The sequence below is a fragment of the Gymnodraco acuticeps genome, unplaced genomic scaffold (genome assembly GCF_902827175.1).
Source record: "Gymnodraco acuticeps unplaced genomic scaffold, fGymAcu1.1, whole genome shotgun sequence".
NCBI classification, from domain to species: Eukaryota; Metazoa; Chordata; class Actinopteri; order Perciformes; family Bathydraconidae; genus Gymnodraco; species Gymnodraco acuticeps.
This window is the reverse complement of record NW_022990264.1, coordinates 40001-177426: the sequence shown is the minus strand read 5'-3', so window position 1 is coordinate 177426 and position 137426 is coordinate 40001. Positions and strand designations below refer to the sequence as shown.

Here is a 137426-nt window from a genome sequence, read left to right as displayed (position 1 = left end):
AGTCATGGAGCTGTAGTCCTTGTAAATAAGAAAACCATGTATTATTCATATCATTTAATCTTTTCAGTAAACATCTTTTTGTGTTGAAAATTGTGTAGCCCTACTCAATATACAACTTTCATCTACATTCAGGCTTAATTCATTCAACAATATTCTAGAGATGACAATTGGTCTGGTGACGCTCCCATGTATGGCCATTGTAAATGTAAATAAGAAACCATGTATTATTCAGTCTTAGTATCATTTAATCTTTTCAGTAAACATCTTTTTTACAATAGCAATATATACACACAGCCCTACTTTCCTCTAGTGAGTGTGGTCAGTGAATATGAAGGTGCTGTAATGCAGGTTAAAAGAGCTGCCACTGTGCAAATGTTACGTTCCCTTGTAAATATAGGGGTACAAAGGGAAGTAGCGACACACAACATAACCGGCCGAGAGAAAAGGAGAGGAAACTGATCTCTGACGCCATAAAGTGGTCTTTAATTAACACAACGAAAAAGGGCCTCACCAGCCAACTTGTCAAACAAAGCTTAAGATAAGGGGAGAGCGACTGCAACCTTCCTCATGTCCTATATGGAGGCGCTGATTGGAGATTGGGAGCACCTGGGGAGATCAGAGGGAGAAGAGAAAAAGACACCCACACACACCCAAACACCAGCACCCACTACGGCACGTAATAATAATGCAACAAGGAGAGAACCACAACTCCGGGACCAGGACAGACACAGGTGCTGGTAATCACGCCTTCTCTCCCTCCTGATCATCTTGCAACTGAAACTGAAAAATGGAACAGCAGACAGGGAGAGGAGGCTTTTAGTCACCTGATAGTTATGCACTAACATGTTCTTGTGGAAAAAAATGAGCACACCAACTCTTTATGACTTTAACTTTCCCCTTGTAAGTTGCTGTCCCAACACTTCAGGGAGAACACATAGTCTGAAGAAACGCTCAACTCTGGGAATGATGTTGTCCCACAGGTCCACATCACGCACAATTCTCTCTACAAAGAGGTCATTTTTAGTCCAGACAACAAAGTCGCAGTAGTCAACATCAACGAGGTGGAGCTGAGCCTGTATTTGATGGTAGTAGGCATGTCTCCTGTCCAGCTTCACAGTGCCCCCATCGTTGACGAGACAGAAGCCCTGTTCTCCAGCACACAGGCGAAGATTGGCCTCCTCTTGTTTGCTGTGTGGGCACTAAAAGTTCAATGAAAAGAAAAGTAATATATTGTACTGTAAATAAGTGTCTGCAGCTCAAAATGTATTGGGAGAGGATCCCCAGACTCAGGATCACGTCACAATCCTATACTTACCCGCTTTACTGTAGCACAATACTGAACAAATAACTTACCTTTATCTCACAGATACCAGTTCCATGGCAGGTGCACGTGACACCTCCGTCTGGACACACACACACACACACACACACACACACACACACACACACACACACACACACACACTTTTATGCATTGAATATTTTGTGAATCATGTTTTGTAATGATAATGAATTCAGTTATAAGTTACTTGTACTGTAACTTACTGATATACGTGATATAATCAGCGTATACCACGGGTAGAATTGTAAGTTACTTTTCACAACAAGTCGGTATCCCTCCGCGTCTGAGAAAAACTGTATACAGTTTGCTTTTCTGATTGGCTCCCTAATCCCTAATAAATACCTTGTTGCAGCTGTAGAGAACTTGTATGCCTCTGGGTAGCATATGGACTTGATCAAGGACTTTGATGGCTGTGCAAGACTAGTCTGTAGAACCTGCTTCAGTCTTGAGGCTGTGATCCTTCCTGCTCTTTGGCTAAACCATATTGCTGATAAGCTCTGGTTTCTGGTCTCCTCCCTCTACTGCCTGGACCTGTGGCTGTGTCAGCTCTTCCTGTCTGAAGTCCTGGCATGCATTCTGCAACTCTGTTGGGGATAGCATCTCTGGTGTCCTATACTGAGGTAGTGGCTTAGGTAGCTTGCTCACAGATTTAGGGACACATTCTCTGTAATATGGTTCCCTGGACATCAGTGCAGCACTTCTTGGGGAATTTCTGCTCAAAGTCTTGAAAAACTGCATATACCTCTCTGATCCTCGCTCCAATTTTGAACCCTGGACTGTGGGACGCTGAAATGTGTGCTTCTTACCTGTCCTTCCAGCAATGGCATCATCCAGTTTTTGCTTTTTGGATTTTGCGGATGAAAAGTCTATCATCGCAACTGGAGCAGCAGGAATGTGCACATGTGAGAGACAGACCAACATGTATGTGAACATACATGTAGGTGCAGTGTAACAATGAGACAGGCAAGGACGGCATGAACAGCTGACTGACCACTGGGGTCTGAATACCTTTTTGACATGTGATGGCATTAGCCACTTGCACTTCTCAGTGGTGCAGGATGCAGTCTCTCTCATCTTCACACCTGCTTCGATTGCAAACAGAACTGCTCCAACATGTGAGCAGGATTCTGACAAACGGTATAGACAGAGACATACTAGAATAACTAGATTGATCGTAAAAGCTAGTAATGGTATAACATGAATATTATAGCAGGCATTATTTTGTCTGAGCTTAAGTGTTGTGTCAAATATGCTTTGGGTTGGGATATTTATGTTATGACTCACCCAGCCATACAGTTACAGTGTGCTGTAACAACCTCTCCATCTTCTTTAGCTACAATCCACGTTTTTAATGGTGTTTCTCCAGACCTCTGGGAATGGTTGACCTACACAATTGAAGCTCCAGTTCACAACTTGCGAGTTGGTAACATACATTTAACAACATCACAAGCAACACATAACCAGATGGTCTTGGTAAAGAGGTTGTTTTTAATATTAACCTCAACATAGAGTGATATAAACAACGTGCAGGCTGTTCAAAGGCTCTGAGCTGTCTATACACACAAAACACAATATATCCTAAGCTAAACACATAACAAACATACACACACAACACACTCACAGGCCAGTTAATGCTGAAGGCAAGGCGACAGCCGTAACACTGCCTTACATGAGTCCATGTAGCTAAAGTTAGCTAGCTAGATGTCTCCTAATAATGCTACTTAGAGGTAAGAAGGTATAGGTAGTTAACACTCACCCGGGCAAAAACAAGGCGACATTTGTTTAATGCCTCTTTGGTGCCGAGGTCATTCACCCATCCACACACGAAGTAGTTGAAAGCTTCCAGGCTTTTATACGCTTTCATCTGGCTAGCCGTGTAGTAGGAGGTATGAAGGACGAGGTAGCTGGTGATATCCATCGCCTCGACAGCGGGCAAATCGGATAAATCACGAGAAAAGTCGTTTTTTTTCAGCTGATACGGATCGTATCCGATGTGTGCTGTGATTTTTTCACGATATCTGCGGCGTGCAGGTTCATTTAATTGTTTGACATAGTCGGTGTCCTCCATGATTCCTGCGTTGATGAATGATTGCGTTTTCACTTCCTGACCTCCACTTGAATTTCGCGCGTCATAGAAGTCACGTGACTGAAACCAAGCTTTGGAGTGAACGGAGATGACGTAACTCTTCTATTATATGGCTCTGGGCCAACCATAGACTGTATATATAAAGGGGCCAACCCATACAGTGGTGGGCTCAAGTCAGTATTTGAAATGTAATCACATACACGCTCCCCTTGACAGTGAAACGCCACGCGGGAGGTTTAGATTATTTCCCCGTCTCAATCCAAATGGAACTGTATGAAATCAAAAGGCACATTTGTCTTGTAGTAAATAAAAAGGGCGACCTGGAGCCAATCCTGCAACTTCCCCACAGGTGAAAGAGTTGCCATCCTGAAAGCCCAACCCCTGCAGGGGGGTCTGGGGGGATTCTCCCCCAGGAGATCTTTTGAAATACTAACATAAAATACCCATTCTGGTACTCTCTTGAGAAGAGAAATAAATACATCTATTACTACACGACATATTTAAAAAAAAAATGAATGCCATTTTAGTTTGTTGTTACTTTGTTCTGAAAGCTGAACCTGCTGCTCCTCACAGAGAAGAGGAGAGAGGAGAAGAGGAGAGAGGAGAGAGGAGAGAGGAGAGGCTGTGAATGACTTTACATTGTGGATAAGGGTGGATAGCCCCCATTGTTCTGTGTGTCAAAATGAAAGACAGCCCACACACATATCAATCATCAAACCGTGGGGTCTTATTTCATTACGTAATGTTGTATCGATGTATATAGAGATGTACTACAGCAAAAGTATTCTCCGTCGGGACTTCCTGCAACAACACCACGCCGTTATCTTGATTCTGATTGGCCAGAAGACATTATCAAAGATGTTCTATTGAGAAGACGATCACTACGTGACAACAGTTTTCAAAACCGTTTCTAGTCTTTGGTATTCTTGTTTTGGCGTGAGAATAGTTTGGGCAGCGTGAGAGCGTGAGATTGAGAGTGAAAGCGTGTGTTTATATATACAGTCTATGGTCACACGCCAGATGCGTGAGAGTAGGCAACCCTGTTTTATGAGCTCAATATGAAGCTACTGTAACTACCATACAGCTAGCAGCCGTTAGCTTAGCTTAAAGACTGGATTCAAGTAGAAACAGCTAGCCTAGCATGCGTGTTGTTTTTGTATGAAACAAGATATATAGTTCTCATTGTACTATGCTACACATTGAAGACACAGCATATCTCTAGCTAGCATGTAGCTTCAGGGGAGTTGTGGCAATGTAAATATAATGTCTGACCTTCTTTCAACATAGAAAACAGCATCTGCTCATCTTCCTGCGGACTGAAATCACCTGTTTCCACTTCATCTGAACGTAGCATCTGAACATACAAATGATGTGGCTAACTGAAGCTGATTGATTGAAAAGTGTATTAACAGCTTGTATATTGGGTACAGTACAGTACAGCTCAAAACATACAATTGTTAAGGGGATGCAGACCAGAGAAAGACTTTCGTCTTGTTTACATCAGGGTCCCCCATTTCCAATTCATCATGTCATTTAAGACATATAAGACATATAAGACATATAAGACATATTTGACATACAGATGGCTTATTTACAATTTACATACAGGTGGTTTTTTTACATACAGATTGCTTATTTACAATTTTCATTTTAGATTTCGTTCTAATACATCCTAACCGGACATTTAAGACATACCAAGTCTACAGATATACAGTTAGTAACAGAGTCTAAAATGCGAGTATATACATAGATGGGGGGGGGGAAGCTGTCCATTGAACGACAGGTTGAGATTTGTACCATTACCGGGGCCAGTTTTGCAATGCTGTCCCCCGAAGGTGCTCTTTAAGAGAGGTTTGGAAGGTAAGTATAGTTTTACTTTCCTTTACAGTTGTGGGAAGAGCGTTCCACCTTGATGTGGCATCATTGCGAAACGTGTGTTCCCCCTTTTTTGTGCCAAATCTGGGTTTCACATGATTTGTGGAGCTCCCTCTGGTGTTATGATCATGGTATTCCTTGACCTTTGGGAAGAATTTTGACATGTACATGGGTACCATAGAGGTGTAGTGGATCTTGTAGACCAGGCCCATTGCAAGTAGCTGTACTCTGTCGTCTACTCTAAGCCATCCTAGGTTGTCAAAGTGGGCAGAGGTGAGGTGGGTTCTAGATGAAAGGTCAAGCAGTAGTCTGACCAGTTTATTTTGCGATGTTTGAAGTTTTATTTGTAGCGCCTTGGAGGTGCTATGGTACCATGACGTGCAAGCATAGTCATAGTACCGTTAAAGCTAATGCAGGATCACTGGATCTGGTGGGTGGATAGACAGGAAGTGAACCTGCAGGATTCTGGCTCTTTACTTTGTTTCTTCATGGTTGAAGTTTATTGTCAATCAGTCACTTCGGATAAAAGCGTCAGATAAATGAAATGCAATGAGCTAACGTGAGTTTACAAGATTAGCCAATGTTAGCTCATGTTAGCCAATGTTAGCTCATGTTAGCCTATGTGTTAGAGCCATTTTCATTGAGTTATTATTGTCTGATAGATAGGCTTGATAATAATATTTTTAGATTAAACTCACCATCTAAAGGTATTTTTGTGAGTCATACTATGGTTTCAAATGTATTAATTTAAGGCTCACTTATTTGTTACGAAATGCTATGCGTATATATGGTAGGTTGATAGGACACAGCTGGGGGTGATAGACGGGGAAACGGAAAAGTATTTTGACCGTGTTCTTTTTGTTCTGTTGGAGATAAACTTTGAGTTACTATGAAGCATTAAAAACAGTTACAGGGATCTCAACATCAGATACGCTTTATTTTCAGCATCACTTACGGCTTCAATCATTATACAACATCTAAATCAACCTTATTCTCTAAGCAAACAGTGTGTGTGTGTGTGTGTGTGTGTGTGTGTGTGTGTGTGTGTGTGTGTGTGTGTGTGTGTGTGTGTGTGTGTGTGTGTGTGTGTGTGTGTGTGTGTGTGTGTGTGGTGTGTGTGTGTGTGTGTGTGTGTGTGTGTGTGTGTGTGTGTGTGTGTGTGTGTGTGTGTGTGTGTGTGTGTGTGTGTGTGTGTGTGTGTGTGTGTGTGTGTGTGTGTCCTCAGGTGACTGGTCTCTGTGGACCTTCACCTGCTGTAAACAGCTACCGTTGCTAATCTGATTAGCTGTCAGTTGTTAATGCTGTAAAAGAGATACGCTGCCACCATAAACACTCTGATTAATATGATCAGAGGAAACACCAGTGGCGTCGCCTGGCCTGGGCATTCAAGGCTTTAGATTTACATTTCTGTAGCCCCGGACAATTGTCCCTCAATAATATAATACATTAACCGTGCTTTACGTGAACCTCATGAGAGAGGACGGCAGGACTGTAATTTCCAACGCGTTCTCACTCCCAACCCGTCACATGTTGACGGCCGGTCAGGGCCCCTCCCCGTCACTCTATTACGCACAGGGTACCCCTTGAGAGTCAGTTTTCAACTATCAGGGCGTCCCATTGACTTGCATAGAGCTCCCTGAACGTTGGTAATAGACGAGTTGGGATCGCGGCTAAATGCTCTTCACAGATTCATTCTCACAGCGTTTATCAACCTTTTTCTGACTCAATATCAAGCCACACTTATTGTGTTTACTTCTTTATTTTAATTGGATAATGTAGGACTTTAGTTGCCGTCAGTTATGGGGAGAGTAGGGGCTCAGAAAACTGACATCTGTTGTTTCATCGTTTTTTCCTTCTAATGTTGTATTCTTTTCTAAACCACACTGTTATTTACTCAACAATAACACATCATAATCCTTGTGTTTATTTATTTGTTTGATTAATAAACACAAGTTGGAGTCCGCCAGGACCGAGGGTTGGAGCAGCTCAGTTGCTTTAGAGAATTTTACACCCGGAAGTAAGTATTCTCTCCGCTTCGCTTGACAAACCCCGTGATAGTCCTCAAGCTCTGTGATTGGAGAGTGTGCTCCGAGGGTTACGCCGAGCCTCGAACAGCACTTGAAATGGGATGGAACCACGGCAGACTGTCCAAAACTGGATTTGAACGGGTCCACCGCGTCCCCCCCTCCCCCACCCCGTCCCCAGAACTACACATGCTGGCTATTGTGTTTCGCAACATGTTCTCTATCTATGGCACGTCTCTACTGGGAGTTGTAGTTTTAAAAGACGTTTTCGTATTTCCCATAATAAGAAGTTGCCAGTATTAAACTGTGTACATCCCTGGAGGTTTAGGGGATAGGAAACACTCACATTTAAAACATATAATTAATAAATGGGTGAAAATGGCTTGTGCCCATAATGGGCAGCATTAATATATATACACACATGCCAGCTAAGGTCAGAAGAGCTTTATTTAACAGCTGGTCTTATCTCTGTGACCCCTGTTGTTAATTGATAAGCCTGAAACATGCACTTCTCAAGGTTCAGAGGCACATTTTGTAAATATGGCAGTAGCCATCGATCATCTTAAGATAAGATATACTTTATTGATCCCAAGTTGGAAACATTTGCGTTACATCAGCAAGTGTAACAGTTGTAAATATGCAGTGGTGTTTATTTGTAAATCATTTAGTATAATCACACAAATTCTGTGTTTTATTTAATAATTCTGTGTTCTTTATTTATTGATTGTTCAATACCTGACAAGGCCGGAGATGAAAAACTTGGGTCGCAGGTTCCTCAACAGTGCATCACAAGACATCTGATCAATATGTGTGTACCTCCATCATTAAACTGTCGTATTCTGCACATTTCTTATACTATCTGTAAAGGAATATTTTAGTCTTGTTAAAGTATATAGAGTTTAGTGACTTGTCCTCGGGAATCTGTTTAATGGTTAAAGTGTATTCCTGCCTGTAATGTGATCCATCGCTTCTCAGGAAGACACAGGTCAAGAGGTCATCTGATGTCTTGTGGGGGGAGAAGCTTGGCTCATGTGGGTTTGCAATACAACGAGTCTTTGTCTCGACATCTGGCATGCATTAAAGGAAAACCCGCGTGTTTTAGGGCCTCCTCTTCTTACATATAGAGGGGTTCTTGGCGCTTTTGTCTTCAGAGTTGGCTGGTATCTTACATGAGAACTGTAGTATACTGTGATCTCTCCGGCCGTTTGTCTCTCAATAAATATCAGTGTATTGACAGGCGAATCCAGTTTCCCTCATTTGATGATTGGCTCAACATTGCTGCAAAGAAGTTTTTACTTCACAATTGGCGTCGCGAACAATTACCAACAGATCGTCGAGCTGGTGAGTGTAATTTCAAATCTATATTTTGACATTGCCTCGCCAGACTCTGTGATTGACGGTATAAAAATTACCTGTGGAACAGATAGATGCAATATTTTGGTTTCCTCTGTGTGTGTGCACGGCAAATATTCGGAGATAACTTAAAGAGGGCATCAGTAATGTGGAACTTCTGTTTAAAAGCAATGTAAAGTTTTGTATTGAACAAATCGCCGAATTTTGGGGGATTTCAGTGGCCAAAACAGCTGTTTAAAATAAGCAGCCAAAGATATTTTCCTCCATTGCCTCTGTGGGCACGGCTCCAGCAGCAGTCAGGGGTGTGTGTGTAAATACTTCCCCTGTCTGGGTGGCTGCAGCCGTGCAGATGAGAGGAAGAAAGTCACAGCCCTTTTGTCTATATCTTTAACTCACACCACCGCCATCTCATTTAAAAACGGGATGGTCTAAAAGCACCCGTTTCCTGTGACCATCTTCTGCATTGCTAGTAAGGCTGGGGCAGCACGAGGTGCGTGCATCGCCCGATGCGCCACAGCTCTCTACTCTGCTGGAGGAACATTTTCTACGTTGCTTGAAAGCGTTCCCTACGTTGCTGGAGCAGCTGGTGGCGGTCCGGGGTGCATACATAAAAATTATAGGCTAATTGATCACAGGTGGGCAGTGGCAAGCAAGCGTAGAAACAAAACGGTGTTTCACCGTTGGGGTGAACTCAATGGCGGATGTATAGGCTGGTCGTGGACTACAGTTAACTGGGCTGTTCTTGGAGAGAAAGGGTAGCAAAAATAAATAAATAAAAAGTATCTGCTCTCCGGATCGGGGAGGGCAGAGCACCACTAAATTAGCATAGTGGTTGTTGATTGAGAATAATGTAGTTATTACTCTTCAGCAGATTCCGTTCTTAGCACTTGTACAAGTATATATGAGTAAGAAGGTACTCATATTAAATATAATTCCCTACCCCCTCTGAAAACCTCCTAATTCGGATTAAATTAAGCTGGATGAGTTTAGCTGTCACCTGATATTTGTTGCGGGTTCATGTTTGTTTGTATAATTGTTTCGTGTTTGTTTGTCTACCCGCCGTCTTGTGCATGCTTTGTAACAACTAATAATGAATCAGTCCACAGCCAAGGTAAAATGAACTAAACTTTAGTTATCTCACCAAAAGTAAATTACTTGAAAAAAAAAAAAATGCATGATGTAGGAATGCAGAGCAAAATTATACATTGTAATATACATTTCCGCAAAAGGAAAATAAATAGCAAAAAGCCTCTGTTTTACACCCGGGAACCTCAGAGGCATCACTGCGGGTCATCTGTCTGCTCAAATAGGTCAATGTTGTATTATTTGTTTCCTTTATTCTTAATCTATGTATTGTACGGTAATAATGAAAATAAAATAACCTAATGTATTGAACACATTCCGAAACAAAGCAGATAAGACAAGACTTAGACACAATGGTGATTAAACCTTTTTGCACGATTGATGCAAAATGAAAACTTTGTCATTATCTGTTTCCAACTGGCCACTGGAATCAGATAAATTGATATAAGTTGAAGTTCAATTACAGTTTTAAATATAGTTCAACATTCTTTATTAAACTGTTTCAAATTATTTCTAGTCAAAATCCCCTCATTTTCTCTACTCTGCTTGGTGCTGCAGAAGATGAAAATAAAAATAAAACGCAAGACACGGGGTCAGAGACAGGCGTGACCTCTGGAAGGATAATCTGAAGCAGACCACAGCACGGTGCGTTGGGGGTTTTATGAGCTTGAGCACAAGGGAACATCTAATTTCAGCAGTCAGTTTTTTTTTGGCAGAACTTTTGAGCACTTTGAAAATGTATTTTCATGCCTCTGTGCAAGGCTTAGTCTTTCTATCTGTATAGCCACTGGTGTAAAGTAACTAAGTTCATAAACTCAACAAGTACTATACTTGGGCACAATTTTGAGATACTGGTACTTTATTTGAGTATTTAAAATGTTTTGCTGCTTTATTCTTTCTACTCCACTACAGTTCAGTGGTACATGGTGTATTTCTACTCCACTACATGTATTTAATACCTTTAGTTACTTCACAGATCTGGATGAATGATGTGAAATCTAATCAAGTGTTGAATCAGACTTTAGTTCCACCTGGAGTAAATCCACCAGCTACCCTGCAGTATACAAAGTACTTCAAACTAGCTGCACCTTCACCAGCTTTGAGAACACTTTCATGATCAATCATTATAAAACATATCATATATATTATTCTGAAATAAACCAATCTGCACAGTGACTACTTTTACTGTCGCTACTTTCACTATATTTTGATGACAATACTTTTATACTTTTACTTGAGTAACATTTTGAATGCAGTACTTTTACTGTAACTTAGTATTCCTACACTCTGGTACTTCTACTTGTACTCAAGAACAAGATCTGAGTACCTAAGCTAACGTTAGCCAGAAACCTTCCATTTTGACACACAGAACCATGGGGTAATGTAAAGTAATTCACAGAGCCTCTTCCCGAGGAGCAGCAGGTTCAGCTTCATTTAAATATGTCGTGTAGTAATAGATGGATTTATTTGTTTTCCTCTCAAGAGAGAATGTGTATTTTATGTTAGTATTTCAAAAAAATCTCCTAGGGGAGAATCCCCCCAGACCCCAAGCGGGGGTTGGGTTTTCAACATGTCAACTCTTTCACTTGTGAAGAAATGGCAGGATTGGCTCCAGGTCGCCCTTTTTATTTACTACAAGACAAATGTGCCTTTTGATTTCATACAGTTCCATTTGGATTGAGACAGGGGAAATAATCTAAACCTCACGCGTGGCGTTTCACTGACAAGGGGGCGATATAGCGTGTATGTAATTACATTTCAAATACTGATTTGAGCCCCACCACTGTATGGGTTAGCCCTACCAGAGATTATCCAACACAAATACTCGGGAGCCGATAAGTCAATTAGTTGCTTATCGCGACAGGCACACAATAAAACAGTGGAAACAAACATGTGTTTTGACTTTCATTAGTGAATGAAACTGTGTGCCCTTTATAGTCTGTGTCCAATATTGTGTATTTGTATATATATTATGTAGAGGAAACTTCTGTGTAGCTATGCAGTGGGAGTCACCGACTCAGGAAGGAGACACTGTAGGAGCAGTAGCTTTGATGTCAAACACATGATGGTTTATTTGGAGTTAACGGCCGGAGGATTCACATCACAAGTCCAAGAGTCAGAGGTTCTGACTTCACGGTAGAGTTGCCACGTCAATTCTGAAGAACTCTACCCCAGACCCATGTATTTAGCTAGTTCAGAGAGCATCATCAACATGCTGCATAACAAGATAGAATGATAACACCTCTATCAGCTGACGCCAACAGGCAGGAACAGGGAGACAAAACACTGAGAGCACAGCAGCCAAGGTTACAGGTGCCTGTGCTCAGTCAGGACAGTTTGAACTGATACACTGGGTCAAAGTTATGGGCCTTGGAAAATATTCCACAACATATTATATATATATATCCTAAATATATGCTAAGGTCCCGCTACTGACACGATAGCAGTCACTTCGTGCGCATGTGTGTAATTAAACCCATGATATCAAAATCTCACTCCAGCCAGGTACCCAAAGTTAGCAACCCTGTCCATACCCCAATAATATTTTATTGCAGAATCTACATGAATCACACAAACGACCTATTTTGGATTCAAAACGGCAAATTTCCCCAAAAGATGACAAGTTTGCATCCCTGCCTGTTATCGTTTTCATCACAGAGCTGGGAAAATGGTGTATTGATTACTGATCTGTGCAAGTCAAATTTGTTAACTGACTTTGGTTCTAATGTTAATGTTAATTTGATTTCAACCCATAAGTAATTATTTAAATTAACTCAACATTCCACATGATGGATTAGTGTTCCACATTTTTCCCACTAATTTGTTTATGATTAGGCCAATGGTAAAGAGAGACATTGATGACCCTGTGTCCTTTTTGTTAGCACGTGGTTCCATTTTGTCTAATGGCGTTGGACAGCTTCACTAAGAGTTACCCAGTTCTACCCTGCTACAGTCCGGCTGAGTGCAGTCACAGAGATGCTATGGCTGCTCTACATGACATTAATGGTTTGGTCCGAGAATGGACACCATTTCCTGCTCCCAGAGAGAATGACGCTCCTCACACTGAACATTACAGCCTTGATACTGTCTCACGTGGGTCTGCTCCCCCCCACCGAGCCATGAACTGGAAGCTTGACGTCTGCTCTGAACACTTGGAACTGTCACACCAGCACCAACCCTTGGGTCAGTTAGATGAGACTAACGGCTTCACTTAGGGCATATGGGTCAGAAATATGACTCTCGTTACCACGGAGTGGGTTGTTTGTTTTTTTAAGGCTATTCATACTGCTATGCAGAGTGAAGAGCCCCTACTATTTTAAAAATAGGCCTAATGTCAGGGGCCTCTTACTGTCTACTTCTGCATGTATTCACATTATATGGACCATGTTTACACCTGATGAAACTAGGGCTGCACGGAACTCAGGCTACAATACAACCATTTTGTTCTGCTCTAACGATTCAATTTATAGATTCTACATCAAAATAGTTCGTTTTTATTGTTTCCAATGATAACGTCACCTTAAGTGGAGGAATGCAAACCTGTTTTAAAATGTAAGGTTTTGAATTTCTTTGACATTTCTCAGTAATGACACCCTCAGACTCCCACTATCATTTATGCCAGTGGTTCCCAAACTTTGTTGTGCCCAAGGCACATCAAAGGACAAGAAAAAAAAAAAAAATCTCAAGGCACACCTATTGTGAAAAGATAGCCCTTATAACACGTGTTATCACTCATATTATGTAAAGTATCTGTAAATGTGCATAATTATTTACTAATGCCAAATAAAATGTGACAAAGACAACTATATTACGAAATATTTCCGAAATTAATTTGAAACTTTATCAAATTAGGCTTCATCAAAGCAGCAACACACTCATTTACACCAGACAGGTCACAAAATAGAAAATGAGGCAAAGGAAACTCAGCAGAAATTCAGCACAGACAACTGTCAATGCAAGGAAGCTGCATTGTCCATGGTCCGGAACTACAAATTATAAATTATAAATGTATTACTTTAAAAATGTAATATATTACACTACTTCGTTACTATCTACATAAAGTAACTCGTTACTTTCCTCGCCGAGCACGTACAAACTGCGCATGCGTGAGTGGCAATAACTTTCCTTACCAGCAGGCGGCGGTAGTCAAGCCCCCAGGAAGTGCGCCGGACTCAGATGAAAATATTCGTGCTGGCCAAACGGCGGTACTACACTTCCGTTTGGTTGCCAGGCCCGGAAACACTTTTTCCCATTGACTTACATGGGGAAAGAGTGGTCTGTAACTCGTTGGATAATTTTTTTTAAACTAAATAAACTACCCAGTATGAACACTTGTATAGCCCTTATTAAAAAACATCCGTTCCTCAAGTTGTAAAAAAATTGCTAATAGCGTTATTCTGAGAGTTATTTCCCTCTGCATTATGAACGCGCATCTAATCCACGGGACCGCGCAGCCCGGCACGTTCATGTTACGTGTCCCGACCAATCAGAGCACACTGTGCTCACAGGGAGGGTGGGGGCTGGAGCTTTTGGAGCTACAACGAGCCGTTAAAGGCAGAAAGTGAAATTCAGTGAATACACGTAGTTTACAGAGATGCTGTATGAGGAACCAATGTGAGTTGCGTTTATCTTAACCCATGGATGCACAATAAGAACGGATCCATATCGTCTTACTGCCATCCCACGGAGCTGTAATAATGGATATATTGCACATGTTTGCTGTAATTCATTGTCATACTACATGGGCTGTATGATTACATCTTGTACCGTAAATGTTGTATTAAATAGAGTTAATATTACCGATATCACTAGATCATTACTAGCTAGCCGCTAGCTGCTAACTGCCGCCTCGTTCATATCAAATCCATCATAATAACAATCCATTACCATGCTGTCATGAACGCGCGGTGCTGTTACGTGTACGCAAATTGACGTGCTTGATGTGAACGAGCATTTTGGTTAAAGTTGCGCATGCTCTATGAGTGCACATACGGGTACTTCTCAGGCATGCTGGGTAATATGTGACGTTTCACTCTCAAAAGTTGGGCCATTTTATCATCATGCGCTAATGAGCAGCTCTCATAGGAATGAATGAGGCCCCGCCTCCCACGCTGTATCCAGTTCTTATTGTGCATCCATGGCGGTAGTGTGTATTTGTCATTCAATACAGGCAACAACCGGAAGACAGAGAAGAAGAACAGACTGCGTGATATAAAAGTAATGGGCATACCTCCACCCCTCGAGAGTTATCGCTGACTCAGCCATGTTTATGCAGCACTGCACGTGGAGATGTGGACGCGCAAGTCGCGCAGATTACGTACATATAAACCTACAAAGTACTGATATAGTAAATTTAAAAAAGTATTATTTTTGTGTAGTTGTATATTGCAATAATAACGTATGGTTGTCACAAAATCCCACGGCACACCCGGACTTGCCTCACGGCACACCAGTGTGCCGCGGCACACCGTTTGGTAACGGTGGTAACTCAGATGCTTACATGGACGTGTATGTTTTTACTTCATATCTAACAGAAGTAAGAGAGAAAGGGAGATGAGAGTGAGATGAAGAAGAGAGAGGGATGAGAAAGAGATGGGGAAGTGAGTAAAGGGAGATGAGAGTGAGATGAAGAAGAGAGAGGGATGAGAAAGAGATGGGGAAGTGAGTAAAGGGAGATGAGAGTGAGATGAAGAAGAGAGAGGGATGAGAAAGAGATGGGGAAGTGAGTAAAGGGAGATGAGAGTGAGATGAAGAAGAGAGAGGGATGAGAAAGAGATGGGGAAGTGAGTAAAGGGAGATGAGAGTGAGATGAAGAAGAGAGAGGGATGAGAAAGAGATGGGGAAGTGAGTAAAGGGAGATGAGAGTGAGATGAAGAAGAGAGAGGGATGAGAAAGAGATGGGAAAGTGAGTAAAGAGGGAGATGAAGAAGAGAGAGGGATGAGAAAGAGACAATAGAAAGAGATGGGGAAGTGAGTAGAGAGGGATAGGAAGGAGGAGAGATATTTGCGAGTTGCATACTGACTCTGAGTTTTCTCGATGAATAGCTTATATAGACAATACCATGCTTAAATAGACTCCTGAGTTATTATTTCATATGTGACAATATGTAAGAAAAGAGAGGGAAGAGTCCAATTATATTGAGCAATTGATTTCATATTGGAACATTAATTTCTCAAACCTATGTTTTATGGAAGAGGAAATGTACTTCTGATAAACTAATCCTTGATCAAACGGTAAATGATGAATTAATATAACATTTATAATCATTGAGAAAGGGTTATTCCACAGGGACTAGCTCACATTTAACTTCAAATAACATTTCTCTGCTTTGGACTGATGAGTATATGATTCTTGCATGTTAAATGACTAACACAAACCTTACATTTATAATGTGCATGTGTCAGGGAGGCTCCCAAATCATTCTGAAGGGGCCTATCCTATTTTTGTAATTGAATGATAATGTGCTAATCCATTACCTTGAGTTGTCTGCACTCAGGAAAACATCCCTATCAAGTGTTAACCCAATAACTAGGAGAGCTCTGAAGGCCAAGGGTCAGAGAGAGAGGATCACACTCTCCGGCTGCAGAGAGCAACTTATCCACGGGCAAGGAGGTCGTTCGAGATGAGAGGATTCTAATCTTCAACTTTCTGATGAGATGGGCTCAGGCAGACAACTCTGCAGGACGAGCGATGGCTTCAGAGGCTTCATACAAGGTTCCATGTTTCTTGGAGGAGCAGATGTTTTCATAACCTCTCCCATCACGGGGGGGGGCATCTGGATGTGCCACTTGGAATAGGCAGGTGCTCTCAAGCAGATAGCAGAAGGAATGCAGGCAGATGAGCCTCTGTTTCACTGGGAGATCATAAAGCGCTCACTGAATGAGCCACAAAAGCAGAGCAATTGGGGGGGATTGAGATATGGCGCTCTGATGAAGAAGAGTTCTGAGCCAATCAGCACCTCAGTGCTAATCTACAGATAATTGAGTTATGGCGCTCTGATGAAGAAGAGTTTTGAGCCAATCAGCACCTCAGTGCTAATCTACAGATAATTGAGTTATGGCGCTCTGATGAAGAAGAGTTTTGAGCCAATCAGCACCTCAGTGCTAATCTACAGATAATTGAGTTATGGCGCTCTGATGAAGAAGAGTTTTGAGCCAATCAGCACCTCAGTGCTAATCTACAGATAATTGAGTTATGGCGCTCTGATGAAGAAGAGTTTTGAGCCAATCAGCACCTCAGTGCTAATCTACAGATAATTGAGATATGGCGCTCTGATGAAGAAGAGTTTTGAGCCAATCAGCACCTCAGTGCTAATCTACAGATAATTGAGTTATGGCGCTCTGATGAAGAAGAGTTTTGAGCCAATCAGCACCTCAGTGCTAATCTACAGATAATTGAGTTATGGCGCTCTGATGAAGAAGAGTTTTGAGCCAATCAGCACCTCAGTGCTAATCTACAGATAATTGAGTTATGGCGCTCTGATGAAGAAGAGTTTTGAGCCAATCAGCACCTCAGTGCTAATCTACAGATAATTGAGTTATGGCGCTCTGATGAAGAAGAGTTTTTGAGCCAATCAGCACCTCAGTGCTAATCTACAGATAATTGAGATATGGCGCTCTGATGAAGAAGAGTTCTGAGCCAATCAGCACCTCAGTGCTAATCTACAGATAATTGAGTTATGGCGCTCTGATGAAGAAGAGTTTTGAGCCAATCAGCACCTCAGTGCTAATCTACAGATAATTGAGTTATGGCGCTCTGATGAAGAAGAGTTTTGAGCCAATCAGCACCTCAGTGCTAATCTACAGATAATTGAGATATGGCGCTCTGATGAAGAAGAGTTCTGAGCCAATCAGCACCTCAGTGCTAATCTACAGATAATTGAGTTATGGCGCTCTGATGAAGAAGAGTTTTGAGCCAATCAGCACCTCAGTGCTAATCTACAGATAATTGAGATATGGCGCTCTGATGAAGAAGAGTTTTGAGCCAATCAGCACCTCAGTGCTAATCTACAGATAATTGAGTTATGGCGCTCTGATGAAGAAGAGTTCTGAGCCAATCAGCACCTCAGTGCTAACCTACAGATAATTGAGTTATGGCGCTCTGATGAAGAAGAGTTCTGAGCCAATCAGCACCTCAGTGCTAACCTACAGTATCAGGATGCCTTTACACACCAGACATTCTGTGTCATAAAGAGAGGAGGAAAACATGTCTTCTAGCTCTGATACAAAGATAACATTTGAATTGAATGACCAGATGATTACAGATGTACAATTAATGATTGTTTTTGTATTCCCAATGAACAGATATGTGTTAAATAGTGGTGATAAATATATTTTATCAGATCAGATTACACTTTCACACTAAACTAATTAATTAATTGATATTTTCAGATTTATAAGGTATTGAACAATAAGATATTTCTAATATTGATTACAGACAATGTTACTATCCTTAATCATTACCAGGTAAAACAGATGTTTTGATATTGATTACAGTTGATGCTCTGAATAAAGAACAGATGTTTTGATATTGATCTCAGTTGATGCTCTGAATAAAGAACAGATGTTTTGATTGTTCTTTTTCAGGTCGTTATACAATAAAATGTTTGATTCTTCAGATTGTTAAACATCTTGAGAATTGTTTAGTTTTCCCTTCAGATTTTGAAATGACATAATGATTGATAGTTGAAGTAATGTAATTAATTAAATATCATGCCTTACTCTTGAATAAAGCGTAATGAAGTAAACGTAAAGTAATGTTAAAGATTGAGGACACTGTAACTTTACAGATTACAGATTGATCGATTCATCACTGTGAATGTATACCTTAACTAGGAACCTTAGCTGGATCTCTCATGATTCTGATTTATACCTCAATTGATTTCTTATAATCCTAAATTCTAATTGTGTTTTAATAAGTAATTGCCTTAAAGTAAATCTTTGAGATGTAAGCTGATTTAGAATTTGTGTTTGATGAATGAGATTAACTGAGGGATAAATGATAAAATATCTTATTTTTGAAACATATATTTTGCTATAATATTGTTGTATTTCACGTGTTTATTATTGTGCTTTTTGACAAATGATGCCAAGCACTGAAGAGAGATGATTTTTATTATGATTGACTGTGTTCAATCATGGTGATTGAAGTGTTTTCAATCTTGTTCTACTTTTGATGTAATTAATGTGAGTGAGCCCACACAACTCTGAAGACGCTTATTGATTTAAGTATTGACTGAAATATTCTTTAGACTAATGTTAATTGATTATCATAAATTGATAAAAGGGTGGATCTGTAAAGGAATATTTTAGTCTTGTTAAAGTATATAGAGTTTAGTGACTTGTCCTCGGGAATCTGTTTAATGGTTAAAGTGTATTCCTGCCTGTAATGTGATCCATCGCTTCTCAGGAAGACACAGGTCAAGAGGTCATCTGATGTCTTGTGGGGGGAGAAGCTTGGCTCATGTGGGTTTGCAATACAACGAGTCTTTGTCTCGACATCTGGCATGCATTAAAGGAAAACCCGCGTGTTTTAGGGCCTCCTCTTCTTACATATAGAGGGGTTCTTGGCGCTTTTGTCTTCAGAGTTGGCTGGTATCTTACATGAGAACTGTAGTATACTGTGATCTCTCCGGCCGTTTGTCTCTCAATAAATATCAGTGTATTGACAGGCGAATCCAGTTTCCCTCATTTGATGATTGGCTCAACATTGCTGCAAAGAAGTTTTTACTTCACACTATCTACATACATCTTATATAAGAGTATAATACGTATAATATCAGTTAAAATTAGTGCTGTCAAAATTATCGCGTTAACGGCGGTAATTAATTTTTTGAATTAATTGCGTTAAAATATTTAACGCATTTAACGCATGTGCAGAATGGCCCGCCCCATACGTGCCACCAGTGGCAGCGCCAGGGTATGGCTGGGGTAGGCTACATCCATACCAAGAAATGGCTCAGCCCCACCATGAAAAATGATGTTAAAGTAAGCAAAATAAAGTCTGCCAACTCGCGGAGTAAATTGCACAGACAGCAGTTAGTAAGATTGATTTCAGTAGCCACGGTTTTGAAAACTTTTGTCACGTAGTGATCGTCTTCTCAATAGAACATCTTTGATAACGGCGTGGTGTTGTTGCAGGAAGTCCCGACGGAGAATACTTTTGCTGTAGTACAGGGGTGCACATAACTGGTACGCAGGTTATGTGCGTAATCTGAAATGCGTACCGTCACTTGTGTCACAAAGCGCATTTGCGTACCGACGTACTTGTGAAGCTTTTCCAGAAGGCGGTTAGATCACCGGAAGACAGAGTCGGTCTCCGTGTGCACAGACAGGGCTGCTGTTAACGTCGGTCTGTACAACGGAACTGTGCCAAAACTACGCCAACCGGCTGCGGAGGGAGACTCCCCCCCCTTCACTGGAGAACTGCGCTAAAACAGCTGATCACAACGTTCACACTCTGTGGTCACGAAGTACTCCACTAGCGCCCCCCCCCCCCTCTGTCGACTTTCCTGAAGTACCCGTTGATAGAAATCAACACGTAATGAATTAAGACCCCACGGTTTGATGATCGATAGGTGTGTGGGTTGTCTTTCATTTTGACACGCAGAAAAATGTTATAATAAACATAGATACTGTATGTTAAATGGATATATCCGCCTTCTTTCATTTATCTTTCCATTCCCACAACAATATGCATAAATAAATGGCATATTTTGGACATAGTTCGAATGGTGATTAATCATGATTAATTAATTTTTAAGCTGTGATTAATCTGATTAAAAATGTTAATCGTTTGACAGCCCTAGTTAAAATAAAACATACAGTAGTTAACATTGCAGGAAAGCAATATATTAGTACTTTGTCAGGCTTAATATTTATACCCCCAAAGCTTTTTTCTTATTCAAAATAAGACCTTAACCTAAAGTATTCTTTAATGTTTAAATAAAGCCTTATTAGTTTGTCTGTCTGTGTCTCCTATTAATATCTAATAATACAAATATACATTTCAATAACGTGCTTTAACCACCAGGTGTCCCTTTCTATCAGCTGTGCACCGTTATGGTGTAAATATAACCTATCTACCAATTAGATCAAATATAAAAGTCAGCCGAATTAGTGTTGATACTGCAAGGAGACGTATTGTGTGAAAAGAAATGTAAGATGTTGTTTAATGGCTGATATATTTATGATCCACGTCACGTTTTCAGTTTTGGCGGCAGCTCTCCTGTTTGTCTAGAAGTCTTCTCATCAGGGCTCTATAAATAGAGAACTACGGCAGATATGTGTAAAGAGAAATGTAAGTATGTAATGCAGCCGAACCGTGTATTACAATGCCGTTATGTGATGACTTTCAAAGAGAAAAACAAAAACACTCGGAATTAGGCAAGGCAAGGCAAGGCAAGGCAAGTTTATTTATATAGCACTTTTCAACACAAGGCAATTCAAAGTGCTTTACAAAAAATGAAAGAGATTAAGAAAATGGCATTTAAAATCAGTCATTAAAAAGAAAAGCTAATAAAATAAACATTAAAAGAAAAAATACATGGATAAAAGTTACAGTGCTGTCTAAGATATGAATAGTTCAATTAAAAGCAGCGACAAAAAGAAAAGTCTTCAGCCTGGATTTAAAAGTAGTCAGAGTTGCAGCGGACCTGCAGGTTTCTGGGAGTTTGTTCCAGATATTTGGAGCATAATAACTGAACGCTGCTTCTCCATGTTTAGTTCTGACTCTGGGGACAGAAAGCTGACCAGTCCCTGAAGACCTGAGAGATCTGGATGCTTCATCATTTAGCAGGAGGTCAGAAATGTATTTTGGGCCTAAACCATTCAGTGCTTTATAAACCAGCAGCAGTATTTAGAAATCTATTCTTTGACACACAGGAAGCCAGTGTAAAGACTTCAGAACTGGAGTGATGTGATCCACTTTCTTAGTGTTAGTGAGGACTCGAGCAGCGGCGTTCTGAATCAGCTGCAGCTTCCTAATAGATTTTTTAGTGAGACCTGTGAAGACACCATTGCAGTAGTCGAGTCTACTGAAGATAAAAGCATGGACAAGTTTTTCCAAATCCTGCTGTGACATTAGTCTTTTAATCCTAGATATATTCTTTAGGTGATAGTAGGCTGATTTATTAACAGTTTTAATGTGACTGTTGAAACTCAGGTCAGAGTCCATGACTACACCTAGATTTCTGGCTTTATCTGTTGTTTTGAACATTGCACACTGAAGCTCAGCGCTAACTTTTATACGTTCTGCCTTGGCTCCAAAAACCATTACCTCAGTTTTATCTTTGTTTAATTGGAGAAAGTTCTGACACATCCAGTCATTGATTTGTTCAATGCACTTACTCAGTGTTTGAATTGGAGCATAGTCTCCTGGTGAAATTGTTACGTAAATTTGTGTGTCATCTGCATAGCTATGGTAACTTATTTTGTTGTTCTTCATTATCTGAGCCAGTGGTAGCATGTAGATGTTAAAGAGAAGAGGCCCCAAGATGGAGCCTGGAGGAACCCCACATGTCATATTTGTCAACTCAGATGTGTATTTACCTATAGAAACAAAGTTGTTTCTGTCCTTTAAGTAGGATTCAAACCAATTCAGAACTGTTTCCGAAAGTCCCACCCAGTTCTCCAGTCGGTCTAGTAATATGCTGTGGTCAACAGTGTCAAACGCAGCACTGAGATCTAATAATACTAACACTGAAGTTCTGCCACTGTCTGTGTTTAAGTGGATGTCATTAAAGACCTTTACAAGAGCAGTCTCAGTGCTGTGGTTTGGACGAAAGCCTGACTGGAACACATCAAAACAGTCATTTAAATGCAAGAAATTACTCAACTGTTGAAAAACAACTTTTTCAATGATTTTACCTAGAAATGGGAGGTTTGATATGGGCCTGTAATTGTTCATTACTGAAGCATCTAGATTATTCTTTTTTAAGAGCGGTTTAATGACTGCAGTTTTCAGGGCCTGTGGAAAAATACCTGAGTGAAGAGACTTTGTTTACTATATGAAGTAGATCTGAGGCCATGCAAGGCAAAACATCTTTGAAAAATCCTGTTGGAATAATATCAAGGCAGCAAGAGGAGGATTTCAGCAGTTGAATAATGTCCTCTAGGTTTTTATCATTAATCTGATGGAATTGTGTCATGATGTCTGAATTGATGTTAAGTGGAGATAGGGACAACACATTTGCTGTTCCTGAGGCAGAGGCACTGACTGCTTGTCTGATTTTCTGAATGTTGTCAGTGAAGAAGGCAAAATCATTGCACGCCCTGGTGGATAGAAATTCAGAGGCTACTGACACTGGGGGGTTAGTTAGTCTGTCGACGGTAGCAAACAAGGCACGTGCGTTGTTTTTGTTTTTGGTAATGATGTCAGAGAAGAACGATTGTCGTGCGTTTTTCAATTCCAAATTATAAAGGCCAAGTCTCTCTTTATAGATTTCAAGGTGAACCTGGAGATTTGTTTTTCGCCACCTGCGTTCAGCTTTTCGACATTCTCTTTTTTCTGTTTTCACGGTCATGGCCTTTCTCCATGGAGATATTTTCTTGCCAGACACTTCCTTTACCTTAGTTGGAGCAATGGCATCTATAACATTTTGAATTTTTGAATTAAAATGATCTACTAGCTCATTTACTGAGATGTTGGCAGGGGCAAGTGTGGAAGAGAAATTCTGAGTAAACATTTCCCTAGTATTTTCAGTTAAATATCGCTTTGTGGTTACCTCTTTTTGAACATTTTTGTGAACAGAAATAGAGCTCTCAAAGAAAACACAGGAATGGTCAGAGAGTGCAACATCAGTCACCACAACCTTAGAGATATTCAGACCCTTTGAGATAATTAAGTCCAGAGTGTGCCCCTTATTGTGCGTGGGCTCCGTCACATGCTGAGTCAGTCCATAGCTATCAAGAACACAAAACAGTTCTTTAGCCCCTCTGTCCTGGGGGTTGTCAACATGGATGTTAAAATCACCAACAATGACTAGACGGTCAAAGTCAATACACACTATAGACAGCAGTTCAGTAAAGTCATCAAAAAAGCTTGCACAGTATTTGGGTGGTCTATAGATATTTAGGAGCAGAGCTCGAGAGGAGCATTTCAGCCGAAGGGCCACATATTCAAAAGAATCAAAGTTTCCATAAGATGTCTTCCTGCATTGAAGGGAATCATTGAACAGAATAGCAACTCCACCCCCTTTCTTATGCATTCTTTCCTGACTCATAAAACTAAAGTTGGGAGGGGTTGATTCGATAAGAACAGCTGCACTGTTATTTTGTTCAATCCAAGTTTCTGTTAAAAACATAAAATCGAGATTGTGCTCAGTGATAAAATCATTGATTAAAAATGTTTTTCCTGCCAAAGACCTGACATTTAATAAAGCTAGTTTAAGTTTGTTAAACACACTATCAGTCATGTTTTTTGTAACAAGCTGTGGCTGACATGGAATCACTGCTAAATTAGATACACTCACACAAACGTTTGAGCGCTTCCTGTTTCTATGATTCACCGCTCTTAATCTATTACCTATCAACACAGATATCGGCAAAGCTACTGGCAGGCAGGGCCCCGACATGTCCTGGAAAGAGTTGAGAGTGCCATACGCCCTTGAGCCTGGACCCATCACATATCAGTAAGAGTTTGTTGTGTTTTGTACACACACATCCTTATCAGGCTTCGGAGACTGCAGAAGCCCCCTCGAAGGGAGGGGAGGTGGTCGACGTAGGCACGGTGATGGAGACGGGCTAGATGGTGCGGGGGTAGAGGACATGCTGCCAGGGGGGGGAGGTGGTTGACGTAGGCGCGGTGATGAGGACGGGGGAGATGGTGCGCGTCTCCGCGGTGATTTTGGTGGGCGTCGTTGAGGAGCGGGGTAAAGGACATGGTGCCAGCCCTGCGTATCGCCTTCGTTTGGTCTTTGAACTCCAGGAAGGAATCGGTGCCAACCCTCTGTATCTCCTTTGTGTGTTCATCGATCTCCAGGAGGGTGGGCGAGGGTGAAAGGGTGCACGGAGTATCCTCAAAGGCGTTGACAGGGGGGGGGGGGGCAGTGGAGACTTCTCCATGTGTCTCATATGTCTCCCATAATCAGAACATTCCTCAGGCGGGTGCAGTGATAATTCTTCAGGGTTTTCTGCGTGATGTGTTGTGTCTTTCTCCTGTTTTGATTCCTCTTGCCGCTTGTCCTTGGCAGAGGGAACAGATTGATGACGCAGGCAAACTCCATTTGCCTTGAAAAGATGTCTGCGATCCCAGAAAAAGTTAAAATTGTCAATAAAATGAACAGAATGGTCAGTACAGGCCGTTGAAAGCCAGGTGTTCAGTGCAAACAATCTGCTGAATCTCTCCACTCCTCTTCTGACTGGCGGTAGAGGGCCACTGATGAACACCTCTGCATTTAGAGAGCTGGCAGTTTCCAACAAACATTTAAAGTCTTCTTTCAGCACTTCTGACTGTTGTTTCACAACATCATTTGTTCCAATGTGCAGTACCACATTCTTCACAGTCGGATGTTCAGCCCCAATATGCAGGATCTTCTCAGCCAAGTCAGAGACCACATCCTTGGGAAAACAGAGTACTTTGGTGTTGTTCTTATTACACAGACCTTTTACATCTCTTACAGCAGAGTCACCCACAATCAGAGTTTCAGGCCCAGTCGTTAGCTTTCCCTCTAGCCTTTTACTTTTAGAGTAGCTATTGGTCCTTACCCTGCTGCGTGAAGAGGACAGGTTATCCAGGTCATCAGATCTCCGGTTCTCGGTCAGCGGAGCGTATCTGTTCTGGATTGGCACACTTGGTGGTTTAGGAGGATTGTTTGTAATTCTCCCTTTAGCAGCTGTCCACGGCTGTTTCCTAGTATGAATAGGGGTTGAAGAGGCGCTCTTCCTGGGTGATAACAATGCAGGCCAGCCGGTCGCATCACAGATTTCGGAGCTCTGGGCTCTGCCTGTTATCCGTCCTCCCAAATCCCATGGAAGTGATTTACTCTTAGGCTTTGCACCCAGAGAGTTCCAGGGAGGACTACCACTTGTAGATTTATTACCCGGTACACAGCCCTCCTGTTCCTTGGAATCCTTGTAGCTGCTAACTAGCTGTGAGTTAGCATACCCTTCTCCATTACTTTGCAACACTGGTAAAGTCGTGTCATTCCCACGACATAGTCCATTCACTTCCACGTTAACTTCCAACCGTTGCATTTTCATTTCCAACACAGCCATCTTCTGTATAAGTTTCTGGAAGTCATCTGTAGAGAACGGAGGCATTTTGCTACCAACTAGCTTAAGCTAAATAGCAGTAGCCTACCAGGCTTTAGCTGTTGCTAGGCCACGCTATTGTAAGACTGACGTCGTCGTAAAAATGTTGAAATATGGCTGAAACCCTCCGTCTATTTACAAAGATGAACTGTCCCAGTGATAAGTTAATGTCCAGGAGCCGCTGCTCGAAGTTTTCAGAGAATAAGAATAGGAAAATCAGCATAAAAAGTAAGCAGAGGCAAGAGCAAGCAGAAAAGCGTCTGCACTGTAAGAAAGATAAGGAAGACTGTGAAGAAAAACTGTTTTCGGATTACACATCAACAGGAAGTCCGGTTAACTAAAAAGTTTGTGCGCAACAATACCCCAACCCATAGATCCGTGGGTGAATAATGTCAATCACCACATTACACACATCCCTTCACATTTAAATTTACATTAAAGTATTTCGTGAGGCCTTCTAAAATGTTTTTAAATATAATTAGGGTTGCCTGGGAGCGTTCTCATGGCGTCTATTATCAACGCTATGTGAGGTCTATGAAGGTCTATGGGACGCCCTGCCCGTTGAAAACTGACTTCCAAGGGGTACCCTGTACGCAGTGGCGAACCGTGTCTATCACAACTGGACCTTCTGTAGACACACCCATTTTTGCCGACTTACAAATTAGTGAGATACATGTGCCTGTCGGGGCGCGCAGAATTGTGTAATCCTTGGTGGCACTGAGGAGAGGGCCACTCGCAAGTCCTGTTCAACAGAGAGCCGTGACCTCCTGTTGTTCTTCATGTAAATCAGAGTAGAGAACGCCAACTCCAGAGATGGGGTCGTTACTAACAAAATGTAATATATTACATATTACTTTTTTTAAAAAAAAGTAATATATTACACTACTTCGTTACTATCTACATAAAGTAACTCGTTACTTTACTCGCCGAGCACGTACGAACTGCGCATGCGTGAGTGGCAATAACTTTCCTTACCAGCAGGCGGCGGTAGTGTGTATTTGTCATTAAAAACAGGCAACAACCGGAAGACAGAGAAGAAGAACAGACTACGTGATATAAACAAACAACACATAGCGTGTGCGGTAGCTTCACCTTAGCATGTGTTCTTTGCAGATGCTTGTTGAGGTTTGACCACGTGGTGTTTCCAGCAGTGGATAACAGCTTCTGGCCTGGACACAGTTTGCACCTCACCGTCACATTCCTATCTATTCTTCGGACGAACTCAAAGTAATGGGCATACCTCCACCCCTCGAGAGTTATCGCTGACTCAGCCATGTTTATGCAGCACTGCACATGGAGATGTGGATGCACAAGTCGCGCAGATTACGTACATATAAACCTACAAAGTACTGATATAGTAAATTAATAATATAAAATATTTATTTTTGTGTAGTTGTATATTGCAATAATAACGTATGGTTGTCACAAAATCCCACGGCACACCCGGACTTGCCTCACGGCTAGGTTTGCCAACCGTCCCGTATTAGCCGGGACGTCCCGTATTTGAGCCAAAAGGGGCGTGTCCCGTACGGGACTTTGTTTGTCCCGGATTCCTGTGTAAAGGGAAAAAATAAAAAATATGTTTCTGTTTGCGCGCAATGCAGTGTGTCTGGCTGCGTGCCTGTGTGTTTGTGTGCTGTAGACGAAGGGCACTAGGACCGCTCAGTTGACAGGGCAGGCACAATGCTCGCACGTGTGAGATTTTCTCCGGTGGGCCGCGGGCGCGGCATCATTGTTTGTGTGGCATGTCAGCCTGTTCAGTCGTGTGGGGAAATGAGCGCTGCCGGTGGAGGAGGTGATGATGAAAGAGGAGAAGAGAGAGAGGATGTGGTTCTGGGCCCTTCTAAAAAGAAAAGACTTGTGTCTTACAACAAACAGTGGAAGAAAAACACAGTTGGGTAAAGCCCGTGAGTGGAGATCTGTCTCGGGTCTTCGGCGTGTGTGTGTGTGTGTGTGTGTGTGTGTGTGTGTGTGTGTGTGTGTGTGTGTGTGTGTGTGTGTGTGTGTGTGTGTGTGTGTGTGTGTGTGTGTGTGTGTGTGTGTGTGTGTGTGTGTGTGTGTGTGTGTGTGTGTGAGAGAGAGAGTCAGTCAGCTGATTGATGGGGAAATGCTGGGGAAATGGTTGGTTGAAGGATAACATTAAGTCTAATAATGATGTACCGTGCATGTTCACATCATGTATACTTTGCATTACTTAATACCATTTTTCAAATATTTATTTTTTAACATTTTGGACAAAATAGCCAATTGTACATCGAGGTGCCCAGATGTCCCTAGTGCCCACCTATCCGATTTGAACATGTTGATGTACAATGAGATGTAGCCTAATGCAGGTGTAAGACCATTGTGTTTGTATTGTGTTATAGGTATGCATAGTTTTCTATGCATTTTGAGGGTTTTGGGGGGGTTTGACCCCTCGAACCCTAGGGGGCTGGCTCCCCCAAAAGAATTAAATAACATAACCCTAACCCTAAAACCGAAATAAAGTAACAACAAAAAGTAACTAAATCCGCCAGAAACCCGAAAATCTTCGCGCGCGGGGGACACATCCCTGTGTCCCGTTTTTCCATTTCTGGAAGTTGGCAACCCTACTCACGGCACACCGTTTGGGAACCACTGAGCTAAAGGACTCTCAGAGGGTTAGATAGTTAACTTTAGTCTAAGTTATCTCAGTGGGTCTCAAACTGTTTTGTCACAAAAATTATTCAAAAGATTATTTCCGCGGCACACCTTCATATGATCATAATCATTATTAAAACAAATACTATATGGCAGTAAATGTTTTATGGCATAATTTAGTTTAAACATACCGTCAGCTTGAATGCTGTTTTATTCTGAAAAACCAGAAGTTCTCTCACAATCTTAATGCCAAGCTTTTATTCTGAAAAACCTTCATCTCCGGTTAGCATTTAGCATGTGGCTAATATTCCTTATCCTACAGAGGTGAATGTACACGGAGTGTTGCACAGCGAAGCCTACTGACTTTAACACTACATCTATAGACATCGAGATATTACTGTTGCTGAAGGTACAGTTTATTTTAATACGTTTTGTTTACAGACGTGAGTTGATATGACAACATCCGGAACTACCGTAAATGATAACTGCCGTAAAGTATTTCCAGTATTATTAAAGTAACGAATTATAACCGTTAAAATGCAATAAATGAAAAGTGATGAAAGAGAATATGAGGAGAAAAGGCGCGTTTAGTTATGAATTGAATGTACAATGGCTGAGTCCTCTGTTATGCGTAAGGAGACCAAGGAGACACACACAGGCAGGACAGAGAGGAGACACTGAGACATCAGTGGAGACAAAGGAGACACACACAGGCAGGACAGAGAGGAGACTGAGACACTGAGACATCAGTGGAGACCAAGGAGACACACACAGGCAGGACAGAGAGGAGACACTGAGACATCAGTGGAGACAAAGGAGACACACACAGGCAGGACAGAGAGGAGACACTGAGACATCAGTGGAGACCAAGGAGACACACACAGGCAGGACAGAGAGGAGACACTGAGACATCAGTGGAGACAAAGGAGACACACACAGGCAGGACAGAGAGGAGACTGAGACACTGAGACATCAGTGGAGACAAAGGAGACACACACAGGCAGGACAGAGAGGAGACTGAGACACTGAGACATCAGTGGAGACAAAGGAGACACACACAGGCAGGACAGAGAGGAGACTGAGACACTGAGACATCAGTGGAGACCAAGGAGACACACACAGGCAGGACAGAGAGGAGACACTTGAGACATCAGTGGAGACCAAGGAGACACACACAGGCAGGACAGAGAGGAGACACTGAGACATCAGTGGAGACAAAGGAGACACACACAGGCAGGACAGAGAGGAGACTGAGACACTGAGACATCAGTGGAGACAAAGGAGACACACACAGGCAGGACAGAGAGGAGACTGAGACACTGAGACATCAGTGGAGACAAAGGAGACACACACAGGCAGGACAGAGAGGAGACTGAGACACTGAGACATCAGTGGAGACAAAGGAGACACACACAGGCAGGACAGAGAGGAGACTGAGACACTGAGACATTAGTGGAGACAAAGGAGACACACACAGGCAGGACAGAGAGGAGACACTTGAGACATCAGTGGAGACCAAGGAGACACACACAGGCAGGACAGAGAGGAGACACACACAGGCAGGACAGAGAGGAGACACTGAGACATCAGTGGAGACAAAGGAGACACACACAGGCAGGACAGAGAGGAGACACTGAGACATCAGTGGAGACCAAGGAGACACACACAGGCAGGACAGAGAGGAGACACTGAGACATCAGTGGAGACCAAGGAGACACACACAGGCAGGACAGAGAGGAGACACTGAGACATCAGTGGAGACCAAGGAGACACACACAGGCAGGACAGAGAGGAGACACTGAGACATCAGTGGAGACAAAGGAGACACACACAGGCAGGACAGAGAGGAGACACTGAGACATCAGTGGAGACCAAGGAGACACACACAGGCAGGACAGAGAGGAGACACTGAGACATCAGTGGAGACCAAGGAGACACACACAGGCAGGACAGAGAGGAGACACTGAGACATCAGTGGAGACAAAGGAGACACACACAGGCAGGACAGAGAGGAGACACTGAGACATCAGTGGAGACAAAGGAGACACACACAGGCAGGACAGAGAGGAGACACTGAGACATCAGTGGAGACAAAGGAGACACACACAGGCAGGACAGAGAGGAGACACTGAGACATCAGTGGAGACCAAGGAGACACACACAGGCAGGACAGAGAGGAGACACTGAGACATCAGTGGAGACCAAGGAGACACACACAGGCAGGACAGAGAGGAGACACTGAGACATCAGTGGAGACCAAGGAGACACACACAGGCAGGACAGAGAGGAGACACTGAGACATCAGTGGAGACAAAGGAGACACACACAGGCAGGACAGAGAGGAGACACTGAGACATCAGTGGAGACCAAGGAGACACACACACAGGCAGGACAGAGAGGAGACACTGAGACATCAGTGGAGACCAAGGAGACACACACACAGGCAGGACAGAGAGGAGACACTGAGACATCAGTGGAGACCAAGGAGACACACACAGGCAGGACAGAGAGGAGACACTGAGACATCAGTGGAGACAAAGGAGACACACACAGGCAGGACAGAGAGGAGACACTGAGACATCAGTGGAGACCAAGGAGACACACACAGGCAGGACAGAGAGGAGACACTGAGACATCAGTGGAGACAAAGGAGACACACACAGGCAGGACAGAGAGGAGACACTGAGACATCAGTGGAGACCAAGGAGACACACACAGGCAGGACAGAGAGGAGACACTGAGACATCAGTGGAGACCAAGGAGACACACACAGGCAGGACAGAGAGGAGACACTGAGACATCAGTGGAGACCAAGGAGACACACACAGGCAGGACAGAGAGGAGACACTGAGACATCAGTGGAGACCAAGGAGACACACACAGGCAGGACAGAGAGGAGACACTGAGACATCAGTGGAGACAAAGGAGCCACACACAGGCAGGAAGTAACACAAAACATGCAAAGACTTTCAAAATAAAACCAACCCCAAGACCCTCAGGGACATCACCTCCGCTCCTTCAACCTGTGTCTCTGTCTCCAACAGGATCTCATGGGTTCTGGTTCCAGGTGAGATGGACCTGAAGCTGAGGGTGATGCAGAACCACAGAACCTCACCTGGGCTTACCTGTAGGTCACGCTGATGGAGACCTAGAGGGTCCTGATAGATACCTGAAGAGTCCTGATAGAGACCTACAGAGTCCTGATAGAGACCTAGATCCTGATAGAGACCTAGAGGGTCCTGGTAGAGACCTACAGAGTCCTGATAGACACCTAGATCCTGATAGAGACCTAGAGAGTCCTGATAGAGACCTAGATCCTGATAGAGACCTAAAGAGTCCTGATAGAGACCAAGAGAGTCCTGATAGAGACCTAGAGAGTCCTGATAGACACCTAGATCCTGATAGAGACCTAGAGAGTCCTGATAGAGACCTAGATCCTGATAGAGACCTAAAGAGTCCTGATAGAGACCAAGAGAGTCCTGATAGAGACCTAGAGAGTCCTGATAGAGACCTACAGAGTCCTGGATTTATCCTCTGCATATTTAAAGAGCTGCTGGCTTGCAGGTGGATCAGAGGTGCAGGTGGATCAGAGGTCTGCAGGTGGATCAGAGGTCTGCAGGTGGATCAGAGGCCTGCAGGTGGATCAGAGGTGCAGGTGGATCAGAGGTCTGCAGGTGGATCAGAGGCCTGCAGGTGGATCAGAGGTCTGCAGGTGGATCAGAGGCCTGCAGGTGGATCAGAGGTGCAGGTGGATCAGAGGTCTTTAGGTGGATCAGAGGCCCGCAGGTGGATCAGAGGTGCAGGTGGATTTGAGGCCCGCAGGTGGATCAGAGGCCTGCAGGTAGATCAGAGGTCTGCAGGTGGATCAGAGGCCTGCAGATGGATCAGAGGTCTGCAGGTGGATCAGAGGTCTGCAGGTGGATCAGAGGCCTGCAGGTGGATCAGAGGCCTGCAGGTGGATCACAGGTCTGCAGGTGGATCAGAGGTCTGCAGGTGGATCAGAGGCCTGCAGGTGGATCACAGGTCTGCAGGTGGATCAGAGGTCTGCAGGTGGATCAGAGGTCTGCAGGTGGATCAGAGGTCCGCAGGTGGATCAGAGGTCCGCAGGTGGATCAGAGGCCTGCAGGTGGATCAGAGGTCTGCAGGTGGATCAGAGGTCTGCAGGTGGATCAGAGAACTGCAGGTGGATCAGAGGTCTGCAGGTGGATCAGAGGTCTGCAGGTGGATCAGAGGTCTGCAGGTGGATCAGAGGTCTGCAGGTGGATCACAGGTCTGCAGGTGGATCAGAGGCCCGCAGGTGGATCAGAGGTCTGCAGGTGGATCACAGGTCTGCAGGTGGATCACAGGTCTGCAGGTGGATCACAGGTCTGCAGGTGGATCAGAGGTCTGCAGGTGGATCACAGGTCTGCAGGTGGATCACAGGTCTGCAGGTGGATCACAGGTCTGCAGGTGGATCAGAGGTCTGCAGGTGGATCAGAGGTCTGCAGGTGGATCACAGGTCTGCAGGTGGATCAGAGGTCTGCAGGTGGATCAGAGGTCTGCAGATGGATCAGAGGTCTGCAGGTGGATCAGAGGTCTGCAGGTGGATCAGAGGCCCGCAGGTGGATCAGAGGTCTGCAGGTGGATCAGAGGTCTGCAGGTGGATCAGAGGTCCGCAGATGGATCACAGGTCTGCAGGTGGATCAGAGGTGCAGGTGGATCAGAGGTCTGCAGGTGGATCAGAGGTCTGCAGGTGGATCAGAGGTCTGCAGGTGGATCAGAGGTCCGCAGGTGGATCAGAGGTCCGCAGGTGGATCAGAGGTCCGCAGGTGGATCAGAGGTCCGCAGGTGGATCAGAGGTCCGCAGATGGATCAGAGGTCCGCAGGTGGATCAGAGGTCCGCAGGTGGATCAGAGGTCCGCAGGTGGATCAGAGGTCCGCAGGTGGATCAGAGGTCTGCAGGTGGATCAGAGGTCTGCAGGTGGATCAGAGGCCTGCAGATGGATCAGAGGTCTGCAGGTGGATCAGAGGCCTGCAGGTGGATCAGAGGTCTGCAGGTGGATCAGAGGTCTGCAGGTGGATCACAGGTCTGCAGGTGGATCAGAGGTCTGCAGGTGGATCACAGGTCTGCAGGTGGATCAGAGGCCTGCAGATGGATCAGAGGTCTGCAGGTGGATCACAGGCCTGCAGATGGATCAGAGGTCTGCAGGTGGATCAGAGGCCCGCAGATGGATCACAGGTCTGCAGGTGGATCAGAGGTCTGCAGGTGGATCAGAGGTCTGCAGGTGGATCAGAGGCCTGCAGGTGGATCACAGGTCTGCAGGTGGATCAGAGGCCTGCAGGTGAATCACAGGTCTGCAGGTGGATCAGAGGTCTGCAGGTGGATCAGAGGTCTGCAGGTGGATCAGAGGTCTGCAGGTGGATCACAGGTCTGCAGGTGCATCAGAGGTCCGCAGGTGGATCAGAGGCCTGCAGATGGATCAGAGGTCTGCAGGTGGATCAGAGGCCTGCAGATGGATCAGAGGTCTGCAGGTGGATCAGAGGTCTGCAGGTGGATCAGAGGCCTGCAGGTGGATCAGAGGCCTGCAGATGGATCAGAGGTCTGCAGGTGGATCAGAGGTCTGCAGGTGGATCAGAGGTCCGCAGATGGATCACAGGTCTGCAGGTGGATCACAGGTCTGCAGGTGGATCAGAGGTCTGCAGGTGGATCAGAGGTCTGCAGGTGGATCAGAGGTCTGCAGGTGGATCAGAGGTCTGCAGGTGGATCAGAGGTCTGCAGGTGGATCAGAGGTCCGCAGGTGGATCAGAGGTCCGCAGATGGATCAGAGGTCCGCAGGTGGATCACAGGTCTGCAGGTGGATCAGAGGTCTGCAGGTGGATCAGAGGTCCGCAGGTGGATCAGAGGTCTGCAGGTGGATCAGAGGCCTGCAGGTGGATCACAGGTCTGCAGGTGGATCAGAGGCCTGCAGATGGATCAGAGGTCTGCAGGTGGATCACAGGCCTGCAGATGGATCAGAGGTCTGCAGGTGGATCAGAGGCCCGCAGATGGATCACAGGTCTGCAGGTGGATCAGAGGTCTGCAGGTGGATCAGAGGTCTGCAGGTGGATCAGAGGCCTGCAGGTGGATCACAGGTCTGCAGGTGGATCAGAGGCCTGCAGGTGGATCAGAGGCCTGCAGATGGATCAGAGGCCCGCAGATGGATCAGAGGTCTGCAGGTGGATCAGAGGTCTGCAGGTGGATCACAGGTCTGCAGGTGGATCACAGGTCTGCAGGTGGATCAGAGGCCTGCAGGTGGATCAGAGGCCTGCAGATGGATCAGAGGCCCGCAGGTGGATCAGAGGCCTGCAGGTGGATCAGAGGTCTGCAGGTGGATCAGAGGTCCGCAGGTGGATCAGAGGCCTGCAGGTGGATCACAGGTCTGCAGGTGGATCAGAGGCCTGCAGGTGGATCAGAGGTCTGCAGGTGGATCAGAGGTCTGCAGGTGGATCAGAGGTCTGCAGGTGGATCACAGGTCTGCAGGTGGAACATCCGGCACTGCGCGCTCATACTTCGACCTGCAGTTTAGCACTTGCATATATTTAACATATTCATAGTTGATGAAATGGTGTCTATGCAAACACACTGTTTAACGTCATGTGTAATGAAGGTATTACACATGGTCTAAAGTCCAGCGTCTCGTCCTCTAACCAATCACAGGGTGTCCACGGCCTCTCCCTGATTAGTCATCAATAAAACACCAAGGAGTCCCTTACTTGCACAAAACTGGACGTCACACGATTCTATTTAATTCTCTATCACCATGAGCTCAGCCGCTTCAGTGGAGATATGAAAAACTGTCCTCCTCCCACAGAGCAACATGAATATATATATATAAGATAAATAAAACAGATAAACTAGTGCAAGGGAATGACTAGTGCAAGGGAATGACCCTAATGGTTACTTACACAAAACCCCTCACTCCCCGGTAGAGCCCCGCACTCACACGACTCAGGCTGGAACACCACTGTTGTTCATTATGGAAATTGGGAAAAATCTATTACAAATTAAATTAGTAAATTAAATTGTAATTGTATATATTTTGTGCATGTAACAACGTAAGCGTCCCCTCTGTGGGGACAATAAAGCTTTTCTGATGTCCCTTTCAACTGGTTTGAAAGACGAGGGCGACATTAAAAAATAGGGATCTGACCAAGAGAGACAATGTGTTTAGTTCTGAGATAAATATCAAAATATCAGGATTCTGCCAAAAAGGTTTTTTGTTTTGCTGAGACTTGTGTTTCTCTGAAAACCTTAACATTTCCACTTTTTCTCAGCAGTCAGAATTCTGAGATTTTGAGAAAAAAAGTCATAATTTTAGAAAATAAATCAGAAATCTGAGAAAAAAAGTTCGTACTTTTTCACGAAGAACGTCAACATTAAGAGGAAAAGTCAGAAATGTGCCAAACTTTAAAAAACTAAACAAGGCCCTAATCCTCTTCTGTAGATTTGTTTATAACTGTTTACTAAGTGGCATCAAATACTTCATATGAGTCTGATTATTTTTCTTAAATGTTATAGCGGACGGACTTTGCTCGATGTTTCCGTCTGACGTCACAAACCGGTGCTCAAAGTGAAATCAGATATCAGAGCAATCATCTGATATAAATCACTCACAGGAACCACGAGGCTTCTGATGAAATCTAAATAGGTCTATATATATATATATATATATATATATATCACAAAGACAATCAGTGATGGAAGAAAGAAGGACAAAACAGCAATATATAAATTCGTTTTTAATTTACGATATCAAGTCTTAAATAGTGACCGATAACTATATCTTAAACGTTACATTACATATTTAAAAATGTAAATGCTTAAAACCATCGACCTCTCACACACAATCAAAAATATAAAAATAAGTGGTGACTTTGGTGCGTTCACACCTTTATATACAGTCTATGGTTCACTTTATATACAGTCTATGGTTCACTTTATATACAGTCTATGGTTCACTTTATATACAGTCTATGGTTCACTTTATACACAGTCTATGGTTCACTTTATATACAGTCTATGGTTCACTTTATATACAGTCTATGGTTCACTTTATATACAGTCTATAGTTAATACCTTTATATACAGTCTATGGTTACACAGTTATGTATACACAGTCTATGGTTCACTTTATATACAGTCTATGGTTCACTTTATATACAGTCTATAGTTAATACCTTTATACACAGTCTATGGTTCACTTTATATACAGTCTATAGTTAATACCTTTATATACAGTCTATAGTTAATACCTTTATACACAGTCTATGGTTCACTTTATATACAGTCTATGGTTCACTTATACACAGTCTATAGTTAATACCTTTATACACAGTCTATAGTTAATACCTTTATATACAGTCTATGGTTCACTTATATACAGTCCTATGGTTCACTTATATACACAGTCTATGGTTCACTTTATTACACAGTCTATGGTTCACTTTATACACAGTCTATAGTTAATACCTTTATACACAGTCTATAGTTAATACCTTTATACACAGTCTATGGTTCACTTTATATACAGTCTATAGTTAATACCTTTATACACAGTCTATGGTTCACTTTATACACAGTCTATGGTTCACTTTATACACAGTCTATGGTTCACTTTATATACAGTCTATGGTTCACTTTATATACAGTCTATGGTTCACTTTATATACAGTCTATGGTTCACTTTATACGCAGTCTATGGTTCACTTTATACGCAGTCTATGGTTCACTTTATATACAGTCTATGGTTCACTTTATATACAGTCTATGGTTCACTTTATACGCAGTCTATGGTTCACTTTATACGCAGTCTATGGTTCACTTTATATACAGTCTATGGTTCACTTTATACACAGTCTATGGTTCACTTTATACACAGTCTATGGTTCACTTTATATACAGTCTATGGTTCACTTTATATACAGTCTATGGTTCACTTTATACACAGTCTATGGTTCACTTTATATACAGTCTATGGTTCACTTTATATACAGTCTATGGTTCACTTTATATACAGTCTATGGTTCACTTATACACAGTCTATGGTTCACTTTATATACAGTCTATGGTTCACTTTATATACAGTCTATGGTTCACTTTATATACAGTCTATGGTTCACTTTATATACAGTCTATGGTTCACTTTATATACAGTCTATGGTTCACTTTATATACAGTCTATGGTTCACTTTATATAAGTCTATGTTCACTTATACACAGTCTATGGTTAATACCTTTATATACAGTCTACAGTTAATACCTTTATATACAGTCTACAGTTAATACCTTTATATACAGTCTATGGTTTCACTTTATATAACAGTCTATGGTTCACTTTATATACAGTCTATGGTTCACTTTATATACAGTCTATGGTTCACTTTATATACAGTCTATGGTTCACTTTATATACAGTCTATGGTTCACTTTATATACAGTCTATGGTTCACTTTATATACAGTCTATGGTTCACTTTATACACAGTCTATGGTTCACTTTATATACAGTCTATGGTTCACTTTATACACAGTCTATGGTTCACTTTATATACAGTCTATGGTTCACTTTATATACAGTCTATGGTTCACTTTATATACAGTCTATGGTTCACTTTATACACAGTCTATGGTTCACTTTATATACAGTCTATGGTTCACTTTAATACAGTCTATGGTTCACTTTATATACAGTCTATGGTTCACTTTATACAGTCTATGGTTCACTTTATATACACTAGCTATGGTTTCACTTTATATACAGTCTATGGTTCACTTTATATACAGTCTATGGTTCACTTTATACAGTCTATGGTTCACTTTATACACAGTCTATGTTTAATACCTTTATATACAGTCTATAGTTAACTTTATATACAGTCTATGGTTCACTTTATACCAGTCTATGGTTCACTTTATACACAGTCTATGGGTTCACTTATACACAGTCTATGGTTAATACCTTTATATACAGTCTATGGTTCACTTTATATACAGTCTATGGTTCACTTTATACACATCTATGGTTCACTTTATACAGCATCTTGGTTCACTTTATCACAGTCTATGGTTCACTTTATACAGTCTATGGTTCACTTTATATACAGTCTATGGTTCACTTTATACAGTCTATGGTTCACTTTATACACAGTCTATGGTTCACTTTATATACAGTCTATGGTTCACTTTATATACAGTCTATGGTTCACTTTATACACAGTCTATGGTTCACTTTATATACAGTCTATGGTTCACTTTATACACAGTCTATGGTTCACTTTATACACAGTCTATGGTTCACTTTATACACAGTCTATGGTTCACTTTATACACAGTCTATGGTTAATACCTTTATACACAGTCTATGGTTCACTTATCAGTCTATGGTTCACTTTATATACAGTCTATGGTTCACTTTATATACAGTCTATGGTTCACTTTATATACAGTCTATGGTTCACTTTATACCAGTCTATGGTTCACTTTATACCAGTCTATGGTTCACTTTATATACAGTCTATGGTTCACTTTATATACAGTCTATGGTTCACTTTATACCAGTCTATGTTCACTTTATACACAGTCTATGGTTCACTTATATACAGTCTATGGTTCACTTTATACACAGTCTATGGTTAATACCTTTATATACAGTCTATGGTTCACTTATATACAGTCTATGGTTCACTTATATACAGTCTATGGTTCACTTTATACACAGTCTATGGTTCACTTTATATACAGTCTATGGTTCACTTTATATACAGTCTATGGTTCACTTTATATACAGTCTATGGTTCACTTTATACAGTCTATGGTTCACTTATATACACAGTCTATGGTTCACTTTATACACAGTCTATGGTTCACTTTATACACAGTCTATGGTTCACTTTATATACAGTCTATGGTTCACTTTATATACAGTCTATGGTTCACTTTATATACAGTCTATGGTTCACTTATATACAGTCTATGGTTCACTTTATATACAGTCTATGGTTCACTTTATACACAGTCTATGGTTCACTTTATATACAGTCTATGGTTCACTTTATACACAGTCTATGGTTCACTTTATATACAGTCTATGGTTCACTTTATATACAGTCTATGGTTCACTTTATATACAGTCTATGGTTCACTTTATACAGTCTATGGTTCACTTTATATACAGTCTATGGTTCACTTTATATACAGTCTATGGTTAATACCTTTATATACAGTCTATGGTTCCACTTTATATTACGCAGTCTATGGTTCACTTTATATACAGTCTATGGTTCACTTTATATACAGTCTATGGTTCACTTTATACAGTCTATGGTTCACTTTTATACAGTCTATGGTTCACTTTATATACAGTCTATAGTTAATACTTTTATACACAGTCTATAGTTAATACCTTTATATACAGTCTATAGTTAATACCTTTATATACAGTCTATAGTTCATTTATATACAGTCTATGGTTCACTTTATATACAGTCTATGGTTCACTTTATACAGTTATGGTTCACTTTATATACAGTCTATGGTTCACTTTATATACTCTATGGTTCACTTTATATACAGTCTATGGTTCACTTTATATACAGTCTATAGTTCACTTTATACAGTCTATGGTTCACTTTATACACAGTCTATAGTTAATACCTTTATATACAGTCTATGGTTAATAACTTTATATACAGTCTATAGTTAATACCTTTATATACAGTCTATAGTTAATACCTTTATACACAGTCTATGGTTCACTTTATATACAGTCTATGGTTCACTTTATATACAGTCTATGTTCACTTTATATACAGGCTATGGTTCACTTTATATACAGTCTATGGTTCACTTATATACAGTCTATAGTTAATACCTTTATACGCAGTCTATGGTTCACTTTATATACAGTCTATGGTTCACTTTATATACAGTCTATGGTTCACTTTATATACAGTCTATGGTTCACTTTATATACAGTCTATGGTTCACTTTATATACAGTCTATAGTTAATACCTTTATACACAGTCTATGGTTCACTTTATATACAGTCTATGGTTCACTTTATATACAGTCTATGGTTTCACTTTATACACAGTCTATGGTTCACTTTATATACAGTCTATGGTTCACTTTATACACAGTCTATGGTTCACTTTATATACAGTCTATGGTTCACTTTATATACAGTCTATGGTTCACACCTAATAGCCTCTGCTGAGCACCAGACCAGTTTGTTGCGTTGCTTCATTCTTCAGAAGGCTCGGTTTGCGTTCACACGGCAAAACTCAAACGGACTTTAAACTTTAAACACAAGTCATGTGATTGATTGATTGATTGATTGATTGATTGATTGATTGATTGATTGATTGATTGATGTGCACGGGAATGCTGTTAAGGGGGTAAAAACGCAAATCCCGGCCATTTCTAGGAGCCTCCGCCATGGAGCATCGGCACTTTCGGCAGGTTATTCTCATGCTGCTGTTAATCTGGAGATCAACAGACTCTAGCGGCCCGCGCATGATTATATCATCAGACAACGTCCGTTAAAAAGCATTATAACACAATGAGAGACGTTCTGCAGTCAGGAGGGCGTTTCAACGACGACAGGTGTTCCTACTTTTATAGCTGACGCAGCATTTTTACTTTACACGACACTGTTCAGCTCTTCATTCTGCTTCACTCTTTAACTGAACAACCGCGGATATCTTCAAAGACTCTTTCGCTAAAGATTTTGAAGACATCACGCTGGTGTGAACGCAACACGTTCCTGAACTCTGAGAGATTTGTTCCTGATATATTCCTGCAATATGTGCAATATATACATTATTATATACATATGCCAGTAATAACTGTGTAATATATACCTGGCTGCTAAATCCTAAGAACTGTTACAGGATTTGTATTTTGGAAAGTATTTTTTTCTTTTTTATTATATCATAATTTAGTACTTTTTGTTTAACACATGTAACATGAAGCTGTCTGTGGCTCTTTCCTGCTGTACCGATGCACATGTCCCCTCTGTGGGACTAATACAGGTTAGGGTCCACCGTGTCTCCGTCTCTCCACATGCCTTTCTTATCGTACATCTCCAGTATATCACATTACTGCACTCCAGAGGTGGGACCAAGTCATGTGACGCCACACCTCTGCTGCACTCAGTCTGCTAATGTGTGTGAACCAGGGCCGTTTCTAGCTTTTTGGGGGCCCTAGGCCCCCGCATAGTCCGCCTATAGGAAGAAACGGCCCTGGTGTGAACCCTGAAAGAGGTTGTGAGTTATCTTTGTATTTTAATCAGGGATGCAGTGGAAGAAAAAAGGACAAAACAGCAATTTAAAAATAGGATTTGTTTTTAATTTACAATATCATAAATACTGACAGATAACAATATCTGAAAAGTTACATTAAATATTAAAATGTAAATGCTTAAAGCTAAAGCCATCGACCTCTCACATACAATAAAAAATATAAAAATAAGTGGTGAACTCTGGTTTTAGAGATTCTGAAGCATCTCTCAGCCGGACGTCAGAGGTCTGGTTTTAGAGATTCTGAAGCATCTCTCAGCCGGACGTCAGAGGTCTGGTTTTAGAGATTCTGAAGCATCTCTCAGCCGGACGTCAGAGGTCTGGTTTTAGAGATTCTGAAGCATCTCTCAGCCGGACGTCAGAGGTCTGGTTTTAGAGATTCTGAAGCATCTCTCAGCCGGACGTCAGAGGTCTGGTTTTAGAGATTCTGAAGCATCTCTCAGCCGGACGTCAGAGGTCTGGTTTTAGAGATTCTGAAGCATCTCTCAGCCGGACGTCAGAGGTCTGGTTTTAGAGATTCTGAAGCATCTCTCAGCCGGACGTCAGAGGTCTGGTTTTAGAGATTCTGAAGCATCTCTCAGCCGGACGTCAGAGGTCTGGTTTTAGAGATTCTGAAGCATCTCTCAGCCGGACGTCAGAGGTCTGGTTTTAGAGATTCGTTGCTTTCACCGTCTCCACCATGTCTTCGTCTCTCGACATGCCGTGATTGTCGTACATCTCCAGACTCTTCTTGCTGTTCCTCCTCTTCATCTTCTCCTCATCCTCCTCCTCCGTCCGGCAGCATTTGCAGCAGCAGCAGCATCTCCGCCCGCAGAACCCGAACATGGACTGCACCACGGCGTCCCACGGCTCCATGGAGTGAAGCGGACGTGGAAGGAACTCCCAGCTCCGCAGTATCCGAGGCAGGAAACGTTCACATCGCGACTGCATCATGTTTACGACGATTACGAAGATCACCAGCGCCACGATGGGAACGCCGACGCCCACCAGGAACTGCCATCCAGCCATAGAGAGGCCGAAGACGCTCAGAGGAAGCACCAGGAAGCAGAGGACGAGGTAGACAGCAGCGAACCAGCGGTACTGAGCCGTGTGGTTCCCCAGGCCGCGGGCCAGACGGATGGGAATACGCGTGAAGGGGATCGGGTACCAGAGCATGATCCCCATGATGTTGAAGAAGAAGTGGCACAGAGCGATCTGGAGGAAACAAATCAGAGCTGTGACCTCAGGGGAAACATCAGGACACTACTCTGAGCGAACATTAGCATGCTAACATGGGCCCAGTCGAGAGGTGCAGGAAGGAGTCCTCACACCCTCAACATCACATCGAGAAATCCCATTGGATATTTATGGATAACTCTCGGGTTAGCCATTACACACCACGATGTTGCTATCATGCTGATGTTTAGCAGGTATAATGTTTACCCTTGATGTTTGGCTAGCATGCTAACAATACAAGAAGTGTATTCCATTCCAATACAATTCCACAATTGTTGATACCCAACCCGGTCTCCCAGCACGTCGTGTTATCGTCACGAAATCAATGTAATCTATTGATTCGTGTTCACCATCAAGGTTTTTGCATGTTGTTCGCGTCACTCAGAGCCTCAGAAAACTGACATCTGTATTTTTTGTCATCTTTTTTTCCATCTAATTTGTTAGTATTTACATTGCTTTTAAAATCGACACGAAAAAAATGGGGAAATGGTGAACACGAATCAATAGATTAATTTCGTGACTATAACACGAAATGCCGTGAGACTGTGTTGCGATTGTACTTCGACACACCCTCCATGATGACTGTTTGTCTACTGGTTTCTGTTGGGAACTCAGAGAAGTTTCTCCCATCTCCCAAAAGTCAACATCTAACAGTTAGCTGCTAAAAGCTAAAAGCTAACTACCTAACTCCCACTGTTCTCCTCGCAGTGTCCACACAGATAAAACACACATGGAGAGTATTTTAATTATCTGGATAAAACTTTCTCTCAAAAAGGTATTGTGATTGTGATGCTAACAGCTGTTAGCCTCTCACCTGCAGAGAGTTGTTGAGCGTTTCTCCGGGGCTGGCCATCGCAGCCAGGATAGCCGTGGTGGTCGTTCCAATATTAGAGCCCAGAGTCAGAGGGTAGGCTCGCTCCAGGCTGATCACCCCGATACCTGTGGGGGGGGGGGGGGTATTTAAATCACAACCAGAAACTCAATTATTTACCTTTTACTGGAAGGAAATCTGATCTTTATAAAATATTTATAAAAACATAAAAGCTAAAATTGTGCACATTGTACTTCAATAAATAACAACAATACATATTCATAATTTGGTATATTACAATCAATACAGTGGTTTATTGGTATTGTTAAAGATATGAATGCTAAAAGACATTGCTCTAAATGAACTATGTAATAAAGGCATTGTCCACGCTGTGGGGAGAAGTACAGCTCAAGTATTCTCAGCATAAGAGGGTAAATATGTATCTGTAAATTAAGTTTTACCAACATGAGACATTTTAAGAGGAAAATATTGATACTCAGGTATACATGAATTATCTTCATCATAGTGTTCTACACTACGTACCGTCTTTCCTCAAAGATATGCGTTTGGTTTCTCAGTTGTTTTCATTTACTAAGTTATTATCTTTTAGCCAGTTTTTTTTCTCTGGTGGTTTCCCTCTCAATAGCGTTAAGGCGTTGTTGTTGTTGTTGTTGTTGTTGTGAGAAGATATTGGACATTTCTCTTAAAACTGCTTCCCAGAAGTCTCCCAACATATTGATGTGATTAAAAATATATATCGCCAAACGTCTCACCAACGAGCGGCGTGATGGCGGAGGTGAAGACGGAGCTGCTCTGCACGATGAAGGTCATCCCAGCCCCAACAAGCATGGCCAGGTATCCTGAGACCCAGGCGAAGGGGAAGGGGAAGTCTGCAGGGAACAGCTGAGCATTGAGTACAGGTGTTTCCACAGAGAATCAGCAGTGCATTTTACACAGATGGTAAACGGACACTTTGAACACTCCCTGAAGGATTGCTGGTTATCTGAAGGGGCAGCGAGGGGCTGCTTGTGAGGGTCTACTTGTGAGGGGCTGCTAGTGAGGGGCTGCTTGTGAGGGTCTACTTGTGAGGGGCTGCTAGTGAGGGTCTACTTGTGAGGGGCTGCTAGTGAGGGGCTGCTTGTGAGAGTCTACTAGAGAGAGTCTACTAGAGAGAGTCTACTAGTGAGAGTCTGCTAGAGAGAGTCTGCTAGAGAGAGTCTACTAGAGAGAGTCTGCTAGAGAGAGTCTACTAGAGAGAGTCTACTAGAGAGAGTCTACTAGAGAGAGTCTACTAGAGAGAGTCTACTAGAGAGAGTCTGCTAGAGAGAGTCTACTAGAGAGAGTCTACTAGAGAGAGTCTACTAGAGAGAGTCTGCTAGAGAGAGTCTGCTAGAGAGAGTCTACTAGAGAGAGTCTACTAGAGAGAGTCTACTAGAGAGAGTCTACTAGAGAGAGTCTACTAGTGAGAGTCTGCTAGAGAGAGTCTACTAGAGAGAGTCTCTAGAGAGAGTCTACTAGAGAGAGTCTACTAGAGAGAGTCCTGCTAGAGAGAGTCTACATAGAGAGAGTCTGCATAGAGAGAGTCTGCTAGAGAGAGTCTACTAGAGAGAGTCTAGACTAGAGAGAGTCTGCTAGAGAGAGTCTGCCTAGAGAGAGTCTACTAGAGAGAGTCTGCTAGAGAGAGTCTACTAGAGAGAGTCTGCTAGAGAGAGTCTGCTAGAGAGAGTCTACTAGAGAGAGTCTACTAGAGAGAGTCTACTAGAGAGAGTCTACTAGAGAGAGTCTACTAGAGAGAGTCTACTAGAGAGAGTCTACTAGAGAGAGTCTACTAGAGAGAGTCTGCTAGAGAGAGTCTACTAGAGAGAGTCTACTAGAGAGAGTCTGCTAGAGAGAGTCTACTAGAGAGAGTCTACTAGAGAGAGTCTACTAGAGAGAGTCTGCTAGAGAGAGTCTACTAGAGAGAGTCTGCTAGAGAGAGTCTACTAGAGAGAGTCTGCTAGAGAGAGTCTGCTAGAGAGAGTCTACTAGAGAGAGTCTACTAGAGAGAGTCTACTAGAGAGAGTCTGCTAGAGAGAGTCTACTAGAGAGAGTCTACTAGAGAGAGTCTGCTAGAGAGAGTCTGCTAGAGAGAGTCTGCTAGAGAGAGTCTACTAGAGAGAGTCTACTAGAGAGCGTCTACTAGAGAGAGTCTACTAGAGAGAGTCTGCTAGAGAGAGTCTACTAGAGAGAGTCTGCTAGAGAGAGTCTATAGAGAGAGTCTACTAGAGAGAGTCTACTAGAGAGAGTCTACTAGAGAGAGTCTGCTAGAGAGAGTCTACTAGAGAGAGTCTACTAGAGAGAGTCTACTAGAGAGAGTCTACTAGAGAGAGTCTACTAGAGAGAGTCTACTAGAGAGAGTCTGCTAGAGAGAGTCTGCTAGAGAGAGTCTGCTAGAGAGAGTCTGCTAGAGAGAGTCTGCTAGAGAGAGTCTGCTAGAGAGAGTCTACTAGAGAGAGTCTACTAGAGAGAGTCTACTAGAGAGAGTCTGCTAGAGAGAGTCTGCTAGAGAGAGTCTACTAGAGAGAGTCTACTAGAGAGAGTCTACTAGAGAGAGTCTACTAGAGAGAGTCTGCTAGAGAGAGTCTGCTAGAGAGAGTCTACTAGAGAGAGTCTACTAGAGAGAGTCTACTAGAGAGAGTCTGCTAGAGAGAGTCTACTAGAGAGAGTCTACTAGAGAGAGTCTGCTAGAGAGAGTCTACTAGAGAGAGTCTACTAGAGAGAGTCTGCTAGAGAGAGTCTACTAGAGAGAGTCTGCTAGGTGCAGCAGAGAGTACTAGAGAGAGTCTACTAGAGAGAGTCTGCTAGAGAGAGTCTGCTAGAGAGAGTCTACTAGAGAGAGTCTACTAGAGAGAGTCTACTAGAGAGAGTCTGCTAGAGAGAGTCTACTAGAGAGAGTCTACTAGAGAGAGTCTGCTAGAGAGAGTCTACTAGAGAGAGTCTGCTAGAGAGAGTCTACTAGAGAGAGTCTGCTAGAGAGAGTCTGCTAGAGAGAGTCTGCTAGAGAGAGTCTGCTAGAGAGAGTCTGCTAGAGAGAGTCTACTAGAGAGAGTCTGCTAGAGAGAGTCTACTAGAGAGAGTCTGCTAGAGAGAGTCTGCTAGAGAGAGTCTACTAGAGAGAGTCTGCTAGAGAGAGTCTACTAGAGAGAGTCTACTAGAGAGAGTCTGCTAGAGAGAGTCTACTAGAGAGAGTCTGCTAGAGAGAGTCTCTACTTTAAAGAGTCCTCTCCTGCTGATGTTCAGGTGTATATCAGTATGTAGTGTCTCTACTTTAAAGAGTCCTCTCCTGCTGATGTTCAGGTGTATATCAGTATGTAGTGTCTCTACTTTAAAGAGTCCTCTCCTGCTGATGATCAGGTGTATATCAGTATGTAGTGTCTCTACTTTAAAGAGTCCTCTCCTGCTGATGATGATCAGGTGTATATCAGTATGTAGTGTCTCTACTTTAAAGAGTCCTCTCCTGCTCATGTTCAGGTGTATATCAGTATGTAGTGTCTCTACTTTAAAGAGTGCTCTCCTGCTGATGTTCAGGTGTATATCAGTATGTAGTGTCTCTACTTTAAAGAGTCCTCTCCTGCTGATGTTCATGTGTATATCAGTATGTAGTGTCTCTACTTTAAAGAGTCCTCTGCTGCTGATGTTCAGGTGTATATCAGTATGTAGGGTCTCTATTTGCGTTAGAAAGCTTTCTCCCCGTTGAAACACTGGTTCTTTGATACCAAGGGAAGCTGAAGAATACATCTCTCTCTGTAAATATCTCTCAGTGACACCTCACCATCTGCAGAGCCAGTTATATCTGTGAGGAAAGAGAGATCCAGGAAACAAGGAGAAACACAGCCGCACAGAGCCGGTGGAAGTTTGTACTTTAAGTGTTGAGGTGGGAGTTTTCTCTGAAAGCACAGCTGTGTCCGCCTCCAGCTGCTCGGTCTTTGTTTCTCTGACAAATTCAAACACAACATTTCATAAAGCATCACAGTCTCAGGCAACACCATAAAAGCAATCTGAATTATTCTTAAATATTATGAGAAGTTACTGAGACATTTTAAGGCTCATACTTTCATTTTGGCGTTGCACTGTTTTCATGCTATAGTGTGCAAAACCCACTATTTTTCTCAGCGCGTTTAGTTATTTATTCAATCTTATTTTTAATCTATCTGTTTTTACATTTGTTTAATTGATGTCCGGTTACCTATGCTAATTTAGATGGGATTATGGGTAATAGAACAGCTGAAGAAGTCACCATTTTGACATTATTTTTTGTAGTTCTGAGAATAAATTCCTCACTATTTTCTCAGAAATGTGACTTTCAGTACTCTGACTTTTGTCTGACTTATTTCCAGAATTCCGACTTTTTTCATTTTGATATTTACAATATCTTTATTTATAGAGCACTTTAAACATCCAGACCTGATGCAGTCAGATAAACAAAACAAATAACAAAGCACAGCTCACAAACCATAAAACAAGTAAAAACAATAGACACAAATAGATTCAGGATTTTCTTTTGTAGATTTTTTTTTTACATAATTTCCTACAATTTGCAAAAAACATTATTTTTTCTAATATTCCACTTTTTCAGAATGTTGTTACTTTTTTAGATTTCATCTTTTTTCATTTTTTAAAATCAGAATCTAAACTCACTCTCTCTCACTCTCCCTCCCCATAATGAGTCATTATGGGTAAAAGAACACCCAGTCAGAGAGCATTGATTGATTGATTGAAAAGTTTATTATTGTATATTGGGTACAGTACAGTACAGCTCAAAACATACAATTGTTAAGGGAAAAGACTTTCGTCTTGTTTACATCAGGTAGGAAACAAAGAGAAATCACAAGCTCGTATACACTGCAGCTACATTACTTTATATAACACACATATTTACAGACTAGAGGTTTGATCACCATGTTTGAACAAATCTGAAGCAACGTATTCAACTTATGCTCCATTGCCATTTAATGTCTCAGTAATTCCGGTTCGTCTCCCTTATCAACCGATACTTGCCAAGAGTTTTAAAACTTTTAAATGAACTGTTAGTACGTTTTTGTAGGTGAGAAATTGACCATTTTGATGACCAATAAGTGATTACTTTATTCAAAAATTGTTAGACTAACCAAGGGGGGTTAAATAATAATTAATATTTACATTACAAGAGCCACCTATTTAGCATAAGCTAGTTTGATAACTAACATTCTCTAGATAACTTGTTAAATGGGTAGCTAAGATAAGCTAGCTAACTAGGTAGATAGATAGCTAACGTTCACTGGATAACTTGTTAAATGGGTAGCTATGATAAGCTAGCTAACTAGGTAGATAGATAGCTAACGTTCACTGGATAACTTCTTAAATGGGTAGCTATGATAAGCTAGCTAACTAGGTAGATAGATAGCTAACGTTCATTAGATAACTTGTTAAATGGGTAGCTATGATAAGCTAGCTAACTAGGTAGGTAGATAGCTAACGTTCATTAGATAACTTGTTAAATGGGTAGCTATGATAAGCTAGCTAACTAGGTAGATAGCTAACGTTCATTAGATAACTTGTTAAATGGGTAGCTATGATAAGCTAGATAACTAGAAAAGTTTGGGAGCCCCTGTCCTAGAGCACCATTAGCCGCTTTCACACCAAGTACTTTGCCGTACTCAGTTCCCAGCACTTACTTCCCCCATGGAAATAAAGAACAGATTGTGTTCACACCAGAATAAGTCCCTGGGAGAGGATTAGGCAAATGAAGCCGCTGACTGACTTCTTCTTCTTCTTCTTCTTCTGCTTTGGGTTTACTGGCAGGCCGCAAACAACTTCACGGCGTATACTGCCACCCGATATACTGTCCCCGGCCGGAAGTCCCGGAGTTGGGGAAGGCTTCAGTAGAAGCTGCTGGGACTCCCAGCAGCTTCTACTGAAGCCTTCCCCAACTCTAATTTTGCGGATCAACAACTCATGAACATAACGTTGTAAAAATACAAACAACATGACTTTACCATCATAGAATCAGCACTTTGGAAACAGGGCTGAAACAGAGGGGATTATGGGTAATGCTGCAATGATCTGTTTGGTGTTTCAGCCAATCAGAGACAGGCTCTGGATATATCAGTATAATAGGGGACCTTTAACACAAGTGGTTTGCATGCAGGTTAACCTCTATACACGTCATGATATTTCCTGCAGTTATCTCATTCAAAACACTAAATAAAGCTTGTTTTTCATCTCAAACGGGTTGTTCTGCGTGTTGTGAACATAAACCCAGATTGTTTCCTGCAGACGGGTTCACAGGAGCATGTTCAGAGCGTGCACTTTTCTCATTACATCCTACCTTTTTGATGCTTTCAACAACACACAGACTGCACCTTGTTATTCTGCCGGTACTACAAACAAATCTCCTGAACAACAGAAATTGGGCCCGTTGATGTGAGGGCACGAAGAATGAGTGTTGGTGCCTCGTGCATTATTCAGCTCCATGCACCGCTCTCTGGTATCCTTTGAACAAGCAGCGTTTTGTTTACATTAGACTCCAGAAAAGAGTCTCATAGCATCAAATAGGGGTCAATGAAGAGACTGGAGGCCGGTCCAGAGACTAGGGGTCAATGCAGAGACTAGAGGCTGGTCCAGAGACTAGGGGCCGGTCCAGAGACTAGGGGCAGGTCCAGAGACTATGGGCAGGTCCAGAGACTAGAGGCAGGTCCAGAGACTAGGGGCCGGTCCAGAGACTAGAGGCCGGTCCAGAGACTAGAGGCCGGTCCAGAGACTAGAGGCCGGTCCAGAGACTAGGGGCCGGTCCAGAGACTAGGGGCCGTTCCAGAGACTAGAGGCAGGTCCAGAGACTAGGGGCAGGTCCAGAGACTAGGGGCCGGTCCAGAGACTAGAGGCAGGTCCAGAGACTAGGGGCAGGTCCAGAGACTTGAGGCCGGTCCAGAGACTAGAGGCCGGTCCAGAGAATAGGGGCCGGTCCAGAGACTAGAGGCCGGTCCAGAGACTAGGGGCCGGTCCAGAGACTAGAGGCCGGTCCAGAGACTAGGGGTCGGTCCAGAGACTAGGGGTCAATGAAGAGACTAGAGGCCGGTCCAGAGACTAGGGGTCGGTCCAGAGACTAGGGGTCAATGAAGAGACTGGAGGCCGGTCCAGAGACTAGGGGTCAATGCAGAGACTGGAGGCCGGTCCAGAGACTAGGGGCCGGTCCAGAGACTAGAGGCAGGTCCAGAGACTAGGGGTCGGTCCAGAGACTAGGGGTCAATGAAGAGACTGGAGGCCGGTCCAGAGACTAGGGGTCAATGCAGAGACTAGAGGCCGGTCCAGAGACTAGGGGCCGGTCCAGAGACTAGAGGCCGGTCCAGTATGAGTTTCCCCGACTCAGACTGCAAGGAATCTGGGTGTGACCCTAGATAACAACCTGTCCTTCACTGCAAACATCGCTGCTACAACCTGCTGCTGCAGATACACGCTTTACAACATCAGGAGGATGCGTCCCCAGCTGACCCAGAAAGCGACGCAGGTTCTGGTCCAGGCTCTCGTAATCTCACGCCTGGACTACTGCAACTCCCTCCTGGCTGGTCTACCTGCATGTGCCATCCGACCTCTGCAGCTCATCCAGAATGCAGCTGCTCGCCTGGTCTTCAACCTTCCTAAATTCTCCCACACCACTCCGCTCCTCCGCTCCTCCGCTCCCTCCACTGGCTTCCGGTAACTGCTAGAATCCACTTCAAGACACTGGTACTTGCGTACCATGCTGCGAATGGATCTGGCCCTTCCTACATCCAGGACATGGTATATCAGTATGTAGTGTCTCCGGGCCCGGCGCCACGAGGGGGCAAAAGGGGGCATTTCCCCCTCAGTTGTATTCTTTGCCCCCTCACTTTGAGCATCATTCATCCATCAAAAAGTACAATAAATGTCACAATTATTAAATAACTTTAAATAATGATTTCCCCCAACACATGTTACTATGTTTGGATCAGATATGTGGGCCGGCAGTCAAGCAACATGTAAAAAAGCCTCAACCCCAAGTGAGCTTGTAGTCTTGATGTTAGCGCGTGTGCTTAGCTGTAAACACAGTGGGATGGGTGACCAAAACGTCCCCGTTTTCCGGGCAGAGTCCCCGTTTTCGGTGGCCTGTACCCGGTTGATACTCCCGAAAATGTTCCTGTTTTTGAACGTGCGTTAAAAAAAATAAACCAAGGTGAAATCAAATGTTATATGTCAGTAAAAACAGAGTAACAGTGTTGTGCCTGTTTGTAGAGTTAGCGTATTTCTTCTTCTACTACTTCTTCTTCTTTTTTCTTTAATGGCGAATCGCTTCCACTTGGAGCATATATCGCCACCTACTGTTGATTTATTAAATGTTCATATTAAATCCTTGTCCTCAGACCAGTGTTTTTGAGGAACTTGAAGATCAGCTTGTTGACTTCATTTCTTGATTTACTTTCCTATATTGACTTGAAATCCATGTCCTTGATGTTATGTTGTTCCAGTGCAGTTTTCAGAATGAGTCTTTGTTATAATCCGGGCAGCTAAAAAAGACATGATCAATCAATCAATCAATGTTTATTTATATAGCCCAATATCACAAATGTTACATTTGTCTCAGTGGACTTTACAGTTTGTACAAAATATCAGTATGACAATACGACACCCTCTGTCCTTAGACCCTCACATTGTACAAGGAAAAACTTCCGAAGAAAACCCACAGTTTAAAGGGAAAAATGGGAGAAACCTCAGGGAGAGCAACAGAGGAGGGATCCCTCTCCCAGGACGGACAGACGTGCAATAGATGCCGTGTGTAAATTGAAAAGATAATACATTTGCAACATAGGTAGTCCAAATGTTTGGAAATGCATGTGTGTATAATAGGAAGATGAATCCACGAGGATATCCATCCAGGACCTATGATCCAGGACCACAGCCACGAATCAAGATCCAGGGCTCGCGATCCAGGACAGAGGAGCGCAGGATCATCCATGACTCCGGATCCCGGCGTATATAGACACCAAAAAGAAAGAAATGTGGGGAAGCTGGGTTAATCGGAACATGAGAGTACACAGGTATAGACAGAGAGAAGGAAGAAGTAAGATGTCCCCCGACAAACTAAGCCTATATCAGCAAAACTAGGGGCTGAATCTAATCAGCCCTAACTATAAGCTTTATCAAAAAGGAAGGTCTTAAGCGCACTCTTAAAAACGGATAGGGTGTCTGCCGCCCGAACACAAACTGGAAGCTGATTCCACAAATGTGGAGCTTGATAAGAAAAGGCTCTGGCTCCCATTGTACTTTTAGAGACTCTAGGAACAACCAACAACCCTGCATTCTTGGAACGCAATGCCCTAGTACAGGGGTGGCCAACCCGCGGCTCTCGAGCCGCATGCGGCTCTTTGCCTAGTTTCATGCGGCTCTTCAGTTCATATCGAATTGTATATGTGTGAGTTTGGGGGAGAGACACTGACTCCTGACTAGTGTTGCACGGTGTACCAATACTTGAAAGGTACCGCGATACCCTGCCGTTAAAAACGTTACTATTCCTCCGTTTCATTAGTATCGGTACTTTAAGAATGACGGGGGAAAGTACTCCGGTGAGAAAGCGCCGTTTAATAAGAGCCGTGTGTGTTCAGCGCTCTGCTTCCACTCCCTGCACTGCAGCCGTGCCTGCAGTCCCGCCCCTCTCAAGCACGCTCAAGTGCCTCCCCTCTCTCGTGCACGCGCTAGCTGCCAGAGCACGTGAGAAAACGAGAAGGCATGGCTGCAAGTGGGAGTGCAGCTGCCGCTGCGCCTCAGTTTGTTGACAAAAAAGACGCCAGAAGTGACATTTGGAAGTATTTTAGCTATATCTCTGACAGTGAGAGCAAGCCTACGGACACCACGAGGCCTGTCTGTAAGAAATGTATTAATTTGATTTAATACGAATTCTTGTCATTTCTTTTATTTATTGTTCTCATTGTTTAAAAGAGTGTGTTATGGTTATGGTTCTGGTGTGAAATAAAGCACAATAATTACATTTAAGACTGTTTCCCTTTTTTTAAGAAAAGTATCGAAAAAGAATCGGAATCGCAATTCTTGACTTGGTATCGAAACCAAAATGTTGGTATCGTGACAACACTAGCTAGCTACTCCTGACAGTTAAACCTGATATTTAGTAGGTCTGTTAAGTATTGAATGCTGATCATTCTGACGTAATTTGGCCGGTCAAAGTTGTTTGGGCTCGGATAAAATCGCTCCGTTACTTTCGTCCCGTGTTACTTTCGTCCCGTGTTACTTTCGTCCCGTGTTACTTTCGTCCCGTGTTACTTTCGTCCCGGCTCTCCCTACGTGTGTATGTGTGGTGTCAGGTGTCAGTATGAGAGGATGACAGCGCGTCTAATTTTGATGTGGCCCAAGAGCCAATCACAATAATACCTGTGATGCAGTGAACCAATCACCTTTGAGGGGGGGGAATCCTATCGTTGATTAAACACTATCCAGTGTTTCCCCTACCATTGTCTTGGAGGGGCGCTGCGCCCCGCCAACGGAGCCCCGTGCCCCCCCCTGAAATTCAAGGTGTTTAAAAAATATATATAATTATTATTTTTTTTTAATATATACATAGCACCAAATTGCAAATAATCTATAACTACTGTCACTTTTCACATTGAACATGTGCTCTTTTATTAAATAAACTAAACACTTTCATTTTAAGTTGTGAGTTTAGTGTTTTTGACCCTAAGAAACACTGATGCATTAATCAATAACAATAATCCACAGCTCCTCTCTCTGCTCCAGAGGATTTAAAAAAAAATATCCCAATGCCACAAAAATGCATCAGTGACGTGGTTGAAATCTTGTCTCCAGAAAACAAAAAACTGAAACAAGCGGTATCAGTGACTGTGTGTTTGATGTGGCTCTTTGCAGTAACATAGAAAAAATGTGGCTCTTAACCTCTGACTGGTTGGCCACCCCTGCCCTAGTAGGACAGTAGGGTATAATGAGTTCTTTAAGGTAAGATGGCGCCTGCCCATTAAGGGCTTTGTAGGCGAGAAGAAGAATTTTAAATTCTATCCTGTGTTCTATAGGGAGCCAGTGTAAGGCAGCCAGAACAGGAGTAATGTGGTCCCTTTTACTAACTCTGGTTAGTACACGAGCTGCAGCATTTTGAATCAGCTGAAGCGACTTGACTGACTTCTTGGTACACCCTGATAATAAAGAGTTACAATAATCCAGCCTTGAAGTAACAAATGCATGGACTAGTTTCTCTGCATCGTTTTGAGGCAAGATATGCCTGATTTTTGCAATGTTACGTAGATGGAAGTAGGCGGTCCTTGAAATTGATTTTATGTGGGCGTTAAAGGATAAATCCTGATCAAATATAACACCAAGATTCCTTACAGTCTCACTGGAGGCCAAATTAATGCCATCCATAGTTAGTATATCCTTAGATAATTTGTTTCGTAGATTCTTCGGGCCAAGTACAATAACTTCAGTTTTGGTCGTGTTTAACATCAACAAGTTTAAGGTCATCCACGTTTTTAAGTCCTTAAGGCAGTCTTGAATTTTATTTAGATGATTAATTTCATCAGGCTTGATTGATAAATATAGTTGAGTATCATCCGCATAACAATGAAAATGTACAGAATGATTCCTTATAATATTACCTAACGGAAGCATATATAATGTGAACAAAATAGGTCAAGAATACAATACATGATGTATTGTTTCTGGTTATTGGCAACCATCACAATTGCCATTTGGATGTTTTCCAATGAGATGCAGTGTTGAGTTTAATCCAGAGTGACCCAATGTTATCCTGCTGTTAATGCTCTGTTCTCTTCTACTACTCCCCCAAGTGCTTCCCGTTCCTACCTCCCTTTGTATCTGGTATAAATGTATTCCTTTGGTGTTACTGTCCCATAGTTTTTGCCATTGTTGCTTGATAACAACTTTTGTAATAGATTTGACTTCTGCTCTACTGATGGTACCATAATATCAATCTGCTTTGCTTTCAAACCACATTTTGCCAGTTGATCCACTACCTCATTCCCTCTAATACCCACATGCGCTGGAACCCACACAAATTGAACAACAATTCCAAAATGAACTAACCTAAACATGATGTGTAAAATGTCATGTAAAATATCCTGACGGCATTCTGAAGAGAAGTTGTTTATACTCTCCAGAGCTGCGCTGGAGTCAGAGCAAATGCCCACTCGCATTGGCTGTGTTTCCTCTCCCCACTGAAGTGCTAGAGAGATAGCCATCATCTCTACTGTATATACTGCGATGTGATCACTCGTTCGCTTTCCCACTTTTACCTTTAACTCAGGAACATAAAATGCACAACTAGTTTGACCATTTTCTGGATTTTTGGATCCATCAGTAAATATGTGTATAAACTGCCCATATTGTTCATGTAGAACAGTGTTCACGTAAGCCTGCACATTGATTTGACTTTTCATTGAATGTAACCGTTTCAATAAGGATAAATCTACTACAGGTTGAGGTAGCAACCATGGTGGAACAGCTGATAACAACACCGTCAGACTAATATTCCATTCTTTAACTTTGAATTCCTTACATAATTCCTAAACACAAACACTTTCTTTTTTAATTGTGTTACTTTCCCAACTTGTTTTTCCAGTTTGTTTAGTAGGGTGAGTATCTTTATGGCCCTGTAGATTTGCCCAGTAATTAACAATTAACGGTATTTCTCCAACCTCTACCTGAAGTGCCGACACTGGTGTAGATCTGACTGCCCCACAGCATATCCTTAGTGCTTGTGCCTGGACTCTGTCTCTTTGTGAAGAGAAGAGTATGCAGCTGAACCATATTAGTCCGTATTCTATGACTGATCTAATTAAGGCTGTGTATACGTTCCTCAAAGCAGCTTTATCAGCCCCCCACTTAGTGCCTGCCAAGCACCTCATAACATTTAAAACCTTTTTACATTCATCTACTACTTTATCAATGTGAGTACTCCATGTGACTCTCGTCCAGCCATATTCCCAGAAATGTAAATGTCTTCACTTTCTTTAGTTCTTGTAACTTCTTCTTCTACCTCTACTTCTTCTTCTTCTTCTACTTCTAATTCAATGTACCTGCCCGCGAAATATTGGACTATAGAAACTCGGCTAGTAGTGTCAACTAATTCCATAGTATTACAACAAAAGTGCTTTAAACGAGGTAAGTTACGAATTTATGTTCTCAATCGCTAAGTGTGGGATTGAATATAAAATTAGTTTAGATTAGATGTATTTTCCCCAGGGGGAAATTCATTTTACAGCACTGTGAAAACAATATGACATCAACAAAAAATAAGACGGACAACTACAGATAGCACCACACTTGTTATTATTTAGGGCTGCCTGTATGGCTCAGGTTTTTGCCAAAGCGAGCCCTTTTACTAGAATAATAATATGTTATGTATTATATCAACCGTATTGGTACAATGAGCGACATCTAGTGACGGATTTTGGAACATTACATTTTTCTCATGGCAGTTAGACTCTAGAGACAAACTAGGGGACTTTATTTAAATGTTTGATCTGTGTCTGTCCATTTGGTGTAGTATTTGATATTACATTTGGTTTATATATTAGTCACTTTCTTATGAAATGCCAGGTTTTAGGCCTTGATTTGAACATTCAATCCTGAAAATAAAAAATCAACCAGATTAATGTTTCTTTAATCCTGACTAGATGTAAGTAAATCTGTATAGGAAGACGAGTTAAGGGATAGAGGAGAACAGGTTATGCTATAATTACAGAGCCTGTCTATTTATAAATTGAGGAAATCAATGTTAGTCTGTTAACCAAAGTGCAGCCATCTAATAATGTACTATCTATTATTAAAGATCAGAGGAAAATAACAGAATGAGAGAGGTCAATCCGGAATAAAAATAAAGAAGCAAAGAGATTGTAGAGCAGTGAGAAGGAAAAAAGCTCGGTGTGTCAATTCATTACATTGCTAATAATTTTCGTTGTTGTGAAAAATAAATAGCCCCTTCGGATTTTTTAACAGCCCCCTCAGTCATTTCATCCTGGAGCCGGGCCTGCATCACATGCACCTTAGCTTGATTTAAATGTATTAAATGTATAATTAAGTGATATCAAAATATAAATAACTAATGTCATGCAAAGATATTAATATTTGCTTGATTCCAGTGTTGAATTTAGCACAATTGCATACAAACGTTAAGGGATTTTAAGATTCTGAAGTATTATGCTAAAAACTCAATAACTTAGATTATTATTTATAGGTTTGCTGAATAGTGTCATGTCCGCTTACCTTAGAAACGTAAAAGGCGACGGCAGTGTGCAGATTCTTTCACACACACATACGGGTATTGGGCCGAGGGCGACACCGTAGACCATGTGTCAGTATACACCACAGAGTTGTTGGCATTTGTGTTGTCATTGAAATGGATAGAGGAGAAAGAAATATATAATAGTATAATTGCATCTGACAGCTTTTCAGCATTATCAAGTATACGATCAGGCAGATCTTCATCTAGAATGGACATAATAAATGAAATATTTCTAATTTTATATAAAATGCAAATCAAAGGCAGAGCAACTCGTTTCATCTGGGTTCCTGCTCATGTTGGTGTGGAGGTAATGAACAGGTGGATATTCTGGCCAAACAAACACTCAGAAGTATGAACATAGACATAGAAGTTCCACTCAGCAAAGCGGAGGTTCAAACATTCATTCAGGAATATGCAGAAACAACATGGCAAGATCATTGGGACCTTAGTGATAACGGAAGACATCATTATAACATTCAAAGGTATGTGGGGGATGGAAGGAAGGTGCGGTTTAAAAGAAGGGAGGAAAATGTCATTTCTCGGATGCGAATAGGTCATACAGGTCTCAATCATACATTAAGTATAATACAGGTCTCAATCATACATTAAGTATAATACAGGTCTCAATCATACATTAAGTATAATACAGGTCTCAATCATACATTAAGTATAATACAGGTCTCAATCATACATTAAGTATAATACAGGTCTCAATCATACATTAAGTATAATACAGGTCTCAATCATACATTAAGTATAATACAGGTCTCAATCATACATTAAGTATAATACAGGTCTCAATCATACATTAAGTTTAATACAGGTCTCAATCATACATTAAGTATAATACAGGTCTCAATCATACATTAAGTATAATACAGGTCTCAATCATACATTAAGTATAATACAGGTCTCAATCATACATTAAGTATAATACAGGTCTCAATCATACATTAAGTATAATACAGGTCTCAATCATACTTTAAGTATAATACAGGTCTCAATCATACATTAAGTATAATACAGGTCTCAATCATACTTTAAGTATAATAGGAAAGCATCCAACCGGAAAGTGTATACACTGCAGCCAGCCAGAAACTGTTGAGCATGTTTTACTGCTTTGCAGGAAATATAGTACTCAGAGAAATGTGCTTTTCCAGACACTCAAGAAAGCAAAATTCCATGACTTGTCGCTATCAGGGCTGTTAGGGAAAAAAATCAGGCAATATATATTGTGAGATTATTACGTTTCTAAGAGAAATTGATCAATTTAAAATAATCTAGAGTTTTGGTTCTTTGTTTTGTTTCTTTTGTTTATTGTTTTCTGCATAGTCTCTTGTTCACACTCCAGTCCAGTTGGTGGCGGTAATGCACCTAAAAGTTGGTTTGCCAACCGCCAATAAACACTAAAGAAGAAGAAGAAGAAGAGGACACCGTACTTCCGGTATCCGCCATTTTACGTGAGGTGCAAGCAGGCAGGGGGTTTAGCCGTGTTACTTACTTGTTAGATACAACACTTTGAAGATGGTGAAGTGGTGTAGTGCTGGGACTTGTAGAAATCATAATTCAATGATACGTAGTAATGGAAAATCCAAGTTTTCTTTCTTCAAGTTCCCCAGTCACGAAAAACAGCCAGGACGGAGGGCCCAGTGGGCGAGAGCTTGCGCTCGCGTCGATGCCATCACTCACAAGCCGTGGAAACCCAAGGACACCGTGCAATATGTGTACATCTGCTCGGCACACTTCATTTCTGGTAAGTTGAAGTTGTATTTCAGAACAACTACTATGTTTATGATTAATCTGATGTCCGCCCCTAGCCCGGACTGGACCAAACTACTGTTTACCTTCCTCTACAGCAGAATCATAGCATGGTAGCATAGCATCATGGTTGGTCTAGTCAGCCCCAAAATTGTAGTTCCTATCTACCAATGACAATGTACATACTCCCTGCTACTTGTCCATCTTTCACAGAGTAAACTGAGCCACACATCAGCTATGACAAGTCATTAATGTGTGAATGTGGAGCTAAAGCGATGTCCAGACATTAACCAGTTCAAGAGGAAATACAGAGACATTATTTTCTCGAGGTACAGGGATAGGGAAGGTGTTTGACTATGTGTTTATGTGTGAGTATGTAGGTGTGCATATGTATGCATATATATCAGTGTATGTGTTTATGTATATCAATCAACAGGTAAAGCAGATCAATAATGATAATGTTGATAAAACCAAGGTAATGCTATTTTCAAAAGCTAAAAAGACACCAGAGCCTGTTTTGGATATTGTTACTATGCAAGGACAAGTACTTGAAGTGGTTACCAGTTATAAATACCTTGGTATCTGGCTTGATGATTGTCTCACTTTTAAACTTCATGTCATTAATCTGCTTAAAAAGCTGAGGGTTAGGCTAGGTTTCTTTTTCAGGAAACAAGTCCTGTTTCTCTTTTGAAGCCAGGAAAAGGCTCTGTGACCTTTTGACCTGTGCTGGACTATGGTGATCTGGTCTATATGAATGCACCTGCCTATTGCCTGAACAAGTTAGATGCCGCCTATCACAGCGCACTGAGATTTGTCACAAATTGTAAAGCACTTACTCATCACTGTACCCTGTATACCGAGGCAGGTCTGCCATCACTTACTGTAAAGAGGCTCAGTCACTGGTACACGTTCATTTATAAAGCTTTGTTGGGTAAACTCCCGTATTATATCTGCTCTCTGATAACACAGAGAGTTGCAAGCAGCTATTGTCTGAGATCGCATGATGTAGTATTGTTAGATGTTTCAAGAGCAAGGACTGTCTTAGGTAAGACAGCTTTTATGTGCAGCTCCACTTGCTTGGAACAATCTTCAGTAAGAATTGAAACTGAGCAATCTCATTCCTCTGCATGTTTTTAAAGCTAGGCTAAATGAAATGCTCGTTGATACTATGGCCACTTATAAATGTCTATAACTATGTAAATGTATCCTGTAAATATAATGTATGATGTCCTTTATTGTTTTATGTTTCATGTGGAACCTATTTGCTGCAGGTCTCCCTTGAAAAAGAGATCTATGATCTCAATGGGACCAATCTGGTTAAATAAAGGTTTGAAATGAAATGAAATGAATGACAAGAATAATGAATAATAATGATAATTATAATTATTGCAGATCATAGATTATAAATAAATCATTTAGGGACTAGGGGGTGAGATTAAATAAGTTATACTTCTTCTCACTCCTTTTCTTACCAAGAGTAAGGACTGTTTTAGGTAAGACAGCTTTTATGTGCGCAGCTCCACTTGCTTGGAACAGCCTACAGTCCAAATTTAATTTGAGCAATTTTATTTCTCTGAATGTTTTAAGGCACGTCTGCACGAGATGCTTTCTGACACTATGGGTGTTTGTAAGTGTTGGTAAATATGATGTCCTCTATTGTTTGTTTTTATGTTGTTTTTATGTTTCATGTGGAACTAAATTGATGCAGGTAAAAGAGATCCGTGATCTCAAGGGACCTATCTGTCTAAATAAAGGTTTGAAATGAAATGAAGTTATACTTCTTCTCACTCCTTTTCGAACACTAGACATGGCACTGTTTATGTTGCAAATGCTGTTGTTGTAAATGTAATTTGTTGTTTTGTTTTAATTTCTCTTGCATGACTATGCACTACAACATTTGTTCTGTTTTGTAAATTATTTATTTTACTTGTTCGAAATAAATGTATCAATCAATCAATTATAATACTTGAGTTAGCTGTCGGGGATACTAGGATCAGGGAATGTGTACCACCTCATTGATGACATCAGGGAGGTGATATATCTGTATATATCACCTCCCTGATGACACTTATCTTACTTTAGACTAGAGGAGGCACACTGATATGCATGACTCCAAGTTCTCTTATCTGTTTTTCAGGGCAGCCTTCCAAGGAGCCCGGCCATCCAGATTACATCCCGACCAAATTTGCTACGCCTGGGAAACTACCAACAGCTGACAAGTGCCAGAAACTGAGAAGGTTCGCGAAAATTCATGTATATACTGATGATATGCCTGGCCTAAATCGAACACTGTAATACTGTTGTGATAGATGTGAAGTACAATTTTACAATAACATACCAGCTGTGGGTAGGTGTTAGTTATCACCCCTGGTAGGGCTGTGCAATTAATCGTATTTTAATATAAATGATATATATAAACTAGGGCTGTCAAACGATTAAAAATAGTTAATCGCGATTAATCGCAAATTAATCGCACATTTTTGATCTGTTCTAAATGTACCTTAGAGGAATATTTTTCAAGTTTTTAATACTCTTATCAACATATGAGTGGACACATATGCTTTATGCTAATGTTTATTATCATTTGAACAATGACAAATAACTCATGAATATTAAACACAACGACCTCTGAACATTACAAATATTCGCCTCAATTCAACCTGGAATCTCTCTCATTCAATAATACAATTGTGTGTGTGTGTGTGTGGGTGTGTGTGTGTGTGTGTGTGTGTGTGTGTGTGTGTGTGTGTGTGTGTGTGTGTGTGGTGTGTGTGTGTGTGTGTGTGTGTGTGTGTGTGTGTGTGTGTGTGTGTGTGTTGTGTGTGTGTGTGTGTGTGTGTGGTGTGGGTGTGTGTGTGTGTGTGAATGTGTGTGTGTGTGTGTGTGTGTGTGTGTGTGTGTGTGTGTGTGTGTGTGTGTGTGTGTGTGTGTGTGTGTGGTGTGTGTGTGTGTGTGTGTGTGGATCGTTGGAGCTATGTGCAACTCAAGGCATATGCTCGAGCTGAGTGTGCTGATTTCTCGTGCACTGTCTGGCTTCCTGCATAAAGTCAAGTGCTCTGCGCAGTTGTCGGTGAAATGTCGCTCCTCTGTTTTTATTTAAACAGCTCCTTATATCCGTTAGCGCAGCTAACTAGCACCAGATGCTAACAACAACAATCCACGTAAGGTCTCTCCCGGTCCTCCCGATGGCCAGTCGGTGCCTGCCGGTGAGCGTGGAAATGTGGTCTGCAGCAAGCGGGCGGCATCAGCTTGTAGATGGTACTTTTAAACTCGATGCGCTCTAAAACTACGAGGCGGCCGAGGACAAAAAATGCGTTAATCGCGTTAAAATAATTAGTGGCGTTCATTTTTTTTATTATTAGTGGCGTTAACTTGACAGCCCTAATTTTAATATCAATTATATATATAAATATTAGGGCTGTCAAACGATTAAAAATTGTAATCAGATTAATCACCATTCGAACTATGTCCAAAATATGCCATTTCTTTATGTATATTGTTGTGGGAATGGAAAGATAAATGAAAGAAGGCGGATATATCCATTTAACATACAGTATCTATGTTTATTATAACATTGTTCTGTGTGTCAAAAGGAAAGTCGGCCCACACACACCTATCAATCATCAAACCGTGGGGTCTTATTTCATTACGTGTTGATTTCTATCAACACCGGGGGGGGGGGGGTGATCTAACCGCCTTCTGGAAAAGCTTCACAAGTACGTCGGTACGCAAATGCGCTTTGTGACACAAGTGACGGTAAGCATTTCAGATTGTTGCCACGCATGCCAGTACCAGTTATGTGCACCTACTACAGCAAAAGTATTCTCCGTCGGGACTTCCTGCAACAACACCACTCCGTGATCTTGATTCTGATTGGCCAGAAGACATTATCAAAGATGTTCTATTGAGAAGACGATCACTACGTGACAAAAGTTTTCAAAACCGTTTCTGGTCTTCGGTATTTCCAGACAAGTGGCTGAAATCAATCTGACTAATTGCTGTCTGTGCAATTTACTCCGCGAGTTGTCGGACTTTATTTTGCTTCCTTTAACATCATTTTTCATGGTGGGGCTAAGCCATTTCTTGGTATGGGTGTAGCCTACCCCAGCCATACCCTGGCGCTGCCACTGGTGGGATGTATGGGGCGGGCCATTCTGCACATGCGTTAAATGCGTCAAATATTTTAACGCAATTAATTAAAAAGATTAATTACCGCCGTTAACGCGATAATTTTGACAGCATTAATAAATATAAATGTATCATTTATTTCATTTATGTTTGTATTGGTTTTTCAGTTGAATTATACGTTCAGGGTAAACAACAGTTAAAAAGATACTGTTCAAATTATTATTTGTATTTGTTTTAAAGTTCAATAAATAGATTTTTTCAAAGTCAATGTATAATCGTATTTAATAATCGTGATATCAATTATTGACCCAAATAATCGTGATTATGATTTTTGACATAATCGCACAGCCCTAGTCCACATTTCCAGGTATTTATAAGCTGGGATGTTTGGGCATTTACAATATCCCCTGCTCTGGAAACAACTCTCTCGCTTGGTACTGATGTTGCTGGGACAGCAGTGGTCGCGTTAACCGAATATTTTATTTAACAATGACGGAAAAATCTGAAAGCAGTCTGTCATTTTGACAGATTAGAACAAACTAGCGCCAACGTTTCCCCGCAGCGAGGCTCTGGTGTTATGCCGTGTTATGCATGCCCTCCAAAAGGAAATGATATAGTTTCCAAACCGTACTTTGCCGTACAGATCAATACATGTCTGGGAGGTTTTGCTTTATGGCCCGTCCACACAGCGGCGTGCGTTGACGCTTGCCGGCGGGCGTGTCTGACACTCGACCAACAACCAATCACATGAATCTCCCGCCCCTGACACACAAGCAGCGGTTTGATTGGCTAGAGCTTGTACTGGCATATGATTCGATTGGCTGACGCTTCTGCCGAGGCGTCAAAAGTTGAACATGGCTAAAAGTGACGTCACCCCATTCAAAGTGAATGGGCAGAAGCGTTGGAAGCTTCAACGCACGCTGCTGTGTGGACGGGCTGTTACGCTGTGCGCGCTCCCGCGAGGTGCATGCACACACGGCATAACACCGCCCCCCCCCCCCCCCCCCCCCCGTTGACAGTTCACGAGCGTGCTCTCTCTCTCTGTTCAGACCCGACGGGTAATAAGGGATTATGACGGGTATTTTACGATCCTGTCTGTCAAAATGACGGACAGCGAAAAAGTCTAACGCCACCTCAGTGGGAGGGACGGAGAGATATGCTTTGGCCATGGGTGACAGCAGTGGGTCAAACTGTGCATTGTCTCTCCACCACTTCAAAAACAATACAGTTGTTGCCAAGAAGGTGAGGCTTATTGACAGAGATATAAATATACTGTTGGTACTTGTCAATTTCTCTAGGTGTGAACATGTAGCACTGTAAATACAATGTCCTTTTGTGTTCTGTTGTTTTATGTTCATGTTGTAACCTACTTGCTGCCATGTTGGACAGGTCTCTCTTGAAAAAGAGATCGATGATCTCAATGGGACCACCTGGTTAAATAAAGGTTTAAAACAAAAAAAAGTGTTTTAAAAAAATAAAAATAAAAACCGTTGATTTTGTCAGTCTCATGACGGTATTGGGACGTTTATTTACCGCGATATTCGGTATATCGTTACATCCCTAGCCCTAACCCCTGGTATATGTAATGTTTGTGTGTATTAGGTTCTCCAATGCTATGTCTCGTCATGGCAAGAAGATGCTTGGCAAAGAAAATGGGCCCTCAACAAAGAAGTGCAGAGTGGCCTTCGAACCTCCACAGCATCAACCTACTCCTGATTCGCCTCAACCGTCGACCAGTTCAGTGTCTCCACCTTCCGTGTCTCAACAGATGCTCTTTGATGAGATCTCTGCACTCAGGGCGGAAAGAGATGCTGCTCTTGCTGAGAGGGACCATGCTAGGGCCAGCCTCAACTCTATCCGGCTGTCTTCGAACACTGTTGCTGACAACGATGAGAAGTGTAAGTATTACACCGGACTAACTTGGCCCATTTTTCTATCCACTTTTCAATTCTTGCTAGTTTCGGTGACATGCAAAGGTACCCCATCCATCCCCTACATTGATCAGTTTTTTTATATGATAGTTAAGTTGAAACATGGCATGATGTTTGAGTATTTGGCAGACCAGGTAGGCATCCCTCAGAGCACGCTCATAGATCATTTTTGGAAGTGGATGGATGTAGCCTTTGTGAAACTGAAGCGTGTTGTTAGTTGGCCAGAGAGGGAGTGCATATTTTCTAATATGCCACCTGCATTCAAGGCTCAGTACCCTAGACTGACTTGTATCATAGATTGTTTTGAAGTGTTCTCTATGAAGTTCTTATTGCATGTAACCCACTTGGTGCCATTTGTTTTCTGTCTGATGCCTGGGGTGGGAGGGTGAGCGATGTGGAAATAGTACATCAAAGCGGATTCTTGACTAAATGTGACCATCACCCGGGTGACCAAGTTCTAGCGGATAGGGGGTTTACGATGAAGGAAGAGTTTGCGGGTATTGCTGGTGTAGAGCTGCTCACACACACAGCATTCACTAAAGGGCAGAGTCAATTACCAGCCAGAGACCTTGAATCCTCTAGGAAATTGTCATAGGTTAGAATTCATATTGAGCGTGTGATTGTCCTAATGAAAAAACGTTTTGTTATTTTGCAAGGCACTTTGCCGATTCGACATATCTCTGAAGGATGAGACAGATCAGGTAGACAAATCAAGTGCAGATAAGATAGTTGGGGTATGTGCAATTTTGACTAACCTTGGGGGTGGGATTGTATACAAGGAATGAATTTGTATGTGTGGTTGCTAGTTCACATGCTTACATTTAGAGTTGACCATGTTATATTTTGTATTAGGGCTGTGCGACTATGGCAAAAATCATAATCACGATTATTTGGGTCAATAATTGATATCACGATTATTAAATACGATTATTCATTGACTTTGAAAAAATCCTTTAAAACAAATAATAATTTGAACAGTATATTTTTAACTGTTGATTACCCTGAACGTATAATTCAACTGAAAAACCAATACAAAAATAAATTAAATAAATGATACATTTATATTTACATTTAAATAAATAATATCAAAATAATAAATACCAATAAACAAGATCAACAAATATTTCGGAGCACACTTCCACAAGCTACTAAACATATAAATATGATAAATACAAATAAATTAGACCAAAATGAATTAGATCAAATATGTTGTATGTTGATTCTGTGATACTCTACCTAGGATTCCATCCATATTTTCTGTATTATTTTTTTTGTTCAAATATTGACCTGGTGTCTTTGTATAAGAGTTTCATGGATTTGTTTGTGTTCCACAAAGAATACATGTTGCCAACAATATCGTTTCAATTGTAATTTAATCTGGGCCTATGAAGGACTACAATGATCCACTATATGAGATCACATACGAGCAGAATTACAAGAAAAGCCTTTATTAATCATTAATATTAATTCATTAATAATCCTTCTCGGATATAAACATTTATTTCGGGCAACTCCAAACATGGCAGAATTGGACATACTACACATACTGCATGTTAGTATACATTAATGGCAAGATTACCCCCTTTGCATATAATTGTTCACAACAATAACTGAGCCTATTGAAAACCCCATGTGCCTGCCTATTAGGGGTGTAACGGTACACGTACCCGTACCGAAATAATTCGGTACGGGCACTTCGGTTCGGTACGGGTGTGTACCGAAGTGTACCGAACGAATATAACGTTAAACGTAAAAAATTGAGAACGTGAACAACTTTTTGGAAGTAATCTCAGGTGCTGCGTCGCAGCATTCAGAGTAATTTGCTCACATTGGGTTCAACGCGTCATAGAGCGAGCAAGTCATTTCATTGGACGAGAGGCATACTATGAGAGCTGGTCACAGGGATGCGTTCAAATTTAGTCAGTAATTTGAGGAACTCTCAAAATGGCGAACGGGAAAGTGGAGCTCGAAAATCCTCCACCAACATTAAAGTTATGAAGTTATAAAGTTATATAACATTATGGTTTTGCAGTTACATACAACGATGACGGACAAAGACAGGTGGACCGAGCTGTTTGTCGGCATTGTTCGACACACATTGGTTACGCGGCCGGCAATACAACAAACATGCACACGCATCTGAAAAGACATCACCCGAACGTAAATATTACCGGGACCAAACGAAAAATGACTGAAGTGCAAACTCAACTCCCACTATCATTTAAGCCTCCACCACTCGTAAAAAGTTCCGACCGAGCCACAGCTATCACAAACGCCATAGGTGTTTTCATAGCAGCGGACATGCGACCATATTCCGTTGTGGAGAATATAGGGTTCAAACACATGTTGAGAGTGGTCGAGCCTCGTTACCAGGTTCCCTCTCGTCCGCACTTCAGCCAGGAAGTGATACCAGCACTTTACAATAAAGTAAAAACAACAGTTGTCCACGACCTATCCAAGGCATCTTCTATTGCTCTAACGACCGATGGGTGGACATCTCGGGCCACCGAGAGTTATTTAACTGTAACGGCGCACTACATTACACCCTGACTGCAACTGGAACATGCAAAGCCACGTCCTGCAAACTCGCCCCCTTTACGAACAGCACACAAGCACAAATCTGGCAGAGGTACTGAAGGAGGTAGTGTCAGAATGGAAGTTGGAGAGGCCAGGTAACACAATTCCAGTCACAACAGATAACGCAAGAAACATTGTCAATGCAATCAGTGAAGCTGGACTGGGCCCCCAAATTGGATGCTTTGCTCACACAATTAATTTAGCAGCACAAAAAGCAACAGGAATCAACCAGGTGTCCAGGCTGCTAGGCAGAATCAGGAGTGTTGTGTCTTTCTTCCACCGTAGCACAACAGCTGCACATATATTGCAGTGCAAACAGGAGATGCTCAATGTGCCAAAACACAAACTCATCCATGATGTCCCCACTCGCTGGAACTCCAGTTATGACATGGTGGAGCGGTATCTTGAGCAGCAAGCTGCTGTTTACTCAGCATTGACAGAAAAGACCCTCAAGAAAAACAAAAACATTAATACATTGAGTGACCAGGATGTGAGAATGGCAGAGGAGGTAATTGAGGTCCTTAAACCCCTAAAAACAATTACAACACTGATGTGCACTGAAACAACTCCATCAGTTTCAATGATCCTGCCTCTCAAAACAATGCTGATTAAATCCATGGGACCAAATGAGAAGGACTGTCCAACTGTGAAGGAAGTCAAAGCTGCCATCAGAGGGAGCCTAAAGGACAGATACACTGACCCTGCTCTTCAGGACTTTCTTCATAAATGCACAGCTGTAGATCCAAGGTTCAAGGCCCTTTCTCATGTGGATAATGCCTGCCGTGAACACATCTACAACAGTCTCACCACAGAGATTGTGGCCATTGAAGAACAGGTATACAATTAATTAATTTCCTTATGCATAAATTCAATTTTTGCTTAATTTGAAACATGTTATAGCTGTTACAATGTGAATAGTACTCTCATGTAAAATATAACATTATTTCTGTCATTTAATTCTGCAGAGGGAGGCCACAGAGACAGCAGGAGCCATGTCATCCGCAGGGAGAGCAGACCCAGAGGAATCTGTAGAATCCTCCTCCTCCTCCTCCTCCTCCTCCTCCTCCTCCTCCTCCTCCTCCTCCTCCTCCTCCTCCTCCTCCTCCTCCTCCTCCTCCTCCTCCTCCTCCTCCTCCTCCCATCAGGAAGTCAGCCATGGCAGAACTGTTTGGTGAGCTCTTCAACACTGAGGAGAGAAACAAGCCCACTTTGCAGCTGGTGAAGGGAGAGGTTACCTCATACATGGCAGCGGACAGCACTTCACTGGACTCCGACCCACTTGCATGGTGGAAGAACAATGAGGCCAAATATCCTCATGTTGCCATGTTGGCAAAGTGCTACTTGGCTGTATCTGCTACCTCTGTCCCTAGCGAGAGGGTGTTCTCCACAGCAGGAGACATTGTTAGTGCCAGCAGATCTGCCCAATGTGGACAAGTTAATTTTTCTTTAAAAAAAAACTGAAAATACAATGAGAAGCAATCTGCCGGCTAATGTCAATCTGCTGGCTGCTCAGGTCTGAGTACTAGTATTACGAACAGAGTACTACAGTACAGTTCAAGCACAGATTTCAGTTCATCGAAATGCTGCACTTTTATGTTCATTTTGTTTATTTGTAGTTCACAGTTTAATAATAATAAAAAAAAATATATATATATTTTATGTTTTGTGAGAATTTTTTCTGCTGTACCGAAAACGTACCGAACCGAACCGTGACCTAAAAACCGAGGTACGTACCGAACCGAAATGTTTGTGAACCGTTACACCCCTACTGCCTATACATAAATCAACATACAAATACAATGAACTACAAGTCCACACTGAGAAGGAAACGTTCACTGTCTCCTTTGTCGCTTTCTCTTGGTGTTGCTGGACTTGCAATTGTCGCAGTACCACGTTTTGGACCTAGGCTCCTTGGTAATGCCAACGCAAGCCCAGTGGAACCATTGGTGTGTGCATTTGTCATCATCACACCCTAGCATGGGTACATTATCTGCGGAGCCACACGAACAATGACTCTGCTTGTTGCCATGTTCAGTTTGCTTGGTACCCAGTTCCAACTTTCTGAACAACAGCTCAGGGCGAATATGTCCCTCCCGGAATGCTGTTAAAACAGGCACAGAAGTTAGGGTGTACTCCTTGTCAGGGAAAACTGTGCATACATGCCCCCCAGTGGGCAGCCACACAAGGAAGTAGCTTGCACCAGTCACATACATTTGATGTTGAGTTTGCGTGTAGTACTGGTGTGACTCCTTGAGCTCGAGATTCTGGTCTAGACAACTGTCTTTCTCCTTGCTCATTTCTTCTACACTCATCTCACGAAATTTAAATGGGCACTTTATCTCCAACACGCCCATCCCATGACACGAGCATGGCATCTGGAGAGGCAGCGAGAAAAGGCTGCTCCCTTTTGATGAGGAGTCCACAGTTGTTGGCTTTGAGATCACTGTGCACTGAAGAGATGGCCCCCTCAGCATACTGCTGCCTGGCAACTTGTTCATGTTCGTTCCCCCACATAATTGCAGTCGTCTTCAAGTTTGATGGCCTGTCACAACATATGGATTTGATGAGGTACTGTGACGGCTTTGTAGTGCTGGTGCGAAGAACAGAGTGGGAAACGGATGAGGTGATTCGACCAGCCCTCTGCTCGTACCACACCAAAGACTTGGACTGCAGCTTGGTGACATTACCAATATGCTCCACATCTTTGTGGTCAAGTTTCATAGTTTGTGTGGCGGCACTGTACACCTCATCAAGGGAATTGAAACCCTCCACACCTCTGTAAAGGGGCCGCAGCCCTGGAGGGACTTTCTGTGAGGGTACAACAGCTTTCTTTGGGGTGAAGTTTGAAGAAGTCGAGCTGAAGAGGCTGAGCCCAACTGGCATGACTGGGTTGGAGGCAGCAAGAAGGGACACAAGGAAGTCTTCAAATCCATCAGAGGAGACGGGTTGGGGGTCTGCTCGACGAGCTGGCGCGTTGTTGGCAACCACCTTCTCTTTGGGCTTATCACCATAGAAGTTGATGTCGGCCACTCGAGCTGGTTGCACACCTTTCATGCTTGCCTCGTTCCATGTGCAGAGTACATCAGTGCAGGCAGGATCTCTTGCTCCGCCGACTCTGACGATCATCTCCACCTTGTAGAGCAGACCTCCAATATGGGAGCATGACTCACCAAGCCACACACATAAATCAACGTAAAAGTTCAACAAACTACAAGTCAATATTCTGGCATTGTTTTCTGTGAGAAAGACATCCACCAAAGGTCAAATGTTTTCATATTTCCAATGATGCCTATGTAATTGAATTGTTTTCAAAGAACAATATACAACAAGAATATGTTCATAGTAAAAATGTAGTTTCTACATACTGGAATCTACATACCCAGCTTTGCAGTCACAGTGAGCAGCAACCACATCGCCACGCTGGGTAACGGCTGCCCATGGATGATGAGGCGGTTCATTCACACGGAATGATGGTGTCACGTCAGCTCTCAGGACACTAAGGGTTGTGTCATCCGGAATCATATGCCTCACTGTCTGCACCCAACCAGATTCCAGCAGCTTGTAGGAGTCTAGTGCTTTATAGTTCTTCATAGCTTCTCTAGTGTGGACACCTTGTTGAAACACAAAGGTAAAACATACACTGTCACCTTATAATTAAACATCAAACATAGTAGGATATACTACCTTTTGATTTCACAGCTGGTAAGCATCAATGTAAGGCTTAACACAGTGACAATAGCTACAATACTGGTAGTACCAAATTATATCAATGGCCAATGATGAGGTTATGTTTACAGTACAGGCCCTGGACTAGTCAGAATCGGAATACCTTTATTAGTCCCACAGAGGGGACATTTGCATCGTTACAGCAGGAAAGAGCCACAGACAGCTTAATGTTACCTATGATAAGATAAAAGTACTAAGTTATGATATAATAAAATATAATAAAAAACGTGAGAAGTAAGACAAAAAAATACTTTCCAAAATAAAAATCCTGTAACAGTCTAGGTGTTGCTAAGCTTCCTGTACTGAATATCATAGTCTATTGCCTTAATCAATATCTAGTCAACTCTAAAATACCACATATATGCAATGGCATGATAATATTATTGTGACAAGTGGGGTATTCACCTGGTGTTTCCAGAAGATAGACGTAGATGCAGCCAAAATCGACCGAAGGCCACTTTCGAGGGTCGTTTTTCCATACATCTGCAGGCAGTCTGTAAGGGCAATCCGACATCCCACACAGCTCTAGTTTACGCTGGTAACGAGCTAGAGCACACCCCTCAAGTCCAGAGATGTAATCCGAAGACATGCAGCGATTTCTTCAGTCGTTAATTCAGAAAAAAAAACTAGTGCGCTCTGCCTGGCTACGTTAGCTAGCTGTTTATATTTGCACCTCCAGGATATTTGCACCTCCAGGATAATGGCGTATTTCGTGCATTGCATTGTGGGTAGCTCGTGACGTCACTGTGTGAAAGAATGGGGAGCATGTTAGCTTAGCTTGGTAGCTTCAGCTAGCTCTGTATCAAACCAAATCTGATTGTCGGCATTGTTCAACTAACATTGGTTATGCGGCTGGCAATACATCAAACTTTCACTCATTTGAAAAGTCATCACCCGAACGTGAATATCACCGGTACCAAAAGAAAAAAGACTGAAGTGCAAACCCAACTCCCGCTAGCATTTAAGCCTCCACCACTCGCAACAAGTTCAGACCGAGCCAAAGCTATTACAAACGCCTAATATCCTTATGTTGCCATGTTAGCAAAGCGCTACCTGGCTGTATCTGCTACCTCTGTCCCTAGAGAGGGTTTTCTCCACAGCAGGAGACATTGTTAGTGCCAGCAGATCTGCCCTTTCGGCAAGCAATGTGGACAAGTTCATCTTTCTTTAGAACAACATGAAAATCCAATGACAAGCAAGTCCTAATGTCAAGCTGGCTGCTTAGGTACAGTACAGTTCAAATACAGATTATTTCAGTTCATCGAAGTGCTGCACCTTAATGTTTATTTTATTATACTTTGTATTTATGTGAGTGAATACATTATTCACAGTTTAATAATAATTAAAAAAACCCCAACAAATATTTTATGTTTTGTGATAATTTTTTCTGCTGTACCGAAAACGTACCGAATTCACCTTCTCTGCGTCTCACAAAGTCACGGAGGTTGGAACCAGAAATCTCTCATTTGGACCCATCAGACCAAAGTCCAGATTCAGGGGTGCACATAACTTACTCAGATGAGTACCAGAAGACAGCATTTGGTACTCACCCCACACGAAGCGTGGTCCTCCTCAGTGTCTCCTTCACTGTCCTCTATTTACACTTCTTGCATGCTAGATGATGAAGATGATGAAGATGCACCTCCATGTCTCTTTTTAAGCCTCCGATTTGCTTTCTCCAAAACTTGTTGCCAAAACTGTGAAGTCCTTGCATTTCCTGAGGCCAAGTTGAAGGATCAAATACTAAGGAATTATCACATGACTTGAAGTCATATCTGATTTCAGATGTGGGAAGTTACGAAGTACACATCTTCAAGTACTCTACTTATATGATATTTGTACTTTACTTGACTTTGATCTAATTTGTAAAATTAGCTGCACCTTTACCAGCTCTGAGAACACTTTAATGATCAATCATTACAAAACATATCATATATATATATATATATATATATATTCTGAAATGGACCAATCTGCACAAAGACTACTTTTACTGTCGCTACTTTCACTATATTTTGATGAGAATACTTTCCTACTTTCACTTGAGGAACATTTTGAATGCAGGACTTTTATTGTAACAGAGTATTCCTACACTCTGGTACTTCTACTTTTACTCAAGTACAAGATCTGAGTACTTCTTCCACCTCTGTCTGATTTCAAACTCTTCCACCCTGTGGAAGTTTGCAGCTGTGTGTTTTACTCCACTTTGTTGTAAATCAAACTGCAGCAGCTTGACCACAGAGCGTGAACGTTGTGATCAGCTGATGTTGCGCAGTTCTCGCGTGTGTGTGCGGGGCACAGAGTGTGCTCAGGGGAGTCTCCCACTGCAGCCAGTTGGCGGAGTTTTGGCACAATTCTGTTGTTCATACCGACGTTAACCCTGTCTGCACACGGCACCAACTCTGTCGTCCGGTGATCTAAGCCTCTGCCTCCTGTAAGCTTCACAGGTCCGTCGGTTATGTCCCGCGCGGCTCGGCCAGATCCAGTTCAGTCAGTCACAGAAAGTCCGAAGAGTTTTTGCAGGGAGCGAAACGGCAACGTAGCTGCTTAATGTCTTTGGGTTTTTTGACATGTCTCGTAGTTTACTCCATTGACTGTTGACAAGAAACACGTGTAGACAAAATATGTGTTTTGTTTAGATGTTTTGAGGTACGCAAAGGCGCGTATTGACACAAGTGACGTTATGCAATTCAGATTTTTGCCACGCATGCGTACCTGCGTACCAGTTATGTGCACCCCTGTACATATTTGCACTGGTCTAATGTCCAGTCCTTGTGTTTCTGGGCCCAAACTATTCTCTTCTCCTTGTTGTCCATCCTCAGTAGTGGATCTTTGCAGCGATTGGACCATGAAGGCCTGATTCACGCGGTCTCCTCTGAACAGTGCATGTTGAGATTGTCTGCTCCTTGAGCTCTGTAATCATTTATCTGAGGTGCTTTAACTTGCGGTTGCTGAGGCTGGTAACTCTGATGTATTGATCCTCTGAGCAGAGATAGCTCTTGCTCTTCCTTTCCCGGGGGGTCCTCATGAGAGTCAGTCTCATCATAGCGTTCGATGGTTTTTGCGAGTGCATTTGAGGATACATTCAAAGTTCTTGACATTTTTCGGATCGACTGGCCTTCATTTCTTAAAGTGATGATGGGCGGTCGTTTCTCTTCACTGGGTTGAGTGGTTCTTGCCATAATATGGATTACAACAGTGGTCAAATAGGGCTTTCCACTGTGCACTAACCCTACCTCTGCACAACACAACTGATGGTCTCAAATACATTAAGAAGGCAAGTCATTCCACACATTGACTCTTGACGAGGCCCACATGTTAATTGGAAACCATTCCAGGTGAAGACCTCATGAAGCTGACGGAGAGAAGCCCAGAGTGAGCAAAGCTGTCATCAAGGCAACAGGGGCTACTTTGAAGAATCTAAATTAAGTCATATTCTGGATTTTTTTTAAACTTTTTTGTTAAAGGTGTGGTAGGTCATTTGGAGAAACCCGCTCGAGTGCACTGGAATTTGAAAATACACAACCGGAACAAATCTGCCACTTCCTTCAGACTTCCTTACAGAGCCCCTCCCCCAACACACGAACGCGCACATGACCAATGAGGGCAAGAGATAAGTTTGTGCACAGATGGAAGGCTGAGAGGCAGGTAGGCCAACCTAAAATGATTGGTCGTGCTTTTTACAGTACTACGGCTTCCACACATTTTAATATTTAGCAGGTTCCCTCATCTATAATCATTTATACAAGCGCAACTTTGAACATGTACAGCAGTAAAATGCAACATATGAAATAATCAAGAAACCTCAAATCGAACACTGACAGGGAACATTTTACTGCACGTCATTACTTTTACATAAGAAGGTGCCGTACAATGTTCTGATGATACTTGCATACTTTTACTTAAATGAGGTTTGAATGCAGGATTTTAATTTGTAACAGAGTATTGTAATTCTATACTGTAGGCGTAGTGTATCTGTGAACGATCCCAAATACAATTCCTTGTTTACATTGCGGCTAGTGCTACGCCAGAAGAAAAAACCCTTTTTCATTTTTAACTGGAAGTGGAAAGGGGATGGGCTACATGAGGTGACTTGAGCCAACAAAAATACACAATAGGTGGGACTAAGAAAGATAATGTGAACATATAAAAACAAAGGCATTAATTAGGGCTGCAAAATGTCTCCCATTGTAATGGTGATGAGATTTTTAAATGCTAGCAGTTTGTTCTGACTGTGTGTTTCCTGTTTCCTGCAGACGTCCAGCAGCTGGTGGTGGTTAAAGAAGAGCTTCTCCCTGACCAGCAGGAGTGGAGCTCCAGTCTGGACCAGGAGGACCCAGAGCCCCACCCACACATTAAGCAGGAACAGGAGGAACTCAGGATCAGTCAGGAGGGAGAGCAGCTTCAAGGGCTGGAGGAGGCTGATATCATTGAGTTCATCTTCACTCCTGTCCCTGTGAAGAGTGAAGATGATGAAGAGAAACCTCAGTCCTCTCAGCCTCATCAAAGACAAACTGAACACCTGGAAACAGAAGCTGATGGAGAGGACTGTGGAGGACCAGAACCAACAAGGAGCTCAGATCCAGAGAGCAGTTTACAACCTGAGACTGAGGACCACACTGAAGACTCTTCTGAACCTGACACTGAAGACTCTTCTGAAACTGACACTGGAGACTCTTCTGAACCTGACACTGAAGACAGTGCTGATTGGAAGGAGACCAGAGAACCTGCCTCAGGCTCAAACTCATTGAAAAATAGACATGAATCTGTAAGTGATCCACAACGTAGTGCTGAAAATAAACCATTCAGCTGCTCAGTTTGTGAGAAAGCTTTTTCACAGAGTGGACATTTAAAGGAACACATGAGAGTCCACACAGGAGAGAAACCATTCAGCTGCTCAATCTGTAAGAAAGCTTTTTCACATAGTGGACATTTAAAGGAACACATGAGAGTCCACACAGGAGAGAAACCATTCACCTGCTCAGTCTGTAAGAAAGCTTTTTCACATAGTGGACATTTAAAGGAACACATGAGAGTTGTAGAGTTATATTTGTATTTATTCATGTTAGCAAACTATGGATAAGCTTAAAATGGGAATAATTTGGGTAAAACTGTGAGCTGCATTTGGGGCCTGTTGACATGTGTTTTTGAGGACAAAGGAAGATGGGGGAAGGTGAGAGCATGTCCTGATTTGCATTCAACTTAGATCTAGCTGCAGTGTTTGTGATGTTAAGAGAAGTCCCTTGGGTTTCTCTGGTGGTTATCAATAGTAGCAGTTAAGTGAATACTGTTCAAACAATACCTGTGTTTGTGTTTTATATTGATTTCTCTGTTTTATCCTTTCATAAATGTAAGGACTACAAATGGCTATAAACATTCTGGGCTGGTTGGAGTAAACAGGGTTTTATTGCTCTGTGGGGGAGGTGTAGGTATGCAGGCCTTGAGACCTTTTGTTGGAAAGTGAGCCTGTTTGGTTTCCTGCTGCGTTTCCTGCTGCGTTGCGTCTCCCAATGAGATGACCTGAAAAGATGACCAGCTGACCTAACACCAAACCCCTCCTTCTTACTCTGGTATATCTCCGGAGGATCCCTGGCGTTCGGCCTCTTCTTCACATGCTGCCCTCGGGTGAAAGTAGCTCTGCAGTATGCGGACTAGAGCAGGAGTAAGCCGGCATTACTCCTTAAGCATTGCAATATAACTGTAATATATCATGTTGTATTGTAATGATTGTATTGCATTGTCATATTGCCATTAAAGTAGATTATTGTTAACGGTTACTTTGTAGATATGGATTCCTTCCTGTATTATAACCAGCTTCATAGGAACGCGCGGAGATTTGAAAAGCGGACCAGATATCCCTCCAAATCTCTAACAAAATGGTGACCCGACGTCTAGAGATAACGAAGCTGAGGAAGAATTCAGACGCTTTCAAACATCTCAGACAATCAGCAGGACTCTGCAACTTTGCAAATAAGGTAAGCAGACGATGAAAGTCGCCTGTCTGTAATTGGATACGCTAAAACTTTAGGATTGTCTGTAGGCGTTTCACAGTGTTTTTATAGTTTAAATGGAATATACAATGCATATTTTACTATGTTAGGAAAGTTATATACAAAACGTAAACGTGGATCGACAGGTAGACGAAAGTCCTGCGTGACGTAAAATAGAGCAGTTTGGCGCGGATCTGCAGGTGTTTATTCCTGAGTGGCGTAGAAATGGTGCAGTTTGTGTGAATGCGAGGTTTGAATCCTGCACGGCAAAACCTGAAAACTCGATATATCAGATCGAGTCGCCGTTTAAAACTGGGGTTTAAATAACAGACCAATGCTAAAAGCTTAAAGCCAGAGGTCTGTTATATATTAAACCAAGGTAGAGCGTTTCCCTTTGTCTGGAAACTTCTGCTGCTGCCATCTAGTGGCTGAAAGGGGGTATCACACCCTTGAAACTTCTGCTGCTGCCATCTAGTGGCTGAAAGGGGGTATCACACCCTTGAAACTTATGCGAGCTTAGAGTTTAATCATTACATTGCTGGCCGGTATTGTTTGGTAAACTGGTACAAAACAATAAGGGATTGAACATTTTTTACAACGACAGCACCAGGAGATGAGTAAACTCAAGAATCTGTAGAGTGTAAATACATTGTGCAAAACACATTTTACACTCGAACTGTTTGCAAATGTAGACAATATAAATAAATGTTCAGAAAGAAGACATAGGCCTACACTTGATTCAAATTTCATTACTGTGATCCGATTGGTGTGCTCTGCAGGTTTACTATTGTTCGAAGTAACAGTGGGATTTAAAATGAGAGAAGATATGGAGATGTTCTTTCACAGTGTGTGGAATATGTGATGCTGGAAACATGTAAGTATTTCAGAGTTGTGTTGGGTAAATATGTAACAATGGATGAAACAATTTTTGGAGTGAGTTTTTGTAATATCATAAGTAGACATTAATTATGTTGTTTAGATGGCATTTAACAACTAAGACAGATAGTATGATTAGAAAGAGACAGAGTGGAAAGGGTTGGATTTATTTAACATCAGTGTGCTAGACTTCTTATAGGTAATGTGTACCGGGACCTGGACTCCCCCTCTGAGTTAGAAAGGCTTTGATCCCGACCCTCCAAGCAGACAACGAGACCTAACCCAACAGGAGACTCCTCCTTCTCCATCGTACAGACAGAGAACCAGAGCTGAACCAACAACGACCTGAGGCATCCAGAACCAAACCAGTATGCTGACAAAGAGGCAAACTCTCATCGGTCCCTCAAACAGGACATGAAGTTCCAAACTGCGCCTGCGAGATTTGGCACAATAGACATGAGAGCAGAATCCGCCCTCCATAAAAACAGCAGAGAGACTGTAAAGGAGGAGTGCAACAACAGTGGCATGATGGGGCTGCAGATGTGACTGGGCCAATGGCTGCCTACAAAAGTTACAGCGGATGGATTCAACAGCTGATGGACTGAAGAGAAGACAGAATCAGAGGAGTTGGCATGGTCGATTAGAAGTGAGGAGGCCGGGGTCACGGCTTGAGAAAACCAGGGGAGGAGGAAAGGAGAACGGGAATGAGTGAGTTACACATAAACACACTTATTCACGAAACGCACATTTAAATAACTTGAATTAACTTCATAAATACGTAAAGACAGAAAGATTTATTAATCATTTGGTAAATTAAAAATAGCAGTAAAGAGGAAACTATTAAAGTAAAATGATAATCATCCTAAAACACACTGACAGAGTAGAACCATATTCTTCAATATTTTCATCATGTTAACAATTCATTCTTTAAGACATTTTTATTCACGTGTGAATAAAGTAGTGATCTCATTGGTTACAATATTGATCACCATTAAAAGGATAGTTTTAGGAACCACTCTATAGGACAAATCTTTGTTTGTATTAATGGCTAGTGCCAAGCCACATATTAAATTCCAATCTAAAGTGTTGATTTCACCATTGTGGCATAGTTATTACCAGACTTCGGTTTTAAATCCTTGATAAAGGAGGGAGTAATTGTTGCATGTTCAGACACCCAAGGTTCCACACACTGCTAAAGAGTTTAACATCGTTTTTTAAGTAGACCAGAATTATAATGAGCTATGAAATGCAGAGCGACACAGATCCTAGTAATGGTTTGACTCAAGATAATAGTTATTGTCTGAAATAGATCATTAGACATTTTAATTAGTAGTGGTACTCGAAGGAAGTGAGTTTTGTACCAAGTTTCAGGAAAAGTGGGAGGCGGAAGTCCCAATGACAAGTGAGAATCATCTTGAAAATTATAGTTGAAATCGTGACATATTTTTGTAGACAAAGGATACTGGCCTATGCTGAAATGTCAAAGTCTCTGCAGAGCACGACACATGGCCAAAAAAGACGGAGACCAACTGACCTTTGACCCTGACCGACAGTGTAACTTGACAAGGCACTGTGGATGACTGACTCTGGGGTGAACCTGACCAAACTTGACATGACAACCAGACAGTGTGAGTGTGAATGTATGCCGGCATGTGATCAGTGTAACTGCATGATTCTAAAACAATAACTAACCAAGCATGTTTTTGGACTAACATATTATTTTGGAGCTCCAAGGGAAACGAGAGGTTTCCTAAAAATTCCACAAAAAGGGGAAACCGCACATGTGATATTTTCCTCTCACATGAGTTGGCGGTTTGCAAATGTAAAACTACAATCTGAAGATTCTGTTTCTTTTAGGCCTGAAGGACGGAGAGGAACACTTCTTTTCACTGAAGTGTTCACTGTGGAAATAATGATAATAATGTTCGTTATGTTCCTAACCAATTACCTGACAGTTTTTGTTCCCCTCCCATTACAGGCTTTTGTTACACATTATTTCATGTGTAAAAGGGGGGAGTGAGTATAATGTATAAATGTCAACATGGCTGTAAAATTCACAATTTACATTTTTCTTTTAAGGATTGAGCATTGAATGTAATTAACCTGCTCCATATCTGGGGATAAGATACTGTTTGATGAATGTTGAGATGTTTCTAAATATTGATTTGAATTATAGCAGGTAACACAGAAGCAGTGGCCAAGGGGCTACTGTGAAACCGAAGAAGTTGACCTGTGATAGTTAAACAATTTTGTAATATTTTAACAGACATTAGAGTAACTGAGGTTTGAAATGTAGAAAGAACATATTACAGTTAAAGCTAAAACATAGTAATGTAATGAGACAGAATTTAATTTAGACAACATCATGTAACTAGCCTGGTAAAGAAGTAAAAGCCATAGACTTTATTGTTTAGGTCATTATAGGGATATACATTTCATCTAAATTTATAATAGAAAGACATTTGATGACAGTTTGTTGGAATTCTGTATTCATTTTTTCAGCGTGATAATATCTAAGCACTGACAGGTAGAAGCAGTATCAACAGGAAATCATTCACTTTGTTAGTATCGTGATTTTGGTTGTTTTTGAATCCATAACATTAGTGTGTTTCTTTACCAGAAACATTAGCAGTTCATATTATGTTTGGATTTTAAATAGGATTTCATTTAAAAATAAACACAGATGCTTGTCAGAAATTCAGAGCTATTGAAATATGTTATTTAGTTTACCTAAAGATGTTGGGGTTCTTATTTAGTTGGCACAATCCAAGTATTAAGATTCTGAAGCTGCACTGGCAGATAGGAGGGCTACAATTAATTTAGAAAACCTGTTCACAGACGGCTGTTGTTTCAAGACACCCCACCAAGAGGCTCCAAGTGGGTCAGAACAGCTGAGCGTAGGCTTGAGGGAGTTGTATCAGATTTCTCCACACAGGTCACCGGCGCCAAAAGGGGGACCCGAGAAGCACGAGGACAAAGTGGCTCAACCCCAGGCTCTCCGACCCCGACCGAGTGACCCAGCGGACCTCTTATGCCGTCTGCCTGGGAGAAAAGGGGGACAGCTCGTACCACGGGAGCCAGTGTGCGGCGGGGAAACCACCTGCTAGGACCAGGGGACGACATCAGGACGGACGTGGCCCTGGCAGACGTGGACTACTCGGAAGCAGCAGACTGGAGGAGCAGGACCCTGGAGACATCCTTACAGCAGACGACCCGGGAGGCATCATCAGCGGGCCGGAGAAGGAGGACCCTGGAGACATCTCTACAGCATCGACCCGGAAGCCGCCATCAGCGGGCCGGAGGACGAGGAGGAGGAAGACATCTCTCTAGCAGGCAGCCCAGAAGCTGCTGTCAGCAGATTGGGTGGACAAAGACACGGCAAGCCAGGACGGCGCAGCAGAGGAGTCTACTTCGGTTCTACTCAGTTCTACCCGTGAAGGGAAAGCTGCATCTCCCCCTCCCTATTAGCTGTCCTTGTGGGCTATTCCTCCGAGGGGGGGGGGGGCTGATGATTCTAGCACTCAGCTACCCCCTCATGGTTCCTTCACTGCCATGGAAAGTGGTGTTCTGTCTCCATGAAGGTTTCAAGTACTCTGAATACCAGCTTCGGATGGATTTACGGACACAGTAGAAAAGAATGACCGTGGGTATATTTCAAAATGCCTTGTCTAAGTTTATCTCTGGAGAAGGAGATAAAAAGGGGGATTTGTAGAGTTATATTTGTATTTATTCATGTTAGCAAACTATGGATAAGCTTAAAATGGGAATAATTTGGGTAAAACTGTGAGCTGCATTTGGGGCCTGTTGACATGTGTTTTTGAGGACAAAGGAAGATGGGGGAAGGTGAGAGCATGTCCTGATTTGCATTCAACTTAGATCTAGCTGCAGTGTTTGTGATGTTAAGAGAGGTCCCTTGGGTTTCTCTGGTGGTTATCAATAGTAGCAGTTAAGTGAATACTGTTCAAACAATACCTGTGTTTGTGTTTTATATTGATTTCTCTGTTTTATCCTTTCATAAATGTAAGGACTACAAATGGCTATAAACATTCTGGGCTGGTTGGAGTAAACAGGGTTTTATTGCTCTGTGGGGGAGGTGTAGGTATGCAGGCCTTGAGACCTTTTGTTGGAAAGTGAGCCTGTTTGGTTTCCTGCTGCGTTTCCTGCTGCGTTGCGTCTCCCAATGAGATGACCTGAAAAGATGACCAGCTGACCTAACACCAAACCCCTCCTTCTTACTCTGGTATATATCCGGTGGATCCCTGGCGTTCGGCCTCTTCTTCACATGCTGCCCTCGGGTGAAAGTAGCTCTGTAGTATGCGGACTAGAGCAGGAGTAAGCCGGCATTACTCCTTAAGCATTGCAATATAACTGTAATATATCATGTTGTATTGTAATGATTGTATTGCATTGTCATATTGCCATTAAAGTAGATTATTGTTAACGGTTACTTTGTAGATATGGATTCCTTCCTGTATTATAACCAGCTTCATAGGAACGCGCGGAGATTTGAAAAGCGGACCAGTTATCCCTTTAAATCTCCAACAGAGTCCACACAGGAGAGAAACCACACAGCTGCTCAGTCTGTAAGAAAGCTTTTGCACGGAGTGGAAGTTTAAAGAAACACATGAGAGTCCACACAGGAGAGAAACCATTCACCTGTACAGTCTGTAAGAAAGCTTTTGCTCGGAGTGGAAGTTTAAAGAAACACATGAGAGTCCACACAGGAGGGAAACCATTCACCTGTACAGTCTGTAAGAAAGCTTTTGCACGGAGTGGAAGTTTAAAGAAACACATGAGAGTCCACACAGTAGAGAAACCTTTCAGCTGTACAGTCTGTAAGAAAGCTTTTGCACGGAGTGGACGTTTAAAGGAACACATGAGAGTCCACACAGGAGACAAACCATTCAGCTGTACAGTCTGTAAGAAAGCTTTTGCACGGAGTGGACATTTAAAGACACACATGAGAGTCCACACAGGAGAGAAACCATTCAGCTGTACAGTATGTAAGAAAGCTTTTTCACATAGTGGAAGTTTAAAGACACACATGAGAGTCCACACAGGAGAGAAACCATTCAGCTGCTCAGTCTGTAAGAAAGCTTTTTCACATAGTGAAAGTTTAAAGAAACACATGAGAGTCCACACAGGAGAGAAACCATTCAGCTGCTCAGTCTGTAAGAAAGCTTTTTCACAGAGTGGAAGTTTAAAGTCACACATGAGAGTCCACACAGGAGAGGTAAAATAGAGCTGCAATGTTTGTGACAAAAGATTAAAATGGCATAATCGTTTCAAAGACACAAGTGTGTTGGTCTTCAACTGCTTCTGTAACTGTAAGGGAATACATTTGTCTATTTTGTATCCTGATGACCTAATGCCGTTACATGTAATACGTTACTCCCTAAGCCTGATTTCACCCACCTGCAACCGATTCACTAATAATCACAAATGTTCATTTTTTTGACCCCTTGATTAGGCTATTTCTCGTTTAATAATCGTTACATCTCCTCAGGACCAAGTTCCCGTGTCCTGCATTTCACCTGCTTGATCACCCACTGCTCATTTAAGGTGGACTCACCTTTGCAAGGGACCAGCTAGTCTTAGTGTCTTAATGCAAACGTTTTGTAAAGTGATGCTGGACCAACAAAGTGCTGTTGGGTTGTGTGCTCTCTGCAGGACGGTGTCTCTACTCAAAGATTGTTTATGAAATGAGGGCTTCACTCTGTCTTTGTTGTCTAAACAACGCCAACAGAGCGATACCTCTTCTTTCCAGCAGATGGCATACAGTGGGGCAAAAAAGTATTTAGTCAGCCACCAATTGTGCAAGTTCTCCCACTTAAAAAGATGAGAGAGGCCTGTAATTTTCATCCTAGGTACACATCTGGATTGAAATCCAAGCATTCTTCAGTTGGCGTATGCATTGAAGAGAACGACGAGAGACCGCGCAAGAGGCCTGTCAAACAACCGTCGGCTCTCGACTGTGCATTTGTCACCAGCACCCTTGGTCAAAGAGAGTACCAAACAAGCACAGACAAAAACAGCTTGAAAAATAAATGGGCAATTCAGCTCTACTATCCTGTGCTGGATACACTTCTAGGTGAGTGTTCAACACGGTTTTCACCGCAGTCAATGGCCATTGCAGAAAGTGTGGATGCAGTGTTTAAATGTGACTTCAGAGGAGCAGAGCCTTCTCAGCCAATACGCAAGCCTCCTCTCCATCAACCCACAACTTGCACTGACTGAGATGACAATGGTGACGACAAAACTCCCAAGCGTATCGGTTGAAAATATAAAAAAGGAACTTGCCACTGGACATTATCCTAACTACAAAAAGCTGTTTTGCCTGGCTCTCTCGTTACCCGTTGGCACAGCAACATGTGAGAGATCGTTCTCAGCAAACTGGCTCAGAACAACGATGCATCAGGAGAGGTTGACAACACTGAGCCTGCTTCACATTGAAAGCAACCTCACAGAGAAAATCAAAGCAGAGGACATTATTAACGCCTATGATGCCACGGCGAAGCGTCGCATATTTCTGCATTAAGGTAGGACAATGTTATAAGCTGCCAAGTATTGATATTGACACTGGTTATTGTTTAAAAAAGTTGTTGGACAGATACAAGGAATAAAGCAGCAACCTCTACTGATAAACAATAAAACAAAAAGCTTATACGGCACCGGGCAGGGGTAGACATTAAGGGTCAAATCTATTGTCATTATCAATGGCCCCACATTGTAATGTTGTAACAACGACAACCGCCTCACAATACGCTATGTTGTAGCGTTAATAAATGAAACCATTTAATTTAGTAGTTTAGCCTTCCCAAACTTGAGCCTCACGCGCCGCCTATGACCAGAAGATAGTCCGTATAGTCTTCAGGTTCTGAAAATGATCAGGGATAGAGCTAGAAAAACTCCAAAACCCTGAATAGAGCTAGAAGATAGCCAGTACAAAGCCAAGAGAGACCCAGTAGCAAGACATGAAGGAGCCAAAAGAGTTTGTATTTTTTAATATTCAAGCTCTTCTCTTTAGATATTAGAATTTCCTATCTCAACATGTATCCTTTTATGCCAATTAAAAAAACCTTACATTTTTGCTGCCAAATATTGAGATTGTTCCTGAGCTTTATCTTAAATATTTAGACTTTGTTCTTTACATATAGATCACATAGGATGAACAGCACGATCCACTCTGCTGGATTCTGCCCAAATCGGCTCAAAATGCATGCACAGTGTCTCTACTTTAAAGAGTCCTCTCCTGCTGATGTTCAGGTGTATATCAGTATGTAGTGTCTCTACTTTAAAGAGTCCTCTCCTGCTGATGTTCAGGTGTATATCAGTATTTAATGTCTCTACTTTAAAGAGTCCTCTCCTGCTGATATTCAGGTGTATCAGTATGTAGTGGCTCTCTACTGTAAAGAGTCCTCTCCTGCTGATGTTCAGGTGTATATCAGTATGTAGTGTCTCTGCTTTAAAGAGTCCTCTCCAGCTGATGTTCAGGTGTATATCAGTATGTAGTGTCTCTACTTTAAAGAGTCCTCTCCTGCTGATGTTCAGGTGTATATCAGTATGTAGTGTCTCTACTTTAAAGAGTCCTCTCCTGCTGATGTTCAGGTGTATATCAGTATTTAATGTCTCTACTTTAAAGAGTCCTCTCCTGCTGATATTCAGGTGTATCAGTATGTAGTGGCTCTACTGTAAAGAGTCCTCTCCTGCTGATGTTCAGGTGTATATCAGTATGTAGTGTCTCTGCTTTAAAGAGTCCTCTCCAGCTGATGTTCAGGTGTATATCAGTATGTAGTGTCTCTACTTTAAAGAGTCCTCTCCTGCTGATGTTCAGGTGTATATCAGTATGTAGTGTCTCTACTTTAAAGAGTCCTCTTCTGCTGATGTTCAGGTGTATATCAGTATGTAGTGTCTCTACTTTAAAGAGTCCTCTCCTGCTGATGTTCAGGTGTATATCAGTATGTAGTGTCTCTACTTTAAAGAGTCCTCTCCTGCTGATATTCAGGTGTATCAGTATGTAGTGGCTCTACTGTAAAGAGTCCTCTCCTGCTGATGTTCAGGTGTATATCAGTATGTAGTGTCTCTGCTTTAAAGAGTCCTCTCCAGCTGATGTTCAGGTGTATATCAGTATGTAGTGTCTCTACTTTAAAGAGTCCTCTCCTGCTGATGTTCAGGTGTATATCAGTATGTAGTGTCTCTACTTTAAAGAGTCCTCTTCTGCTGATGTTCAGGTGTATATCAGTATGTAGTGTCTCTACTTTAAAGAGTCCTCTCCTGCTGATGTTCAGGTGTATATCAGTATGTAGTGTCTCTACTTTAAAGAGTCCTCTCCTGCTGATGTTCAGGTGTATATCAGTATGTAGTGTCTCTACTTTAAAGAGTCCTCTCCTGCTGATGTTCAGGTGTATATCAGTATGTAGTGTTTCTACTTTAAAGAGTCATCTGCTGCTGATGTTCAGGTGTATATCAGTATGTAGTGTCTCTACTTTAAAGAGTCCTCTGCTGCTGATGTTCAGGTGTATATCAGTATGTAGTGTCTCTACTTTAAAGAGTCCTCTGCTGCTGATGTTCAGGTGTATATCAGTATGTAGTGGCTCTACTTTAAAGAGTCCTCTGCTGCTGATGTTCAGGTGTATATCAGTATGTAGTGTCTCTACTTTAAAGAGTCCTCTCCTGCTGATGTTCATGTGTATATCAGTATGTAGTGTCTCTACTTTAAAGAGTCCTCTGCTGCTGATGTTCAGGTGTATATCAGTATGTAGGGTCTCTATTTGCGTTAGAAAGCTTTCTCCCCGTTGAAACACTGGTTCTTTGATACCAAGGGAAGCTGAAGAATACATCTCTCTCTGTAAATATCTCTCAGTGACACCTCACCATCTGCAGAGCCAGTTATATCTGTGAGGAAAGAGAGATCCAGGAAACAAGGAGAAACACAGCCGCACGGAGCCGGTGGAAGTTTGTACTTTAAGTGTTGAGGTGGGAGTTTTCTCTGAAAGCACAGCTGTGTCCGCCTCCAGCTGCTCGGTCTTTGTTTCTCTGACAAATTCAAACACAACATTTCATAAAGCATCACAGTCTCAGGCAACACCATAAAAGCAATCTGAATTATTCTTAAATATTATGAGAAGTTACTGAGACATTTTAAGGCTCATACTTTCATTTTGGCGTTGCACTGTTTTCATGCTATAGTGTGCAAAACCCACTATTTTTCTCAGCGCGTTTAGTTATTTATTCAATCTTATTTTGAATCTATCTGTTTTTACATTTGTTTAATTGATGTCCGGTTACCTATGCTAATTTAGATGGGATTATGGGTAATAGAACAGCTGAAGAAGTCACCATTTTGACATTATTTTTTGTAGTTCTGAGAATAAATTCCTCACTATTTTCTCAGAAATGTGACTTTCAGTACTCTGACTTTTGTCTGACTTATTTCCAGAATTCCGACTTTTTTCATTTTGATATTTACAATACAGCTTTATTTATAGAGCACTTTAAACCTCCAGACCTGATGCAGTCAGATAAACAAAACATACAACAAATAACAAAGCACAGCTCACAGACCATAAAACAAGTAAAAACAATAGACAAAAATAGATTCAGGATTTTTTTAAATGAATTTTTACATTATTTTGTAGATTTTTTTTACATAATTTCCTACAATTTGCAAAAAACATTATTTTTTCCAATATTCCACTTTTTCAGAATGTTTTTACTTTTTTAGATTTCAACTTTTTTTCATTTTTTTAAATCAGAATCCAGACTCACTCTCTCTCACTCTCCCTCTCCCTCTCACTCCCCATAATGAGTCATTATGGGGAAAAGAACACCCAGTCAGAGAGCATCAGGTAGGAAACAAAGATTTGTTAGACTAACCATAGGGGGTTAAATAATAATTAATATTTACATTACAAGAGCCACCTATTTAGCATAAGCTAGTTTGATAACTAACATGTTCTAGCTAGCTTGTTAAATGGGTAGCTAAGATAAGCAAGCTAACTAGGTAGATAGATAGCTAAAGTTCACTGGATAACTTGTTAAATGGGTAGCTATGATAAGCAAGCTAACTAGGTAGATAGATAGCTAACGTTCACTGGATAACTTGTTAAATGGGTAGCTATGATAAGCTAGCTAACTAGGTAGATAGCTAACGTTCACTGGATAACTTGTTAAATGGGTAGCTATGATAAGCTAGCTAACTAGGTTGATTGATTGATTGATTGATTGAAAAGTTTATTAACAGCTTGTATATTGGGTACAGTACAGTACAGCTCAAAACATACAATTGTTAAGGGGATGCAGACCAGAGAAAGACTTTCGTCTTGTTTACATCAGGGTCCCCCATTTCCAATTCATCATGTCATTTAAGACATATAAGACATACAGATGGCTTATTTACAATTTACATACAGGTGGTTTTTTTACATACAGATTGCTTGTTTACAATTTTCATTTTAGATTTCGTTCTAATACATCCTAACCGGACATTTAAGACATACCAAGTCTACAGATATACAGTTAGTAACAGAGTCTAAAATGTGAGTATATACATAGATGGGGGGGGGGGGGGGGAAGCTGTCCATTGAACGACAGGTTGAGATTTGTACCATTACCGGGGCCAGTTTTGCAATGCTCTCCCCCGAAGGTGCTCTTTAAGAGAGGTTTTGAAGGTAAGTATAGTTTTACTTTCCTTTACAGTTGTGGGAAGAGCGTTCCACCTTGATGTGGCATAATTGCGAAACGTGTATTCCCCCTTTTTTGTGCCAAATCTGGGTTTCACATGATTTGTGGAGCTCCCTCTGGTGTTATGATCATGGTATTCCTTGACCTTTGGGAAGCATTTTGACATGTACATGGGTACCATAGAGGTGTAGTGGATCTTGTAGACTAGGCCCATTGCAAGTAGCCGTACTCTGTAGTCTACTCTAAGCCATCCTAGGTTGTCAAAGTGGGCAGAGGTGAGGTGGGTTCTAGATGAAAGGTCAAGCAGTAGTCTGACCAGTTTATTTTGCGATGTTTGAAGTTTTATTTTTAGCGCCTTGGAGGTGCTATGGTACCATGACGTGCAAGCATAGTCATAGTACCCTTGAATGAGTGCTCCTGCCAGAGTTTTCAGGGTGTTTTTGTTTACCAGAGAGGAGATCCGGTATAGGAATCTAGTTCTTTGATTGACTTTTTTTATTACATTGGATGCCATTTTGTCACAGGAGAGGTTTGCCTCAAGAATAGATCCTAGGTATGTAATTTCCTTCTTACTTAACACTTCATGCTTCATTGGATGCATATATTGGATAATAATCTCTATCTAACTCCTAACATCTAAATCTCCTTCCAGCATGGATAAATGTTCATAAAATACATCCATTGTTTGTTCTATATGCTTCTTGAAATCTAAAAAAACACATATTTTTTCTAGAACAGATTACAGATCGCCTGAAAATGGTACCAACAAGTGGCTACATGTGTGACGAAGGTATTGCGCTGGGCTATATCATGCAATCAAAAGTGAAACATAAGCTCGCTTCATTGCGGAAATATTCCCGCGAAAGTGCGGAAAACTTAAATTATTCTGCCCCCCCCCCCCCCCCCCGTTGCCAGTCTCTGGCACTGTTATTTTTGGGGGTCGCGGGCTGAAAAGTTTGGGAACCCCTGTTCTAGAGCACCATTAGCCGCTTTCACACCAAGTACTTTGCCCTACTCAGTTCCCAGCACTTAGTTCCCCCATGGAAATAAAGAGCAGATCGCGTTCACACCAGAATAAGTCCCTGGGAGAGGATTAAGCAAATGAAGCCGCTGACTGACTTCTTCTGCTTTGGGTTTACTGGCAGGCCGCAAACAACTTCACGGCGTATACTGCCACCCGAAGTCCCCGGCCGGAAGTCCCCGGAGTTGGGGAAGGCTTCAGTAGAAGCTGCTGGGACTCCCAGCAGCTTCTACTGAAGCCTTCCGAGTAAATCGCCAGAACGCAGACACCTCCTCATCTCCACCGCTCCCATGTTTTCTTTTTGTGTTGCCATAAGTTAGTTTCTCTCTGTTGGTGCGCGGGGCTAATGCTAATAATGCTAATGCCAGCAAATAAAATGGCGGCTTCACAAAACTTTTCCGAGTTTTACGGGCCGTGGTTTGCAATTCGCCCAGCCAATCAGAAATGGGAACATTTTTCTCCCACGAAAGTTCTCATGAACTAAGTTCTCTTTTTGGTGTGAACGCAAAATCCCAGGAACTATCGGAACTAAAAGGGAAAAGCACGGGGAAAAGTAATCCGGTGTGAAAGCGCCTTTTGAGTTCTTTGTAACCAAATGTCTCTCAGAGGGGCGTGGGGAGGGGCTCCTTATTTTCATCTAAAGTAACAGACAGAGAATCAGCACTTTGGAAACAGGGCTGAAACAGAGGGGATTATGGGTAATGCTGCAATGATCTGTTTGGTGTTTCAGCCAATCAGAGACAGGCTCTGAATATATCTGAGACCTGTGATGTATTGATGAGAAACAGTATAATAGGGGACCTTTAACACAAGTGGTTTGCATGCAGGTTAACCTCTATACACGTCATGATATTTCCTGCCGTTATCTCATTCAAAACACTAAATAAAGCTTGTTTTTCATCTCAAACGGGTTGTTCTGCGTGTTGTGAACATAAACCCAGATTGTTTCCTGCAGACGGGTTCACAGGAGCATGTTCAGAGCGTGCACTTTTCTCATTACATCCTACCTTTTTGATGCTTTCAACAACACACAGACTGCACCTTGTTATTCTGCCGGTACTACAAACAAATCTCCTGAACAACAGAAATTGGGCCCGTTGATGTGAGGGCACGAAGAATGAGTGTTGGTGCCTCGTGCATTATTCAGCTCCATGCACCGCTCTCTGGTATCCTTTGAACAAGCAGCGTTTTGTTTACATTAGACTCCAGAAAAGAGTCTCATAGCATCAAATAGGGGTCAATGAAGAGACTGGAGGCCGGTCCAGAGACTAGGGGTCAATGCAGAGACTAGAGGCTGGTCCAGAGACTAGGGGCCGGTCCAGAGACTAGGGGCAGGTCCAGAGACTATGGGCAGGTCCAGAGACTAGAGGCAGGTCCAGAGACTAGGGGCCGGTCCAGAGACTAGAGGCCGGTCCAGAGACTAGAGGCCGGTCCAGAGACTAGAGGCCGGTCCAGAGACTAGGGGCCGGTCCAGAGACTAGGGGCCGTTCCAGAGACTAGAGGCAGGTCCAGAGACTAGGGGCAGGTCCAGAGACTAGGGGCCGGTCCAGAGACTAGAGGCAGGTCCAGAGACTAGGGGCAGGTCCAGAGACTTGAGGCCGGTCCAGAGACTAGGGGCCGGTCCAGAGACTAGGGGCCGGTCCAGAGACTAGGGGCCGGTCCAGACACTAGAGGCCGGTCCAGAGACTAGGGGCCGGTCCAGAGACTAGAGGCCGGTCCAGAGACTAGGGGTCGGTCCAGAGACTAGGGGTCAATGAAGAGACTGGAGGCCGGTCCAGAGACTAGGGGTCAATGCAGAGACTAGAGGCCGGTCCAGAGACTGGGGGCCGGTCCAGAGACTAGGGGCCGGTCCAGACACTAGAGGCAGGTCCAGAGACTAGGGGCCGGTCCAGAGACTAGAGGCCGGTCCAGAGACTAGAGACCGGTCCAGAGACTAGAGGCCGGTCCAGAGACTAGGGGCAGGTCCAGAGACTAGGGGCCGGTCCAGAGACTAGAGGCAGGTCCAGAGACTAGGGGCAGGTCCAGAGACTAGGGGCCGTTCCAGAGACTAGAGGCCGGTCCAGAGACTAGGGGTCAATGCAGAGAATAGAGACCGGTCCAGAGACTAGAGACCGGTCCAGAGACTAGAGGCCGGTCCAGAGACTAGAGGTCAATGCAGAGACTAGAGGCCGGTCCAGAGACTAGGGGTCAATGCAGAGACTAGAGGCCGGTCCAGAGACTAGGGGCCGGTCCAGAGACTAGAGGTCAATGCAGAGACTAGAGGCCGGTCCAGAGACTAGGGGTCAATCCAGAGACTAGAGGCCGGTCCAGAGATTAGGGGCCGGTCCAGAGACTAGAGGTCAATGCAGAGACTAGAGGCCGGTCCAGAGACTAGGGGTCAATGCAGAGACTAGAGGCAGGTCCAGAGACTAGAGGCCGGTCCAGAAACTAGAAGCCGGTCCAGAGACTAGAGGCCGGGCCAGAGACTAGAGGCCGGTCCAGAGACTAGAGGACAATCCATTTGAACTATTTATTTTTTTAATCTAGTTTTTTTAAATAGATTTGTATATTTCCACTCAGGTGGACAGAATGCATTCAGGGCTTGAACTGAAGAGATGTACATTTTGAAAAAATTATAAATAAAGATGTGCAAACTTAAAATTACATTATAATAACATAAGTATATTGATTTACGGCCCAAAAAGATATTGCAGATGAAGTATTTTCAAGAATTACCAGGGCCAGGGGCCAATTTGATGCCCCACGCACAGTTATTTGATGAGTGCTAGTGAAACCGTGCCGCGCCACCCTAATTGCGCCACATAAGCGCATAGGTGCGCCTCAGATGAGGCCCCCCTCCGCAAGGTGTGGCCCCCTCCACAAGGTGAGGCCCCACACAGTCTGCATGATCTGCCTGTAGGGAGGGACGGCCCTGGGAACAACAGCAGCAGTACCAGTATGAATTGTAGTTGAAATATAGCCAGTAATGCATGACGTCCACTGTAGTGGACAGGTGGTTAATCATGATTTCCTGCAAACATAAAATCAATACTTTGATAATTTATGAATTATATGATTCCTTAGTTGTTACTTGATGTCACCACATGTTTATACCTGCAGGGGACGCTTTCCATAAAAGGATTGGCAAGATATAGATGGGTGACTTGGTCCATGTGGCTTTCTGTTGTCCATCTTGGTTTAGAACAGTGGTTCTCAAACTTTTTCTGTCAGGCCCCCCCTTTGGAGAAAAAAAAAAGTCGGGCCCCCCCAACACAAATAGTCAGGCTCAGTGGCGGCGCCAGAGATTTATTTTGGGGGTGCTGTGGGGTAGCTTGAAGTTTATTAGAGGGTGCTCAAACATTTAGGGTTTCCCATTAATGTACCGGGCGCTACAGTGGAATATTCTACTGCAACACTCCCCACGCATACACACAGTGTACCCGCGACTGTTACAATGAAGGCTCGATAATCAGCTCACGGCATATATGTGTAAGCAGGGGTAAAGTGCTATTTTTATAGGTGGTGTGTGGACCTCACATAGGGGGGTCCGGGGGCAAGCTCCCCCGGTAAGATTTCTAAATATTGAAGTTAAAAGCATCAATCTGGTGCACTTTGAGAGCAAAATGAAGAGATCTATGGATACATCTCTCAACACCCAGATGAAACAGAATTGTAAACAGATTTACTATTTCTTTATGGCTATTTTGCAAATCACTCCCCTTTTAAACTTTATTCATTTTTTAATGTCATATAGTATTTCATACTTATTTTTAATTTATTCTCTTATTTTTTTATAACTATAATGATCATATAAACATGTGCCTCGGAAATAATTGTTTACATTAATGGTGACCAAAACATTTGAGACCCACTGAGATAACACTGAGAGAGTCCTTTAGCTCACTGAGTCTCTCAGTCTGACAGGAGAGGACTCTCCTCCACTTTGTTGTTGAAAAAACTCCTTATATCCGTTAGCGTAGCTCGCTAGCACCAGAAGCTAACATCAACGATCTCCAGTACCGGTGCGCTCTCTCTCTCTCGCACGCACACAAAATGGCTCGTTCCACACACACACACAGAGCCGAGCTTTAATGAAACACAGAGACCCAGACGTAATAGTACTGTACTGTATCATATTATTTTCGAGTCAATAATATTTCAAAATATGATTTACATTTTTTTTTTTTTAATCTTTTATTTTTTTTTTAGACATTTTTTATCCTGGTCTCTCGCGCCCCCCCTGTCATGCCTCTAAGCCCCCCTGGGGGGGCGCACCCCCCACTTTGAGAACCACTGGTTTAGAGACATGTATCATGCACTTACACTGACTTGGCACTGAGTGGCAGTGTATGGGATGATGCAATAGGGTCCTATTTAGTGGCTGATGGTGCAACTATGCAAAACAAAACAATGCATATACAAGAAAACACCTTTTGAATAGCTGTCCACTGTAGTGACTTCTGAAAGGGTTGGTGGAAAATTGAGCTGTTTTTAGATCCTTCCTTGACTTTCTCAAAGGAAACGGGCAGTCGTATCCAAATAGATTTTGGCAGACCCTTTTTAGGGTTTAAAGGGACCACATTTTCCAAGTCGAGGGACAGGAAATGTATGGTGGTATATGCATATCTTTAAAAATCCTCTGGATGAAGGACTTGGGTGGGATTTAATGGTTCTAAATTGAGCTGTTTAAAGAGCCTTGCAGCCGTTTGTCCTCTCCCTGTTTCTCCAGCCTGTTCTGAATGAGTTCCTGATTGGGGGTTCATTAAGAGGATGTGATTCTGCACTGTTGGACTCACCTGGTGTCCAAACGTTTCTCTGTCCTTGCAGTAAGAGGTCCTTCCTTACAAGTCCACAAACTGCTTCCTGGGTCTTTTTAGCTCATTGGGAATTGTCCTTTTCTGCAATTTCATCTCAATCGAAAAGCATTTGGCAGAAAAACCGCATTAAACTAACACTGCAAAGTGCCCAAAGTCCATCAATGAGTCATGTTTCTCGTTGAGTCTCCTATGTTTAGCGTGACGCCTGCTGGTGAACCGTCTGTCCTGTATTTAGAGATGTGACGTGTGATTGTGCCGGAATAAACCCTTGGTGAAGGGGAAGTGTCCACCGGTTGCAGAGAGCGTGCCAACTCCAACACATTATGTCCTCATCAGGCTAATTAACCTATCTGCAGCTCGATATCAGCTCCATCTGCAGCGTCTCCTCCGCCCACGCCCATCACAATCTGCTGCTCCTCATGCTCCATCACAGAATCATTATTAATGAGCGGGGCATGAGGATATACGGCCGGACGGAGAGGAGGCGTCTGCTGCTGAGAGGAAGAAATAATGCTGTAATGCCCCGGTGCAGCCGGTGAACACGGTGAAATACTATATTTAATGTACAGGCTACAGACACAAACCACGGACATAACAATAACACAATAGGAGACCTTCCTATCTCAGACAAAAACAGAAGAAATAAAGATACAGGCAGGAGGTCACTTCAACATCTCATAAACAAAAATGAAGAAACAAATGTTCCACATGATCTTTCTTCATGTGGAACATTTGTGTTTTTATTTCTGCATCGTTTGCACCTGTCGGCCTCCGTACCACATACATAGAAACCAAAGTTCACGAATACAGAACCTGCAGGTCCAAACACTGATTGGATCCTTGGATAACCCGTCTGAATACTATTTTAAATGAACAGTCAACATGTCGAAGTGTCCTAAGGCAAGATAGCGAACCCCAAATGACCCCCGTAGCCAGTCCACGGTGTTGAAATGTGTGTAAGTGGCTTTGGACCAAAGCCTCAGCGAGAGGATCCAAAGCTCCTCTCTGTGGGACGAAGGTGTTCTGATTCTGATGACGTTTTGAATCGTAAAAAAACATCAGCTGTTGAACCCACTGCACTCTGCATGAGCTGTTTATCTCCTTTCACCTCCTCAAACTCGTGCTGAGAGCTGGAGGACACACACACACACACACACACACACACACGCGCGCACACACACGCACACACACACACACAAATCCTTCCGTAAAGCCTCTGCTCTGAGCTACTAGCTTTGCACACCCTTACATTTCCCTTGTTATTGCTGTGAGCAGCATGTCAGCGTGCTCTTAGGTGTTGCCGTCCCGGTGAAGTCTGGGCTCAAACAGCCTGTCAGACGCCCTCCTGCTGCAGAGTGGAGGTAACCAGCGGGTAACGGCAAAAAGTAAAAGGTATGAACTATGAAATATTCATGAAGTGCAAAGCCTCACAGCCCGTTAGGCTCCGGTGTGAGGAGCATTCACCGGAGGACCCAGACATCCGTCAACCAGCTCTCCTCTGATTCTAAATCAGAGAAACTCCCTCTGAAACGCAGGGCTTTCAGCCTCTGCAGACCGTTTACTTGCACACAAACCTATAGACCACACTACAGGAGAGCACACCACAGAAGAAGAACAGGGTCTCTTTAAACTAACGTCATCTTACATTTGCAAACACCCTTGTAAACTTATATTGCCAAATAGATATGAGACGTGTGTTGAGAACATGTGGAAAACATTTCAGCACATTTTTCAAGTAGAATATAAAGAAGCAGAGTCTTTAAAGCAGAACAGCATGTATTCTGAGGCATTGCAGCATTCAAATAAAACAGTTATTGAACAACAACATCTATATAACCTCTAGAAATCTATGAGAGCCTGTCTGAAAATGAGCTGATCCGATTTTGGCCACTTTATGATGTCACAACGATGTCTTGTCTTGTGTAACCATCAGCCAATCAGCAACCAAGGTAACCCCCCTTATCACCTAAATCTCCTCCTAGAGCACCATTGAGTTCTTTGTAACCAAATGTCTCTCAGAGGGGCGTGGGGAGGGGCTCCTTATTTTCATCTAAAGTAACAGACAGAGAATCAGCACTTTGGAAACAGGGCTGAAACAGAGGGGATTATGGGTAATGCTGCAATTATCTGTTTGGTGTTTCAGCCCATCAGAGACAGGCTCTGGATATATCTGAGACCTGGGATGTATTGATGAAAGACAGTATAATAGGGGATCTTTAAACTGAGTCTACAGCTGTATCTTACGATACCGCCCTATTTTAAAATGCCTTTTGTCCTTGTGTCTTGTCTTGTTTGACTTCCGGTATTTGTCTGATTGTGTGATTGTGTGATTGTGTACACCTGTCTTCCCTCAGTCTGTCTGTGGCAGCGGGGTGGGGTTAGGGCGCCGGCTGCTGGAGTGAAGGGAGTGGCTCGGCCGGAGGCCAGACAGCTGATCGGAATCAGGTAATCAGTGCCGGAATAAAAGCATGTCGTAACCTGGTTCTGGGCTGTTTTGCAGTAGGCGGGCAACGCGCGGGCAACGTTGGAGTAGTGGATACTTTTGTTTGGAGCTAATAAACGCCATATATGTTACACGAACCTGCTCTTCCGTCCATAATTGAACCCTGTGTGAGCGGAGAGGCTCACACTGTCCTTTCCTCTCGGGCCACTGTTTGTTCCTTGGTTGTTTTTACCAGCTCTAATTGATCAAATCCCCAAATAAGAACGCCTAGGAGACTGAGAGGACTGAGACACCACACGTTCACAAACCAAATATGTAAGGGATGGCACACACACACACACACACACAGAGGAAGTCAGTCGGCGTGCGGGTGCGGTGCTAGTGGAGCCTCGCGCGCTAAGATAAGATGGTAATTTATTGATCCCAATTTGGGAAATGTTTGTGTTACAGCAGCATAAGAAGACAAGGCAATGTACAATACAATACAAATTCAAAGACTATAAATAATCAAGAAAGTAGAAAATATACATGTTGAAAAAAGTACAACTAACGCTGTAGGTAAGCCGCGTTTGTGAGAGCAGTGCATTCATCGGTGTTCGTTTTAATGCTGCCAGTTTGTTGCCTGTGAGTTGATGGGACTTCTCATGCTCCCTAAATGTTTCCCTGCCTTTCGCCAGTTCTTAAACCGTGCTTTCACAAAACTCCCATCCCTGATCTGCACTGACGAGCTTCTTTTCTATAGCAGAGCAACAGAAGAAGCACACCGCATTATAACTTTCTCTTATAGTGAAGCTTTTTAGAGACTGCTTGCACTGAAATGCTAACTCAAACATAGTAACTCAAAATAAAACGTTTGTATTGATTTGTTTAGTGAACTTTTTGGCGTTGCAGTTACAACTCTCCACCACCAGATGGGGGTGCTGCAGCCCCCTCAGCACCCCCCCTTCCCGCGTCCCTGATATACACACACTCTTAACACTCACTTTTTGCTTTGTGTAAACATCCACATAAAGTTACATGCACAGGTGGGAAGAAGTGGAGTACAAATACTTTGTTACTGTACTGAAGTACATTTTTCTGGTATCAGTACTTTACTCCACTACTTATTTTACTGACCACTTTTTACTTTGACTTCTAACATGTTGAACCCAAATACCTGTACTTTCTACTTCTTACATTTTGAACACCAATACCTGTACTTTCTACTTCTTACATTTTGAACCCAAATACCTGTACTTTCTACTTCTTACATTTTGAACACCAATACCTGTACTTTCTACTTCTTACATGTTGAACTCAAATACCTGTACTTTCTACTTCTTACATGTTGAACACAAATACCTGTACTTTCTACTTCTTACATGTTGAACACAAATACCTGTACTTTCTACTTCTTACATGTTGAACACAAATACCTGTACTTTCTACTTCTTACGTGTTGAACACAAATACCTGTACTTTCTACTTCTTACATGTTGAACACAAATACCTGTACTTTCTACTTCTTACATGTTGAACACAAATACCTGTACTTTCTACTTCTTACATGTTGAACACAAATACCTGTACTTTCTACTTCTTACATGTTGAACACAAATACCTGTACTTTCTACTTCTTACATGTTGAACACAATTACCTGTACTTTCTACTTCTTACATGTTGAACACAAATACCTGTACTTTCTACTTCTTACATGTTGAACACAAATACCTGTACTTTCTACTTCTCACATTTTGAACCCAAATACCTGTACTTTCTGCTTCTTACATGTTGAACACAAATACCTGTACTTCTTACATGTTTAACTCAAATACCTGTACTTTCTACTTCATACATGTTGACCACAAATACCTGTACTTTCTACTTCTTACATGTTGAACACAAATACCTGTACTTTCTACTTCTTACATGTTGAACACAAATACCTGTACTTTCTACTTCTTACATGTTGAACTCAAATACCTGTACTTTCTACTTCTTACATGTTGAACACAAATACCTGTACTTTCTACTTCTTACATGTTGAACACAAATACCTGTACTTTCTACTTCTTACATGTTGAACACAAATACCTGTACTTTCTACTTCTTACATGTTGAACACAAATACCTGTACTTTCTACTTCTTACATGTTGAACACTAATACCTGTACTTTCTACTTCTTACATTTTGAACACAAATACCTGTACTTTCTACTTCTTACATGTTGAACACAAATATAGTATATCAGTATGTAGTGTCTCCGGGCCCGGCGCCACGAGGGGGCAAAAGGGGGCATTTCCCCCTCAGTTGTATTCTTTGCTCCCTCACTTTGAGCATCATTCATCCATCAAAAAGTACAATAAATGTCACAATTATTAAATAACTTTAAATTATTATTTTCCCCAACACACGTTACTGTGTTTAGATCAGATATGTGGGCCGGCAGTCAAGCAACGTGTAAAAAAGCCTCAACCCCAAGTGAGCTTGTAGTCTTAATGTTAGCGCGTGTGCTTAGCTGTAAACACAGTGGGATGGGTGACCAAAACGTTTTCCGGGCAAAGTCCCCGTTTTCCGTTTTTCGTTTGCCTGTTTGTAAAAAAAACATAGAGCAAGGTGAAATCAAATGTTATATGTCAGTAAAAACAGAGTAACAGTGTTGTGCCTGTTTGTACAGTTAGCGTATTTCTTCTTCTACTACTTCTTCTTCTTTTTTCTTTAATGGCGAATCGCTTCCACTTGGAGCATATATCGCTTCTACTGTTGATTTATTAAATGTTCATATTAAATCCTTGTCCTCAGACCAGTGTTTTTGAGGAACTTGAAGATCAGCTTGTTGACTTCATTTCTTGATTTACTTTCCTATATTGACTCGAAATCCATGTCCTTGATGTTATGTTGTTCCAGTGCAGTTTTCAGAATGAGTCTTTGTCTGTTATAATCCGGGCAGCTAAAAAATACATGATGTATTGTCTCTGGTTGTTGGCAACCATCACAATCGCCATTTGGATGTTTTCCAATCAGATGCAGTGTTGAGTTTAATCCAGAGTGACCCAATGTTATCCTGCTGTTAATGCTCTGTTCTCTTCTACTACTCCCCCAAGTGCTTCCCGTTCCTACCTCCCTTTGTATCTGGTATAAATGTCTTCCTTTAGTGTTACTGTCCCATAGTTTTTGCCATTGTTGCTTGATAACAACTTTTGTAACAGATTTGACTTCTGCTCTACTGATGGTACCATAATATCAATCTGCTTTGCTTTCAAACCACATTTTGCCAGTTGATCCACTACCTCATTCCCTCTAATACCCACATGCGCTGGAACCCACACAAATTGAACAACAATTCCCAGATGAACTAACCTAAACATGATGTGTAAAATGTCATGTAAAATATCCTGACGGCATTCTGAAGAGAAGTTGTTTATACTCTCCAGAGCTGCGCTGGAGTCAGAGCAAATGACCACTCGCACTGTGTTTCCTCTACCCACTGAAGTGCTAGAGAGATAGCCATCATCTCTACTGTATATACTGCGATGTGATCACTCGTTCGCTTTCCCACTTTGACCTTTAACTCAGGAACATAAAATGCACAACTAGTTTGACCATTTTCTGGATTTTTGGATCCATCAGTAAATATGTGTATAAACTGCCCATATTGTTCATGTAGAACAGTGTTCACGTAAGCCTGCACATTGATTTGACTTTTCATTGAATGTAACCGTTTCAATAAGGATAAATCTACTACAGGTTGAGGTAGCAACCATGGTGGAACAGCTGATAACAACACCGTCAGACTAATATTCCATTCTTTAACTTTGAATTCCTTACATAATTCCTAAACACAAACACTTTCTTTTTTAATTGTGTTACTTTCCCAACTTGTTTTTCCAGTTTGTTTAGTAGGGTCTTTATGGCCCTGTAGATTTGCCCAGTAATGAACAATTAACGGTATTTCTCCAACCTCTACCTGAAGTGCCGACACTGGTGTAGATCTGACTGCCCCACAGCATATCCTTAGTGCTTGTGCCTGGACTCTGTCTCTTTGTGAAGAGAAGAGTATGCAGCTGAACCATATTAGTCCGTATTCTATGACTGATCTAATTAAGGCTGTGTATACGTTCCTCAAAGCAGCTTTATCAGCCCCCCACTTAGTGCCTGCCAAGCACCTCATAACATTTAAAACCTTTTTACATTCATCTACTACTTTATCAATGTGAGTACTCCATGTGACTCTCGTCCAGCCATATTCCCAGAAATATAAATGTCTTCACTTTCTTTAGTTCTTGTAACTTCTTCTTCTAACTCTACTTCTTCTTCTTCTTCTACTTCTAATTCAATGTACCTGCCCGCGAAATATTGGACTAAAGAAACTCGGCTAGTAGTGTCAACTAAATCCATAGTATTACAACAAAAGTGCTTTAAACGAGGTAAGTTACGAATTTATGTTCTCAATCGCTAAGTGTGGGATTGAATATAAAATTAGTTTAGATTAGATGTATTGTCCCCAGGGGGAAATTCATTTTACAGCTCTGTGAAAACAATATGACATCAACAAAAAATAAGACAGACAACTTCAGATAGCACCACACATGATGGTTACTTGTTATTATTTAGGGCTGCCTGTATGGATCAGGTTTTTGCCAAAGCGAGTCCTTTTACTAGAATAATATGTTATGTATTATATCAACCGTATTGGTACAATGAGCGACATCTAGTGACGGATTTTGGAACATTGAATTCGTTTTTCTCATGGCAGTTAGACTCTAGAGACAAACTAGGGGACTTTATTTTAATTTTTGATCTGTGTCTGTCCATTTGGTGTAGTATTTGATATTACATTTGGTTTATATATTAGTCACTTTCTTATGAAATGCCAGGTTTTAGGCCTTGATTTGAACATTCAATCCTGAAAATAAAAAATCAACCAGATTAATGTTTCTTTAATCCTGACTAGATGTAAGTAAATCTGTATAGGAAGACGAGTTAAGGGATAGAGGAGAACAGGTTATGCTATAATTACAGAGCCTGTCTATTTATAAATTGAGGAAATCAATGTTAGTCTGTTAACCAAAGTGCAGCCATCTAATAATGTACTATCTATTATTAAAGATCAGAGGAAAATAACAGAATGAGAGAGGTCAATCCGGAATCAAAATAAAGAAGCAAAGAGATTGTAGAGCAGTGAGAAGGAAAAAAGCTCGGTGTGTCAATTCATTACATTGCCAATATTTTTCGTTGTTGTGAAAAAGAAATAGCCCCCTCGGATTTTTTAACAGCCCCCTCAGTCATTTCATCCTGGAGCCGGGCCTGCATCACATGTACCTTAGCTTGATTTAAATGTATTAAATGTATAATTAAGTGATATCAAAATATAAATAACTAATGTCATGCAAACATATTAATAGTTGCTTGATTCCAGTGTTGAATTTAGCACAATTGCATACAAACGTTAAGGGATTTTAAGATTCTGAAGTATTATGCTAAAAACTCAATAACTTAGATTATTATTTATAGGTTTGCTGAATAGTTTCATGTCCGCTGACCTTAGAAACGTAAAATGCGACGGCAGTGTGCAGATTCTTTCACACACACATACGGGTATTGGGCCGAGGGTGACACCATAGATCAGGGGTGGGCAAACTTTTAGGCTCGGGGGCTACTATGAGTTTTAAAATTTGACAGGCGGGCCGGGCCAGTAGCAGATGGATGGAGAGTGTTTGTGTGAACAAATACAAATTACAAGTAAAAGCCATTACCTGAAAAAGTTAAGAAAACTTACATTTCATTTCAGTGGGAACAGTGTTGTTGGTCACCCTTTTTTGCCAGTGGATCAAAGTTTGGTGTCAGTTTGGTTGTGGCAATTCTCAGGACATATCTGAGGTGTTCATCAGTTAACTGGGATCTGTGACATGATTTGTTGATGTTCATCACGCTGAACACACGTAGGTAGAGCCAAACAACACCAGCATCCTCTGTGCCATCCTCCTAATGTTTGGAAACTTGGCTTCGCTTAGTGAAGCATAAAACTCCTCCAGTTTGAGGGAGTTGAACTTCTCCTTTAAGACGGAGTCACATTGAAGATCAATCAGTTCCAATTGCAACTGTTTCACAGTCTTGTGACAGGGGACATGAAACCAGCTGAAGTGACTTTTCGATTTTTTTTAGCTCTGGAAAATCGTCAGCTTTCCCGATTAACTCCAAAAATGAGCTAATCTCCCCTTTAAGGTCCCACACTCGTCGACATACTTTCCCCAAATGTAACCAGCGGACATGAGAATGATAAAGCAAGTCCTGGTGATCAGCATCCGTTTCAAGGAACTTAATAAATTGACGATGCTGAAGTTCCCTCGCTCGTATACAGTTAACGAGTTTTATGACTGGCTCCACAACATGATCAAGTTGCAATACAGATTTACACAGGGCTTCCTGATGGATTATGCAGTGCAGGAAAATGGCATCCAGCTCAGGATTTTCCTCTTTCACCTTATCCTGGATTCTTTTCAGCAGCCCGACTTTTTTTCCTGTTAAGTTTGGCGATCCATCTGTGGTGACATTGGCAAGTTTACTCCAAGGTAGCTTCAGCCTCTCGATGACATACAGTTCTTAAGACCCAAACTGCGTTTTACGTCGCTGATTTTCTCCGCAACACCGCTCACAACATCAATAGAGGACTTCGTCGGGTAGTTTTTAATCATACAAAACCAGATTAAATAAAATAACTACTTCTCCAGCCTTATACCTTTCTCCAGAGTGCCATGGTGCATTGTTTATTAATGTGTTTCAGTGGCATTACCGCCCGCTGGAGCGCGGCTCGTCCACCGGAGATTATTCTCCCGTTAACTCACAGCAGCGGCCGCTGGAAAGTATTCACTGTCCGACTGTCACACAAGCAGCTGAGAAATATTCCCCATCCCCATCAGTGAATGTGTGTCAGTCTGAAATGATGCTGTTTGGCATCACAACGCTGTTTCTCTGGCATTCTACAGGTGATGTTAGCATAGCAACCCAAGCTAATCAGACTATATTGACTACTTGTTATCATATTGTGGCATAAATCGGCACATTTTACCGGCGTAGTTTTCGTTATGATTTTACTTGTGATGGCCACATGTAGCCCATGTATTGATTCCATCCGATAGCTGCAATAATACAAAACAGGAAAACATCTGCCTCTTCACAATTGTCAATAACGGTGAACGGATGGTCATTAAAGTAAGGAAAATAAACAGAATCACACTAAGCTGGTTAGTGTTGCCTGACTTTATATAAGTGTTTTTTATAAGTGTGTGGTCGCGTTTTAGTCGCTTTGCTCAGCGCTACTTGTTACAACTTGTATTCGCTGTTCTCGCCATGATTGCTCAGGTTAATCTCAATTTCCTCCATTGTAAGGGTGACGTGTACGGTTTTTAGATCCTGCCGGGTTGCCGAGTGGTCAATTGCGCCATCTAGTGGAATAAACTGAAATTACGGGGTTGCAGGAAAAAGGCAAAATTAATGCGGTCATTACTATAATTTGGACAATTTTGTACCAATATTCGGCGGGCCAGATTAAAAAGTCCAACGGGCCGTATGTGGCCCGCGGGCCTTAGTTTGCCCATGCGTGCCATAGATCATGTGTCAGTATACACCACAGAGTTGTTGGCATTGGTGTTGTCATTGAAATGGATAGAGGAGAAAGAAATACATAATAGTATAATTGCATCTGACAGCTTTTCAGCATTATCAAGTATACGATCAGGCAGATCTTCATCTAGAATGGACATAATAAAAGAAATATTTCTAATTTATATCAAATGCAAAACAAAGGCATAGCAACTCGTTTCATCTGGGTTCCTGCTCATGTTGGTGTGGAGGGAAATGAACAGGTGGATATTCTGGCCAAACAAACACTCAGAAGTATGAACATAGACATAGAAGTTCCACTCAGCAAAGCGGAGGTTCAAACATTCATTCAGAAATATGCACAAACAACATGGCAAGATCATTGGGACCTTAGTGATACAGGAAGACATCTTTATAACATTCAAAGGTATGTGGGGGATGGAAGGAAGGTGGGGTTTAAAAGAAGGGAGGAAAATGTCATTTCTCGGATGAGAATAGGTCATACAGGTCTCAATCATACATTAAGTATAATACAGGTCTCAATCATACATTAAGTATAATACAGGTCTCAATCATACATTACGTATAATACAGGTCTCAATCATACTTTAAGTATAATACAGGTCTCAATCATACATTAAGTATAATACAGGTCTCAATCATACATTAAGTATAATACAGGTCTCAATCATACATTAAGTATAATACAGGTCTCAATCATACATTAAGTATAATACAGGTCTCAATCATACTTTAAGTATAAAACAGGTCTCAATCATACATTAAGTATAATACAGGTCTCAATCATACTTTAAGTATAATACAGGTCTCAATCATACATTAAGTATAATACAGGTCTCAATCATACATTAAGTATAATACAGGTCTCAATCATACATTAAGTATAATACAGGTCTCAATCATACATTAAATATAATACAGGTCTCAATCATACATTAAGTATAATACAGGTCTCAATCATACATTAAGTATAATACAGGTCTCAATCATACATTAAGTATAATACAGGTCTCAATCATATAAGTATAATACACGTCTCAATCATACATTAAGTATAATACAGGTCTCAATCATACATTAAGTATAATACAGGTCTCAATCATATAAGTATAATACAGGTCTCAATCATACATTAAGTATAATACAGGTCTCAATCATACATTAAGTATAATACAGGTCTCAATCATACATTAAGTATAATACAGGTCTCAATCATACTTTAAGTATAATACAGGTCTCAATCATACTTTAAGTATAATACAGGTCTCAATCATACTTTAAGTATAATACAGGTCTCAATCATATAAGTATAATACAGGTCTCAATCATACATTAAGTATAATACAGGTCTCAATCATACATTAAGTATAATACAGGTCTCAATCATACATTAAGTATAATACAGGTCTCAATCATACATTAAGTATAATACAGGTCTCAATCATACTTTAAGTATAATACAGGTCTCAATCATACATTAAGTATAATACAGGTCTCAATCATACTTTAAGTATAATACAGGTCTCAATCATACATTAAGTATAATACAGGTCTCAATCATACATTAAGTATAAATTATACTTAATGTATGATTGAGACCTGTATTATACTTAATGTATGATTGAGATCTGTATTATACTGTATAATACAGATCTCAATCATACATTAAGTATAATACAGGTCTCAATCATACTTTAAGTATAATACAGGTCTCAATCATACTTTAAGTATAATACAGGTCTCAATCATACATTAAGTATAATACAGGTCTCAATCATACATTAAGTATAATACAGGTCTCAATCATACATTAAGTATAATACAGGTCTCAATCATACATTAAGTATAATACAGGTCTCAATCATACATTAAGTATAATACAGGTCTCAATCATACATTAAGTATAATACAGGTCTCAATCATACATTAAGTATAATACAGGTCTCAATCATACTTTAAGTATAATAGGAAAGCATCCAACCGGAAAGTGTACACACTGCAGCCAGCCAGAAACTGTTGAGCATGTTTTACTGCTTTGCAGGAAATATAGTACTCAGAGAAATGTGCTTTTCCAGACACTCAAGAAAGCAACATTCCATGACTTGTCGCTATCAGGGCTGTTAGGGAAAAAAATCAGGCAATATATATTGTGAGATTATTACGTTTCTAAGAGAAATTGATACATTTAAAAATAATCTAGAGTTTTGGTTCTTTTTTTTGTTTGTTTTGTTTATTGTTTTCTGCATAGTCTCTTGTTCACACTCCAGTCCAGTTGGTGGCGGTAATGCACCTAAAAGTTGGTTTGTCAACCGCCAATAAACACTGAAGAAGAAGAAGAAGAAGAAGAAGAAGAAGACGAAGACGAAGAAGACGAAGACACCGTACTTCCGGTATCCGCCATTTTACGTGAGGTGCAAGCAGGCAGAGGGTTTAGCCGTGTTACTTACTTGTTAGATACAATACTTTGAAGATGGTGAAGTGGTGTAGTGCTGGGACTTGTAGAAATCATCATTCGATGATACGTAGTAATGGAAAATCCAAGTTTTCTTTCTTCAAGTTCCCCAGTCACGAAACACAGCCAGGACGGAGGGCCCAGTGGGCGAGAGCTTGCGCTCGCGTCGATGCCATCACTCACAAGCCGTGGAAACCCAAGGACACCGTGCAATATGTGTACATCTGCTCGGCACACTTCATTTCTGGTGAGTTGAAGTTGTATTTCAGAACAACTACTATGTTTATGATTAATCTGATGTCCGCCCCTAGCCCGGACTGGACCAAACTACTGTTTACCTTCCTCTACAGCAGAATCATAGCATGGTAGCATAGCATCATGGTTGGTCTAGTCAGCCCCAACATGGTAGTTCCTATCTACCAATGACAATGTACATACTCCCTGCTACTTGTCCATCTTTCACAGAGTAAACTGAGCCACACATCAGCTATGACAAGTCATTAATGTGTGAATGTGGAGCTAAAGCGATGTCCAGACATTAACCAGTTCAAGAGGAAATACAGAGACATTATTTTCTCGAGGTACAGGGATAGGGAAGGTGTTTGACTGTGTTTATGTGTGAGTATGTAGGTGTGCATATGTATGTGTACATATATATATATATATATATATATATATGTCAGTGTATGTGTATATGTATATCAATCAACAGGTAAAGCAGATAAATAATGATAATGACAAGAATAATGAATAATAATGATAATTATTGCAGATAATAGATTATAAATAAATCATTTAGGGACAAGGGGGTGAGATTAAATAAGTTATACTTCTTCTCACTCCTTTTCGAACACTAGACATGGCACTGTTTATGTTGCAAATGCTGTTGTTGTAAATGTAATTTGTTGTTTTGTTTTAATTTCTCTTGCATGACTATGCACTACAACATTTGTTCTGTTTTGTAAATTATTTATTTTACTTGTTCTAAATAAATGTATCAATCAATCAATTATAATACTTGAGTTAGCTGTCGGGATACTAGGATCAGGGAATGTGTACCACCTCATTGATGACATCAGGGAGGTGATATATCTGTATATATCACCTCCCTGATGTCACTTATCTTACTTTAGACTAGAGGAGGCACACTGATATGCATGACTCCAAGTTCTCTTATCTGTTTTTCAGGGCAGCCTTCCAAGGAGCCCGGCCATCCAGATTACATCCCGACCAAATTTGCTACGCCTGGGAAACTACCAACAGCTGACAAGTGCCAGAAACTGAGAAGGTTTGCGAAAATTCATGTATATACTGATGATATGCCTGGCCTAAATCGAACACTGTAATACTGTTGTGATAGATGTGAAGTACAATTTTACAATAACATACCAGCTGTGGGTAGGTGTTAGTTATCACCCCTGGTAGGGCTGTGCAATTAATTGTATTTTAATATAAATGATATATATAAACTAGGGCTGTCAAACGATTACAATTTTTAATCAGATTAATCACAGTTTAAAAATGAATTAATCAGATTAATCACCATTCGAACTATGTCCAAAATATGCCATTTCTTTATGTATATTGTTGTGGGAATGGAAAGATAAATGAAAGAAGGCGGATATATCCATTTCACATATAGTATGTATGTTTATTATAAAAAAATGTCTGTGTGTCAAAATGAAAGACAGCCCACACACCTATCAATCATCAAACCGTGGGGTCTTATTTCATTACGTGTTGATTTCTATCAACGGGGGAGTACTTCAGGAAAGTCGACGGGGGGGGGCTAGTGGAGTACTTCGTGACCACAGAGTGTGAACGTTGTGATCAGCTGTTTTAGTGCAGTTCTCCAGTGAAGGGGGGGAGTCTCCCTCCGCAGCCGGTTGGCGTAGTTTTGGCACAGTTCCGTTGTACAGACCGACGTTAACAGCAGCCCTGTCTGTGCACACGGAGACCGACTCTGTCGTCCGGTGATCTAACCGCCTTCTGGAAAAGCTTCACAAGTACGTCGGTACGCAAATGCGCTTTGTGACACAAGTGACGGTAAGCATTTCAGATTGTTGCCACGCATGCGTACCTGCGTACCAGTTATGTACACCTACTATGCCGTGTTATGCATGCCCTCCAAAAGGAAATTATATAGTTTCCAAACCGTACTTTGCCGTACAGATCAATACATGTCTGGGAGGTTTTGCTTCACGCTGTGCGCGCTCCCGCGAGGTGCATGCACGCACGGCATAACACCTCCCCCCCCCCCCCCCCCCCCCCTGTTGACAGTTCACGAGCGTGCTCTCTCTCTCTGTTCAGACCCGACGGGTAATAAGGGATTATGACGGATATTTTACGATCCTGTCTGTAAAAATGACGGACAGCGACAAAGTCTAACGCCACGTCAGTGGGACGGAGAGATATGCTTTGGCCATGGGTGACAGCAGTGGGTCAAACTGTGCATTGTCTCCCCACCACTTCAAAAACAATACAGTTGTTGCCAAGAAGGTGAGGCTTATTGACAGAGATATAAATATACTGTTGGTACTTGTCAATGTCTCTAGGTGTGTACATGTAGCACTGTAAATACGATGTCCTTTTGTGTTCTGTTGTTTTATGTTCATGTTGTAACCTACTTGCTGCCATGTTGGACAGGTCTCTCTTGAAAAAGAGATCGATGATCTCAATGGGACCACCTGGTTAAATAAAGGTTTTTAAAACAAAATAAAAAAGTGTTTAAAAAAAAAGTCACGGTAGATTTTGTCAGTCTCATGACGGTATTGGGATGTTTATTTACCGCGATATTCGGTATATCGTTACATCCCTAGCCCTAACCCCTGGTATATGTAATGTTTGTGTGTATTAGGTTCTCCAATGCTATGTCTCGTCATGGCAAGAAGATGCTTGGCAAAGAAAATGGGCCCTCAACAAAGAAGTGCAGAGTGGCCTTCGAACCTCCACAGCATCAACCTACTCCTGATTCGCCTCAACCGTCGACCAGTTCAGTGTCTCCACCTTCCGTGTCTCAACAGATGCTCTTTGATGAGATCTCTGCACTCAGGGCGGAAAGAGATGCTGCTCTTGCTGAGAGGGACCATGCTAGGGCCAGCCTCAACTCTATCCGGCTGTCTTCTAACACTGTTGCTGAAAACAATGAGAAGTGTGAGTATTACACCGGACTAACTTGGCCCATTTTTCTATCCACTTTTCAATTCTTGCTAGTTTCGGTGACATGCAAAGGTACCCCATCCATCCCCTACATTGATCAGTTTTTTTATATGATAGTTAAGTTGAAACATGGCATGAAGTTTGAGTATTTGGCAGACCAGGTAGGCATCCCTCAGAGCACGCTCATAGATCATTTTTGGAAGTGGATGGATGTAGCCTTTGTGAAACTGAAGCATGTTGTTAGTTGGCCAGAGAGGGAGCGCATATTTTCTAATATGCCACCTGCATTCAAGGCTCTGTACTAGTGTTGTCACGATACCAACATTTTGGTTTCGATACCGATACCAAGTCAAGAATTGCGATTCCGATTCTTTTTCGATACTTTTCTTAAATGTAATTATTGTGCTTTATTTCACACCAGAACCATAACACAAACTTTTAAACAATGAGAACAATAAACAAAATAAATGACAATAATTCGTATTAAATCAAATTAAGCATCATCTCAAACAACTTTTTTATTTTATAAAATATAATTTTTTAAATATTGTATTAACATGTAATAGTACAGTAATATAAATAATTGACACAATGTATATTGCAGATGTTAGCCACATTGGTAAGTTAACTAAAAAGATAGCCATATTAGACAATTATCATTGCCATTAATTGCCACGTCAAACTACGAAAACGTTCGTTTGTCACAAAATAAATTACACTTGTTTGACTTAGATTTGAGGGCATGGGCTTGAGCATGATGTAATTATGTTCTCTATCACATTCGCTAACCTGTCTTTCTTTAAATTCATTAAACTGGATGCCGGTCGGCGGGTGCTTAGTCAAATTTGATGTGTTGGCTCCCTTGGTTTGCAGGGATCTAAAACATTTCTGACAGACAGGCCTCGTGGTGTCCGTAGGCTTGCCCTCACTGTCAGAGATATAGCTCAAATACTTCCAAATTTCGCTTCTGGCGTCTTTTTTGTCAACAAGCCGAGGCGCAGCGGCAGTTGCACTCCCACTTGCAGCCATGCTTCTCGTTTTCTCACATGCTCTGGCAGCTAGAGCGTGGCCGCGTGCACGAGAGAGGGGAGAGACTTAACGTACTTGAGAGGGGCGGGACTGCAGGCACGGCTAACCCTAACCCTTTATTAATCATTCATATTAATTAATTCATTAATAATCCTTCTCGGATATAAACATTTATTTCGGGCAACTCCAAACATGGCAGAATTGGACATACTACACATACTACATGTTAGTATACATTAATGGCAAGATTACCACCTTTGCATACAATTGTTCACAACAATAACTGAGCCTATTGAAAACCCCATGTGCCTGCCTATACATAAATCAACATACAAATACAATGAACTACAAGTCCACACTGAGAGGGAAACGTTCACTGTCTCCTTTGTCGCTTTCTCTTGGTGTTGCTGGACTTGCAATTGTCGCAGTACCACGTTTTGGACCTAGGCTCCTTGGTAATGCCAACGCAAGCCCAGTGGAACCATTGGTGTGTGCATTTGTCATCATCACACCCTAGCATGGGTACATTATCTGCGGAGCCACACGAACAATGACCCTGCTTGTTGCCATGTTCAGTTTGCTTAGTACCCAGTTCCAACTTTCTGAACAACAGCTCAGGGCGAATATGTCCCTCCCAAAATGCTGTTAAAACAGGCACAGAAGTTAGGGTGTACTCCTTGTCAGGGAAAACTGTGCATACATGCCCCCCAGTGGGCAGCCACACAAGGAAGTAGCTTGCACCAGTCACATACATTTGATGTTGAGTTTGCGTGTAGTACTGGTGTGACTCCTTGAGCTCGAGATTCTGGTCTAGACAACTGTCTTTCTCCTTGCTCATTTCTTCTACACTCATCTCAAGAAATTTAAATGGGCACTTTATCTCCAACACGCCCATCCCATGACACCAGCATGGCATCTGGAGAGGCAGCGAGAAAAGGCTGCTCCCTTTTGATGAGGAGTCCACAGTTGTTGACTTTGAGATCACTGTGCACTGAAGAGATGGCCCCCTCAGCATACTGCTGCCTGGCAACTTGTTCATGTTCGTTCCCCCACATAATTGCAGTCGTCTTCAAGTTTGATGGCCTGTCACAACATATGGATTTGATGAGGTACTGTGACGGCTTTGTAGTGCTGGTGCGAAGAACAGAGTGGGAAACGGATGAGGTGATTCGACCAGCCCTCTGCTCGTACCACACCAAAGACTTGGACTGCAGCTTGGTGACATTACCAATATGCTCCACATCTTTGTGGTCAAGTTTCATAGTTTGTGTGGTGGCACTGTACACCTCATCAAGGGAATTGAAACCCTCCACACCTCTGTAAAGGGACCGCAGCCCTGGAGGGACTTTCTGTCAGGGTACAACAGCTTTCTTTGGGGCGAAGTTTGAAGAAGTCGAGCTGAAGAGGCTGAGCCCAACTGGCATGACTGGGTTGGAGGCAGCAAGAAGGGACACAAGGAAGTCTTCAAATCCATCAGAGGAGACGGGTTGGGGGTCTGCTCGACGAGCTTGTGCGTTGTTGGCAACCACCTTCTCTTTGGGCTTATCACTAGGGCTGTAGCGATACACTAATCTCACGATACGATACGATACACGATATTCAGCCAACGATACAATATATATCACGATATTCAGCCAACGATACGATTCTATATGATTCGATACACTTATATCATTTTCTGAAAGATTTTAAAGGGACAGTGTGATTTTGGTGACATCTTGTGAGTGACTTGGATTGAATTAATTCAACTGAAAACTGAAAGCATCAATTATACAATATATGGCTCTGACAGAGAGTCTACAGCTTGCAAATGCTGGACAAAATGAATCAAAAGATGTGGTGAGAAAATCAGTTTCATTTATTGAAACAGTGCAAACTGTAGCTTAGAAGCCTTTGAAACGTAAGTACATAAAGTGCAGTATCACAATGGAGAATTAAAAGGTGCAGCAGGTGGCGGAACACGGGGGATTTGAATGGGACTTGTTAGAAATTAAAATCAATGTTTTGATGGCATAAAGTACCTTAAACATACCGTCAGTTTAAATGCTGTTTTATACTGAAAAACCAGAAGTTCTTGTGCACAACCAGTTGTTAAGTTTTTATTCTGAAAATTCTTCATCTCCGGTTAGCATTTAGCATGTGGCTAATATACCATTTACTAGAGAGGTGAATTTAGTAGCGATATGACACGGAGTGTTGCACACCGAAACCTACTGATTTCAACACTACAACTATAGACGTGGAGATATTATTATTACTGAATATTAAATGAAGGTACAGTTTATTTGAATACGTTTGTTTACAGACGTGGGTAGCATGAGACAACATTCGGAACTACCGGAAATGATACCAGCCGTGAAGTATTTCTAGAGTATTGATTACAGCGTTTAAAATGTATTAAATGAAAAGTCATGAAAGAGATAAGGAGAAGAAAAGGTGTGTTTAGTTATATATTTAATGTACAATGTCTGAATCCTCTGTAATGCGCAAAAACGAACATTGGAGATGTGGAGGGCCGGCCCCCAGCAGAGGATATTTAACAGCTGGAAAGGTGGAGCTCGCTCTCTTCCCTTCGCTCACGAGAGCCAGAACACTGCTGTTTTTCTGACTGAACCATCTTCTGCTTGTAACATTACCGCGCTTTTTATTAATTAAAGTACACATTTGAACCTTCTCAGAGACTCAATTAGTCTCCTTTTTAAAGCTTCTCTCCTGGACGCGAGAATAACGAACACAGTTATCAGACTTAATGTATCGATACCCCCGGCTGAAATATCGATACTTTCTCGGAAAACTAAATATCGATATATATCGATTAAATTGCACAGCCCTACTTATCACCATAGAAGTTGATGTCGGCCACTCGAGCTGGTTGCACACCTTTTCATGCTCGCCTCGTTCCATGTGCAGAGTACATCAGTGCAGGCAGGATCTCTTGCTCCGCCGACTCTGACGATCATCTCCACCTTGTAGAGCAGATCTCCAATATGGGAGCATGACTCACCAAGCCTATAAACACACACATAAATCAACGTAAAAGTTCAACAAACTACAAGTCAATATTCTGGCATTGTTTTCTGTGAGAACGACATCCACCAAAGGTCAAATGTTTTCATATTTCCAATGATGCCTATGTAATTTAATTGTTTTCAAAGAACAATATACAACAAGAATATGTTCATAGTAAAAATGTAGTTTCTACATACTGGAATCTACATACCCAGCTTTGCAGTCACAGTGAGCAGCAACCACATCGCCACGCTGGGTAACGGCTGCCCATGGATGATGAGGCGGTTCATTCACACGGAATGACGGTGTCACGTCAGCTCTCAGGACACTAAGGGTTGAAGAATCACCAACAGTGACACCAGCAAAGCCCCCTCCCCACCCTCAAACCTCCTCCTCCATGCTTCACGGTGGGAACCACTCATGCAGAAACCACCCGCTCACCTTCTCTGCGTCTCACAAAGTCACGGAGGTTGGAACCAGAAATCTCTCATTTGGACCCATCAGACCAAAGTCCAGATTCAGGGGTGCACATAACTTACTCAGATGAGTACCAGGAGACAGCGTTTGGTACTCACCCCACACGAAGCGTGGTCCTCCTCGGTGTCTCCTTCATTGTCCTCTATTTACACTTCTTGCATGCTAGATGATGAAGATAAACCTCCCCGTCTCTTTTTAAGCCTCTGATTTGCTTTCTCCAAAACTTGTTGCCAAAACTGTGAAGTCCTTGCATTTCCTGAGGCCAAGTTGAAGGATCAAATACTAAGAAATGATCACATGACTTGAAGTCATATCTGATTTCAGATGTGGGAAGTTACGAAGTACACTTCTTCAAGTACTCTACTTATATGATATTTGTACTTTACTTGACTTTGATCTAATTTGTAAAATTAGCTGCACCTTTACCAGCTTTGAGAACACTTTAATGATCAATCATTACAAAACATATCATATATATTATTCTGAAATGGACCAATCTGCACAATGACTACTTTTACTATATTTTGATGAGAATACTTTTCTAATTTTACTTGAGGAACATTTTGAATGCAGGACTTTTACTGGAACAGAGTATTCCTACACTCTGGTACTTCTACTTTTACTCAAGTACAAGATCTGAGTACTTCTACTTTTACTCAAGTACAAGATCTGAGTACTTCTACTTTTACTCAAGTACAAGATCTGAGTACTTCTACTTTTACTCAAGTACAAGATCTGAGTACTTCTACTTTTACTCAAGTACAAGATCTGAGTACTTCTACTTTTACTCAAGGGCAAGGCAAGGCAAGGCAAGTTTATTTATATAGCACTTTTCAACACAAGGCAATTCAAAGTGCTTTACAAAAAATGAAAGACATTAAGAAAATGGCATTTAAAATCAGTCATTAAAAAGAAAAGCTAATAAAATAAACATTAAAAGAAAAAATACATGGATACAAGTTACAGTGCAGTCTAAGATATGTGTACAAGTACAAGATCTGAGTACTTCTTCCACCTCTGTCTGATTTCAAACTCTTCCACCCTGAGGAAGTTTGCAGCTGTGTGTTTCACTCCACTTTGTTGTAAATCAAACTGCAGCAGCTTGACCACAGAGCGTGAACGTTGTGATCAGCTGATGTTGCTCAGTTCTCCAGTGTGTGCGCGGGGCACAGAGGGTGCTCAGGGGAGTCTCCCACTGCAGCTAGTTGGCGGAGTTTTGGCACAATTCTGTTGTTCATACCGACGTTAACCCTGTCTGTGCACACGGAGACCAACTCTGTCGTCCGGTGATCTAAGCCTCTGCCTCCTGTAAGCTTCACAGGTCCGTCGGTTATGTCCCGCGCGGCTCGGCCAGCTCCAGTTCAGTCAGTCACAGAAAGTCCGAAGATTCTTTGCAGGGAGCGAAATGGCAACGTAGCTGCTTAATGTCTTTGGGTTTTTGACATGTCTCGTAGTTTACTCCATTGACTGTTGACAAGAAACACGTGTAGACGAAATATGTGTTTTGTTTAGTTGTTTTGAGGTACGCAAAGGCACGTAGTGACACAAGCGACGTTACGCAATTCAGATTTTTGCCGCGCATGCGTACCTGCGTACCAGTTATGTGCACCCCTGTACATATTTGCACTGGTCTAATGTCCAGTCCTTGTGTTTCTGGGCCCAAACTATTCTCTTCTTGTTGTCCATCCTCAGTAGTGGATCTTTGCAGCGATTGGACCATGAAGGCCTGATTCACGCGGTCTCCTCTGAACAGTGCATGTTGAGATTGTCTGCTCCTTGAGCTCTGTGATCATTTATCTGAGGTGCTTTAACTTGCGGTTTCTGAGGCTGGTAACTCTGATGTATTGATCCTCTGAGCAGAGGTAACTCCTGCTCTTCCCTTCCCGGGGGGTCCTCATGAGAGTCAGTCTCATCATAGCGTTCCATGGTTTTTGCGACTGCACTTGAGGATACATTCAAAGTTCTTGACATTTTCCGGATCAACTGGCCTTCATTTCTTAAAGTGATGATGGGAGGTCGTTTCTCTTCACTGGGTTGAGTGGTTCTTGCCATAATATGGATTACAACAGTAGTCAACTAGGGCTTTCCACTGTGCACTAACCCTACCTCTGCACAACACAACTGATGGTCTCAAACACATTAAGAAGGCAAGTCATTCCACACATTGACTCTTGACGAGGCTCACGTGTTAATTGAAAACCATTCCAGGTGAAGACCTCATGAAGCTGACGGAGAGAAGCCCAGAGTGAGCAAAGCTGTCATCAAGGCAACAGGGGCTACTTTGAAGAATCTAAAATAAAAGTCATATTCTGGATTTTTTTTAAACTTTTTTGTTAAAGGTGGGGTAGGTCATTTGGAGAAACCCGCTCGAGTGCGCAGGAATTTGAAAATAAACAACCGGAACAAATCTGCAACTTCCTTACAGAGCCCCTCCTCCAACACAGATGAACGTGCACATGACCAATGAGGGCACAAGATAAGTTTATGCACAGATGGAAGGCTGACAGGCAGGTAGGCCAACCTAAAATTATTGGTCGTGCTTTTTACAGTACTACGGCTTCCACAGATGACATTTTTTTATGGATTTTTTGTCAAAGCACTGAAGATATTCATTGATATCGGGATGTTAAGAGCATTCCATGGAATATAACAAGTGTATCTCGAGCCGGTTTCTCAAAGGTACCTACCCCACCTTTAACTAGATAATTCCATATGTGTTCTTTCATAGTTTTGATGTCTTCAGTATTAATCTACAAAGTAGAAACAAATTAAAATAAACAAAACACATTGAATGAGAAGGTGTCCAAACTTTTGACTGGTACTGTATATAAAAAACACACATTTTAATATTTAGCAGGTTCCCTCATCTATAATCATTTATACAAGCGCAACTTTGAACATGTACAGCAGTAAAATGCAACATACGAAATAATCAAGAAACCTCAAATTGAACACTGACAGGGAACATTTTACTGCACCGTTATTACTTTTACATAAGAAGGTGCCGTACAATGTTCTGATGATACTTGCATACTTTTACTTAAATGAGGTTTGAATGCAGGATTTTAATTTGTAACAGAGTATTGTAATTATATACTGTAGGCGTAGTGTATTTGTGAACGATCCCAAATACAATTCCTTGTTTACATTGCGGCTAGTGCTACGCCAGAAGAAAAAACCCTTTTACATTTTTAACTGGAAGTGGAAAGGGGCTGGGCTACATGAGGTGACTTGAGCCAACACAAATACACAATAGGTGGGACTAAGAAAGATAATGTGAACATATAAAAACAAAGGCATTAATTAGGGCTGCAAAATGTCTCCCATTGTAATGGTGATGAGATTTTTAAATGCTAGCAGTTTGTTCTGACTGTGTGTTTCCTGTTTCCTGCAGACGTCCAGCAGCTGGTGGTGGTTAAAGAAGAGCTTCTCCCTGACCAGCAGGAGTGGAGCTCCAGTCTGGACCAGGAGGACCCAGAGCCCCCCCCACACATTAAGCAGGAACAGGAGGAACTCAGGATCAGTCCGGAGGGAGAGCAGCTTCAAGGGCTGGAGGAGGCTGATATCATTGAGTTCATCTTCACTCCTGTCCCTGTGAAGAGTGAAGATGATGAAGAGAAACCTCAGTCCTCTCAGCCTCATCAAAGACAAACTGAACACCTGGAAACAGAAGCTGATGGAGAGGACTGTGGAGGACCAGAACCAGCCAGGAGCTCAGATCCAGAGAGCAGTTTACAACCTGAGACTGATGACCACACTGGAGACTCTTTTGGACCTGACACTGGAGACTCTTCTGGACCTGACACTGGAGACTCTTCTGAAACTGACACTGGAGACTCTTCTGAACCTGACACTGAAGACAGTGCAGATTGGAAGGAGACCAGAGAACCTGCATCAGGCTCAAACTCATTGAAAAATAGACATGAATCTGTCAGTGATCCACAACGTAGTGCTGAAAATAAACCATTCACCTGTACAGTCTGTAAGAAAGCTTTTGCACGGAGTGGAAGTTTAAAGTCACACATGAGAGTCCACACAGGAGATAAACCATTCAGCTGCTCAGTCTGTATGAAAGCTTTTTCACATAGTGAAAGTTTAAAGACACACATGAGAGTCCACACAGGAGAGAAACCATTCAGCTGTACAGTCTGTAAGAAAGCTTTTGCACGGAGTGGAAGTTTAAAGTCACACATGAGAGTCCACACAGGAGAGAAACCATTCAGCTGTACAGTCTGTAAGAAAGCTTTTTCACAGAGTGGAAGTTTAAAGAAACACATGAGAGTCCACACAGGAGAGAAACCATTCAGCTGCTCAGTCTGTAAGAAAGCTTTTTCACATAGTGAAAGTTTAAAGAAACACATGAGAGTCCACACAGGAGAGAAACCATTCAGCTGCTCAGTCTGTAAGAAAGCTTTTTCACAGAGTGGAAGTTTAAAGTCACACATGAGAGTCCACACAGGAGAGGAAAAATAGAGCTGCAATGTTTGTGACAAAAGATTAAAATGGCATAATCGTTTCAAAAAACACAAGTGTGTTGGTCTTCAACTGCTTCTGTAACTGTAAGGGAACACATTTGTCTATATTGTATCCTGATGACCTAATGCCGTTACATGTAATACGTTACTCCCTAAGCCTGATTTCACCCACCTGCAACCGATTCACTCATAATCACAAATGTTCATTTCTTTGACCCCTTGATTAGGCTATTTCTCGTTTAATAATCGTTACATCTCCTCAGGACCAAGTTCCCGTGTCCTGCCTTTCACCTGCTGATCACCCACTGCTCATTTAAGGTGGACTCACCTTTGCAAGGGACCAGCTAGTCTTAGTGTCTTAATGCAAACGTTTTCTAAGGTGATGCTGGACCAACAACGTGCTGTTGGGTTGTTTGCTCTCTGCAGGACGGTGTCTGTACTCAAAGATTGTTAATGAAATGAGGGCTTCACTCTGTCTTTGTTGTCTAAACAACGCCAACAGAGCGATACGTCTTCTTTCCAGCAGATGGCATACAGTGGGGCAAAAAAGTATTTAGTCAGTAGTGCTGGGGGGAAACGATTATTTTGAAAACGATTAATCGGGCGATTATTTGATCGATTAGTCGACTAATCGAACGATTATTTTTCTGTTGTTCAATTCATAAAAAACGTAATGTTAAGTAATTTTTTTTTCACGATACTGTGTCTCAGGGGATCTTAATATTTAAGAACCTATTAATGTGTTATACCAGATTAACGGAAATAATCTCAGCTAACTGACGATACAAACCATGTTTACAAAAACAAAACACAAGTCTCATAAGAAGCATCTAAATGACCCCTGAGCGAAAAATGCTAACGGACATTGGCACAGATCTCAAGATAAAAGTACCCTTATTACTTATCGTAGCTGCACATACAAGATATCCGATTAAAGCTGAGACTCCACAGATTATGTAGGTACATAGTATCATCACTGAGTGATCCGGACTCGCGACAGGGGAAGCAAATACAGTCATCACAACACGTACCTTCACAGAGCTTCTAGGGAGATCGTCTCACCGCCGTAGCTGTCAATCTGATCAAAATACGTGTTCAATGGCATTAAAATGAGAAAAAACGCGGCTGAATCGGTTAATCCATAGGTTTTTAACGTCTATGTATAAAGAAATTATTGAATTTATAATCCATAATTCCATTTTAAATCGGAGAGCAAATGCTAGCTGCTAATGGTTGCCATCACAGCTAGCTGCTGCTTCCGGTCAAGCAGCAGTCTCAGTGAGATATAAATATATAAATATCTTTGCGTTTTGGACTAACTTTAAAATATTCCCATGCTTTTGAAGACCTGGGGCGAGATGTTTTCGTTTGAGGGCTTCGTGCGCAATCCTGTGAGGAGGAGTTGGTAGCCGTTTCAGTCTCCATTGTGTTAGAAGTGCGATTGCGAACTGCTTGTTGCTTTGGGTGACCCACGTGTGTGTGGCGTCATACAGTCTATGGTGGCGACGCGTCGACGCGGAAATATGTCGTCGACGATATTTTCAAGTTGACGACGTCAACGCGTCGCTACAGCACTATTAGTCAGCCACCAATTGTGCAAGTTCTCCCACTTAAAAAGATGAGAGAGGCATGTAATTGTCATCCTAGATTTACCTCAACTATGAGAGACAGAATAAGAAAAAAATCCAGAAAATCACATTGTCTGATTTTTAAAGAATTTATTTGCAAATTATGGTGGTAAATAAGTATTTGGTCAATAACAAAAGTTAATCTCAATACTTTGTTATATACCCTTTGTTGGCAATGACAGAGGTCAAACGTTTTCTGTAAGTCTTCACAAGGTGTTCACACACTGTTGCTGGTATTTTGGCCCGTTCCTCCATGCAGATCTCCTCTAGAGCAGTGATGTTTTGGGGCTGTCGCTGGGCAACACGGACTTTCAACTCCTTCCAAAGATTTTCTATGGGGTTGAGATCTGGAGACTGGCTAGGCCACTACAGGACCTTGAAATGCTTCTTACGAAGCCACTCTTTCGTTGCCCGGGCGGTGTGTTTGGGATCATTTTCATGCTGAAAGACCCAGCCACGTTTCATCTTCAATGCCCTTGCTGATGGAAGGAGGTTGTCACTCAAAATCTCACGATACATGGCCCCATTCATTCTTTCCTTTACACGGATCAGTCGTCCTGGTCCCTTTGCAGAAAAACAGCCCCAAAGCATGATGTTTCCACCCCCATGTTTCACAGTAGGTATGGTGTTCTTTGGATGCAACTCAGCATTCGTTCTCCTCCAAACACATCTAGTTGAGTTTTTACCAAAAAGTTCTACTTTGGTTTCATCTGACCATATGACATTCTCCCAATCCTCTTCTGGATCATCTAAATGCTCTCTAGCAAACTTCAGACGGGCCTGGACATGTACTGGCTTAAGCAGGGGGACACGTCTGGCACTGCAGGGTTTGATGGATGGTAGCCTTTGTTACTTTGGTCCCAGCTCTCTGCAGGTCATTGACTAGGTCCCCCCGTGTGGTTCTGGGATTTTTGCTCACCGTTCTTGTGATCATTTTGACCCCACGGGGTGACATCTTGCGTGGAGCCCCAGATCGAGGGAGATTATCAGTGGTCTTGTATGTCTTCCATTTTCTAATAATTGCTCCCACAGTTGATTTCTTCACACCAAGCTGCTTACCTATTGCAGATTCAGTCTTCCCAGCCTGGTGCAGGTCTACAATTTTGTTTCTGGTGTCCTTTGACAGCTCTTTGGTCTTGGCCATAGTGGAGTTTGGAGTGTGACTGTTTGAGGTTGTGGACAGGTGTCTTTTATACTGATAACGAGTTCAAACAGGTGCCATTAATACAGTTAACAAGTGGAGGACAGAGGAGGCTCTTAAAGAAGAAGTTACAGGTCTGTGAGAGCCAGAAATCTAGTTTGTTTGTAGGTGACCAAATACTTATTTTACCGAGGAATTTACCAATTAATTCATTAAAAATCCTACAATGTGATTTCCTGGATTCTTTCCCCCCATTCTGTCTCTCATAGTTGAAGTGTACCTAGGATGAAGATTACAGGCCTCTCTCATATTTTTCTAATCGCACAGCAATGGGTTTTTCAACAAGTCAAAAGTGGGAGGACATCTGGATTGAAATCCAAGCATTCTGTCAGTCAGTTGGCGTATGCATTGAAGAGAACGACGAGAGACCGCGCAAGAGGCCTGTCAAACAACCGTCTGCTCTCGACTGTGCATTTGTCACCAGCACCCTTGGCCAAAGAGAGTACCAAACAAGCACAGACAAAAACAGCTTGAAAAAGAAATGGGCAATTCAGCTCTACTATCCTGTGCTGGATACACTTCTAGGTGAGTGTTCAACATGGTTTTCACCGCAGTCAATGGCCATTGCAGAAAGTGTGGATGCAGTGTTTAAATGTGACTTCAGAGGAGCAGAGCCTTCTCAGCCAATACGCAAGCCTCCTCTCCATCAACCCACAACTTGCACTGACTGAGATGACAATGGTGACGACAAAACTCCCAAGCGTATCGGTTGAAAATATAAAAAAGGAACTTGCCACTGGATATTAACCTAACTTCAAAAAGCTGTTTTGCCTGGCTCTCTCGTTACCCGTTGGCACAGCAACATGTGAGAGATCGTTCTCAGCAAACTGGCTCAGAACAACGATGCATCAGGAGAGGTTGACAACACTGAGCCTGCTTCACATTGAGAGCAACCTCACAGAGAAAATCAAAGCAGAGGACATTATTGACGCCTATGATGCCACGGCGAAGCGTCGCATATTTCTGCATTAAGGTAGGACAATGTTATAAGCTGCCAAGTATTGATATTGACACTGTTTATTGTTTAAAAAAGTTGTTGGACAGATACAAGGAATAAAGCAGCAACCTCTACTGATAAACAATCAAATAAAAAGCTTATACGGCACCGGGCAGGGGTAGACATTAAGGGTCAAATATATTGTCATTATCAATGGCCCCACATTGTAACGTTGTAACAACGACAACCGCCTCACAATACGCTATGTTGTAGCGTTAATAAACGAAACCATTTAATTTAGTAGTTTAGCCTTCCCAAACTTGAGCCTCCCGCGCCGCCTATGACCAGAAGATAGTCCGTATAGTCTTCAGGTTCTGAAAATGATCAGGGATAGAGCTAGAAAAACTCCAAACCTTTATGCCAATTAAAAAAAACTTACATTTTTGCTGCCAAATATTGAGATTGTTGTAGTGTCTCTACTTTAAAGAGTCCTCTCCTGCTGATGTTCAGGTGTATATCAGTATGTAGTGTCTCTACTTTAAAGAGTCCTCTCCTGCTGATGTTCAGGTGAAAATCAGTATGTGGTGTCTCTACTTTAAAGAGTCCTCTCCTGCTGATGTTCAGGTGTATATCAGTATGTAGTGTCTCTACTTTAAAGAGTCCTCTCCTGCTGATGTTCAGGTGTATATCAGTATGTAGTGTCTCTACTTTAAAGAGTCCTCTGCTGCTGATGTTCAGGTGTATATCAGTATGTAGGGTCTCTATTTGCGTTAGAAAGCTTTCTCCCCGTTGAATCACTGGTTCTTTGATACCAAGGGAAGCTGAAGAATACATCTCTCTCTGTAAATATCTCTCAGTGACACCTCACCATCTGCAGAGCCAGTTATATCTGTGAGGAAAGAGAGATCCAGGAAACAAGGAGAAACACAGCCGCACAGAGCCGGTGGAAGTTTGTACTTTAAGTGTTGAGGTGGGAGTTTTCTCTGAAAGCACAGCTGTGTCCGCCTCCAGCTGCTCGGTCTTTGTTTCTCTGACAAATTAAAACACAACATTTCATAAAGCATCACAGTCTCAGGCAACACCATAAAAGCAATCTGAATTATTCTTAAATATTATGAGAAGTTACTGAGACATTTTAAGGCTCATACTTTCATTTTGGCTTTGCACTGTTTTCATGCTATAGTGTGCAAAACCCACTATTTTTCTCAGCGCGTTTAGTTATTTATTCAATCTTATTTCTAATCTATCTGTTTTTACATTTGTTTAATTGATGTCCGGTTACCTATGCTAATTTAGATGGGATTATGGGTAATAGAACAGCTGAAGAAGTCACCATTTTGACATTATTTTTTGTAGTTCTGAGAATAAATTCCTCACTATTTTCTCAGAAATGTGACTTTCAGTACTCTGACTTTTGTCTGACTTATTTCCAGAATTCCGACTTATTTCATTTTGATATTTACAATATCTTTATTTATAGAGCACTTTAAACCTCCAGACCTGATGCAGTCAGATAAACAAAACATACAACAAATAACAAAGCACAGCTCACAGACCATAAAACAAGTAAAAACAATAGACAAAAATAGATTCAGGATTTTTTTTAATGAATTTTGACATTTTTTTGTAGATTTTTTTTTTTACATAATTTCCTACAATTTGCAAAAAACATAATTTTTTCTAATATTCCACTTTTTCAGAATGTTGTTACTTTTTTAGATTTCAACTTTTTTTCATTTTTTAAAATCAGAATCCAGACTCTCTCTCTCTCTCTCTCACTCTCCCTCTCACTCCCCATAATGAGTCATTATGGGGAAAAGAACACCCAGTCATAGAGCATCAGGTAGGAAACAAATATTTGTTTGACTAACCATAGGGGGTTAAATAATAAATAATATTTACATTACAACTAACGATGATAAGCTAGCTAATTATGTAGATAGATAGCTAAAGTTCACTGGATAACTTCTTAAATGGGTAGCTATGATAAGCTAGCTAACTATGTAGATAGATAGCTAAAGTTCACTGGATAACTTGTTAAATGGGTAGCTATGATAAGCTAGCTAACTAGGTAGATAGATAGCTAAAGTTCACTGGATAACTTGTTAAATGGGTAGCTATGATAAGCTAGCTAACTAGGTAGATAGATAGCTAAAGTTCACTGGATAATTTGTTAAATGGGTAGCTATGATAAGCTAGCTAACTAGGTAGAGATAGATAGCTAACGTTCACTGGATAACTTGTTAAATTGGTAGCTATGATAAGCTAGCTAACTAGGTAGATAGATAGCTAATGTTCATTGGATAACTTGTTAAATGGGTAGCTAATGTAAGCTAGCTAACTGGGTAGACAGATAGCTAGTGTTCACTAGCTTATTGGCACACTCACAGGCAAATTTCTGTTCGGTGTATTATATTTCTTCAATTATATTACTGATAGTGCAATAGTCTTATTTCTGCTGTCCTGTTTAGGCCAGAAATTTCACTTTTTACAAAAAATGGTCCATGAGGTTTAAGTCGTGAAACCAAAACAATGAATTAAAAGACACTTAAAGGGGGATTGCCTTTTTTATTGAAAGTTTAGATGTTTCATGTATGCTACATGTATGTCGTACGACCCAGTGAATCAAAACCAATGCAGAATTGTATTTCCACATTGTTCGAGTACTAGATCAATTTATATGAACTTTTTACACCAAGAGCACTTCACCTTTAGCCTGTTACTGTGCAGATATAACAGAACACTCAACTTGAAAAAAGCTATGCAGTATCTTAGAAATCAGAGTAGCCACTCTGATTTCTAAGATACTGTATATGCTGATAGAGAGCGGCAGGAATGTTCCAAGTCACTGTGTAAAGTCAAGCGCACAAATAAATACAATGATATGAATAACATGTCCTATGACCCAGTGACTCGTAACCAATGCAGCATTTCCACATTATTCGAGTAGGACTAGCTCTTATTTATTGGATCTTCTCCATGTCTCTTCTACATCAACATGTGTCCCCTCTTCTTCATGTCTCTTCTACATCAACATGTGTCCCCTCTTCTTCATGTCTCTTCTACATCAACATGTGTCCCCTCTTCTTCATGTCTCTTCTACATCAACACGTGTCCCCTCTTCTTCATGTCTCTTCTACATCAACATGTGTCCCCTCTTCTTCATGTCTCTTCTACATCAACATGTGTCCCCTCTTCTTCATGTCTCTTCGACATCAACATGTGTCCCCTCTTCTTCATGTCTCTTCTACATCAACATGTGTCCCCTCTTCTCCATGTCTCTTCTATATCAACATGTGTCCCCTCTTCTTCATGTCTCTTCGACATCAACATGTGTCCCCTCTTCTTCATGTCTCTTCTACATCAACATGTGTCCCCTCTTCTCCATGTCTCTTCTATATCAACATGTGTCCCCTCTTCTCCATGTCTCTTCTACATCAACATGTGTCCCCTCTTCTTCATGTCTCTTCTACATCAACATGTGTCCCCTCTTCTTCATGTCTCTTCTACATCAACATGTGTCCCCTCTTCTTCATGTCTCTTCTACATCAACATGTGTCCCCTCTTCTTCATGTCTCTTCTACATCAACATGTGTCCCCTCTTCTTCATGTCTCCTCTACATCAACATGTGTCCCCTCTTCTTCATGTCTCTCTCTACATCAACATGTGTCCCCTCTTCTTCATGTCTCTTCGACATCAACATGTGTCCCCCTCTTCTTCATGTCTCTTCTACATCAACATGTGTCCCCTCTTCTTATGTCTCTCTACATCAACATGTGTCCCCTCTTCTCCATGTCTCTCTATATCAACATGTGTCCCCTCTTCTCCATGTCTCTTCTACATCAACATGGTCCCCTCTTGCTTCCTGTCTCTTCTACATCAACATGTGGTCCCCTCTTCTTCTTCAGTCTCTTCTACATCAACATGTGTCCCCTCTTCTCATGTCTCTTCTACATCAACATGTTGTCCCCTCTTCTTCATGTCTCTTCTACATCAACATGTGTCCCTCTCTTCATGTCTCCTCTTACATCAACATGTGTCCCCTCTTCTCATGTCTTGTCCTTCTACAATCAACATGTGTCCCCTCTTCTTCATGTCTCTTTCTACATCACATGTGTCCCCTCTTCTTCTGTCCTCTCCCCTCTTCTTCATGTCTCCTCTACATCAACATGTGTCCCCTCTTCTTCATGTCTCCTCTACATCAACATGTGTCCCCTCTTCTTCATGTCTCTTCTACATCAACATGTGTCCCCTCTTCTTCATGTCTCTTCGACATCAACATGTGTCCCCTCTTCTTCATGTCTCTTCTACATCAACATGTGTCCCCTCTTCTTCATGTCTCTTCTACATCAACATGTGTCCCCTCTTCTCCATTTCTCTTCTACATCAACATGTGTCCCCTCTTCTTCATGTCTCTTCTACATCAACATGTGTCCCCTCTTCTCCATGTCTCTTCTACATCAACATGTGTCCCCTCTTCTTCATGTCTCTTTTACATCACCATGTGTCCCCTCTTCTTCATGTCTCTTCTTCATCAACATGTGTCCCCTCTTCTTCATGTCTCTTCTACATCAACATGTGTCCCCTCTTCTTCATGTCTCTTCGACATCAACATGTGTCCCCTCTTCTTCATGTCTCTTCTACATCAACATGTGTCCCCTCTTCTCCATGTCTCTTCTATATCACCATGTGTCCCCTCTTCTCCATGTCTCTTCTACATCAACATGTGTCCCCTCTTCTTCATGTCTCTTCGACATCAACATGTGTCCCCTCTTCTTCATGTCTCTTCTACATCAACATGTGTCCCCTCTTCTCCATGTCTCTTCTATATCAACATGTGTCCCCTCTTCTCCATGTCTCTTCTACATCAACATGTGTCCCCTCTTCTTCATGTCTCTTCTACATCAACATGTGTCCCCTCTTCTTCATCTCTCTTCTACATCAACATGTGTCCCCTCTTCTTCATGTCTCTTCTACATCATCATGTGTCCCCTCTTCTTCATGTCTCTTCTACATCAACATGTGTCCCCTCTTCTCCATGTCTCTTCTACATCAACATGTGTCCCCTCTTCTTCATGTCTCTTCTACATCAACATGTGTCCCCTCTTCTTCATCTCTCTTCTACATCAACATGTGTCCCCTCTTCTTCATGTCTCTTCTACATCATCATGTGTCCCCTCTGTGGAAAGAGACTCTGAAAGTTTCAGGAAAAAATATTCTCTCTCTTTTTGATCCATTTCTATAAAAAAAACGAGCTGATCAGATATTGGCCACTTGATGATGTCATAACGATGTTTTGGCTTGAGTAACCGTTAGCCAATCACCAACCAAGGTAACCCCCCCCCCCCCCCAAGTTTAACTCTCTGAGGCCGGCATGGTCTGCCTACAAAACAAAATAAAAAAATGTTTATGCAGCCCCAACAACAGCCTCTGATCATCAACAGACTTCATGCTTCATTGGATACATATATTAGATAATAATCTCTATCTAACTCCTAACATCTAAATCTCCTTCCAGCATGGATAAATGTTCATAAAATACATCCATTGTTTGTTCTATATGCTTCTTGAAATCTAAAAAAACACATCGTTTTTCTAGAACAGATTACAGATCGCCTGAAAATGGTACCAACAAGTGGCTACATGTGTGACGAAGGTGTTGCGCTGGGCTATATCATGCAATCAAAAGTGAAACATAAGCTCGCTCCATTGCGGAGATATTCCCGCGAAAGTGTGGAAAACTTAAATTATTTCACCCCCCCCCCCCCCGTTGACAGGGGGGGTCGCCAGTCTCTGGCACTGTTATTTTTGGGGGTCGCGGGCTGAAAAGTTTGGGAACCCCTGTCCTAGAGCACCATTAGCCGCTTTCACACCAAGTACTTTGCCCTACTCAGTTCCCAGCACTTAGTTCCCCCATGGAAATAAAGAGCAGATTGCGTTTACACCAGAATAAGTCCCTGGGAGAGGATTAGGCAAATGAAGCCGCTGACTGACTTCTTCTTCTTCTGCTTTGGGTTTACTGGCAGGCCGCAAACAACTTCAGGTGTATACTGCCACCCGAAGTCCCCGGCCGGAAGTCCCCGGAGTTGGGGAAGGCTTCAGTTGAAGCTGCTGGGACTCCCAGTCTTGTTTGACTTCCGGTATTTGTCTGATTGTGTGATTGTGTGATTGTGTGATTGTGTGATTGTGTACACCTGTCTTCCCTCAGTCTGTCCTTTCCTCTCGGGCCACTGTTTGTTCCTTGGTTGTTTTTACCAGCTCTAATTGATCAAATCCCCAAATAAGAACGCCTAGGAGACTGAGAGGACTGAGACACCACACGTTTACAAACACAATATGTAAGGGATGACACACACACACACACACACACACACACACACACACACACACACACACACACACACACACACACACAGGAAGTCAGTCGGCGTGCGGGTGCGGTGCTAGTGGAGCTAGTGGGAAATGTTTGTGTTACAGCAGCATAAGAATACAAGGCAATGTACAATACAAATTCAAAGACTAGAAATAATCAAGAAAGTACAAAATATACATGTTGAAAAAAGTACAACTAACGCTGTAGGTAAGCCACGTTTGTGAGAGCAGTGCGTTCATCGGTGTTCGTTTTAATGCTGCCAGTTTGTTGCCTGTGTGTTGATGGGACTTCTCATGCTCCCTAAATGTTTCCCTGCCTTTCGCCAGTTCTTAAACCGTGCTTTCACAAAACTCCCATCCCTGATCTGCACTGACGAGCTTCTTTTCTATAGCAGAGCAACAGAAGAAGCACACCGCATTATAACTTTCTCTTATAGTGAAGCTTTTTAGAGACTGCTTGCACTGAAATGCTAACTCAAACAAAGTAACTCAAAATAAAACGTTTGTATTGATTTGTTTAGTGAACTTTTTGGCGTTGCAGTTACAACTCTCCGCCAACAGATGGGGGTGCTGCAGCCCCCTCAGCACCCCCCCTTCCCGCGTCCCTGACATACATACACTCTTAACACTCACTTTTTGCTTTGTGTACACATCCACATAAAGTTACATGCACAGGTGGGAAGAAGAGGAGTACAAATACTTTGTTACTGTACTGAAGTACATTTTTCTGGTATCAGTACTTTACTCCACTATTTATTTTACTGACAACTTTTTACTTTGACTTGTTGAACCCAAATACCTGTACTTTCTACTTCTTACATGTTGAACCCAAATACCTTTACTTTCTACTTCTTACATATTGAACCGAAATACCTGTACTTTCTACTTCTTACATTTTGAACACAAATACCTGTACTTTCTACTTCTTACATGTTGAACCCAAATACCTGTACTTTCTACTTCTTACATGTTGAACACCAATACCTGTACTTTCTACTTCTTACATGTTGAACACAAATACCTGTACTTTCTACTTCTTACATGTTGAACTCAAATACCTGTACTTTCTACTTCTTACATGTTGAACCCAAATACCTGTACTTTCTACTTCTTACATTTTGAACACAAATACCTGTACTTTCTACTTCTTACATGTTGAACCCAAATACCTGTACTTTCTACTTCTTACATTTTGAACCCAAATACCTGTACTTTCTACTTCTTACATTTTGAACCCAAATACCTGTACTTTCTACTTCATACATGTTGAACACAAATACCTGTACTTCTTACATGTTGAACACAAATACCTGTACTTTCTACTTCTTACATGTTGAACACTAATACCTGTACTTTCTACTTCTTACATGTTGAACACAAATACCTGTACTTTCTACTTCTTACATGTTGAACACAAATACCTGTACTTTCTACTTCTTACATTTTGAACACAAATACCTGTTCTTTCTACTTCTCACATGTTGAACACAAATACCTGTACTTTCTACTTCTTACATTTTGAACTCAAATATAGTATATCAGTATGTAGTGTCTCCGGGCCTGGCGCCACGAGGGGGCAAAAGGGGGCATTTCCCCCTCAGTTGTATTCTTTGCCCCCTCACTTTGAGCATCATTCATCCATCAAAAAGTACAATAAATGTCACAATTATATATATATTATATATCGCCACCTACTGTTGATTTATTAAATGTTCATATTAAATCCTTGTCCTCAGACCAGTGTTTTTGAGGAACTTGAAGATCAGCTTGTTGACTTCATTTCTTGATTTACTTTCCTATATTGACTTGAAATCCATGTCCTTGATGTTATGTTGTTCCAGTGCAGTTTTCAGAATGAGTCTTTGTTATAATCCGGGCAGCTAAAAAATACATGATGTATTGTCTCTGGTTGTTGGCAACCCTCACAATTGCCATTTGGATGTTTTCCAATCAGATGCAGTGTTGAGTTTAATCCAGAGTGACCCAATGTTATCCTGCTGTTAATGCTCTGTTCTCTTCTACTACTCCCCCAAGTGCTTCCCGATCCTACCTCCCTTTGTATCTGGTATAAATGTCTTCCTTTAGTGTTACTGTCCCATAGTTTTTGCCATTGTTGCTTGATAACAACTTTTGTAACAGATTTGACTTCTGCTCTACTGATGGTACCATAATATCAATCTGCTTTGCTTTCAAACCACATTTTGCCAGTTGATCCACTACCTCATTCCCTCTAATACCCACATGCGCTGGAACCCACACAAATTGAACAACAATTCCCAAATGAACTAACCTAAACATGAGTGTAAAATGTCATGTAAAATATCCTGACGGCATTCTGAAGAGAAGTTGTTTATACTCTCCAGAGCTGCGCTGGAGTCAGAGCAAATGACCACTCGCATTGGCTGTGTTTCCTCTACCCACTGAAGTGCTAGAGAGATAGCCATCATCTCTACTGTATATACTGCGATGTGATCACTCGTTCGCTTTCCCACTTTGACCTTTAACTCAGGAACATAAAATGCACAACTAGTTAGACCATTTTCTGGATTTTTGGATCCATCAGTAAATATGTGTATAAACTGCCCATATTGTTCATGTAGAACAGTGTTCACGTAAGCCTGCACATTGATTTGACTTTTCATTGAATGTAACCGTTTCAATAAGGATAAATCTACTACAGGTTGAGGTAGCAACCATGGTGGAACAGCTGATAACAACACCGTCAGACTAATATTCCATTCTTTAACTTTGAATTCCTTACATAATTCTGAAACACAAACACTTTCTTTTTTAATTGTGTTACTTTCCCAACTTGTTTTTCCAGTTTGTTTAGTAGGGTCTTTATGGCCCTGTAGATTTGCCCAGTAATGAACAATTAACGGTATTTCTCTAACCTCTACCTGAAGTGCCGACACTGGTGTAGATCTGACTGCCCCACAGCATATCCTTAGTGCTTGTGCCTGGACTCTGTCTCTTTGTGAAGAGAAGAATATGCAGCTGAACCATACACTATTAGTCCGTATTCTATGACTGATCTAATTAAGGCTGTGTATACGTTCCTCAAAGCAGCTTTATCAGCCTCCCACTTAGTGCCTGCCAAGCACCTCATAACATTTAAAACCTTTTTACATTCTTCTACTACTTTATCAATGTGAGTACTCCATGTGACTCTCGTCCAGCCATATTCCCAGAAATGTAAATGTCTTCACTTTCTTTAGTTCTTGTAACTTCTTCTTCTACCTCTACTTCTTCTTCTTCTTCTACTTCTAATTCAATGTACCTGCCCGCGAAATATTGGAGTAAAGAAACTTGACTAGTAGTGTCAACTAATTCCATAGTATTACAACAAAAGTGCTTTAAACGAGGTAAGTTACGAATTTATGTTCTCAATCGCTAAGTGTGGGATTGAATATAAATTAGTTTAGATTAGATGTATTTTCCCCAGGGGGAAATTCATTTTACAGCTCTGTGGAAACAATATGACATCAACAAAAAATAAGACAGACAACTTCAGATAGCACCACACGTGATGGTTACTTGTTATTATTTAGGGCTGCCTGTATGGCTCAGGTTTTTGCCAAAGCGAGCCCTTTTACTAGAATAATAATATGTTATGTATTATATCAACCGTATTGGTACAATGAGCGACATCTAGTGACGGATTTTGGAACATTGAATTCGTTTTTCTCATGGCAGTTAGACTCTAGAGACAAACTAGAGGACTTTATTTTAATTTTTGATCTGTGTCTGTCCATTTGGTATAGTGTTTGATCCAATATTACATTTGGTTTATATATTAGTCACTTTCTTATGAAATGCCAGGTTTTAGGCCTTGATTTGAACATTCAATCCTGAAAATAAAAAATCAACCAGATTAATGTTTCTTTAATCCTGACTAGATGTAAGTAAATCTGTATAGGAAGACGAGTTAAGGGATAGAGGAGAACAGGTTATGCTATAATTACAGAGCCTGTCTATTTATAAATTGAGGAAATCAATGTTAGTCTGTTAACCAAAGTGCAGCCAACTAATAATGGACTATCTATTATTAAAGATCAGAGGAAAATAACAGAATGAGAGAGGTCAATCCGGAATCAAAATAAAGAAGCAAAGAGATTGTAGAGCAGTGAGAAGGAAAAAAGCTTGGTGTGTCAATTCATTACATTGCCAATATTTTCGTTGTTGTGAAAAAGAAATAGCCCCCTCGGATTTTTTAACAGCCCCCTCAGTAATTTCATCCTAGAGCCGGGCCTGCATCACATGTACCTTAGCTTGATTTCAATGTATTAAACATATAATTAAGTGATATCAAAATATAAATAACTAATGTCATGCAAAGATATTAATATTTGCTTGATTCCAGTGTTGAATTTAGCACAATTGCATACAAACGTTAAGGGATTTTAAGATTCTGAAGTATTATGCTAAAAACTCAATAACTTGGATTAAAATGTATAGGTTTGCTGAATAGTTTCATGTCCGCTTACCTTAGAAACGTAAAATGCGATGGCAGTGTGCAGATTCTTTCACACACACATACGGGTATTGGGCCGAGGGCGACACCGTAGACCATGTGTCAGTATACACCACAGAGTTGTTGGCATTGGTGTTGTCATTGAAATGGATAGAGGAGAAAGAAATACATAATAGTATAATTGCATCTTACAGCTTTTCAGCATTATCAGAATGGACATAATAAAAGAAAATATTTCTAATTTTATATCAAATGCAAATCAAAGGCATAGCAACTCGTTTCATCTGGGTTCCTGCTCATGTTGGTGTGGAGTATAATGAACAGGTGGATATTCTGGACAAACAAACACTCAGAAGTATGAACATAGACATAGAAGTTCAATCATGAGAGACGTGATGTATGAAATACATGTTTAATACCGGACACGTGGTATAGAAAATTATGATTGACAGATTACAACAATGAATCAACTGATGTTTGGAGATTAGGCCCCGGTTTGTAAGATATCATTCAGGAGGGGAAAACCGCTCCGATGAACCCCCCGGGGTCTAGACACTGGTGGTGGTGATAATGGTTCGGTCTGGTCTGGAGGAAGAAGGATTAGCTTGGCCCTGAATTAGGAGACAGGAGGCGAAGGGGTGGAGGCGGGTTGTGCGTTGACACCTGAAATGACAACTGACAGAGAGGGAAGAGCAGATTTAAAGGGTTTAGCAGGTGCAATGATTGCTAGCTGGGGAGTACCGCCCCTGATTACTTAATGGGAGAAGAGCTTGCAGTGACGTGTAACACCAGGGGGTATGGTCTTCCTTCTTGAACTTGCGCTAAGCTTCATTTCCACTCAGCAAAGCGGAGGTTCAAACATTCATTCAGAAATATGCAGAAACAACATGGCAAGATCATTGGGACCTTAGTGATACAGGAAGACATATTTATAACATTCAAAGGTATGTGGGGGATGGAAGGAAGGTGGGGTTTAAAAGAAGGGAGGAAAATGTCATTTCTCGGATGCGAATAGGTCATACAGGTCTCAATCATACATTAAGTATAATACAGGTCTCAATCATACTTTAAGTATAATACAGGTCTCAATCATACATTAAGTATAATACAGGTCTCAATCATACATTAAGTATAATACAGGTCTCAATCATACATTAAGTATAATACAGGTCTCAATCATACATTAAGTATAATACAGGTCTCAATCATACATTAAGTATAATACAGGTCTCAATCATACATTAAGTATAATACAGGTCTCAATCATACATTAAGTATAATACAGGTCTCAATCATACATTAAGTATAATACAGGTCTCAATCATACATTAAGTATAATACAGGTCTCAATCATACATTAAGTATAATACAGGTCTCAATCATACATTAAGTATAATACAGGTCTCAATCATACATTAAGTATAATACAGGTCTCAATCATACTTTAAGTATAATACAGGTCTCAATCATACTTTAAGTATAATACAGGTCTCAATCATACATTAAGTATAATACAGGTCTCAATCATACTTAAGTATAATACAGGTCTCAATCATACATTAAGTATAATACAGGTCTCAATCATACATTAAGTATAATACAGGTCTCAATCATACATTAAGTATAATACAGGTCTCAATCATACTTAAGTATAATACAGGTCTCAATCATACATTAAGTATAATACAGGTCTCAATCATACTTTAAGTATAATAGGAAAGCATCCAACCGGAAAGTGTATACACTGCAGCCAGCCAGAAACTGTTGAGCATGTATTACTGCTTTGCAGGAAATATAGTACTCAGAGAAATGTGCTTTTCCAGACACTCAAGAAAGCAAAATTCCATGACTTGTCGCTATCAGGGCTGTTAGGGAAAAAAATCAGGCAATATATATAAATTGATACATTTAAAATAATCTAGAGTTTTGGTTCTTTGTTTTGTTTCTTTTGTTTATTGTTTTCTGCATAGTTTCTTGTTCACACTCCAGTCCAGTTGGGGGCGGTAATGCACCTAAAAGTTGGTTTGCCAATAAACACTTAAGAAGAAGAAGAAGAGGACACCGTACTTTCGGTATCCGCCATTTTACGTGAGGTGCAAGCAGGCAGAGGGTTTAGCCGTGTTACTTACTTGTTAGATACAATACTTTGAAGATGGTGAAGTGGTGTAGTGCTGGGACTTGTAGAAATCATAATTCAATGATACGTAGTAATGGAAAATCCAAGTTTTCTTTCTTCAAGTTCCCCAGTCACGAAACACAGCCAGCACGGAGGGCCCAGTGGGCGAGAGCTTGCGCTCGCGTCGATGCCATCACTCACAAGCCGTGGAAACCCAAGGACACCGTGCAATATGTGTACATCTGCTCGGCACACTTCATTTCTGGTGAGTTGAAGTTGTATTTCAGAACAACT

General features: G+C 41.8%; 3 protein-coding genes across 3 annotated transcripts; 2 read left to right on the top strand and 1 right to left on the bottom strand.

Moving 5' to 3' along the window:
- Positions 1-42598: 42598 nt before the first annotated feature.
- LOC117549101 (sodium-dependent phosphate transport protein 2B-like) lies at positions 42599-44912 on the bottom strand (the record flags this gene model as incomplete). Its single annotated transcript, XM_034220703.1, has 3 exons — positions 42599-43144; positions 43980-44104; positions 44750-44912. Coding segments are annotated over 3 exons (834 nt in total), but the record flags the coding sequence as incomplete, so codon positions are not given.
- A 14351-nt stretch (positions 44913-59263) lies between these two features.
- LOC117549100 lies at positions 59264-113765 on the top strand. Its single transcript, XM_034220702.1, has 7 exons — positions 59264-60022; positions 62165-62264; positions 65758-66053; positions 76646-76981; positions 109443-109542; positions 111112-111407; positions 113506-113765. The coding sequence occupies exons 1-7, from the start codon at positions 59794-59796 to the stop codon at positions 113763-113765; spliced, it is 1617 nt and encodes a 538-aa protein (XP_034076593.1). The 5' UTR covers positions 59264-59793.
- Positions 68646-72787, top strand: LOC117549102 (zinc finger BED domain-containing protein 1-like). Its single transcript, XM_034220704.1, has 2 exons — positions 68646-69498; positions 69629-72787. The coding sequence occupies exons 1-2, from the start codon at positions 68650-68652 to the stop codon at positions 69836-69838; spliced, it is 1059 nt and encodes a 352-aa protein (XP_034076595.1). The 5' UTR covers positions 68646-68649; the 3' UTR covers positions 69839-72787.
- Positions 113766-137426: the final 23661 nt, after the last annotated feature.

Bases quoted from the DNA above. Each gene is read 5' to 3' on its own strand.
- LOC117549100 (XM_034220702.1), top strand. From the start codon at position 59,794: ATGGTGAAGTGGTGTAGTGCTGGGACTTGTAGAAATCATAATTCAATG. The intron at 76,982-109,442 runs GTTTACAACCTG...TCTGTTTTTCAG, and splicing joins GAGCTCAGATCCAGAGAGCA to GGCAGCCTTCCAAGGAGCCC. The intron at 109,543-111,111 runs GTTTGCGAAAAT...TGTGTGTATTAG, and splicing joins AAGTGCCAGAAACTGAGAAG to GTTCTCCAATGCTATGTCTC.
- LOC117549102 (XM_034220704.1), top strand. From the start codon at position 68,650: ATGCAAAGCCACGTCCTGCAAACTCGCCCCCTTTACGAACAGCACACA. The intron at 69,499-69,628 runs GTATACAATTAA...TTAATTCTGCAG, and splicing joins TTGTGGCCATTGAAGAACAG to AGGGAGGCCACAGAGACAGC.